Raw genomic sequence first — 144179 nt, forward strand, 5'->3', positions numbered from 1 at the left:
ATTTTTTAAATTATTATTTCACCACTAAAACGCATGAGACTTGTAGTTTTCAAAAATGTTTTCATTTTTGATGAGACGCTGAATAAAAGAAGTTTAATCGCCGGCAAACGAAAACCTGCGATTTCCCGTAAATCCCGGACTCGGCCCGTATAGTCAAAAGTATACAAAGAAAGTACCCGGGGTGTAAACTCATTTCCCGAACGATTTTTTAAATTATTAATTCACCACTAAAGCCCATGAGACTTGTAGTTTTTAAAAATGTTTTCATTTTTGATGAGACGCTGAATAAAAGAAGTTTAATCGCCGGCAAACGAAAACCCGCGATTTCCCGTAAATCCCGGACTCGGCCCGTATAGTCAAAAGTATACAAGAAAAGTACCCAGTGAGTAAACTCATTTCCCGAACGAATTTTTAAATTAGTTTTTCACCACTAAAACGCATGAGACTTGTAGTTTTCAAAAATGTTTTCATTTTTGATGAGACGCTGAATAAAAGAAGTTTAATCGCCGGCAAACGAAAACCTGCGATTTCCCGTAAATCCCGGACTCGGCCCGTATAGTCAAAAGTATACAAAGAGAGTACCCAGGGTGTAAACTCATTTCCCGAACGATTTTTTAAATTATTAATTCACCACTAAAACGCATGAGACTTGTAGTTTTCAAAAATGTTTTCATTTTTGATGAGACGCTGAATAAAAGTAGTTTAATCGCCGGCAAACGAAAACTTGCGATTTCCCGTAAATCCCGGACTCGGCCCGTATAGTCCAAAGTATACAAAGAGAGTACCCAGGGTGTAAACTCATTTCCCGAACGATTTTTTAAATTATTTTTTCACCACTAAAACGCATGAGACTTGTAGTTTTCAAAAATGTTTTCATTTTTGATGAGACGCTGAATAAAAGAAGTTTAATCGCCTGCAAACGAAAACCTGCAATTTCCCGTGAATCGCGGACGCGGCCCGTATAGTCAAAAGTATACAAGGAAAGTACCCAGGGAGTAAACTAATTTCCCAAACGATTTTTTAAATTATTATTTCACCACTAAAGCCCGTGAGACTTGTAGTTTTTAAAAATGTTTTCATTTTTGATGAGACGCTGAATAAAAGAAGTTTAATCGCCGGCAAACGAAAACCTGCGATTTCCCGTAAATCCCGGACTCGGCTTGTATAGTCAAAAGTATACAAAGAGAGTACCCAGGGTGTAAACTCATTTCCCGAACGATTTTTTAAATTATTTTTTCACCACTAAAACGCATGAGACTTGTAGTTTTCAAAAATGTTTTCATTTTTGATGAGACGCTGAATAAAAGAAGTTTAATCGCCGGCAAACAAAAACCTGCGATTTCCCGTAAATCCCGGACTCGGCCCGTATAGTCAAAAGTATACAAAGAAAGTACCCTGTGAGTAAACTCATTTCCAAAACGATTTTTTAAATTATCTTTTCACCACTAAAACGCTTGAGACTTGTAGTTTTCAAAAATGTTTTCATTTTTGATGAGACGCTAAATAAAAGGAGTTTAATCGCCGGCAAACGAAAACCCGCCATTTCCCGTAAACCCCGGACTCAGCCCGCATAGTCAAAAGTATACAAAGAAAGTACCCAGGGTGTAAACTCATTTCCCGAACGATTTTTTAAATTATTATTTCACCACTAAAACGCATGAGACTTGTAGTTTTCAAAAATGTTTTCATTTTTGATGAGACGCTGAATAAAAGAAGTTTAATCGCCGGCAAACGAAAACCTGCGATTTCCCGTAAATCCCGGACTCGGCCCGTATAGTCAAAAGTATACAAAGAAAGTACCCGGGGTGTAAACTCATTTCCCGAACGATTTTTTAAATTATTAATTCACCACTAAAGCCCATGAGACTTGTAGTTTTTAAAAATGTTTTCATTTTTGATGAGACGCTGAATAAAAGAAGTTTAATCGCCGGCAAACGAAAACCCGCGATTTCCCGTAAATCCCGGACTCGGCCCGTATAGTCAAAAGTATACAAGAAAAGTACCCAGTGAGTAAACTCATTTCCCGAACGAATTTTTAAATTAGTTTTTCACCACTAAAACGCATGAGACTTGTAGTTTTCAAAAATGTTTTCATTTTTGATGAGACGCTGAATAAAAGAAGTTTAATCGCCGGCAAACGAAAACCTGCGATTTCCCGTAAATCCCGGACTCGGCCCGTATAGTCAAAAGTATACAAAGAGAGTACCCAGGGTGTAAACTCATTTCCCGAACGATTTTTTAAATTATTAATTCACCACTAAAACGCATGAGACTTGTAGTTTTCAAAAATGTTTTCATTTTTGATGAGACGCTGAATAAAAGTAGTTTAATCGCCGGCAAACGAAAACTTGCGATTTCCCGTAAATCCCGGACTCGGCCCGTATAGTCCAAAGTATACAAAGAGAGTACCCAGGGTGTAAACTCATTTCCCGAACGATTTTTTAAATTATTTTTTCACCACTAAAACGCATGAGACTTGTAGTTTTCAAAAATGTTTTCATTTTTGATGAGACGCTGAATAAAAGAAGTTTAATCGCCTGCAAACGAAAACCTGCAATTTCCCGTGAATCGCGGACGCGGCCCGTATAGTCAAAAGTATACAAGGAAAGTACCCAGGGAGTAAACTAATTTCCCAAACGATTTTTTAAATTATTATTTCACCACTAAAGCCCGTGAGACTTGTAGTTTTTAAAAATGTTTTCATTTTTGATGAGACGCTGAATAAAAGAAGTTTAATCGCCGGCAAACGAAAACCTGCGATTTCCCGTAAATCCCGGACTCGGCTTGTATAGTCAAAAGTATACAAAGAGAGTACCCAGGGTGTAAACTCATTTCCCGAACGATTTTTTAAATTATTTTTTCACCACTAAAACGCATGAGACTTGTAGTTTTTAAAAAATGTTTTCATTTTTGATGAGACGATGAATAAAAGAAGTTTAATCGCCGGCAAACGAAAACCCGCGATTTCCCGTAAATCCCGGACTCGGCCCGTATAGTCAAAAGTATACAAGGAAAGTACCCAGTGAGTAAACTTATTTCCTGAACGAATTTTTAAATTATTATTTCACCACTAAAACGCATGAGACTTGTAGTTTTCAAAAATGTTTTCATTTTTGATGAGACGCTGAATAAAAGAAGTTTAATCGCCGGCAAACAAAAACCTGCGATTTCCCGTAAATCCCGGACTCGGCCCGTATAGTCAAAAGTATACAAAGAAAGTACCCTGTGAGTAAACTCATTTCCAAAACGATTTTTTAAATTATCTTTTCACCACTAAAACGCTTGAGACTTGTAGTTTTCAAAAATGTTTTCATTTTTGATGAGACGCTAAATAAAAGGAGTTTAATCGCCGGCAAACGAAAACCCGCCATTTCCCGTAAACCCCGGACTCAGCCCGCATAGTCAAAAGTATACAAAGAAAGTACCCAGGGTGTAAACTCATTTCCCGAACGATTTTTTAAATTATTATTTCACCACTAAAACGCATGAGACTTGTAGTTTTCAAAAATGTTTTCATTTTTGATGAGACGCTGAATAAAAGAAGTTTAATCGCCGGCAAACGAAAACCTGCGATTTCCCGTAAATCCCGGACTCGGCCCGTATAGTCAAAAGTATACAAAGAAAGTACCCGGGGTGTAAACTCATTTCCCGAACGATTTTTTAAATTATTAATTCACCACTAAAGCCCATGAGACTTGTAGTTTTTAAAAATGTTTTCATTTTTGATGAGACGCTGAATAAAAGAAGTTTAATCGCCGGCAAACGAAAACCCGCGATTTCCCGTAAATCCCGGACTCGGCCCGTATAGTCAAAAGTATACAAGAAAAGTACCCAGTGAGTAAACTCATTTCCCGAACGAATTTTTAAATTAGTTTTTCACCACTAAAACGCATGAGACTTGTAGTTTTCAAAAATGTTTTCATTTTTGATGAGACGCTGAATAAAAGAAGTTTAATCGCCGGCAAACGAAAACCTGCGATTTCCCGTAAATCCCGGACTCGGCCCGTATAGTCAAAAGTATACAAAGAGAGTACCCAGGGTGTAAACTCATTTCCCGAACGATTTTTTAAATTATTAATTCACCACTAAAACGCATGAGACTTGTAGTTTTCAAAAATGTTTTCATTTTTGATGAGACGCTGAATAAAAGTAGTTTAATCGCCGGCAAACGAAAACTTGCGATTTCCCGTAAATCCCGGACTCGGCCCGTATAGTCCAAAGTATACAAAGAGAGTACCCAGGGTGTAAACTCATTTCCCGAACGATTTTTTAAATTATTTTTTCACCACTAAAACGCATGAGACTTGTAGTTTTCAAAAATGTTTTCATTTTTGATGAGACGCTGAATAAAAGAAGTTTAATCGCCTGCAAACGAAAACCTGCAATTTCCCGTGAATCGCGGACTCGGCCCGTATAGTCAAAAGTATACAAGGAAAGTACCCAGGGAGTAAACTAATTTCCCAAACGATTTTTTAAATTATTATTTCACCACTAAAGCCCGTGAGACTTGTAGTTTTTAAAAATGTTTTCATTTTTGATGAGACGCTGAATAAAAGAAGTTTAATCGCCGGCAAACGAAAACCTGCGATTTCCCGTAAATCCCGGACTCGGCTTGTATAGTCAAAAGTATACAAAGAGAGTACCCAGGGTGTAAACTCATTTCCCGAACGATTTTTTAAATTATTTTTTCACCACTAAAACGCATGAGACTTGTAGTTTTTAAAAAATGTTTTCATTTTTGATGAGACGATGAATAAAAGAAGTTTAATCGCCGGCAAACGAAAACCCGCGATTTCCCGTAAATCCCGGACTCGGCCCGTATAGTCAAAAGTATACAAGGAAAGTACCCAGTGAGTAAACTTATTTCCTGAACGAATTTTTAAATTATTTTTTCACCACTAAAACGCATGAGACTTGTAGTTTTCAGAATTGTTTTCATTTTTGATGAGACGCTTAATGAAAGTGGTTTAATCGCCGGCAAACGAAAACCTGCGATTTCCTGTAAATCCCGGGCTTGGCCCGTATAGACGAATGTATACAAAGAAAGTACCCAGGGTGTAAACTCATTTCCCGAACGATTTTTTAAATTATTATTTCACCACTAAAACGCATGAGACTTGTAGTTTTCAAAAATGTTTTCATTTTTAATGAGACGCTGAATAAAAGAAGTTTAATCGCCGGCAAACGAAAACCTGCGATTTCCCGTAAATCCCGGACTCGGCCCGTATAGTCAAAAGTATGCAAAGAAAGTACCCTGTGAGTAAACTCATTTCCAAAACGATTTTTTAAATTATCTTTTCACCACTAAAACGCTTGAGACTTGTAGTTTTCAAAAATGTTTTCATTTTTGATGAGACGCTAAATAAAAGAAGTTTAATCGCCGGCAAACGAAAACCCGCCATTTCCCGTAAACCCCGGACTCGGATCGCATAGTCAAAAGTATACAAAGAAAGTACCCAGGGTTTAAACTCATTTCCCGAACGATTTTTTAAATTATTATTTCACCACTAAAACGCATGAGACTTGTAGTTTTCAAAAATGTTTTCATTTTTGATGAGACGCTGAATAAAAGAAGTTTAATCGCCGGCAAACGAAAACCTGCGATTTCCCGTAAATCCCGGACTCGGCCCGTATAGTCAAAAGTATACAAAGAAAGTACCCGGGGTGTAAACTCATTTCCTGAACGATTTTTTAAATTATTAATTCACAACTAAAGCCCATGAGACTTGTAGTTTTTAAAAATGTTTTCATTTTTGATGAGACGCTGAATAAAAGAAGTTTAATCGCCGGCAAACGAAAACCCGCGATTTCCCGTAAATCCCGGACTCGGCCCGTATAGTCAAAAGTATACAGTACCCAGTGAGTAAACTCATTTCCCGAACGAATTTTTAAATTAGTTTTTCACCACTAAAACGCATGAGACTTGCAGTTTTCAAAAATGTTTTCATTTTTGATGAGACGCTGAATAAAAGAAGTTTAATTGCCGGCAAACGAAAACCTGCGATTTCCCGTAAATCCCGGACTCGGCCCGTATAGTCAAAAGTATACAAAGAGAGTACCCAGGGTGTAAACTCATTTCCCGAACGATTTTTTAAATTATTTTTTCACCACTAAAACGCATGAGACTTGTAGTTTTCAAAAATGTTTTCATTTTTGATGAGACGCTGAATAAAAGAAGTTTAATCGCCTGCAAACGAAAACCTGCGATTTCCCGTAAATCCCGGACTCGGCCCGTATAGTTAAAAGTATACAAAGAAAGTACCCAGGGAGTAAACTCATTTCCCAAACGATTTTTTAAATTATTATTTCACCAATAAAGCCCATGAGACTTGTAGTTTTTAAAAATGTTTTCATTTTTGATGAGACGCTTAATGAAAGTGGTTTAATCGCCGGCAAACGAAAACCTGCGATTTCCTGTAAATCCCGGGCTTGGCCCGTATAGACGAATGTATACAAAGAAAGTACCCAGGGTGTAAACTCATTTCCCGAACGATTTTTTAAATTATTATTTCACCACTAAAACGCATGAGACTTGTAGTTTTCAAAAATGTTTTCATTTTTAATGAGACGCTGAATAAAAGAAGTTTAATCGCCGGCAAACGAAAACCTGCGATTTCCCGTAAATCCCGGACTCGGCCCGTATAGTCAAAAGTATGCAAAGAAAGTACCCTGTGAGTAAACTCATTTCCAAAACGATTTTTTAAATTATCTTTTCACCACTAAAACGCTTGAGACTTGTAGTTTTCAAAAATGTTTTCATTTTTGATGAGACGCTAAATAAAAGAAGTTTAATCGCCGGCAAACGAAAACCCGCCATTTCCCGTAAACCCCGGACTCGGATCGCATAGTCAAAAGTATACAAAGAAAGTACCCAGGGTTTAAACTCATTTCCCGAACGATTTTTTAAATTATTATTTCACCACTAAAACGCATGAGACTTGTAGTTTTCAAAAATGTTTTCATTTTTGATGAGACGCTGAATAAAAGAAGTTTAATCGCCGGCAAACGAAAACCTGCGATTTCCCGTAAATCCCGGACTCGGCCCGTATAGTCAAAAGTATACAAAGAAAGTACCCGGGGTGTAAACTCATTTCCTGAACGATTTTTTAAATTATTAATTCACAACTAAAGCCCATGAGACTTGTAGTTTTTAAAAATGTTTTCATTTTTGATGAGACGCTGAATAAAAGAAGTTTAATCGCCGGCAAACGAAAACCCGCGATTTCCCGTAAATCCCGGACTCGGCCCGTATAGTCAAAAGTATACAAAGAAAGTACCCAGGGTGTAAACTCATTTCCCGAACGATTTTTTAAATTTTTATTTCACCACTAAAACGCATGAGACTTGTAGTTTTCAAAAATGTTTTCATTTTTGATGAAACGCTGAATAAAAGAAGTTTAATCGCCGGCAAACAAAAACCTGCGATTTCCCGTAAATCCCGGACTCGGCCCGTATAGTCAAAAGTATACAAAGAAAGTACCCTGTGAGTAAACTCATTTCCAAAACGATTTTTTAAATTATCTTTTCACCACTAAAACGCTTGAGACTTGTAGTTTTCAAAAATGTTTTCATTTTTGATGAGACGCTGAATAAAAGAAGTTTAATCGCCGGCAAACGAAAACCTGCGATTTCCCGTAAATCCCGGACTCGCCCCGTATAGTCAAAAGTATACAAAGAAAGTACCCGGGGTGTAAACTCATTTCCCGAACGATTTTTTAAATTATTAATTCACCACTAAAGCCCATGAGACTTGTAGTTTTTAAAAATGTTTTCATTTTTGATGAGACGCTGAATAAAAGAAGTTTAATCGCCGGCAAACGAAAACCCGCGATTTCCCGTAAATCCCGGACTCGGCCCGTATAGTCAAAAGTATACAAGAAAAGTACCCAGTGAGTAAACTCATTTCCCGAACGAATTTTTAAATTAGTTTTTCACCACTAAAACGCATGAGACTTGTAGTTTTCAAAAATGTTTTCATTTTTGATGAGACGCTGAATAAAAGAAGTTTAATCGCCGGCAAACGAAAACCTGCGATTTCCCGTAAATCCCGGGCTCGGCCCGTATAGTCAAAAGTATACAAAGAGAGTACCCAGGGTGTAAACTCATTTCCCGAACGATTTTTTAAATTATTAATTCACCACTAAAACGCATAAGACTTGTAGTTTTCCAAAAAGGTTTTCATTTTTGATGAGACGCTGAATAAAAGAAGTTTAATCGCCGGCAAACGAAAACTTGCGATTTCCCGTAAATCCCGGACTCGGCCCGTATAGTCAAAAGTGTACAAAGAGAGTACCCAGGGTGTAAACTCATTTCCCGAACGATTTTTTAAATTATTTTTTCACCACTAAAACGCATGAGACTTGTAGTTTTCAAAAATGTTTTCATTTTTGATGAGACGCTGAATAAAAGAAGTTTAATCGCCTGCAAACGAAAACCTGCAATTTCCCGTAAATCGCGGACTCGGCCCGTATAGTCAAAAGTATACAAGGAAAGTACCCAGGGAGTAAACTAATTTCCCAAACGATTTTTTAAATTATTATTTCACCACTAAAGCCCGTGAGACTTGTAGTTTTTAAAAATGTTTTCATTTTTGATGAGACGCTGAATAAAAGAAGTTTAATCGCCGGCAAACGAATACCCGCGATTTCCCGTAAATCCCGGACTCGGCCCGTATAGTCAAAAGTATACAAAGAAAGTACCCAGGGAGTAAACTCATTTCCCAAACGATTTTTTAAATTATTATTTCACCAATAAAGCCCATGAGACTTGTAGTTTTTAAAAATGTTTTTATTTTTGATGAGACGCTGAATAAAAGAAGTTTATTCGCCGGCAAACGAAAACCCGCGATTTCCCGTAAATCCCGGACTCGGCCCGTATAGACAAAAGTATACAAGGAAAGTACCCAGTGAGTAAACTCATTTCCTGAACGATTTTTTAAATTATTTTTTCACCACTAAAACGCATGAGACTTGTAGTTTTCAGAAATGTTTTCATTTTTGATGAGACGCTTAATGAAAGTGGTTTAATCGCCGGCAAAGGAAAACCTGCGATTTCCCGTAAATCCCGGGCTTGGCCGTATAGACGAATGTATACAAAGAAAGTACCCTGTGAGTAAACTCATTTCCAAAACGATTTTTTAAATTATCTTTTCACCACTAAAACGCTTGGGACTTGTAGTTTTCAAAAAAGTTTTCATTTTTGATGAGACGCTAAATAAAAGAAGTTTAATCGCCGGCAAACGAAAACCCGCCATTTCCCGTAAACCCCGGACTCGGCCCGCATAGTCAAAAGTATACAAAGAAAGTACCCAGGGTGTAAACTCATTTCCCGAACGATTTTTTAAATTATTATTTCACCACTAAAACGCATGAGACTTGTAGTTTTCAAAAATGTTTTCATTTTTGATGAGACGCTGAATAAAAGAAGTTTAATCGCCGGCAAACGAAAACCTGCGATTTCCCGTTAATCCCGGACTCGGCCCGTATAGTCAAAAGTATACAAAGAAAGTACCCTGTGAGTAAACTCATTTCCAAAACGATTTTTTAAATTATCTTTTCACCACTAAAACGCTTGAGACTTGTAGTTTTCAAAAATGTTTTCATTTTTGATGAGACGCTAAATAAAAGAAGTTTAATCGCCGGCAAACGAAAACCCGCCATTTCCCGTAAACCCCGGACTCGGCCCGCATAGTCAAAAGTATACAAAGAAAGTACCCAGGGTGTAAACTCATTTCCCGAACGATTTTTTAAATTATTATTTCACCACTAAAACGCATGAGACTTGTAGTTTTCAAAAATGTTTCAATTTTTGATGAGACGCTGAATAAAAGAAGTTTAATCGCCGGCAAACGAAAACCTGCGATTTCCCGTAAATCCCGGACTCGGCCCGTATAGTCAAAAGTATGCAAAGAAAGTACCCGGGGTGTAAACTCATTTCCCGAACGATTTTTTAAATTATTAATTCACCACTAAAGCCCATGAGACTTGTAGTTTTTAAAAATGTTTTCATTTTTGATGAGACGCTGAATAAAAGAAGTTTAATCGCCGGCAAACGAAAACCCGCGATTTCCCGTAAATCCCGGACTCGGCCCGTGTAGTCAAAAGTATACAAGAAAAGTACCCAGTGAGTAAACTCATTTCCCGAACGAATTTTTAAATTAGTTTTTCACCACTAAAACGCATGAGACTTGTAGTTTTCAAAAATGTTTTCATTTTTGATGAGACGCTGAATAAAAGAAGTTTAATCGCCGGCAAACGAAAACCTGCGATTTCCCGTAAATCCCGGACTCGGCCCGTATAGTCAAAAGTATACAAAGAGAGTACCCAGGGTGTAAACTCATTTCCCGAACGATTTTTTAAATTATTTTTTCACCACTAAAACGCATGAGACTTGTAGTTTTCAAAAATGTTTTCATTTTTGATGAGACGCTGAATAAAAGAAGTTTAATCGCCTGCAAACGAAAACCTGCGATTTCCCGTAAATCCCGGACTCGGCCCGTATAGTCAAAAGTATACAAAGAAAGTATCCAGGGAGTAAACTCATTTCCCAAACGATTTTTTAAAATATTATTTCACCAATAAAGCCCATGAGACTTGTAGTTTTTAAAAATGTTTTCATTTTTGATGAGACGATGAAAAAAAGAAGTTTAATCGCCGGCAAACGAAAACCCGCGATTTCCCGTAAATCCCGGACTCGGCCCGTATAGTCAAAAGTATACAAGGAAAGTACCCAGTGAGTAAACTCATTTCCTTAAACATTTTTTAAATTATTTTTTCACCACTAAAACGCATGAGACTTGTAGTTTTCAGAAAAGTTTTCATTTTTGATGAGACGCTTAATGAAAGTGGTTTAATCGCCGGCAAACGAAAACCTGCGATTTCCCGTAAATCCCGGGCTTGGCCCGTATAGACGAATGTATACAAAGAAAGTACCCTGTGAGTAAACTCAGTTCCAAAACGATTTTTTAAATTATCTTTTCAGCAACGCTTGAGACTTGTAGTTTTCAAAAATGTTTTCATTTTTGATGAGACGCTAAATAAAAGAAGTTTAATCGCCGGCAAACGAAAACCCGCCATTTCCCGTAAACCCCGGACTCGGCCCGCATAGTCAAAAGTATACAAAGAAATTACCCAGGGTGTAAACTCATTTCCCGAACGATTTTTTAAATTATTATTTCACCACTAAAACGCATGAGACTTGTAGTTTTCAAAAATGTTTTCATTTTTGATGAGACGCTGAATAAAAGAAGTTTAATCGCCGGCAAATGAAAACCTGCGATTTCCCGTAAATCCCGGACTCGGCCCGTATAGTCAAAAGTATACAAAGAAAGTACCCTGTGAGTAAACTCATTTCCAAAACGATTTTTTAAATTATCTTTTCACCACTAAAACGCTTGAGACTTGTAGTTTTCAAAAATGTTTTCATTTTTGATGAGACGCTAAATAAAAGAAGTTTAATCGCCGGCAAACGAAAACCCGCCATTTCCCGTAAATCCCGGACTCAGCCCGCATAGTCAAAAGTATACAAAGAAAGTACCCAGGGTGTAAACTCATTTCCCGAACGATTTTTTAAATTATTATTTCACCACTAAAACCCATGAGACTTGTAGTTTTTAAAAATGTTTTCATTTTTGATGAGACGCTGAATAAAAGAAGTTTAATCGCCGGCAAACGAAAACCCGCGATTTCCCGTAAATCCCGGACTCGGCCCGTATAGTCAAAAGTATACAAGAAAAGTACCCAGTGAGTAAACTTATTTCCCGAACGAATTTTTAAATTAGTTTTTCACCACTAAAACGCATGAGACTTGTAGTTTTCAAAAATGTTTTCATTTTTGATGAGACGCTGAATAAAAGAAGTTTAATCGCCGGCAAACGAAAACCTGCGATTTCCCGTAAATCCCGGACTCGGCCCGTATAGTCAAAAGTATACAAAGAGAGTACCCAGGGTGTAAACTCATTTCCCGAACGATTTTTTAAATTATTTTTTCACCACTAAAACGCATGAGACTTGTAGTTTTCAAAAATGTTTTCATTTTTGATGAGACGCTGAATAAAAGAAGTTTAATCGCCGGCAAACGAAAACCCGCCATTTCCCGTAAACCCCGGACTCGGCCCGCATAGTCAAAAGTGTACAAAGAAAGTACCCAGGGTGTAAACTCATTTCCCGAACGATTTTTTAAATTATTATTTCACCACTAAAACGCATGAGACTTGTAGTATTCAAAAATGTTTTCATTTTTGATGAGACGCTGAATAAAAGAAGTTTAATCGCCGGCAAACGAAAACCTGCGATTTCCCGTAAATCCCGGACTCGGCCCGTATAGTCAAAAGTATACAAAGAAAGTACCCTGTGAGTAAACTCATTTCCAAAACGATTTTTTAAATTATCTTTTCACCACTAAAACGCTTGAGACTTGTAGTTTTCAAAAATGTTTTCATTTTTGATGAGACGCTAAATAAAAGAAGTTTAATCGCCGGCAAACGAAAACCCGCCATTTCCCGTAAACCCCGGACTCGGCCCGCATAGTCAAAAGTATACAAAGAAAGTACCCAGGGTGTAAACTCATTTCCCGAACGATTTTTTAAATTATTATTTCACCACTAAAACGCATGAGACTTGTAGTTTTCAAAAATGTTTCAATTTTTGATGAGACGCTGAATAAAAGAAGTTTAATCGCCGGCAAACGAAAACCTGCGATTTCCCGTAAATCCCGGACTCGGCCCGTATAGTCAAAAGTATGCAAAGAAAGTACCCGGGGTGTAAACTCATTTCCCGAACGATTTTTTAAATTATTAATTCACCACTAAAGCCCATGAGACTTGTAGTTTTTAAAAATGTTTTCATTTTTGATGAGACGCTGAATAAAAGAAGTTTAATCGCCGGCAAACGAAAACCCGCGATTTCCCGTAAATCCCGGACTCGGCCCGTGTAGTCAAAAGTATACAAGAAAAGTACCCAGTGAGTAAACTCATTTCCCGAACGAATTTTTAAATTAGTTTTTTACCACTAAAACGCATGAGACTTGTAGTTTTCAAAAATGTTTTTCATTTTTGATGAGACGCTGAATAAAAGAAGTTTAATCGCCGGCAAACGAAAACCTGCGATTTCCCGTAAATCCCGGACTCGGCCCGTATAGTCAAAAGTATACAAAGAGAGTACCCAGGGTGTAAACTCATTTCCTGAACGATTTTTTAAATTATTTTTTCACCACTAAAACGCATGAGACTTGTAGTTTTCAAAAATGTTTTCATTTTTGATGAGACGCTGAATAAAAGAAGTTTAATCGCCGGCAAACGAAAACCTGCGATTTCCCGTAAATCCCGGACTCGGCCCGTATAGTCAAAAGTATGCAAAGAAAGTACCCGGGGTGTAAACTCATTTCCCGAACGATTTTTTAAATTATTAATTCACCACTAAAGCCCATGAGACTTGTAGTTTTTAAAAATGTTTTCATTTTTGATGAGACGCTGAATAAAAGAAGTTTAATCGCCGGCAAACGAAAACCCGCGATTTCCCGTAAATCCCGGACTCGGCCCGTGTAGTCAAAAGTATACAAGAAAAGTACCCAGTGAGTAAACTCATTTCCCGAACGAATTTTTAAATTAGTTTTTTACCACTAAAACGCATGAGACTTGTAGTTTTCAAAAATGTTTTTCATTTTTGATGAGACGCTGAATAAAAGAAGTTTAATCGCCGGCAAACGAAAACCTGCGATTTCCCGTAAATCCCGGACTCGGCCCGTATAGTCAAAAGTATACAAAGAGAGTACCCAGGGTGTAAACTCATTTCCTGAACGATTTTTTAAATTATTTTTTCACCACTAAAACGCATGAGACTTGTAGTTTTCAAAAATGTTTTCATTTTTGATGAGACGCTGAATAAAAGAAGTTTAATCGCCTGCAAACGAAAACCTGCGATTTCCCGTAAATCCCGGACTCGGCCCGTATAGTCAAAAGTATACAAAGAAAGTATCCAGGGAGTAAACTCATTTCCCAAACGATTTTTTAAATTATTATTTCACCAATAAAGCCCATGAGACTTGTAGTTTTTAAAAATGTTTTCATTTTTGATGAGACGATGAAAAAAAGAAGTTTAATCGCCGGCAAACGAAAACCCGCGATTTCCCGTAAATCCCGGACTCGGCCCGTATAGTCAAAAGTATACAAGGAAAGTACCCAGTGAGTAAACTCATTTCCTTAAACATTTTTTAAATTATTTTTTCACCACTAAAACGCATGAGACTTGTAGTTTTCAGAAAAGTTTTCATTTTTGATGAGACGCTTAATGAAAGTGGTTTAATCGCCGGCAAACGAAAACCTGCGATTTCCCGTAAATCCCGGGCTTGGCCCGTATAGACGAATGTATACAAAGAAAGTACCCTGTGAGTAAACTCAGTTCCAAAACGATTTTTTAAATTATCTTTTCACCACTAAAACGCTTGAGACTTGTAGTTTTCAAAAATGTTTTCATTTTTGATGAGACGCTAAATAAAAGAAGTTTAATCGCCGGCAAACGAAAACCCGCCATTTCCCGTAAACCCCGGACTCGGCCGGCATAGTCAAAAGTATACAAAGAAATTACCCAGGGTGTAAACTCATTTCCCGAACGATTTTTTAAATTATTATTTCACCACTAAAACGCATGAGACTTGTAGTTTTCAAAAATGTTTTCATTTTTGATGAGACGCTGAATAAAAGAAGTTTAATCGCCGGCAAATGAAAACCTGCGATTTCCCGTAAATCCCGGACTCGGCCCGTATAGTCAAAAGTATACAAAGAAAGTACCCTGTGAGTAAACTCATTTCCAAAACGATTTTTTAAATTATCTTTTCACCACTAAAACGCTTGAGACTTGTAGTTTTCAAAAATGTTTTCATTTTTGATGAGACGCTAAATAAAAGAAGTTTAATCGCCGGCAAACGAAAACCCGCCATTTCCCGTAAATCCCGGACTCAGCCCGCATAGTCAAAAGTATACAAAGAAAGTACCCAGGGTGTAAACTCATTTCCCGAACGATTTTATAAATTATTATTTCACCACTAAAACCCATGAGACTTGTAGTTTTTAAAAATGTTTTCATTTTTGATGAGACGCTGAATAAAAGAAGTTTAATCGCCGGCAAACGAAAACCCGCGATTTCCCGTAAATCCCGGACTCGGCCCGTATAGTCAAAAGTATACAAGAAAAGTACCCAGTGAGTAAACTTATTTCCCGAACGAATTTTTAAATTAGTTTTTCACCACTACAACGCATGAGACTTGTAGTTTTCAAAAATGTTTTCATTTTTGATGAGACGCTGAATAAAAGAAGTTTAATCGCCGGCAAACGAAAACCTGCGATTTCCCGTAAATCCCGGACTCGGCCCGTATAGTCAAAAGTATACAAAGAGAGTACCCAGGGTGTAAACTCATTTCCCGAACGATTTTTTAAATTATTTTTTCACCACTAAAACGCATGAGACTTGTAGTTTTCAAAAATGTTTTCATTTTTGATGAGACGCTGAATAAAAGAAGTTTAATCGCCTGCAAACGAAAACCTGCGATTTCCCGTAAATCCCGGACTCGGCCCGTATAGTCAAAAGTATACAAAGAAAGTACCCAGGGAGTAAACTCATTTCCCAAACGATTTTTTAAATTATTATTTCACCAATAAAGCCCATGAGACTTGTAGTTTTTAAAAATGTTTTCATTTTTGATGAGACGATGAATAAAAGAAGTTTAATCGCCGGCAAACGAAAACCCGCGATTTCCTGTAAATCCCGGACTCGGCCCGTATAGTCAAAGGTATACAAGGAAAGTACCCAGTGAGTAAACTTATTTCCTGAACGATTTTTTAAATTATTTTTTCACCACTAAAACGCATGAGACTTGTAGTTTTCAGAAATGTTTTCATTTTTGATGAGACGCTTAATGAAAGTGGTTTAATCGCCGGCAAACGAAAACCTGCGATTTCCTGTAAATCCCGGGCTTGGCCCGTATAGACGAATGTATACAAAGAAAGTACCCAGGGTGTAAACTCATTTCCCGAACGATTTTTTAAATTATTATTTCACCACTAAAACGCATGAGACTTGTAGTTTTCAAAAATGTTTTCATTTTTAATGAGACGCTGAATAAAAGAAGTTTAATCGCCGGCAAACGAAAACCTGCGATTTCCCGTAAATCCCGGACTCGGCCCGTATAGTCAAAAGTATACAAAGAAAGTACCCTGTGAGTAAACTCATTTCCAAAACGATTTTTTAAATTATCTTTTCACCACTAAAACGCTTGAGACTTGTAGTTTTCAAAAATGTTTTCATTTTTGATGAGACGCTAAATAAAAGAAGTTTAATCGCCGGCAAACGAAAACCCGCCATTTCCCGTAAACCCCGGACTCGGATCGCATAGTCAAAAGTATACAAAGAAAGTACCCAGGGTGTAAACTCATTTCCCGAACGATTTTTTAAATTATTATTTCACCACTAAAACGCATGAGACATGTAGTTTTCAAAAATGTTTTCATTTTTGATGAGACGCTGAATAAAAGAAGTTTAATCCCCGGCAAACGAAAACCTGCGATTTCCCGTAAATCCCGGACTCGGCCCGTATAGTCAAAAGTATACAAAGAAAGTACCCGGGGTGTAAACTCATTTCCTGAACGATTTTTTAAATTATTAATTCACAACTAAAGCCCATGAGACTTGTAGTTTTTAAAAATGTTTTCATTTTTGATGAGACGCTGAATAAAAGAAGTTTAATCGCCGGCAAACGAAAACCCGCGATTTCCCGTAAATCCCGGACTCGGCCCGTATAGTCAAAAGTATACAAGAAAAGTACCCAGTGAGTAAACTCATTTCCCGAACGAATTTTTAAATTAGTTTTTCACCACTAAAACGCATGAGACTTGCAGTTTTCAAAAATGTTTTCATTTTTGATGAGACGCTGAATAAAAGAAGTTTAATCGCCGGCAAACGAAAACCTGCGATTTCCCGTAAATCCCGGACTCGGCCCGTATAGTCAAAAGTATACAAAGAGAGTACCCAGGGTGTAAACTCATTTCCCGAACGATTTTTTAAATTATTTTTTCACCACTAAAACGCATGAGACTTGTAGTTTTCAAAAATGTTTTCATTTTTGATGAGACGCTGAATAAAAGAAGTTTAATCGCCTGCAAACGAAAACCTGCGATTTCCGGTAAATCCCGGACTCGGCCCGTATAGTTAAAAGTATACAAAGAAAGTACCCAGGGAGTAAACTCATTTCCCAAACGATTTTTTAAATTATTATTTCACCAATAAAGCCCATGAGACTTGTAGTTTTTAAAAATGTTTTCATTTTTGATGAGACGATGAATAAAAGAAGTTTAATCGCCGGCAAACGAAAACCCGCGATTTTCCGTAAATCCCGGACTCGGCCCGTATAGTCAAAAGTATACAAGGAAAGTACCCAGTGAGTAAACTCATTTCCTGAACGATTTATTAAATTATTTTTTCACCACTAAAACGCATGAGACTTGTAGTTTTCAGAAATGTTTTCATTTTTGATGAGACGCTTAATGAAAGTGGTTTAATCGCCGGCAAACGAAAACCTGCGATTTCCCGAAAATCCCGGGCTTGGCCCGTATAGACGAATGTATACAAAGAAAGTACCCTGTGAGTAAACTCATTTCCAAAACGATTTTTTAAATTATCTTTTAACCACTAAAACGCTTGAGACTTGTAGTTTTCAAAAATGTTTTCATTTTTGATGAGACGCTAAATAAAAGAAGTTTAATCGCCGGCAAACGAAAACCCGCCATTTCCTGTAAACCCCGGACTCGGCCCGCATAGTCAAAAGTATACAAAGAAAGTACCCAGGGTGTAAACTCATTTCCCGAACGATTTTTTAAATTATTATTTCACCACTAAAACGCATGAGACTTGTAGTTTTCAAAAATGTTTTCATTTTTGATGAGACGCTGAATAAAAGAAGTTTAATCGCCGGCAAACAAAAACCTGCGATTTCCCGTAAATCCCGGACTCGGCCCGTATAGTCAAAAGTATACAAAGAAAGTACCCGGGGTGTAAACTCATTTCCTGAACGATTTTTTAAATTATTAATTCACAACTAAAACGCTTGAGACTTGTAGTTTTCAAAAATGTTTTCATTTTTGATGAGACGCTAAATAAAAGAAGTTTAATCGCCGGCAAACGAAAACCCGCCATTTCCCGTAAACCCCGGACTCAGCCCGTATAGTCAAAAGTATACAAAGAAAGTACCCAGGGTGTAAACTCATTTCCCGAACGATTTTTTAAATTATTATTTCACCACTAAAACGCATGGGACTTGTAGTTTTCAAAAATGTTTTCATTTTTGATGAGACGCTGAATAAAAGAAGTTTAATCGCCGGCAAACGAAAACCTGCGATTTCCCGTAAATCCCGGACTCGGCCCGTATAGTCAAAAGTATACAAAGAGAGTACCCAGGGTGTAAACTCATTTCCCGAACGATTTTTCAAATTATTTTTTCACCCCTAAAACGCATGAGACTTGTAGTTTTCAAAAATGTTTTCATTTTTGATGAGACGCTGAATAAAAGAAGTTTAATCGCCTGCAAACGAAAACCTGCAATTTCCCGTAAATCCCGGACTCGGCCCGTATAGTCAAAAGTATACAAAGAAAGTACCCAGGGAGTAAACTCATTTCCCAAACGATTTTTTAAATTATTATTTCACCAATAAAGCCCATGAGACTTGTAGTTTTTAAAAAAGTTTTCATTTTTGATGAGACGATGAATAAAAGAAGTTTAATCGCCGGCAAACGAAAACCCGCGATTTCCCGTAAATCCCGGACTCGGCCCGTATAGTCAAAAGTATACAAGGAAAGTACCCAGTGAGTAAACTCATTTCCTGAACGATTTTTTAAATTATTTTTTCACCACTAAAACGCATGAGACTTGTAGTTTTCAGAAATGTTTTCATTTTTGATGAGACGCTTAATGAAAGTGGTTTAATCGCCGGCAAACGAAAACCTGCGATTTCCCGTAAATCCCGGGCTTGGCCTGAATAGACGAATGTATACAAAGAAAGTACCCTGTGAGTAAACTCTTTTCCAAAACGATTTTTTAAATTATCTTTTCACCACTAAAACGCTTGAGACTTGTAGTTTTCAAAAATGTTTTCATTTTTGATGAGACGCTAAATAAAAGAAGTTTAATCGCCGGCAAACGAAAACCCGCCATTTCCCGTAAACCCCGGACTCGGCCCGCATAGTCAAAAGTATACAAAGAAAGTACCCAGGGTGTAAACTCATTTCCCGAACGATTTTTTAAATTATTATTTCAACACTAAAGCCCATGAGACTTGTAGTATTTAAAAATATTTTCATTTTTGATGAGACGCTGAATAAAAGAAGTTTAATCGCCGGCAAACGAAAACCCGCGACTTCCCGTAAATCCCGGACTCGGCCCGTATAGTCAAAAGTATACAAAGAAAGTACCCAGGGAGTAAACTCATTTCCCGAACGATTTTTTAAATTATTTTTTCACCACTAAAACGCATGAGACTTGTAGTTTTCAAAAATGTTTTCCTTTTTGATGAGACGCTGAATAAAAGAAGTTTAATCGCCGGCAAACGAAAACCTGCGATTTCCCGTAAATCCCGGACTCGGCCCGTATAGTCAAAAGTATACAAAGAAAGTACCCGGGGTGTAAACTCATTTCCCGAACGATTTTTTAAATTATTATTTCACCACTAAAGCCCATGAGACTTGTAGTTTTTAAAAATGTTTTCATTTTTGATGAGACGCTGAATAAAAGAAGTTTAATCGCCGGGAAACGAAAACCTGCGATTTCCCGTAAATCCCGGACTCGGCCCGTATAGTCAAAAGTATACAAAGAAAGTACCCGGGGTGTAAACTCATTTCCCGAACGATTTTTTAAATTATTATTTCACCACTAAAGCCCATGAGACTTGTAGTTTTTAAAAATGTTTTCATTTTTGATGAGACGCTGAATAAAAGAAGTTTAATCGCCGGCAAACGAAAACCCGCGATTTCCCGTAAATCCCGGACTCGGCCCGTATAGTCAAGAGTATACAAGAAAAGTACCCAGTGAGTAAACTCATTTCCCGAACGAATTTTTAAATTATTTTTTCACCACTAAAACGCATGAGACTTGTAGTTTTCAAAAATGTTTTCATTTTTGATGAGACGCTGAATAAAAGAAGTTTAATCGCCGGCAAACGAAAACCTGCGATTTCCCGTAAATCCCGAACTCGGCCCGTATAGTCAAAAGTATACAAAGAGAGTACCCAGGGTGTAAACTCATTTCCCGAACGATTTTTAAATTATTTTTTCACCACTAAAACGCACGAGACTTGTAGTTTTCAAAAATGTTTTCATTTTTGATGAGACGCTGAATAAAAGAAGTTTAATCGCCGGCAAACGAAAACCTGCGATTTCCCGTAAATCCCGTACTCGGCCCGTATAGTCAAAAGTATACAAAGAAAGTACCCAGGGAGTAAACTCATTTCCCAAACGATTTTTTAAATTATTATTTCACCACTAAAGCCCATGAAACTTGTAGTTTTTAAAAATGTTTTCATTTTTGATGAGACGCTGAATAAAAGAAGTTTAATCGCCGGCAAACGAAAACCCGCAATTTCCCGTAAACCACGGTCTCGGCCCGTATAGTCAAAAGTATACAAGGAAAGTACCCAGTGAGTAAACTCATTTCCCAAACGAATTTTTAAATTATTTTTTCACCACTAAAACGCATGAGACTTGTAGTTTTCAAAAATGTTTTCATTTTTGATGAGACGCTGAATAAAAGAAGTTTAATCGCCGGCAAACGAAAACCTGCGATTTCCCGTAAATCCCGGACTCGGCCCGTATAGTCAAAAGTATACAAAGAGAGTACCCAGGGTGTAAACTCATTTCCCGAACGATTTTTTAAATTATTTTTTCACCACTAAAACGCATGAGACTTGTAGTTTTCAAAAATGTTTTTATTTTTGATGAGACGCTGAATAAAAGAAGTTTAATCGCCTGCAAACGAAAACCTGCAATTTCCCGTAAATCCCGGACTCGGCCCGTATAGTCAAAAGTATACAAAGAAAGTACCCAGGGAGTAAACTCATTTCCCAAACGATTTTTTTAATTATTATTTCACCAATAAAGCCCATGAGACTTGTAGTTTTTAAAAATGTTTTCATTTTTGATGAGACGCTGAATAAAAGAAGTTTAATCGCCGGCAAACGAAAACCCGCGATTTCCCGTAAATCCCGGACTCGGCCCGTATAGTCAAAAGTATACAAGGAAAGTACCCATTGAGAAAACTCATTTCTTGATCGATTTTTTAAATTATTTTTTCACCACTAAAACGCATAAGACTTGTAGTTTTCAGAAATGTTTTTATTTTTGATGAGACGCTTAATGAAAGTGGTTTAATCGCCGGCAAACGAAAACCTGCGATTTCCCGTAAATCCCGGGCTTGGCCCGTATAGACAAATGTATACAAAGAAAGTACCCTGTGAGTAAACTCATTTCCAAAACGATTTTTTAAATTATCTTTTCACCACTAAAACGCTTGAGACTTGTAGTTTTCAAAAATGTTTTCATTTTTGATGAGACGCTAAATAAAAACGTTTAATCGCCGGCAAACGAAAACCCGCCATTTCCCGTAAACCCCGGACTCGGCCCGCATAGTCAAAAGTATACAAAGAAAGTACCCAGGGTGTAAACTCATTTCCCGAACGATTTTTTAAATTATTATTTCACCACTAAAACGCATGAGACTTGTAGTTTTCAAAAATGTTTTCATTTTTGATGAGACGCTGAATAAAAGAAGTTTATTCGCCGGCAAACGAAAACCTGCGATTTCCCGTAAATCCCGGACTCGGCCCGTATAGTCAAAAGTATACAAAGAAAGTACCCAGGGTGTAAACTCATTTCCCGAACGATTTTTTAAATTATTATTTCACCACTAAAACGCATGAGACTTGTAGTTTTCAAAAATGTTTTCATTTTTGATGAGACGCTGAATAAAAGAAGTTTAATCGCCGGCAAACGAAAACCTGCGATTTCCCGTAAATCCCGGACTCGGCCCGTATAGTCAAAAGTATACAAAGAAAGTACTCAGGGAGTAAACTCATTTCCCAAACGATTTTTTTAATTATTATTTCACCAATAAAGCCCATGAGACTTGTAGTTTTTAAAAATGTTTTCATTTTTGATGAGACGCTGAATAAAAGAAGTTTAATTGCCGGCAAACGAAAACCCGCGATTTCCCGTAAATCCCGGACTCGGCCCGTATAGTCAAAAGTATACAAGGAAAGTACCCATTGAGTAAACTCATTTCTTGATCGATTTTTTAAATTATTATTTCACCACTAAAACGCATGAGACTTGTAGTTTTCAGAAATGTTTTCATTTTTGATGAGACGCTTAATGAAAGTGGTTTAATCGCCGGCAAACGAAAACCTGCGATTTCCCGTAAATCCCGGGCTTGGCCCGTATAGACGAATGTATACAAAGAAAGTACCCTGTGAGTAAACTCATTTCCAAAACGATTTTTTAAATTATCTTTTCACCACTAAAACGCTTGAGACTTGTAGTTTTCAAAAATGTTTTCGTTTTTGATGAGACGGTAAATAAAAAAGTTTAATCGCCGGCAAACGAAAACCCGCCATTTCCCGTAAACCCCGGACTCGGCCCGCATAGTCAAAAGTATACAAAGAAAGTACCCAGGGTGTAAACTCATTTCCCGAACGATTTTTTAAATTATTATTCCACCACTAAAACGCATGAGACTTGTAGTTTTCAAAAATGTTTTCATTTTTGATGAGACGCTGAATAAAAGAAGTTTAATCGCCGGCAAACGAAAACCTGCGATTTCCCGTAAATCCCGGACTCGGCCCGTATAGTCAAAAGTATACAAAGAAAGTACACTGTGAGTAAACTCATTTCCAAAACGATTTTTTAAATTATCTTTTCACCACTAAAACGCTTGAGACTTGTAGTTTTCAAAAATGTTTTCATTTTTGATGAGACGCTAAATAAAAGAAGTTTAATCGCCGGCAAACGAAAACCCGCCATTTCCCGTAAACCCCGGACTCGGCCCGCATAGTCAAAAGTATACAAAGAAAGTACCCAGGGTGTAAACTCATTTCCCGAACGATTTTTTAAATTATTATTTCACCACTAAAACGCATGAGACTTGTAGTTTTCAAAAATGTTTTCATTTTTGATGAGACGCTGAATAAAAGAAGTTTAATCGCCGGCAAACGAAAACCTGCGATTTCCCGTAAATCCCGGACTCGGCCCGTATAGTCAAAAGTAGACAAAGAAAGTACCCGGGGTGTAAACTCATTTCCCGAACGATTTTTTAAATTATTAATTCACCACTAAAGCCCATGAGACTTGTAGTTTTTAAAAATGTTTTCATTTTTGATGAGACGCTGAATAAAAGAAGTTTAATCGCCGGCAAACGAAAACCCGCGATTTCCCGTAAATCCCGGACTCGGCCCGTATAGTCAAAAGTATACAAGAAAAGTACCCAGTGAGTAAACTCATTTTCCGAACGAATTTTTAAATTATTTTTTCACCACTAAAACGCATGAGACTTGTATTTTTCAAAAATGTTTTCATTTTTGATGAGACGCTGAATAAAAGAAGTTTAATCGCCGGCAAACGAAAACCCGCGATTTCCCGTAAATCCCGGACTCGGCCCGTATAGTCAAAAGTATACAAGAAAAGTACACAGTGAGTAAACTCATTTCCCGAACGATTTTTTAATTTATTTTTTCACCACTAAAACGCATGAGACTTGTAGTTTTCAAAAATGTTTTCATTTTTGATGAGACGCTGAATAAAAGAAGTTTAATCGCCTGCAAACGAAAACCTGCAATTTCTCGTAAATCCCGGACTCGGACCGTATAGTCAAAAGTATACAAAGAAAGTACCCAGGGAGTAAACTCATTTCCCAAACGATTTTTTAAATTATTATTTCACCACTAAAGCCCATGAGACTTGTAGTTTTCAAAAATGTTTTCATTTTTGATGAGACGCTGAATAAAAGAAGTTTAATCGCCTGCAATCGAAAACCTGCAATTTCTCGTAAATCCCGGACTCGGACCGTATAGTCAAAAGTATACAAAGAAAGTACCCAGGGAGTAAACTCATTTCCCAAACGATTTTTTAAATTATTATTTCACCACTAAAGCCCATGAGACTTGTAGTTTTTAAAAATGTTTTCATTTTTGATGAGACGCTGAATAAAAGAAGTTTAATCGCCGGCAAACGAAAACCCGCCATTTCCCGTAAACGCCGGACTCGGCCCGCATAGTCAAAAGTATACAAAGAAAGTACCCAGGGTGTAAACTCATTTCCCGAACGATTTTTTAAATTATTACTTCACCACTAAAACGCATGAGACTTGTAGTTTTCAAAAATGTTTTCATTTTTGATGAGACGCTGAATAAAAGAAGTTTAATCGCCGGCAAACGAAAACCTGCGATTTCCCGTAAATCCCGGACTCGGCCCGTATAGTCAAAAGTATACAAAGAAAGTACCCGGGGTGTAAACTCATTTCCCGAACGATTTTTTAAATTATTAATTCACCACTAAAGCCCATGAGACTTGTAGTTTTTAAAAATGTTTTCATTTTTGATGAGACGCTGAATAAAAGAAGTTTAATCGCCGGCAAACGAAAACCCGCGATTTCCCGTAAATCCCGGACTCGGCCTGTATAGTCAAAAGTATACAAGAAAAGTACCCAGTGAGTAAACTCATTTCCCGAACGAATTTTTAAATTATTTTCTCACCACTAAAACGCATGAGACTTGTAGTTTTCAAAAATGTTTTCATTTTTGATGAGACGCTGAATAAAAGAAGTTTAATCGCCGGCAAACGAAAACTTGCGATTTCCCGTAAATCCCGGACTCGGCCCGTATAGTCAAAAGGATACAAAGAGAGTACCCAGGGTGTAAACTCATTTCCCGAACGATTTTTTAAATTATTTTTTCACCACTAAAACGCATGAGACTTGTAGTATTCAAAAATGTTTTCATTTTTGATGAGACGCTGAATAAAAGAAGTTTAATCGCCTGCAAACGAAAACCTGCGATTTCCCGTAAATCCCGGACTTGGCCCGTATAGTCAAAAGTATACAAAGAAAGTACCCAGGGAGTAAACTCATTTCCCAAACGATTTTTTAAATTATTATTTCACCAATAAAGCCCATGGGACTTGTAGTTTTTAAAAATGTTTTCATTTTTGATGAGACGATGAATAAAAGAACTTTAATCGCCGGCAAACGAAAACCCGCGATTTCCCGAAAAACCCGGACTCGGCCCGTATAGTCAAAAGTATACAAAGAAAGTACCCAGGGAGTAAACTCGTTTCCCAAACGATTTTTTAAATTATTATTTCACCAATAAAGCCCATGAGACTTGTAGTTTTCAGAAATGTTTTCATTTTTGATGAGACGCTTAATGAAAGTGGTTTAATCGCCGGCAAACGAAAACCTGCGATTTCCTGTAAATCCCGGGCTTGGCCCGTATAGACGAATGTATACAAAGAAAGTACCCAGGGTGTAAACTCATTTCCCGAACGATTTTTTAAATTATTATTTCACCACTAAAACGCTTGAGTCTTGTGGTTTTCAAAAATGTTTTCATTTTTGATGAGACGCTAAATAAAAGAAGTTTAATCGCCGGCAAACAAAAACCCGCAACTTCCCGTAAATCCCGGACTCGGCCCGTATAGTCAAAAGTATACAAAGAAAGTACCCAGGGAGTAAACTCATTTCCCGAACGATTTTTTAAATTTTTTTTCACCACTAAAACGCATGAGACTTGTAGTTTTCAAAAATGTTTTCATTTTTGATGAGACGCTTAATGAAAGAGGTTTAATCGCCGGCAAACGAAAACCCGCGATTTCCCCGGGCTTTGCCCGTATAGTCGAATGTGTACAAAGAAAGTACCCTGTGAATAAACTCATTTCCCGATCGATTTTTTAAATTATTTTTTCACCACTAAAACGCATAAGTCGTGTAGTTTTCAAAAATGTTTTCATTTCTGATGAGACGCTGAATAAAAGAAGTTTAATCGCCGGCAAACGAAAACCCGCGATTTCCCCGGGCTTTGCCCGTATAGTCGAATGTATACAAAGAAAGTACCCTGTGAATAAATTCATTTCCAGAACGATTTTTTAAGTTATTTTTTCGCCACTAAAACGCATAAGTCTTGTAGTTTTCAAAAATGTTTTCATTTCTGATGAGACGCTGAATAAAAGAAGTTTAATCGCCGGCAAACGAAAACCCGCCATTTCCCGTAAACCCCGGACTCGGCCCGCATAGTCAAAAGTATACAAAGAAAGTACCCAGGGTGTAAACTCATTTCCCGAACGATTTTTTAAATTATTATTTCACCACTAAAACGCATGAGACTTGTAGTTTTCAAAAATGTTTTCATTTTTGATGAGACGCTGAATAAAAGAAGTTTAATCGCCGGCAAACGAAAACCTGCGATTTCCCGTAAATCCCGGACTCGGCCCGTATAGTCAAAAGTATACAAAGAAAGTACCCTGTGAGTAAACTCATTTCCAAAACGATTTTTTAAATTATCTTTTCACCACTAAAACGCTTGAGACTTGTAGTTTTCAAAAATGTTTTCACTTTTGATGAGACGCTAAATAAAAGAAGTTTAATCGCCGGCAAACGAAAACCCGCCATTTCCCGTAAACCCCGGACTCGGCCCGCATAGTCAAAAGTATACAAAAAAGTACCCAGGGTGTAAACTCATTTCCCGAACGATTTTTTAAATTATTATTTCACCACTAAAACGCATGAGACTTGTAGTTTTCAAAAATGTTTTCATTTTTGATGAGACGCTGAATAAAAGAAGTTTAATCGCCGGCAAACGAAAACCTGCGATTTCCCGTAAATCCCGGACTCGGCCCGTATAGTCAAAAGTATACAAAGAAAGTACCCGGGGTGTAAACTCATTTCCCGAACGATTTTTTAAATTATTAATTCACCACTAAAGCCCATGAGACTTGTAGTTTTTAAAAATGTTTTCATTTTTGATGAGACGCTGAATAAAAGAAGTTTAATCGCCGGCAAACGAATACCCGCGATTTCCCGTAAATCCCGGACTCGGCCCGTATAGTCTAAAGTATACAAAGAAAGTACCCAGGGAGTAAACTCATTTCCCAAACGATTTTTTAAATTATTATTTCACCAATAAAGCCCATGAGACTTGTAGTTTTTAAAAATGTTTTCATTTTTGATGAGACGCTGAATAAAAGAAGTTTAATCGCCGGCAAACGAAAACCCGCGATTTCCCGTAAATCCCGGACTCGGCCCGTATAGTCAAAAGTATAAAAGGAAAGTACCCAGTGAGTAAACTCATTTCCTGAACGATTTTTTAAATTATTTTTTCACCACTAAAACGCATGAGACTTGTAGTTTTCAGAAATGTTTTCATTTTTGATGAGACGCTTAATGAAAGTGGTTTAATCGCCGGCAAACGAAAACCTGCGATTTCCCGTAAATCCCGGGCTTGGCCCGCATAGACGAATGTATACAAAGAAAGTACCCTGTGAGTAAACTCATTTCCAAAACGATTTTTTAAATTATCTTTTCACCACTAAAACGCTTGAGACTTGTAGTTTTCAAAAATGATTTCATTTTTGATGAGACGCTAAATAAAAGAAGTTTAATCGCCGGCAAACGAAAACCCGCCATTTCCCGTAAACCCCGGACTCGGCCCGCATAGTCAAAAGTATACAAAGAAAGTACCCAGGGTGTAAACTCATTTTCCGAACGATTTTTTAAATTATTATTTCACTACTAAAACGCATGAGACTTGTAGTTTTCAAAAATGTTTTCATTTTTGATGAGACGCTGAATAAAAGAAGTTTAATCGCCGGCAAACGAAAACCTGCGATTTCCCGTAAATCCCGGACTCGGCCCGTATAGTCAAAAGTATACAAAGAAAGTACCCTGTGAGTAAACTCATTTCCAAAACGATTTTTTAAATTATCTTTTCACCACTAAAACGCTTGAGACTTGTAGTTTTCACAAATTTTTCATTTTTGATGAGACGCTAAATAAAAGAAGTTTAATCGCCGGCAAACGAAAACCCGCCATTTCCCGTAAACCCCGGACTCGGCCCGCATAGTCAAAAGTATACAAAAAAGTACCCAGGGTGTAAACTCATTTCCCGAACGATTTTTTAAATTATTATTTCACCACTAAAACGCATGAGACTTGTAGTTTTCAAAAATGTTTTCATTTTTGATGAGACGCTGAATAAAAGAAGTTTAATCGCCGGCAAACGAAAACCTGCGATTTCCCGTAAATCCCGGACTCGGCCCGTATAGTCAAAAGTATACAAAGAAAGTACCCGGGGTGTAAACTCATTTCCCGAACGATTTTTTAAATTATTAATTCACCACTAAAGCCCATGAGACATGTAGTTTTTAAAAATGTTTTCATTTTTAATGAGACGCTGAATAAAAGAAATTTAATCGCCGGCAAACGAAAACCCGCGATTTCCCGTAAATCCCGGACTCGGCCCGTATAGTCAAAAGTATACAAAGAGAGTACCCAGGGTGTAAACTCATTTCCCGAACGATTTTTTAAATTATTTTTTCACCACTAAAACGCATGAGACTTGTAGTTTTCAAAAATGTTTTCATTTTTGATGAGACGCTGAATAAAAGAAGTTTAATTGCCTGCAAACGAAAACCTGCAATTTCCCGTAAATCCCGGACTCGGACCGTATAGTCAAAAGTATACAAAGAAAGTACCCAGGGAGTAAACTCATTTCCCAAACGATTTTTTAAATTATTATTTCACCACTAAAGCCCATGAGACTTGTAGTTTTTAAAAATGTTTTCATTTTTGATGAGACGCTGAATAAAAGAAGTTTAATCGCCGGCAAACGAAAACCCGCGATTTCCCGTAAAACCCGGGCTCGGCCCGTATAGTCAAAAGTATACAAGAAAAGTACACAGTGAGTAAACTCATTTTCCGAACGAATTTTTAAATTATTTTTTCACCACTAAAACGCATGAGACTTGTAGTTTTCAGAAATGTTTTCATTTTTGATGAGACGCTTAATGAAAGTGGTTTAATCGCCGACAAACGAAAACCCGCGATTTCCCGTAAGTCCCGGGCTTGGCCCGTATAGTCGAATGTATACAAAGAAAGTACCCTGTGAGTAAACTCATTTCCAAAACGATTTTTTAAATTATCTTTTCACCACTAAAACGCTTGAGACTTGTGGTTTTCAAAAATTTTTTCATTTTTGATGACACGCTAAATAAAAGAAGTTTAATCGCCGGCAAACAAAAACCCGCGACTTCCCGTAAATCCCGGACTCGGCCCGCATAGTCAAAAGTATACAAAGAAAGTACCCAGGGTTTAAACTCATTTCCCGAACGATTTTTTAAATTATTATTTCACCACTAAAACGCATGAGACTTGTAGTTTTCAAAAATGTTTTCATTTTTGATGAGACGCTGAATAAAAGAAGTTTAATCGCCGGCAAACGAAAACCTGCGATTTCCCGTAAATCCCGGACTCGGCCCGCATAGTCAAAAGTATACAAAAAAGTACCCAGGGTGTAAACTCATTTCCCGAACGATTTTTTAAATTATTATTTCACCACTAAAACGCATGAGACTTGTAGTTTTCAAAAATGTTTTCATTTTTGATGAGACGCTGAATAAAAGAAGTTTAATCGCCGGCAAACGAAAACCTGCGATTTCCCGTAAATCCCGGACTCGGCCCGTATAGTCAAAAGTATACAAAGAAAGTACCCGGGGTGTAAACTCATTTCCCGAACGATTTTTTAAATTATTAATTCACCACTAAAGCCCATGAGACATGTAGTTTTTAAAAATGTTTTCATTTTTAATGAGACGCTGAATAAAAGAAATTTAATCGCCGGCAAACGAAAACCCGCGATTTCCCGTAAATCCCGGACTCGGCCCGTATAGTCAAAAGTATACAAAGAGAGTACCCAGGGTGTAAACTCATTTCCCGAACGATTTTTTAAATTATTTTTTCACCACTAAAACGCATGAGACTTGTAGTTTTCAAAAATGTTTTCATTTTTGATGAGACGCTGAATAAAAGAAGTTTAATTGCCTGCAAACGAAAACCTGCAATTTCCCGTAAATCCCGGACTCGGACCGTATAGTCAAAAGTATACAAAGAAAGTACCCAGGGAGTAAACTCATTTCCCAAACGATTTTTTAAATTATTATTTCACCACTAAAGCCCATGAGACTTGTAGTTTTTAAAAATGTTTTCATTTTTGATGAGACGCTGAATAAAAGAAGTTTAATCGCCGGCAAACGAAAACCCGCGATTTCCCGTAAAACCCGGGCTCGGCCCGTATAGTCAAAAGTATACAAGAAAAGTACACAGTGAGTAAACTCATTTTCCGAACGAATTTTTAAATTATTTTTTCACCACTAAAACGCATGAGACTTGTAGTTTTCAGAAATGTTTTCATTTTTGATGAGACGCTTAATGAAAGTGGTTTAATCGCCGACAAACGAAAACCCGCGATTTCCCGTAAGTCCCGGGCTTGGCCCGTATAGTCGAATGTATACAAAGAAAGTACCCTGTGAGTAAACTCATTTCCAAAACGATTTTTTAAATTATCTTTTCACCACTAAAACGCTTGAGACTTGTGGTTTTCAAAAATTTTTTCATTTTTGATGACACGCTAAATAAAAGAAGTTTAATCGCCGGCAAACAAAAACCCGCGACTTCCCGTAAATCCCGGACTCGGCCCGCATAGTCAAAAGTATACAAAGAAAGTACCCAGGGTTTAAACTCATTTCCCGAACGATTTTTTAAATTATTATTTCACCACTAAAACGCATGAGACTTGTAGTTTTCAAAAATGTTTTCATTTTTGATGAGACGCTGAATAAAAGAAGTTTAATCGCCGGCAAACGAAAACCTGCGATTTCCCGTAAATCCCGGACTCGGCCCGTATAGTCAAAAGTATACAAAGAAAGTACCCGGGGTGTAAACTCATTTCCTGAACGATTTTTTAAATTATTAATTCACAACTAAAGCCCATGAGACTTGTAGTTTTTAAAAATGTTTTCATTTTTGATGAGACGCTGAATAAAAGAAGTTTAATCGCCGGCAAACGAAAACCCGCGATTTCCCGTAAATCCCGGACTCGGCCCGTATAGTCAAAAGTATACAAAGAAAGTACCCAGGGTGTAAACTCATTTCCCGAACGATTTTTTAAATTTTTATTTCACCACTAAAACGCATGAGACTTGTAGTTTTCAAAAATGTTTTCATTTTTGATGAAACGCTGAATAAAAGAAGTTTAATCGCCGGCAAACAAAAACCTGCGATTTCCCGTAAATCCCGGACTCGGCCCGTATAGTCAAAAGTATACAAAGAAAGTACCCTGTGAGTAAACTCATTTCCAAAACGATTTTTTAAATTATCTTTTCACCACTAAAACGCTTGAGACTTGTAGTTTTCAAAAATGTTTTCATTTTTGATGAGACGCTGAATAAAAGAAGTTTAATCGCCGGCAAACGAAAACCTGCGATTTCCCGTAAATCCCGGACTCGCCCCGTATAGTCAAAAGTATACAAAGAAAGTACCCGGGGTGTAAACTCATTTCCCGAACGATTTTTTAAATTATTAATTCACCACTAAAGCCCATGAGACTTGTAGTTTTTAAAAATGTTTTCATTTTTGATGAGACGCTGAATAAAAGAAGTTTAATCGCCGGCAAACGAAAACCCGCGATTTCCCGTAAATCCCGGACTCGGCCCGTATAGTCAAAAGTATACAAGAAAAGTACCCAGTGAGTAAACTCATTTCCCGAACGAATTTTTAAATTAGTTTTTCACCACTAAAACGCATGAGACTTGTAGTTTTCAAAAATGTTTTCATTTTTGATGAGACGCTGAATAAAAGAAGTTTAATCGCCGGCAAACGAAAACCTGCGATTTCCCGTAAATCCCGGGCTCGGCCCGTATAGTCAAAAGTATACAAAGAGAGTACCCAGGGTGTAAACTCATTTCCCGAACGATTTTTTAAATTATTAATTCACCACTAAAACGCATAAGACTTGTAGTTTTCCAAAAAGGTTTTCATTTTTGATGAGACGCTGAATAAAAGAAGTTTAATCGCCGGCAAACGAAAACTTGCGATTTCCCGTAAATCCCGGACTCGGCCCGTATAGTCAAAAGTGTACAAAGAGAGTACCCAGGGTGTAAACTCATTTCCCGAACGATTTTTTAAATTATTTTTTCACCACTAAAACGCATGAGACTTGTAGTTTTCAAAAATGTTTTCATTTTTGATGAGACGCTGAATAAAAGAAGTTTAATCGCCTGCAAACGAAAACCTGCAATTTCCCGTAAATCGCGGACTCGGCCCGTATAGTCAAAAGTATACAAGGAAAGTACCCAGGGAGTAAACTAATTTCCCAAACGATTTTTTAAATTATTATTTCACCACTAAAGCCCGTGAGACTTGTAGTTTTTAAAAATGTTTTCATTTTTGATGAGACGCTGAATAAAAGAAGTTTAATCGCCGGCAAACGAATACCCGCGATTTCCCGTAAATCCCGGACTCGGCCCGTATAGTCAAAAGTATACAAAGAAAGTACCCAGGGAGTAAACTCATTTCCCAAACGATTTTTTAAATTATTATTTCACCAATAAAGCCCATGAGACTTGTAGTTTTTAAAAATGTTTTTATTTTTGATGAGACGCTGAATAAAAGAAGTTTATTCGCCGGCAAACGAAAACCCGCGATTTCCCGTAAATCCCGGACTCGGCCCGTATAGACAAAAGTATACAAGGAAAGTACCCAGTGAGTAAACTCATTTCCTGAACGATTTTTTAAATTATTTTTTCACCACTAAAACGCATGAGACTTGTAGTTTTCAGAAATGTTTTCATTTTTGATGAGACGCTTAATGAAAGTGGTTTAATCGCCGGCAAAGGAAAACCTGCGATTTCCCGTAAATCCCGGGCTTGGCCGTATAGACGAATGTATACAAAGAAAGTACCCTGTGAGTAAACTCATTTCCAAAACGATTTTTTAAATTATCTTTTCACCACTAAAACGCTTGGGACTTGTAGTTTTCAAAAAAGTTTTCATTTTTGATGAGACGCTAAATAAAAGAAGTTTAATCGCCGGCAAACGAAAACCCGCCATTTCCCGTAAACCCCGGACTCGGCCCGCATAGTCAAAAGTATACAAAGAAAGTACCCAGGGTGTAAACTCATTTCCCGAACGATTTTTTAAATTATTATTTCACCACTAAAACGCATGAGACTTGTAGTTTTCAAAAATGTTTTCATTTTTGATGAGACGCTGAATAAAAGAAGTTTAATCGCCGGCAAACGAAAACCTGCGATTTCCCGTTAATCCCGGACTCGGCCCGTATAGTCAAAAGTATACAAAGAAAGTACCCTGTGAGTAAACTCATTTCCAAAACGATTTTTTAAATTATCTTTTCACCACTAAAACGCTTGAGACTTGTAGTTTTCAAAAATGTTTTCATTTTTGATGAGACGCTAAATAAAAGAAGTTTAATCGCCGGCAAACGAAAACCCGCCATTTCCCGTAAACCCCGGACTCGGCCCGCATAGTCAAAAGTATACAAAGAAAGTACCCAGGGTGTAAACTCATTTCCCGAACGATTTTTTAAATTATTATTTCACCACTAAAACGCATGAGACTTGTAGTTTTCAAAAATGTTTCAATTTTTGATGAGACGCTGAATAAAAGAAGTTTAATCGCCGGCAAACGAAAACCTGCGATTTCCCGTAAATCCCGGACTCGGCCCGTATAGTCAAAAGTATGCAAAGAAAGTACCCGGGGTGTAAACTCATTTCCCGAACGATTTTTTAAATTATTAATTCACCACTAAAGCCCATGAGACTTGTAGTTTTTAAAAATGTTTTCATTTTTGATGAGACGCTGAATAAAAGAAGTTTAATCGCCGGCAAACGAAAACCCGCGATTTCCCGTAAATCCCGGACTCGGCCCGTGTAGTCAAAAGTATACAAGAAAAGTACCCAGTGAGTAAACTCATTTCCCGAACGAATTTTTAAATTAGTTTTTCACCACTAAAACGCATGAGACTTGTAGTTTTCAAAAATGTTTTCATTTTTGATGAGACGCTGAATAAAAGAAGTTTAATCGCCGGCAAACGAAAACCTGCGATTTCCCGTAAATCCCGGACTCGGCCCGTATAGTCAAAAGTATACAAAGAGAGTACCCAGGGTGTAAACTCATTTCCCGAACGATTTTTTAAATTATTTTTTCACCACTAAAACGCATGAGACTTGTAGTTTTCAAAAATGTTTTCATTTTTGATGAGACGCTGAATAAAAGAAGTTTAATCGCCTGCAAACGAAAACCTGCGATTTCCCGTAAATCCCGGACTCGGCCCGTATAGTCAAAAGTATACAAAGAAAGTATCCAGGGAGTAAACTCATTTCCCAAACGATTTTTTAAAATATTATTTCACCAATAAAGCCCATGAGACTTGTAGTTTTTAAAAATGTTTTCATTTTTGATGAGACGATGAAAAAAAGAAGTTTAATCGCCGGCAAACGAAAACCCGCGATTTCCCGTAAATCCCGGACTCGGCCCGTATAGTCAAAAGTATACAAGGAAAGTACCCAGTGAGTAAACTCATTTCCTTAAACATTTTTTAAATTATTTTTTCACCACTAAAACGCATGAGACTTGTAGTTTTCAGAAAAGTTTTCATTTTTGATGAGACGCTTAATGAAAGTGGTTTAATCGCCGGCAAACGAAAACCTGCGATTTCCCGTAAATCCCGGGCTTGGCCCGTATAGACGAATGTATACAAAGAAAGTACCCTGTGAGTAAACTCAGTTCCAAAACGATTTTTTAAATTATCTTTTCAGCACTAAAACGCTTGAGACTTGTAGTTTTCAAAAATGTTTTCATTTTTGATGAGACGCTAAATAAAAGAAGTTTAATCGCCGGCAAACGAAAACCCGCCATTTCCCGTAAACCCCGGACTCGGCCCGCATAGTCAAAAGTATACAAAGAAATTACCCAGGGTGTAAACTCATTTCCCGAACGATTTTTTAAATTATTATTTCACCACTAAAACGCATGAGACTTGTAGTTTTCAAAAATGTTTTCATTTTTGATGAGACGCTGAATAAAAGAAGTTTAATCGCCGGCAAATGAAAACCTGCGATTTCCCGTAAATCCCGGACTCGGCCCGTATAGTCAAAAGTATACAAAGAAAGTACCCTGTGAGTAAACTCATTTCCAAAACGATTTTTTAAATTATCTTTTCACCACTAAAACGCTTGAGACTTGTAGTTTTCAAAAATGTTTTCATTTTTGATGAGACGCTAAATAAAAGAAGTTTAATCGCCGGCAAACGAAAACCCGCCATTTCCCGTAAATCCCGGACTCAGCCCGCATAGTCAAAAGTATACAAAGAAAGTACCCAGGGTGTAAACTCATTTCCCGAACGATTTTTTAAATTATTATTTCACCACTAAAACCCATGAGACTTGTAGTTTTTAAAAATGTTTTCATTTTTGATGAGACGCTGAATAAAAGAAGTTTAATCGCCGGCAAACGAAAACCCGCGATTTCCCGTAAATCCCGGACTCGGCCCGTATAGTCAAAAGTATACAAGAAAAGTACCCAGTGAGTAAACTTATTTCCCGAACGAATTTTTAAATTAGTTTTTCACCACTAAAACGCATGAGACTTGTAGTTTTCAAAAATGTTTTCATTTTTGATGAGACGCTGAATAAAAGAAGTTTAATCGCCGGCAAACGAAAACCTGCGATTTCCCGTAAATCCCGGACTCGGCCCGTATAGTCAAAAGTATACAAAGAGAGTACCCAGGGTGTAAACTCATTTCCCGAACGATTTTTTAAATTATTTTTTCACCACTAAAACGCATGAGACTTGTAGTTTTCAAAAATGTTTTCATTTTTGATGAGACGCTGAATAAAAGAAGTTTAATCGCCGGCAAACGAAAACCCGCCATTTCCCGTAAACCCCGGACTCGGCCCGCATAGTCAAAAGTGTACAAAGAAAGTACCCAGGGTGTAAACTCATTTCCCGAACGATTTTTTAAATTATTATTTCACCACTAAAACGCATGAGACTTGTAGTATTCAAAAATGTTTTCATTTTTGATGAGACGCTGAATAAAAGAAGTTTAATCGCCGGCAAACGAAAACCTGCGATTTCCCGTAAATCCCGGACTCGGCCCGTATAGTCAAAAGTATACAAAGAAAGTACCCTGTGAGTAAACTCATTTCCAAAACGATTTTTTAAATTATCTTTTCACCACTAAAACGCTTGAGACTTGTAGTTTTCAAAAATGTTTTCATTTTTGATGAGACGCTAAATAAAAGAAGTTTAATCGCCGGCAAACGAAAACCCGCCATTTCCCGTAAACCCCGGACTCGGCCCGCATAGTCAAAAGTATACAAAGAAAGTACCCAGGGTGTAAACTCATTTCCCGAACGATTTTTTAAATTATTATTTCACCACTAAAACGCATGAGACTTGTAGTTTTCAAAAATGTTTCAATTTTTGATGAGACGCTGAATAAAAGAAGTTTAATCGCCGGCAAACGAAAACCTGCGATTTCCCGTAAATCCCGGACTCGGCCCGTATAGTCAAAAGTATGCAAAGAAAGTACCCGGGGTGTAAACTCATTTCCCGAACGATTTTTTAAATTATTAATTCACCACTAAAGCCCATGAGACTTGTAGTTTTTAAAAATGTTTTCATTTTTGATGAGACGCTGAATAAAAGAAGTTTAATCGCCGGCAAACGAAAACCCGCGATTTCCCGTAAATCCCGGACTCGGCCCGTGTAGTCAAAAGTATACAAGAAAAGTACCCAGTGAGTAAACTCATTTCCCGAACGAATTTTTAAATTAGTTTTTTACCACTAAAACGCATGAGACTTGTAGTTTTCAAAAATGTTTTTCATTTTTGATGAGACGCTGAATAAAAGAAGTTTAATCGCCGGCAAACGAAAACCTGCGATTTCCCGTAAATCCCGGACTCGGCCCGTATAGTCAAAAGTATACAAAGAGAGTACCCAGGGTGTAAACTCATTTCCTGAACGATTTTTTAAATTATTTTTTCACCACTAAAACGCATGAGACTTGTAGTTTTCAAAAATGTTTTCATTTTTGATGAGACGCTGAATAAAAGAAGTTTAATCGCCGGCAAACGAAAACCTGCGATTTCCCGTAAATCCCGGACTCGGCCCGTATAGTCAAAAGTATGCAAAGAAAGTACCCGGGGTGTAAACTCATTTCCCGAACGATTTTTTAAATTATTAATTCACCACTAAAGCCCATGAGACTTGTAGTTTTTAAAAATGTTTTCATTTTTGATGAGACGCTGAATAAAAGAAGTTTAATCGCCGGCAAACGAAAACCCGCGATTTCCCGTAAATCCCGGACTCGGCCCGTGTAGTCAAAAGTATACAAGAAAAGTACCCAGTGAGTAAACTCATTTCCCGAACGAATTTTTAAATTAGTTTTTTACCACTAAAACGCATGAGACTTGTAGTTTTCAAAAATGTTTTTCATTTTTGATGAGACGCTGAATAAAAGAAGTTTAATCGCCGGCAAACGAAAACCTGCGATTTCCCGTAAATCCCGGACTCGGCCCGTATAGTCAAAAGTATACAAAGAGAGTACCCAGGGTGTAAACTCATTTCCTGAACGATTTTTTAAATTATTTTTTCACCACTAAAACGCATGAGACTTGTAGTTTTCAAAAATGTTTTCATTTTTGATGAGACGCTGAATAAAAGAAGTTTAATCGCCTGCAAACGAAAACCTGCGATTTCCCGTAAATCCCGGACTCGGCCCGTATAGTCAAAAGTATACAAAGAAAGTATCCAGGGAGTAAACTCATTTCCCAAACGATTTTTTAAATTATTATTTCACCAATAAAGCCCATGAGACTTGTAGTTTTTAAAAATGTTTTCATTTTTGATGAGACGATGAAAAAAAGAAGTTTAATCGCCGGCAAACGAAAACCCGCGATTTCCCGTAAATCCCGGACTCGGCCCGTATAGTCAAAAGTATACAAGGAAAGTACCCAGTGAGTAAACTCATTTCCTTAAACATTTTTTAAATTATTTTTTCACCACTAAAACGCATGAGACTTGTAGTTTTCAGAAAAGTTTTCATTTTTGATGAGACGCTTAATGAAAGTGGTTTAATCGCCGGCAAACGAAAACCTGCGATTTCCCGTAAATCCCGGGCTTGGCCCGTATAGACGAATGTATACAAAGAAAGTACCCTGTGAGTAAACTCAGTTCCAAAACGATTTTTTAAATTATCTTTTCACCACTAAAACGCTTGAGACTTGTAGTTTTCAAAAATGTTTTCATTTTTGATGAGACGCTAAATAAAAGAAGTTTAATCGCCGGCAAACGAAAACCCGCCATTTCCCGTAAACCCCGGACTCGGCCGGCATAGTCAAAAGTATACAAAGAAATTACCCAGGGTGTAAACTCATTTCCCGAACGATTTTTTAAATTATTATTTCACCACTAAAACGCATGAGACTTGTAGTTTTCAAAAATGTTTTCATTTTTGATGAGACGCTGAATAAAAGAAGTTTAATCGCCGGCAAATGAAAACCTGCGATTTCCCGTAAATCCCGGACTCGGCCCGTATAGTCAAAAGTATGTACCCTGTGAGTAAACTCATTTCCAAAACGATTTTTTAAATTATCTTTTCACCACTAAAACGCTTGAGACTTGTAGTTTTCAAAAATGTTTTCATTTTTGATGAGACGCTAAATAAAAGAAGTTTAATCGCCGGCAAACGAAAACCCGCCATTTCCCGTAAATCCCGGACTCAGCCCGCATAGTCAAAAGTATACAAAGAAAGTACCCAGGGTGTAAACTCATTTCCCGAACGATTTTTTAAATTATTATTTCACCACTAAAACCCATGAGACTTGTAGTTTTTAAAAATGTTTTCATTTTTGATGAGACGCTGAATAAAAGAAGTTTAATCGCCGGCAAACGAAAACCCGCGATTTCCCGTAAATCCCGGACTCGGCCCGTATAGTCAAAAGTATACAAGAAAAGTACCCAGTGAGTAAACTTATTTCCCGAACGAATTTTTAAATTAGTTTTTCACCACTACAACGCATGAGACTTGTAGTTTTCAAAAATGTTTTCATTTTTGATGAGACGCTGAATAAAAGAAGTTTAATCGCCGGCAAACGAAAACCTGCGATTTCCCGTAAATCCCGGACTCGGCCCGTATAGTCAAAAGTATACAAAGAGAGTACCCAGGGTGTAAACTCATTTCCCGAACGATTTTTTAAATTATTTTTTCACCACTAAAACGCATGAGACTTGTAGTTTTCAAAAATGTTTTCATTTTTGATGAGACGCTGAATAAAAGAAGTTTAATCGCCTGCAAACGAAAACCTGCGATTTCCCGTAAATCCCGGACTCGGCCCGTATAGTCAAAAGTATACAAAGAAAGTACCCAGGGAGTAAACTCATTTCCCAAACGATTTTTTAAATTATTATTTCACCAATAAAGCCCATGAGACTTGTAGTTTTTAAAAATGTTTTCATTTTTGATGAGACGATGAATAAAAGAAGTTTAATCGCCGGCAAACGAAAACCCGCGATTTCCTGTAAATCCCGGACTCGGCCCGTATAGTCAAAGGTATACAAGGAAAGTACCCAGTGAGTAAACTTATTTCCTGAACGATTTTTTAAATTATTTTTTCACCACTAAAACGCATGAGACTTGTAGTTTTCAGAAATGTTTTCATTTTTGATGAGACGCTTAATGAAAGTGGTTTAATCGCCGGCAAACGAAAACCTGCGATTTCCTGTAAATCCCGGGCTTGGCCCGTATAGACGAATGTATACAAAGAAAGTACCCAGGGTGTAAACTCATTTCCCGAACGATTTTTTAAATTATTATTTCACCACTAAAACGCATGAGACTTGTAGTTTTCAAAAATGTTTTCATTTTTAATGAGACGCTGAATAAAAGAAGTTTAATCGCCGGCAAACGAAAACCTGCGATTTCCCGTAAATCCCGGACTCGGCCCGTATAGTCAAAAGTATACAAAGAAAGTACCCTGTGAGTAAACTCATTTCCAAAACGATTTTTTAAATTATCTTTTCACCACTAAAACGCTTGAGACTTGTAGTTTTCAAAAATGTTTTCATTTTTGATGAGACGCTAAATAAAAGAAGTTTAATCGCCGGCAAACGAAAACCCGCCATTTCCCGTAAACCCCGGACTCGGATCGCATAGTCAAAAGTATACAAAGAAAGTACCCAGGGTGTAAACTCATTTCCCGAACGATTTTTTAAATTATTATTTCACCACTAAAACGCATGAGACATGTAGTTTTCAAAAATGTTTTCATTTTTGATGAGACGCTGAATAAAAGAAGTTTAATCGCCGGCAAACGAAAACCTGCGATTTCCCGTAAATCCCGGACTCGGCCCGTATAGTCAAAAGTATACAAAGAAAGTACCCGGGGTGTAAACTCATTTCCTGAACGATTTTTTAAATTATTAATTCACAACTAAAGCCCATGAGACTTGTAGTTTTTAAAAATGTTTTCATTTTTGATGAGACGCTGAATAAAAGAAGTTTAATCGCCGGCAAACGAAAACCCGCGATTTCCCGTAAATCCCGGACTCGGCCCGTATAGTCAAAAGTATACAAGAAAAGTACCCAGTGAGTAAACTCATTTCCCGAACGAATTTTTAAATTAGTTTTTCACCACTAAAACGCATGAGACTTGCAGTTTTCAAAAATGTTTTCATTTTTGATGAGACGCTGAATAAAAGAAGTTTAATCGCCGGCAAACGAAAACCTGCGATTTCCCGTAAATCCCGGACTCGGCCCGTATAGTCAAAAGTATACAAAGAGAGTACCCAGGGTGTAAACTCATTTCCCGAACGATTTTTTAAATTATTTTTTCACCACTAAAACGCATGAGACTTGTAGTTTTCAAAAATGTTTTCATTTTTGATGAGACGCTGAATAAAAGAAGTTTAATCGCCTGCAAACGAAAACCTGCGATTTCCGGTAAATCCCGGACTCGGCCCGTATAGTTAAAAGTATACAAAGAAAGTACCCAGGGAGTAAACTCATTTCCCAAACGATTTTTTAAATTATTATTTCACCAATAAAGCCCATGAGACTTGTAGTTTTTAAAAATGTTTTCATTTTTGATGAGACGATGAATAAAAGAAGTTTAATCGCCGGCAAACGAAAACCCGCGATTTTCCGTAAATCCCGGACTCGGCCCGTATAGTCAAAAGTATACAAGGAAAGTACCCAGTGAGTAAACTCATTTCCTGAACGATTTATTAAATTATTTTTTCACCACTAAAACGCATGAGACTTGTAGTTTTCAGAAATGTTTTCATTTTTGATGAGACGCTTAATGAAAGTGGTTTAATCGCCGGCAAACGAAAACCTGCGATTTCCCGAAAATCCCGGGCTTGGCCCGTATAGACGAATGTATACAAAGAAAGTACCCTGTGAGTAAACTCATTTCCAAAACGATTTTTTAAATTATCTTTTAACCACTAAAACGCTTGAGACTTGTAGTTTTCAAAAATGTTTTCATTTTTGATGAGACGCTAAATAAAAGAAGTTTAATCGCCGGCAAACGAAAACCCGCCATTTCCTGTAAACCCCGGACTCGGCCCGCATAGTCAAAAGTATACAAAGAAAGTACCCAGGGTGTAAACTCATTTCCCGAACGATTTTTTAAATTATTATTTCACCACTAAAACGCATGAGACTTGTAGTTTTCAAAAATGTTTTCATTTTTGATGAGACGCTGAATAAAAGAAGTTTAATCGCCGGCAAACAAAAACCTGCGATTTCCCGTAAATCCCGGACTCGGCCCGTATAGTCAAAAGTATACAAAGAAAGTACCCGGGGTGTAAACTCATTTCCTGAACGATTTTTTAAATTATTAATTCACAACTAAAACGCTTGAGACTTGTAGTTTTCAAAAATGTTTTCATTTTTGATGAGACGCTAAATAAAAGAAGTTTAATCGCCGGCAAACGAAAACCCGCCATTTCCCGTAAACCCCGGACTCAGCCCGTATAGTCAAAAGTATACAAAGAAAGTACCCAGGGTGTAAACTCATTTCCCGAACGATTTTTTAAATTATTATTTCACCACTAAAACGCATGGGACTTGTAGTTTTCAAAAATGTTTTCATTTTTGATGAGACGCTGAATAAAAGAAGTTTAATCGCCGGCAAACGAAAACCTGCGATTTCCCGTAAATCCCGGACTCGGCCCGTATAGTCAAAAGTATACAAAGAGAGTACCCAGGGTGTAAACTCATTTCCCGAACGATTTTTCAAATTATTTTTTCACCCCTAAAACGCATGAGACTTGTAGTTTTCAAAAATGTTTTCATTTTTGATGAGACGCTGAATAAAAGAAGTTTAATCGCCTGCAAACGAAAACCTGCAATTTCCCGTAAATCCCGGACTCGGCCCGTATAGTCAAAAGTATACAAAGAAAGTACCCAGGGAGTAAACTCATTTCCCAAACGATTTTTTAAATTATTATTTCACCAATAAAGCCCATGAGACTTGTAGTTTTTAAAAAAGTTTTCATTTTTGATGAGACGATGAATAAAAGAAGTTTAATCGCCGGCAAACGAAAACCCGCGATTTCCCGTAAATCCCGGACTCGGCCCGTATAGTCAAAAGTATACAAGGAAAGTACCCAGTGAGTAAACTCATTTCCTGAACGATTTTTTAAATTATTTTTTCACCACTAAAACGCATGAGACTTGTAGTTTTCAGAAATGTTTTCATTTTTGATGAGACGCTTAATGAAAGTGGTTTAATCGCCGGCAAACGAAAACCTGCGATTTCCCGTAAATCCCGGGCTTGGCCTGAATAGACGAATGTATACAAAGAAAGTACCCTGTGAGTAAACTCTTTTCCAAAACGATTTTTTAAATTATCTTTTCACCACTAAAACGCTTGAGACTTGTAGTTTTCAAAAATGTTTTCATTTTTGATGAGACGCTAAATAAAAGAAGTTTAATCGCCGGCAAACGAAAACCCGCCATTTCCCGTAAACCCCGGACTCGGCCCGCATAGTCAAAAGTATACAAAGAAAGTACCCAGGGTGTAAACTCATTTCCCGAACGATTTTTTAAATTATTATTTCAACACTAAAGCCCATGAGACTTGTAGTATTTAAAAATATTTTCATTTTTGATGAGACGCTGAATAAAAGAAGTTTAATCGCCGGCAAACGAAAACCCGCGACTTCCCGTAAATCCCGGACTCGGCCCGTATAGTCAAAAGTATACAAAGAAAGTACCCAGGGAGTAAACTCATTTCCCGAACGATTTTTTAAATTATTTTTTCACCACTAAAACGCATGAGACTTGTAGTTTTCAAAAATGTTTTCCTTTTTGATGAGACGCTGAATAAAAGAAGTTTAATCGCCGGCAAACGAAAACCTGCGATTTCCCGTAAATCCCGGACTCGGCCCGTATAGTCAAAAGTATACAAAGAAAGTACCCGGGGTGTAAACTCATTTCCCGAACGATTTTTTAAATTATTATTTCACCACTAAAGCCCATGAGACTTGTAGTTTTTAAAAATGTTTTCATTTTTGATGAGACGCTGAATAAAAGAAGTTTAATCGCCGGGAAACGAAAACCTGCGATTTCCCGTAAATCCCGGACTCGGCCCGTATAGTCAAAAGTATACAAAGAAAGTACCCGGGGTGTAAACTCATTTCCCGAACGATTTTTTAAATTATTATTTCACCACTAAAGCCCATGAGACTTGTAGTTTTTAAAAATGTTTTCATTTTTGATGAGACGCTGAATAAAAGAAGTTTAATCGCCGGCAAACGAAAACCCGCGATTTCCCGTAAATCCCGGACTCGGCCCGTATAGTCAAGAGTATACAAGAAAAGTACCCAGTGAGTAAACTCATTTCCCGAACGAATTTTTAAATTATTTTTTCACCACTAAAACGCATGAGACTTGTAGTTTTCAAAAATGTTTTCATTTTTGATGAGACGCTGAATAAAAGAAGTTTAATCGCCGGCAAACGAAAACCTGCGATTTCCCGTAAATCCCGAACTCGGCCCGTATAGTCAAAAGTATACAAAGAGAGTACCCAGGGTGTAAACTCATTTCCCGAACGATTTTTAAATTATTTTTTCACCACTAAAACGCACGAGACTTGTAGTTTTCAAAAATGTTTTCATTTTTGATGAGACGCTGAATAAAAGAAGTTTAATCGCCGGCAAACGAAAACCTGCGATTTCCCGTAAATCCCGTACTCGGCCCGTATAGTCAAAAGTATACAAAGAAAGTACCCAGGGAGTAAACTCATTTCCCAAACGATTTTTTAAATTATTATTTCACCACTAAAGCCCATGAAACTTGTAGTTTTTAAAAATGTTTTCATTTTTGATGAGACGCTGAATAAAAGAAGTTTAATCGCCGGCAAACGAAAACCCGCAATTTCCCGTAAACCACGGTCTCGGCCCGTATAGTCAAAAGTATACAAGGAAAGTACCCAGTGAGTAAACTCATTTCCCAAACGAATTTTTAAATTATTTTTTCACCACTAAAACGCATGAGACTTGTAGTTTTCAAAAATGTTTTCATTTTTGATGAGACGCTGAATAAAAGAAGTTTAATCGCCGGCAAACGAAAACCTGCGATTTCCCGTAAATCCCGGACTCGGCCCGTATAGTCAAAAGTATACAAAGAGAGTACCCAGGGTGTAAACTCATTTCCCGAACGATTTTTTAAATTATTTTTTCACCACTAAAACGCATGAGACTTGTAGTTTTCAAAAATGTTTTTATTTTTGATGAGACGCTGAATAAAAGAAGTTTAATCGCCTGCAAACGAAAACCTGCAATTTCCCGTAAATCCCGGACTCGGCCCGTATAGTCAAAAGTATACAAAGAAAGTACCCAGGGAGTAAACTCATTTCCCAAACGATTTTTTTAATTATTATTTCACCAATAAAGCCCATGAGACTTGTAGTTTTTAAAAATGTTTTCATTTTTGATGAGACGCTGAATAAAAGAAGTTTAATCGCCGGCAAACGAAAACCCGCGATTTCCCGTAAATCCCGGACTCGGCCCGTATAGTCAAAAGTATACAAGGAAAGTACCCATTGAGAAAACTCATTTCTTGATCGATTTTTTAAATTATTTTTTCACCACTAAAACGCATAAGACTTGTAGTTTTCAGAAATGTTTTTATTTTTGATGAGACGCTTAATGAAAGTGGTTTAATCGCCGGCAAACGAAAACCTGCGATTTCCCGTAAATCCCGGGCTTGGCCCGTATAGACAAATGTATACAAAGAAAGTACCCTGTGAGTAAACTCATTTCCAAAACGATTTTTTAAATTATCTTTTCACCACTAAAACGCTTGAGACTTGTAGTTTTCAAAAATGTTTTCATTTTTGATGAGACGCTAAATAAAAACGTTTAATCGCCGGCAAACGAAAACCCGCCATTTCCCGTAAACCCCGGACTCGGCCCGCATAGTCAAAAGTATACAAAGAAAGTACCCAGGGTGTAAACTCATTTCCCGAACGATTTTTTAAATTATTATTTCACCACTAAAACGCATGAGACTTGTAGTTTTCAAAAATGTTTTCATTTTTGATGAGACGCTGAATAAAAGAAGTTTATTCGCCGGCAAACGAAAACCTGCGATTTCCCGTAAATCCCGGACTCGGCCCGTATAGTCAAAAGTATACAAAGAAAGTACCCAGGGTGTAAACTCATTTCCCGAACGATTTTTTAAATTATTATTTCACCACTAAAACGCATGAGACTTGTAGTTTTCAAAAATGTTTTCATTTTTGATGAGACGCTGAATAAAAGAAGTTTAATCGCCGGCAAACGAAAACCTGCGATTTCCCGTAAATCCCGGACTCGGCCCGTATAGTCAAAAGTATACAAAGAAAGTACTCAGGGAGTAAACTCATTTCCCAAACGATTTTTTTAATTATTATTTCACCAATAAAGCCCATGAGACTTGTAGTTTTTAAAAATGTTTTCATTTTTGATGAGACGCTGAATAAAAGAAGTTTAATTGCCGGCAAACGAAAACCCGCGATTTCCCGTAAATCCCGGACTCGGCCCGTATAGTCAAAAGTATACAAGGAAAGTACCCATTGAGTAAACTCATTTCTTGATCGATTTTTTAAATTATTATTTCACCACTAAAACGCATGAGACTTGTAGTTTTCAGAAATGTTTTCATTTTTGATGAGACGCTTAATGAAAGTGGTTTAATCGCCGGCAAACGAAAACCTGCGATTTCCCGTAAATCCCGGGCTTGGCCCGTATAGACGAATGTATACAAAGAAAGTACCCTGTGAGTAAACTCATTTCCAAAACGATTTTTTAAATTATCTTTTCACCACTAAAACGCTTGAGACTTGTAGTTTTCAAAAATGTTTTCGTTTTTGATGAGACGGTAAATAAAAAAGTTTAATCGCCGGCAAACGAAAACCCGCCATTTCCCGTAAACCCCGGACTCGGCCCGCATAGTCAAAAGTATACAAAGAAAGTACCCAGGGTGTAAACTCATTTCCCGAACGATTTTTTAAATTATTATTCCACCACTAAAACGCATGAGACTTGTAGTTTTCAAAAATGTTTTCATTTTTGATGAGACGCTGAATAAAAGAAGTTTAATCGCCGGCAAACGAAAACCTGCGATTTCCCGTAAATCCCGGACTCGGCCCGTATAGTCAAAAGTATACAAAGAAAGTACACTGTGAGTAAACTCATTTCCAAAACGATTTTTTAAATTATCTTTTCACCACTAAAACGCTTGAGACTTGTAGTTTTCAAAAATGTTTTCATTTTTGATGAGACGCTAAATAAAAGAAGTTTAATCGCCGGCAAACGAAAACCCGCCATTTCCCGTAAACCCCGGACTCGGCCCGCATAGTCAAAAGTATACAAAGAAAGTACCCAGGGTGTAAACTCATTTCCCGAACGATTTTTTAAATTATTATTTCACCACTAAAACGCATGAGACTTGTAGTTTTCAAAAATGTTTTCATTTTTGATGAGACGCTGAATAAAAGAAGTTTAATCGCCGGCAAACGAAAACCTGCGATTTCCCGTAAATCCCGGACTCGGCCCGTATAGTCAAAAGTAGACAAAGAAAGTACCCGGGGTGTAAACTCATTTCCCGAACGATTTTTTAAATTATTAATTCACCACTAAAGCCCATGAGACTTGTAGTTTTTAAAAATGTTTTCATTTTTGATGAGACGCTGAATAAAAGAAGTTTAATCGCCGGCAAACGAAAACCCGCGATTTCCCGTAAATCCCGGACTCGGCCCGTATAGTCAAAAGTATACAAGAAAAGTACCCAGTGAGTAAACTCATTTTCCGAACGAATTTTTAAATTATTTTTTCACCACTAAAACGCATGAGACTTGTATTTTTCAAAAATGTTTTCATTTTTGATGAGACGCTGAATAAAAGAAGTTTAATCGCCGGCAAACGAAAACCCGCGATTTCCCGTAAATCCCGGACTCGGCCCGTATAGTCAAAAGTATACAAGAAAAGTACACAGTGAGTAAACTCATTTCCCGAACGATTTTTTAATTTATTTTTTCACCACTAAAACGCATGAGACTTGTAGTTTTCAAAAATGTTTTCATTTTTGATGAGACGCTGAATAAAAGAAGTTTAATCGCCTGCAAACGAAAACCTGCAATTTCTCGTAAATCCCGGACTCGGACCGTATAGTCAAAAGTATACAAAGAAAGTACCCAGGGAGTAAACTCATTTCCCAAACGATTTTTTAAATTATTATTTCACCACTAAAGCCCATGAGACTTGTAGTTTTCAAAAATGTTTTCATTTTTGATGAGACGCTGAATAAAAGAAGTTTAATCGCCTGCAATCGAAAACCTGCAATTTCTCGTAAATCCCGGACTCGGACCGTATAGTCAAAAGTATACAAAGAAAGTACCCAGGGAGTAAACTCATTTCCCAAACGATTTTTTAAATTATTATTTCACCACTAAAGCCCATGAGACTTGTAGTTTTTAAAAATGTTTTCATTTTTGATGAGACGCTGAATAAAAGAAGTTTAATCGCCGGCAAACGAAAACCCGCCATTTCCCGTAAACGCCGGACTCGGCCCGCATAGTCAAAAGTATACAAAGAAAGTACCCAGGGTGTAAACTCATTTCCCGAACGATTTTTTAAATTATTACTTCACCACTAAAACGCATGAGACTTGTAGTTTTCAAAAATGTTTTCATTTTTGATGAGACGCTGAATAAAAGAAGTTTAATCGCCGGCAAACGAAAACCTGCGATTTCCCGTAAATCCCGGACTCGGCCCGTATAGTCAAAAGTATACAAAGAAAGTACCCGGGGTGTAAACTCATTTCCCGAACGATTTTTTAAATTATTAATTCACCACTAAAGCCCATGAGACTTGTAGTTTTTAAAAATGTTTTCATTTTTGATGAGACGCTGAATAAAAGAAGTTTAATCGCCGGCAAACGAAAACCCGCGATTTCCCGTAAATCCCGGACTCGGCCTGTATAGTCAAAAGTATACAAGAAAAGTACCCAGTGAGTAAACTCATTTCCCGAACGAATTTTTAAATTATTTTCTCACCACTAAAACGCATGAGACTTGTAGTTTTCAAAAATGTTTTCATTTTTGATGAGACGCTGAATAAAAGAAGTTTAATCGCCGGCAAACGAAAACTTGCGATTTCCCGTAAATCCCGGACTCGGCCCGTATAGTCAAAAGGATACAAAGAGAGTACCCAGGGTGTAAACTCATTTCCCGAACGATTTTTTAAATTATTTTTTCACCACTAAAACGCATGAGACTTGTAGTATTCAAAAATGTTTTCATTTTTGATGAGACGCTGAATAAAAGAAGTTTAATCGCCTGCAAACGAAAACCTGCGATTTCCCGTAAATCCCGGACTTGGCCCGTATAGTCAAAAGTATACAAAGAAAGTACCCAGGGAGTAAACTCATTTCCCAAACGATTTTTTAAATTATTATTTCACCAATAAAGCCCATGGGACTTGTAGTTTTTAAAAATGTTTTCATTTTTGATGAGACGATGAATAAAAGAACTTTAATCGCCGGCAAACGAAAACCCGCGATTTCCCGAAAAACCCGGACTCGGCCCGTATAGTCAAAAGTATACAAAGAAAGTACCCAGGGAGTAAACTCGTTTCCCAAACGATTTTTTAAATTATTATTTCACCAATAAAGCCCATGAGACTTGTAGTTTTCAGAAATGTTTTCATTTTTGATGAGACGCTTAATGAAAGTGGTTTAATCGCCGGCAAACGAAAACCTGCGATTTCCTGTAAATCCCGGGCTTGGCCCGTATAGACGAATGTATACAAAGAAAGTACCCAGGGTGTAAACTCATTTCCCGAACGATTTTTTAAATTATTATTTCACCACTAAAACGCTTGAGTCTTGTGGTTTTCAAAAATGTTTTCATTTTTGATGAGACGCTAAATAAAAGAAGTTTAATCGCCGGCAAACAAAAACCCGCAACTTCCCGTAAATCCCGGACTCGGCCCGTATAGTCAAAAGTATACAAAGAAAGTACCCAGGGAGTAAACTCATTTCCCGAACGATTTTTTAAATTTTTTTTCACCACTAAAACGCATGAGACTTGTAGTTTTCAAAAATGTTTTCATTTTTGATGAGACGCTTAATGAAAGAGGTTTAATCGCCGGCAAACGAAAACCCGCGATTTCCCCGGGCTTTGCCCGTATAGTCGAATGTGTACAAAGAAAGTACCCTGTGAATAAACTCATTTCCCGATCGATTTTTTAAATTATTTTTTCACCACTAAAACGCATAAGTCGTGTAGTTTTCAAAAATGTTTTCATTTCTGATGAGACGCTGAATAAAAGAAGTTTAATCGCCGGCAAACGAAAACCCGCGATTTCCCCGGGCTTTGCCCGTATAGTCGAATGTATACAAAGAAAGTACCCTGTGAATAAATTCATTTCCAGAACGATTTTTTAAGTTATTTTTTCGCCACTAAAACGCATAAGTCTTGTAGTTTTCAAAAATGTTTTCATTTCTGATGAGACGCTGAATAAAAGAAGTTTAATCGCCGGCAAACGAAAACCCGCCATTTCCCGTAAACCCCGGACTCGGCCCGCATAGTCAAAAGTATACAAAGAAAGTACCCAGGGTGTAAACTCATTTCCCGAACGATTTTTTAAATTATTATTTCACCACTAAAACGCATGAGACTTGTAGTTTTCAAAAATGTTTTCATTTTTGATGAGACGCTGAATAAAAGAAGTTTAATCGCCGGCAAACGAAAACCTGCGATTTCCCGTAAATCCCGGACTCGGCCCGTATAGTCAAAAGTATACAAAGAAAGTACCCTGTGAGTAAACTCATTTCCAAAACGATTTTTTAAATTATCTTTTCACCACTAAAACGCTTGAGACTTGTAGTTTTCAAAAATGTTTTCACTTTTGATGAGACGCTAAATAAAAGAAGTTTAATCGCCGGCAAACGAAAACCCGCCATTTCCCGTAAACCCCGGACTCGGCCCGCATAGTCAAAAGTATACAAAAAAGTACCCAGGGTGTAAACTCATTTCCCGAACGATTTTTTAAATTATTATTTCACCACTAAAACGCATGAGACTTGTAGTTTTCAAAAATGTTTTCATTTTTGATGAGACGCTGAATAAAAGAAGTTTAATCGCCGGCAAACGAAAACCTGCGATTTCCCGTAAATCCCGGACTCGGCCCGTATAGTCAAAAGTATACAAAGAAAGTACCCGGGGTGTAAACTCATTTCCCGAACGATTTTTTAAATTATTAATTCACCACTAAAGCCCATGAGACTTGTAGTTTTTAAAAATGTTTTCATTTTTGATGAGACGCTGAATAAAAGAAGTTTAATCGCCGGCAAACGAATACCCGCGATTTCCCGTAAATCCCGGACTCGGCCCGTATAGTCTAAAGTATACAAAGAAAGTACCCAGGGAGTAAACTCATTTCCCAAACGATTTTTTAAATTATTATTTCACCAATAAAGCCCATGAGACTTGTAGTTTTTAAAAATGTTTTCATTTTTGATGAGACGCTGAATAAAAGAAGTTTAATCGCCGGCAAACGAAAACCCGCGATTTCCCGTAAATCCCGGACTCGGCCCGTATAGTCAAAAGTATAAAAGGAAAGTACCCAGTGAGTAAACTCATTTCCTGAACGATTTTTTAAATTATTTTTTCACCACTAAAACGCATGAGACTTGTAGTTTTCAGAAATGTTTTCATTTTTGATGAGACGCTTAATGAAAGTGGTTTAATCGCCGGCAAACGAAAACCTGCGATTTCCCGTAAATCCCGGGCTTGGCCCGCATAGACGAATGTATACAAAGAAAGTACCCTGTGAGTAAACTCATTTCCAAAACGATTTTTTAAATTATCTTTTCACCACTAAAACGCTTGAGACTTGTAGTTTTCAAAAATGATTTCATTTTTGATGAGACGCTAAATAAAAGAAGTTTAATCGCCGGCAAACGAAAACCCGCCATTTCCCGTAAACCCCGGACTCGGCCCGCATAGTCAAAAGTATACAAAGAAAGTACCCAGGGTGTAAACTCATTTTCCGAACGATTTTTTAAATTATTATTTCACTACTAAAACGCATGAGACTTGTAGTTTTCAAAAATGTTTTCATTTTTGATGAGACGCTGAATAAAAGAAGTTTAATCGCCGGCAAACGAAAACCTGCGATTTCCCGTAAATCCCGGACTCGGCCCGTATAGTCAAAAGTATACAAAGAAAGTACCCTGTGAGTAAACTCATTTCCAAAACGATTTTTTAAATTATCTTTTCACCACTAAAACGCTTGAGACTTGTAGTTTTCAAAAATGTTTTCATTTTTGATGAGACGCTAAATAAAAGAAGTTTAATCGCCGGCAAACGAAAACCCGCCATTTCCCGTAAACCCCGGACTCGGCCCGCATAGTCAAAAGTATACAAAAAAGTACCCAGGGTGTAAACTCATTTCCCGAACGATTTTTTAAATTATTATTTCACCACTAAAACGCATGAGACTTGTAGTTTTCAAAAATGTTTTCATTTTTGATGAGACGCTGAATAAAAGAAGTTTAATCGCCGGCAAACGAAAACCTGCGATTTCCCGTAAATCCCGGACTCGGCCCGTATAGTCAAAAGTATACAAAGAAAGTACCCGGGGTGTAAACTCATTTCCCGAACGATTTTTTAAATTATTAATTCACCACTAAAGCCCATGAGACATGTAGTTTTTAAAAATGTTTTCATTTTTAATGAGACGCTGAATAAAAGAAATTTAATCGCCGGCAAACGAAAACCCGCGATTTCCCGTAAATCCCGGACTCGGCCCGTATAGTCAAAAGTATACAAAGAGAGTACCCAGGGTGTAAACTCATTTCCCGAACGATTTTTTAAATTATTTTTTCACCACTAAAACGCATGAGACTTGTAGTTTTCAAAAATGTTTTCATTTTTGATGAGACGCTGAATAAAAGAAGTTTAATTGCCTGCAAACGAAAACCTGCAATTTCCCGTAAATCCCGGACTCGGACCGTATAGTCAAAAGTATACAAAGAAAGTACCCAGGGAGTAAACTCATTTCCCAAACGATTTTTTAAATTATTATTTCACCACTAAAGCCCATGAGACTTGTAGTTTTTAAAAATGTTTTCATTTTTGATGAGACGCTGAATAAAAGAAGTTTAATCGCCGGCAAACGAAAACCCGCGATTTCCCGTAAAACCCGGGCTCGGCCCGTATAGTCAAAAGTATACAAGAAAAGTACACAGTGAGTAAACTCATTTTCCGAACGAATTTTTAAATTATTTTTTCACCACTAAAACGCATGAGACTTGTAGTTTTCAGAAATGTTTTCATTTTTGATGAGACGCTTAATGAAAGTGGTTTAATCGCCGACAAACGAAAACCCGCGATTTCCCGTAAGTCCCGGGCTTGGCCCGTATAGTCGAATGTATACAAAGAAAGTACCCTGTGAGTAAACTCATTTCCAAAACGATTTTTTAAATTATCTTTTCACCACTAAAACGCTTGAGACTTGTGGTTTTCAAAAATTTTTTCATTTTTGATGACACGCTAAATAAAAGAAGTTTAATCGCCGGCAAACAAAAACCCGCGACTTCCCGTAAATCCCGGACTCGGCCCGTATAGTCAAAAGTATACAAAGAAAGTACCCAGGGAGTAAACTCATTTCCCGAACGATTTTTTAAATTATTTTTTCACCACTAAAACGCATGAGACTTGTAGTTTTCAAAAATGTTTTCATTTTTGATGAGACGCTGAATAAAAGCAGTTTAATCGATGGCAAACGAAATCCCGCGATTTCCCGTAAATCCCGGGCTTGGCTCGCATAGTCAAAAGTATACAAAAAAGTACCCAGGGTGTAAACTCATTTCCCGAACGATTTTTTAAATTATTATTTCACCACTAAAACGCATGAGACTTGTAGTTTTCAAAAATGTTTTCATTTTTGATGAGACGCTGAATAAAAGAAGTTTAATCGCCGGCATACGAAAACCTGCGATTTCCCGTAAATCCCGGACTCGGCCCTTATAGTCAAAAGTATACAGAGAAAGTACCCGGGGTGTAAACTCATTTCCCGAACGATTTTTTAAATTATTAATTCACCACTAAAGCCCATGAGACTTGTAGTTTTTAAAAATGTTTTCATTTTTGATGAGACGCTGAATAAAAGAAGTTTAATCGCCGGCAAACGAATACCCGCGATTTCCCGTAAATCCCGGACTCGGCCCGTATAGTCTAAAGTATACAAAGAAAGTACCCAGGGAGTAAACTCATTTCCCAAACGATTTTTTAAATTATTATTTCACCAATAAAGCCCATGAGACTTGTAGTTTTTAAAAATGTTTTCATTTTTGATGAGACGCTGAATAAAAGAAGTTTAATCGCCGGCAAACGAAAACCCGCGATTTCCCGTAAATCCCGGACTCGGCCCGTATAGTCAAAAGTATAAAAGGAAAGTACCCAGTGAGTAAACTCATTTCCTGAACGATTTTTTAAATTATTTTTTCACCACTAAAACGCATGAGACTTGTAGTTTTCAGAAATGTTTTCATTTTTGATGAGACGCTTAATGAAAGTGGTTTAATCGCCGGCAAACGAAAACCTGCGATTTCCCGTAAATCCCGGGCTTGGCCCGCATAGACGAATGTATACAAAGAAAGTACCCTGTGAGTAAACTCATTTCCAAAACGATTTTTTAAATTATCTTTTCACCACTAAAACGCTTGAGACTTGTAGTTTTCAAAAATGATTTCATTTTTGATGAGACGCTAAATAAAAGAAGTTTAATCGCCGGCAAACGAAAACCCGCCATTTCCCGTAAACCCCGGACTCGGCCCGCATAGTCAAAAGTATACAAAGAAAGTACCCAGGGTGTAAACTCATTTCCCGAACGATTTTTTAAATTATTATTTCACTACTAAAACGCATGAGACTTGTAGTTTTCAAAAATGTTTTCATTTTTGATGAGACGCTGAATAAAAGAAGTTTAATCGCCGGCAAACGAAAACCTGCGATTTCCCGTAAATCCCGGACTCGGCCCGTATAGTCAAAAGTATACAAAGAAAGTACCCTGTGAGTAAACTCATTTCCAAAACGATTTTTTAAATTATCTTTTCACCACTAAAACGCTTGAGACTTGTAGTTTTCAAAAATGTTTTCATTTTTGATGAGACGCTAAATAAAAGAAGTTTAATCGCCGGCAAACGAAAACCCGCCATTTCCCGTAAACCCCGGACTCGGCCCGCATAGTCAAAAGTATACAAAAAAGTACCCAGGGTGTAAACTCATTTCCCGAACGATTTTTTAAATTATTATTTCACCACTAAAACGCATGAGACTTGTAGTTTTCAAAAATGTTTTCATTTTTGATGAGACGCTGAATAAAAGAAGTTTAATCGCCGGCAAACGAAAACCTGCGATTTCCCGTAAATCCCGGACTCGGCCCGTATAGTCAAAAGTATACAAAGAAAGTACCCGGGGTGTAAACTCATTTCCCGAACGATTTTTTAAATTATTAATTCACCACTAAAGCCCATGAGACATGTAGTTTTTAAAAATGTTTTCATTTTTAATGAGACGCTGAATAAAAGAAATTTAATCGCCGGCAAACGAAAACCCGCGATTTCCCGTAAATCCCGGACTCGGCCCGTATAGTCAAAAGTATACAAAGAGAGTACCCAGGGTGTAAACTCATTTCCCGAACGATTTTTTAAATTATTTTTTCACCACTAAAACGCATGAGACTTGTAGTTTTCAAAAATGTTTTCATTTTTGATGAGACGCTGAATAAAAGAAGTTTAATTGCCTGCAAACGAAAACCTGCAATTTCCCGTAAATCCCGGACTCGGACCGTATAGTCAAAAGTATACAAAGAAAGTACCCAGGGAGTAAACTAATTTCCCAAACGATTTTTTAAATTATTATTTCACCACTAAAGCCCATGAGACTTGTAGTTTTTAAAAATGTTTTCATTTTTGATGAGACGCTGAATAAAAGAAGTTTAATCGCCGGGAAACGAAAACCCGCGATTTCCCGTAAAACCCGGGCTCGGCCCGTATAGTCAAAAGTATACAAGAAAAGTATACAGTGAGTAAACTCATTTTCCGAACGAATTTTTAAATTATTTTTTCACCACTAAAACGCATGAGACTTGTAGTTTTCAGAAATGTTTTCATTTTTGATGAGACGCTAAATAAAAGAAGTTTAATCGCCGGCAAACGAAAACCCGCCATTTCCCGTAAACCCCGGACTCGGCCCGCATAGTCAAAAGTATACAAAAAAGTACCCAGGGTGTAAACTCATTTCCCGAACGATTTTTTAAATTATTATTTCACCACTAAAACGCATGAGACTTGTAGTTTTCAAAAATGTTTTCATTTTTGATGAGACGCTGAATAAAAGAAGTTTAATCGCCGGCAAACGAAAACCTGCGATTTCCCGTAAATCCCGGACTCGGCCCGTATAGTCAAAAGTATACAAAGAAAGTACCCGGGGTGTAAACTCATTTCCCGAACGATTTTTTAAATTATTAATTCACCACTAAAGCCCATGAGACATGTAGTTTTTAAAAATGTTTTCATTTTTAATGAGACGCTGAATAAAAGAAATTTAATCGCCGGCAAACGAAAACCCGCGATTTCCCGTAAATCCCGGACTCGGCCCGTATAGTCAAAAGTATACAAAGAGAGTACCCAGGGTGTAAACTCATTTCCCGAACGATTTTTTAAATTATTTTTTCACCACTAAAACGCATGAGACTTGTAGTTTTCAAAAATGTTTTCATTTTTGATGAGACGCTGAATAAAAGAAGTTTAATTGCCTGCAAACGAAAACCTGCAATTTCCCGTAAATCCCGGACTCGGACCGTATAGTCAAAAGTATACAAAGAAAGTACCCAGGGAGTAAACTAATTTCCCAAACGATTTTTTAAATTATTATTTCACCACTAAAGCCCATGAGACTTGTAGTTTTTAAAAATGTTTTCATTTTTGATGAGACGCTGAATAAAAGAAGTTTAATCGCCGGCAAACGAAAACCCGCGATTTCCCGTAAAACCCGGGCTCGGCCCGTATAGTCAAAAGTATACAAGAAAAGTATACAGTGAGTAAACTCATTTTCCGAACGAATTTTTAAATTATTTTTTCACCACTAAAACGCATGAGACTTGTAGTTTTCAGAAATGTTTTCATTTTTGATGAGACGCTTAATGAAAGTGGTTTAATCGCCGACAAACGAAAACCCGCGATTTCCCGTAAGTCCCGGGCTTGGCCCGTATAGTCGAATGTATACAAAGAAAGTACCCTGTGAGTAAACTCATTTCCAAAACGATTTTTTAAATTATCTTTTCACCACTAAAACGCTTGAGACTTGTGGTTTTCAAAAATTTTTTCATTTTTGATGAGACGCTAAATAAAAGAAGTTTAATCGCCGGCAAACAAAAACCCGCGACTTCCCGTAAATCCCGGACTCGGCCCGTATAGTCAAAAGTATACAAAGAAAGTACCCAGGGAGTAAACTCATTTCCCGAACGATTTTTTAAATTATTTTTTCACCACTAAAACGCATGAGACTTGTAGTTTTCAAAAATGTTTTCATTTTTGATGAGACGCTGAATAAAAGCAGTTTAATCGCTGGCAAACGAAATCCCGCGATTTCCCGTAAATCCCGGGCTTGGCTCGCATAGTCAAAAGTATACAAAAAAGTACCCAGGGTGTAAACTCATTTCCCGAACGATTTTTTAAATTATTATTTCACCACTAAAACGCATGAGACTTGTAGTTTTCAAAAATGTTTTCATTTTTGATGAGACGCTGAATAAAAGAAGTTTAATCGCCGGCAAACGAAAACCTGCGATTTCCCGTAAATCCCGGACTCGGCCCTTATAGTCAAAAGTATACAGAGAAAGTACCCGGGGTGTAACCTCATTTCCCGAACGATTTTTTAAATTATTAATTCACCACTAAAGCCCATGAGACTTGTAGTTTTTAAAAATGTTTTCATTTTTGATGAGACGCTGAATAAAAGAAGTTTAATCGCCGGCAAACGAATACCCGCGATTTCCCGTAAATCCCGGACTCGGCCCGTATAGTCAAAAGTATACAAAGAAAGTACCCAGGGAGTAAACTCATTTCCCAAACGATTTTTTAAATTGTTATTTCACCAATAAAGCCCATGAGACTTTTAGCTTTTAAAAATGTTTTCATTTTTGATGAGACGCTGAATAAAAGAAGTTTAATAGCCGGCAAACGAAAACCCGCGATTTCCCGTAAATCCCGGACTCGGCCCGTATAGTCAAAAGTATAAAAGGAAAGTACCCAGTGGGTAAACTCATTTCCTGAACGATTTTTTAAATTATTTTTTCACCACTAAAACGCATGAGACTTGTAGTTTTCAGAAATGTTTTCATTTTTGATGAGACGCTTAATGAAAGTGGTTTAATCGCCGGCAAACGAAATCCTGGAATTTCCCGTAAATCCCGGGCTTGGCCCGTATAGACGAATGTATACAAAGAAAGTACCCTGTGAGTAAACTCATTTCCAAAACGATTTTTTAAATTATCTTTTCACCACTAAAACGCTTGAGACTTGTAGTTTTCAAAAATGTTTTCATTTTTGATGAAACGCTAAATAAAAGAAGTTTAATCGCCGGCAAACGAAAACCCGCCATTTCCCGTAAACCCCGGACTCGGCCCGCATAGCCAAAAGTATACAAAGAAAGTACCCAGGGTGTAAACTCATTTCCCGAACGATTTTTTAAATTATTATTTCACCACTAAAACGCATGAGACTTGTAGTTTTCAAAAATGTTTTCATTTTTGATGAGACGCTGAATAAAAGAAGTTTAATCGCCGGCAAACGAAAACCTGCGATTTCCCGTAAATCCCGGACTCGGCCCGTATAGTCAAAAGTATACAAAGAAAGTACCCTGTGAGTAAACTCATTTCCAAAACGATTTTTTAAATTATCTTTTCACCACTAAAACGCTTGAGACTTGTAGTTTTCAAAAATGTTTTCATTTTTGATGAGACGCTAAATAAAAGAAGTTTAATCGCCGGCAAACGAAAACCCGCCATTTCCCGTAAACCCCGGACTCGGCCCGTATAGTCAAAAGTATACAAAGAAAGTACCCGGGGTGTAAACTCATTTCCCGAACGATTTTTTAAATTATTAATTCACCACTAAAGCCCATGAGACATGTAGTTTTTAAAAATGTTTTCATTTTTGATGAGACGCTGAATAAAAGAAATTTAATCGCCGGCAAACGAAAACCCGCGATTTCCCGTAAATCCCGGACTCGGCCCGTATAGTCAAAAGTATACAAGAAAAGTACCCAGTGAGTAAACTCATTTCCCAAACGAATTTTTAAATTATTTTTTCACCACTAAAACGCATGAGACTTGTAGTTTTCAAAAATGTTTTCATTTTTGATGAGACGCTGAATAAAAGAAGTTTAATCGCCGGCAAACGAAAACTTGCGATTTCCCGTAAATCCCGGACTCGGCCCGTATAGTCAAAAGTAAACAAAGAGAGTACCCAGGGTGTAAACTCATTTCCCGAACGATTTTTTAAATTATTTTTTCACCACTAAAACGCATGAGACTTGTAGTTTTTAAAAATGTTTTCATTTTTGATGAGACGCTGAATAAAAGAAGTTTAATTGCCTGCAAACGAAAACCTGCAATTTCCCGTAAATCCCTGACTCGGACCGTATAGTCAAAAGTATACAAAGAAAGTACCCAGGGAGTAAACTCATTTCCCAAACGATTTTTTAAATTATTATTTCACCACTAAAGCCCATAAGACTTGTAGTTTTCAAAAATGTTTTCATTTTTGATGAGACGCTGAATAAAAGAAGTTTAATCGCCGGCAAACGAAAACCCGCCACTTCCCGTAAATCCCGGACTCGGCCCGTATAGTCAAAAGTATACAAAGAAATTACCCAGGGAGTAAACTCATTTCCCAAACGATTTTTTAAATTATTATTTCACCAATAAAGCCCATGAGACTTTTAGCTTTTAAAAATGTTTTCATTTTTGATGAGACGCTGAATAAAAGAAGTTTAATCGCCGGCAAACGAAAACCCGCGATTTCCCGTAAATCCCGGACTCGGCCCGTATAGTCAAAAGTATAAAAGGAAAGTACCCAGTGGGTAAACTCATTTCCTGAACGATTTTTTAAATTATTTTTTCACCACTAAAACGCATGAGACTTGTAGTTTTCAGAAATGTTTTCATTTTTGATGAGACGCTTAATGAAAGTGGTTTAATCGCCGGCAAACGAAATCCTGGAATTTCCCGTAAATCCCGGGCTTGGCCCGTATAGACGAATGTATACAAAGAAAGTACCCTGTGAGTAAACTCATTTCCAAAACGATTTTTTAAATTATCTTTTCACCACTAAAACGCTTGAGACTTGTAGTTTTCAAAAATGTTTTCATTTTTGATGAAACGCTAAATAAAAGAAGTTTAATCGCCGGCAAACGAAAACCCGCCATTTCCCGTAAACCCCGGACTCGGCCCGCATAGCCAAAAGTATACAAAGAAAGTACCCAGGGTGTAAACTCATTTCCCGAACGATTTTTTAAATTATTATTTCACCACTAAAACGCATGAGACTTGTAGTTTTCAAAAATGTTTTCATTTTTGATGAGACGCTGAATAAAAGAAGTTTAATCGCCGGCAAACGAAAACCTGCGATTTCCCGTAAATCCCGGACTCGGCCCGTATAGTCAAAAGTATACAAAGAAAGTACCCTGTGAGTAAACTCATTTCCAAAACGATTTTTTAAATTATCTTTTCACCACTAAAACGCTTGAGACTTGTAGTTTTCAAAAATGTTTTCATTTTTGATGAGACGCTAAATAAAAGAAGTTTAATCGCCGGCAAACGAAAACCCGCCATTTCCCGTAAACCCCGGACTCGGCCCGTATAGTCAAAAGTATACAAAGAAAGTACCCGGGGTGTAAACTCATTTCCCGAACGATTTTTTAAATTATTAATTCACCACTAAAGCCCATGAGACATGTAGTTTTTAAAAATGTTTTCATTTTTGATGAGACGCTGAATAAAAGAAATTTAATCGCCGGCAAACGAAAACCCGCGATTTCCCGTAAATCCCGGACTCGGCCCGTATAGTCAAAAGTATACAAGAAAAGTACCCAGTGAGTAAACTCATTTCCCAAACGAATTTTTAAATTATTTTTTCACCACTAAAACGCATGAGACTTGTAGTTTTCAAAAATGTTTTCAGTTTGGATGAGACGCTGAATAAAAGAAGTTTAATCGCCGGCAAACGAAAACTTGCGATTTCCCGTAAATCCCGGACTCGGCCCGTATAGTCAAAAGTATACAAAGAGAGTACCCAGGGTGTAAACTCATTTCCCGAACGATTTTTTAAATTATTTTTTCACCACTAAAACGCATGAGACTTGTAGTTTTTAAAAATGTTTTCATTTTTGATGAGACGCTGAATAAAAGAAGTTTAATTGCCTGCAAACGAAAACCTGCAATTTCCCGTAAATCCCTGACTCGGACCGTATAGTCAAAAGTATACAAAGAAAGTACCCAGGGAGTAAACTCATTTCCCAAACGATTTTTTAAATTATTATTTCACCACTAAAGCCCATAAGACTTGTAGTTTTCAAAAATGTTTTCATTTCTGATGAGACGCTGAATAAAAGAAGTTTAATCGCCGGCAAACGAAAACCCGCGATTTCCCCTAAATCCCGGACTCGGCCCGTATAGTCAAAAGTATACAAGAAAAGTACACAGTGAGTAAACTCATTTTCCGAACGAATTTTTAAATTATTTTTTCACCACTAAAACGCATGAGACTTGTAGTTTTCAAAAAAGTTTTCATTTTTGATGAGACGCTGAATAAAAGAAGTTTAATCGCCGGCAAACGAAAACCTGCGATTTCCCGTAAATCCCGGACTCGGCCCGTATAGTCAAAAGTATACAAGGAAAGTACGCAGGGAGTAAACTAATTTCCCAAACGATTTTTTAAATTATTATTTCACCACTAAAGCCCATGAGACTTGTAGTTTTTAAAAATGTTTTCATTTTTGATGAGACGCTGAATAAAAGAAGTTTAATCGCCGGCAAACGAATACCCGCGATTTCCCGTAAATCCCGGACTCGGCCCGTACAGTCAAAAGTATACAAAGAAAGTACCCAGGAAGTAAACTCATTTCCCGAACGATTTTTTAAATTATTTTTTCACCACTAAATCGCATGAGACTTGTAGTTTTCAGAATTTTTTTCATTTTTGATGAGACGCTTAATGAAAGTGGTTTAATCGCCGGCACACGAAAACCTGTGATTTCCCGTAAATCCCGGACTCGGCCCGTATAGTCAAAAGTATACAAAGAAAGTACCCAGGGTGTAAACTCATTTCTCGAACGATTTTTTAAATTATTTTTTCACCACTAAAACGCATGAGACTTGTAGTTTTCAAAAATGTTTTCATTTTTGATGAGACGCTGAAGAAAAGAAGTTTAATCGCCGGCAAACGAAAACCTGCGATTTCCCGTAAATCCCGGACTCGGCCCGTATAGTCAAAAGTATACAAAGAAAGTACCCAGGGAGTAAACTCATTTCCCAAACGAATTTTTAAATTATTTTTTCACCACTAAAACGCATGAGACTTGTAGTTTTCAAAAATGTTTTCATTTTTGATGAGACGCTGAATAAAAGAAGTTTAATTGCCTGCAAACGAAAACCTGCAATTTCCCGTAAATCCCGGACTCGGACCGTATAGTCAAAAGTATACAAAGAGAGTACCCAGGGAGTAAACTCATTTCCCAAACGATTTTTTAAATTATTATTTCACCACTAAAGCCCATGAGACTTGTAGTTTTTAAAAATGTTTTCATTTTTGATGAGACGCTGAATAAAAGAAGTTTAATCGCCGGCAAACGAAAACCCGCGATTTCCCGTAAATCCCGGACTCGGCCCGTATAGTCAAAAGTATACAAGAAAAGTACACAGTGAGTAAACTCATTTTCCGAACGAATTTTTAAATTATTTTTTCACCACTAAACGCATGAGACTTGTAGTTTTCAGAAATGTTTTCATTTTTGATGAGACGCTTAATGAAAGTGGTTTAATCGCCGGCAAACGAAAACCCGCGATTTCCCGTAAGTCCCGGGCTTGGCCCGTATAGTCGAATGTATACAAAGAAATTACCCTGTGAGTAAACTCAATTCCAAAACGATTTTTTAAATTATCTTTTCACCACTAAAACGCTTGAGACTTGTGGTTTTCAAAAATGTTTTCATTTTTGATGAGACGCTAAATAAAAGAAGTTTAATCGCCGGCAAACAAAAACCCGCGACTTCCCGTAAATCCCGGACTCGGCCCGTATAGTCAAAAGTATACAAAGAAAGTAACCAGGGAGTAAACTCATTTCCCGAACGATTTTTTAAATTATTTTTTCACCACTAAAACGCATGAGACTTGTAGTTTTTAAAAATGTTTTCATTTTTGATGAGACGCTGAATAAAAGAAGTTTAATTGCCTGCAAACGAAAACCTGCAATTTCCCGTAAATCCCTGACTCGGACCGTATAGTCAAAAGTATACAAAGAAAGTACCCAGGGAGTAAACTCATTTCCCAAACGATTTTTTAAATTATTATTTCACCACTAAAGCCCATAAGACTTGTAGTTTTCAAAAATGTTTTCATTTCTGATGAGACGCTGAATAAAAGAAGTTTAATCGCCGGCAAACGAAAACCCGCGATTTCCCGTAAATCCCGGACTCGGCCCGTATAGTCAAAAGTATACAAGAAAAGTACACAGTGAGTAAACTCATTTTCCGAACGAATTTTTAAATTATTTTTTCACCACTAAAACGCATGAGACTTGTAGTTTTCAAAAAAGTTTTCATTTTTGATGAGACGCTGAATAAAAGAAGTTTAATCGCTGGCAAACGAAAACCTGCGATTTCCCGTAAATCCCGGGCTTGGCCCGCATAGACGAATGTATACAAAGAAAGTACCCTGTGAGTAAACTCATTTCCAAAACGATTTTTTAAATTATCTTTTCACCACTAAAACGCTTGAGACTTGTAGTTTTCAAAAATGATTTCATTTTTGATGAGACGCTAAATAAAAGAAGTTTAATCGCCGGCAAACGAAAACCCGCCATTTCCCGTAAACCCCGGACTCGGCCCGCATAGTCAAAAGTATACAAAGAAAGTACCCAGGGTGTAAACTCATTTCCCGAACGATTTTTTAAATTATTATTTCACTACTAAAACGCATGAGACTTGTAGTTTTCAAAAATGTTTTCATTTTTGATGAGACGCTGAATAAAAGAAGTTTAATCGCCGGCAAACGAAAACCTGCGATTTCCCGTAAATCCCGGACTCGGCCCGTATAGTCAAAAGTATACAAAGAAAGTACCCTGTGAGTAAACTCATTTCCAAAACGATTTTTTAAATTATCTTTTCACCACTAAAACGCTTGAGACTTGTAGTTTTCAAAAATGTTTTCATTTTTGATGAGACGCTAAATAAAAGAAGTTTAATCGCCGGCAAACGAAAACCCGCCATTTCCCGTAAACCCCGGACTCGGCCCGCATAGTCAAAAGTATACAAAAAAGTACCCAGGGTGTAAACTCATTTCCCGAACGATTTTTTAAATTATTATTTCACCACTAAAACGCATGAGACTTGTAGTTTTCAAAAATGTTTTCATTTTTGATGAGACGCTGAATAAAAGAAGTTTAATCGCCGGCAAACGAAAACCTGCGATTTCCCGAAAATCCCGGACTCGGCCCGTATAGTCAAAAGTATACAAAGAAAGTACCCGGGGTGTAAACTCATTTCCCGAACGATTTTTTAAATTATTAATTCACCACTAAAGCCCATGAGACATGTAGTTTTTAAAAATGTTTTCATTTTTAATGAGACGCTGAATAAAAGAAATTTAATCGCCGGCAAACGAAAACCCGCGATTTCCCGTAAATCCCGGACTCGGCCCGTATAGTCAAAAGTATACAAAGAGAGTACCCAGGGTGTAAACTCATTTCCCGAACGATTTTTTAAATTATTTTTTCACCACTAAAACGCATGAGACTTGTAGTTTTCAAAAATGTTTTCATTTTTGATGAGACGCTGAATAAAAGAAGTTTAATTGCCTGCAAACGAAAACCTGCAATTTCCCGTAAATCCCGGACTCGGACCGTATAGTCAAAAGTATACAAAGAAAATACCCAGGGAGTAAACTCATTTCCCAAACGATTTTTTAAATTATTATTTCACCACTAAAGCCCATGAGACTTGTAGTTTTTAAAAATGTTTTCATTTTTGATGAGACGCTGAATAAAAGAAGTTTAATCGCCGGCAAACGAAAACCCGCGATTTCCCGTAAAACCCGGGCTCGGCCCGTATAGTCAAAAGTATACAAGAAAAGTACACAGTGAGTAAACTCATTTTCCGAACGAATTTTTAAATTATTTTTTCACCACTAAAACGCATGAGACTTGTAGTTTTCAGAAATGTTTTCATTTTTGATGAGACGCTTAATGAAAGTGGTTTAATCGCCGACAAACGAAAACCCGCGATTTCCCGTAAGTCCCGGGCTTGGCCCGTATAGTCGAATGTATACAAAGAAAGTACCCTGTGAGTAAACTCATTTCCAAAACGATTTTTTAAATTATCTTTTCACCACTAAAACGCTTGAGACTTGTGGTTTTCAAAAATTTTTTCATTTTTGATGAGACGCTAAATAAAAGAAGTTTAATCGCCGGCAAACAAAAACCCGCGACTTCCCGTAAATCCCGGACTCGGCCCGTATAGTCAAAAGTATACAAAGAAAGTACCCAGGGAGTAAACTCATTTCCCGAACGATTTTTTAAATTATTTTTTCACCACTAAAACGCATGAGACTTGTAGTTTTCAAAAATGTTTTCATTTTTGATGAGACGCTGAATAAAAGCAGTTTAATCGCTGGCAAACGAAATCCCGCGATTTCCCGTAAATCCCGGGCTTGGCTCGCATAGTCAAAAGTATACAAAAAAGTACCCAGGGTGTAAACTCATTTCCCGAACGATTTTTTAAATTATTATTTCACCACTAAAACGCATGAGACTTGTAGTTTTCAAAAATGTTTTCATTTTTGATGAGACGCTGAATAAAAGAAGTTTAATCGCCGGCAAACGAAAGCCTGCGATTTCCCGTAAATCCCGGACTCGGCCCTTATAGTCAAAAGTATACAGAGAAAGTACCCGGGGTGTAACCTCATTTCCCGAACGATTTTTTAAATTATTAATTCACCACTAAAGCCCATGAGACTTGTAGTTTTTAAAAATGTTTTCATTTTTGATGAGACGCTGCATAAAAGAAGTTTAATCGCCGGCAAACGAATACCCGCGATTTCCCGTAAATCCCGGACTCGGCCCGTATAGTCAAAAGTATACAAAGAAAGTACCCAGGGAGTAAACTCATTTCCCAAACGATTTTTTAAATTATTATTTCACCAATAAAGCCCATGAGACTTTTAGCTTTTAAAAATGTTTTCATTTTTGATGAGACGCTGAATAAAAGAAGTTTAATCGCCGGCAAACGAAAACCCGCGATTTCCCGTAAATCCCGGACTCGGCCCGTATAGTCAAAAGTATAAAAGGAAAGTACCCAGTGAGTAAACTCATTTCCAAAACGATTTTTTAAATTATCTTTTCACCACTAAAACGCTTGAGACTTGTAGTTTTCAAAAATGTTTTCATTTTTGATGAAACGCTAAATAAAAGAAGTTTAATCGCCGGCAAACGAAAACCCGCCATTTCCCGTAAACCCCGGACTCGGCCCGCATAGCCAAAAGTATACAAAGAAAGTACCCAGGGTGTAAACTCATTTCCCGAACGATTTTTTAAATTATTATTTCACCACTAAAACGCATGAGACTTGTAGTTTTCAAAAATGTTTTCATTTTTGATGAGACGCTGAATAAAAGAAGTTTAATCGCCGGCAAACGAAAACCTGCGATTTCCCGTAAATCCCGGACTCGGCCCGTATAGTCAAAAGTATACAAAGAAAGTACCCTGTGAGTAAACTCATTTCCAAAACGATTTTTTAAATTATCTTTTCACCACTAAAACGCTTGAGATTTGTAGTTTTCAAAAATGTTTTCATTTTTGATGAGACGCTAAATAAAAGAAGTTTAATCGCCGGCAAACGAAAACCCGCCATTTCCCGTAAACCCCGGACTCGGCCCGTATAGTCAAAAGTATACAAAGAAAGTACCCGGGGTGTAAACTCATTTCCCGAACGATTTTTTAAATTATTAATTCACCACTAAAGCCCATGAGACATGTAGTTTTTAAAAATGTTTTCATTTTTGATGAGACGCTGAATAAAAGAAATTTAATCGCCGGCAAACGAAAACCCGCGATTTCCCGTAAATCCCGGACTCGGCCCGTATAGTCAAAAGTATACAAGAAAAGTACCCAGTGAGTAAACTCATTTCCCAAACGAATTTTTAAATTATTTTTTCACCACTAAAACGCATGAGACTTGTAGTTTTCAAAAATGTTTTCATTTTTGATGAGACGCTGAATAAAAGAAGTTTAATCGCCGGCAAACGAAAACTTGCGATTTCCCGTAAATCCCGGACTCGGCCCGTATAGTCAAAAGTATACAAAGAGAGTACCCAGGGTGTAAACTCATTTCCCGAACGATTTTTTAAATTATTTTTTCACCACTAAAACGCATGAGACTTGTAGTTTTTAAAAATGTTTTCATTTTTGATGAGACGCTGAATAAAAGAAGTTTAATTGCCTGCAAACGAAAACCTGCAATTTCCCGTAAATCCCTGACTCGGACCGTATAGTCAAAAGTATACAAAGAAAGTACCCAGGGAGTAAACTCATTTCCCAAACGATTTTTTAAATTATTATTTCACCACTAAAGCCCATAAGACTTGTAGTTTTCAAAAATGTTTTCATTTTTGATGAGACGCTGAATAAAAGAAGTTTAATCGCCGGCAAACGAAAACCCGCCACTTCCCGTAAATCCCGGACTCGGCCCGTATAGTCAAAAGTATACAAAGAAATTACCCAGGGAGTAAACTCATTTCCCAAACGATTTTTTAAATTATTATTTCACCAATAAAGCCCATGAGACTTTTAGCTTTTAAAAATGTTTTCATTTTTGATGAGACGCTGAATAAAAGAAGTTTAATCGCCGGCAAACGAAAACCCGCGATTTCCCGTAAATCCCGGACTCGGCCCGTATAGTCAAAAGTATAAAAGGAAAGTACCCAGTGGGTAAACTCATTTCCTGAACGATTTTTTAAATTATTTTTTCACCACTAAAACGCATGAGACTTGTAGTTTTCAAAAATGTTTTCATTTTTGATGAGACGCTAAATAAAAGAAGTTTAATCGCCGGCAAACGAAAACCCGCCATTTCCCGTAAACCCCGGACTCGGCCCGTATAGTCAAAAGTATACAAAGAAAGTACCCGGGGTGTAAACTCATTTCCCGAACGATTTTTTAAATTATTAATTCACCACTAAAGCCCATGAGACATGTAGTTTTTAAAAATGTTTTCATTTTTGATGAGACGCTGAATAAAAGAAATTTAATCGCCGGCAAACGAAAACCCGCGATTTCCCGTAAATCCCGGACTCGGCCCGTATAGTCAAAAGTATACAAGAAAAGTACCCAGTGAGTAAACTCATTTCCCAAACGAATTTTTAAATTATTTTTTCACCACTAAAACGCATGAGACTTGTAGTTTTCAAAAATGTTTTCATTTTTGATGAGACGCTGAATAAAAGAAGTTTAATCGCCGGCAAACGAAAACTTGCGATTTCCCGTAAATCCCGGACTCGGCCCGTATAGTCAAAAGTATACAAAGAGAGTACCCAGGGTGTAAACTCATTTCCCGAACGATTTTTTAAATTATTTTTTCACCACTAAAACGCATGAGACTTGTAGTTTTTAAAAATGTTTTCATTTTTGATGAGACGCTGAATAAAAGAAGTTTAATTGCCTGCAAACGAAAACCTGCAATTTCCCGTAAATCCCTGACTCGGACCGTATAGTCAAAAGTATACAAAGAAAGTACCCAGGGAGTAAACTCATTTCCCAAACGATTTTTTAAATTATTATTTCACCACTAAAGCCCATAAGACTTGTAGTTTTCAAAAATGTTTTCATTTCTGATGAGACGCTGAATAAAAGAAGTTTAATCGCCGGCAAACGAAAACCCGCGATTTCCCCTAAATCCCGGACTCGGCCCGTATAGTCAAAAGTATACAAGAAAAGTACACAGTGAGTAAACTCATTTTCCGAACGAATTTTTAAATTATTTTTTCACCACTAAAACGCATGAGACTTGTAGTTTTCAAAAAAGTTTTCATTTTTGATGAGACGCTGAATAAAAGAAGTTTAATCGCCGGCAAACGAAAACCTGCGATTTCCCGTAAATCCCGGACTCGGCCCGTATAGTCAAAAGTATACAAGGAAAGTACGCAGGGAGTAAACTAATTTCCCAAACGATTTTTTAAATTATTATTTCACCACTAAAGCCCATGAGACTTGTAGTTTTTAAAAATGTTTTCATTTTTGATGAGACGCTGAATAAAAGAAGTTTAATCGCCGGCAAACGAATACCCGCGATTTCCCGTAAATCCCGGACTCGGCCCGTACAGTCAAAAGTATACAAAGAAAGTACCCAGGAAGTAAACTCATTTCCCGAACGATTTTTTAAATTATTTTTTCACCACTAAATCGCATGAGACTTGTAGTTTTCAGAATTTTTTTCATTTTTGATGAGACGCTTAATGAAAGTGGTTTAATCGCCGGCACACGAAAACCTGTGATTTCCCGTAAATCCCGGACTCGGCCCGTATAGTCAAAAGTATACAAAGAAAGTACCCAGGGTGTAAACTCATTTCTCGAACGATTTTTTAAATTATTTTTTCACCACTAAAACGCATGAGACTTGTAGTTTTCAAAAATGTTTTCATTTTTGATGAGACGCTGAATAAAAGAAGTTTAATTGCCTGCAAACGAAAACCTGCAATTTCCCGTAAATCCCGGACTCGGACCGTATAGTCAAAAGTATACAAAGAGAGTACCCAGGGAGTAAACTCATTTCCCAAACGATTTTTTAAATTATTATTTCACCACTAAAGCCCATGAGACTTGTAGTTTTTAAAAATGTTTTCATTTTTGATGAGACGCTGAATAAAAGAAGTTTAATCGCCGGCAAACGAAAACCCGCGATTTCCCGTAAATCCCGGACTCGGCCCGTATAGTCAAAAGTATACAAGAAAAGTACACAGTGAGTAAACTCATTTTCCGAACGAATTTTTAAATTATTTTTTCACCACTAAACGCATGAGACTTGTAGTTTTCAGAAATGTTTTCATTTTTGATGAGACGCTTAATGAAAGTGGTTTAATCGCCGGCAAACGAAAACCCGCGATTTCCCGTAAGTCCCGGGCTTGGCCCGTATAGTCGAATGTATACAAAGAAATTACCCTGTGAGTAAACTCATTTCCAAAACGATTTTTTAAATTATCTTTTCACCACTAAAACGCTTGAGACTTGTGGTTTTCAAAAATGTTTTCATTTTTGATGAGACGCTAAATAAAAGAAGTTTAATCGCCGGCAAACAAAAACCCGCGACTTCCCGTAAATCCCGGACTCGGCCCGTATAGTCAAAAGTATACAAAGAAAGTAACCAGGGAGTAAACTCATTTCCCGAACGATTTTTTAAATTATTTTTTCACCACTAAAACGCATGAGACTTGTAGTTTTTAAAAATGTTTTCATTTTTGATGAGACGCTGAATAAAAGAAGTTTAATTGCCTGCAAACGAAAACCTGCAATTTCCCGTAAATCCCTGACTCGGACCGTATAGTCAAAAGTATACAAAGAAAGTACCCAGGGAGTAAACTCATTTCCCAAACGATTTTTTAAATTATTATTTCACCACTAAAGCCCATAAGACTTGTAGTTTTCAAAAATGTTTTCATTTCTGATGAGACGCTGAATAAAAGAAGTTTAATCGCCGGCAAACGAAAACCCGCGATTTCCCGTAAATCCCGGACTCGGCCCGTATAGTCAAAAGTATACAAGAAAAGTACACAGTGAGTAAACTCATTTTCCGAACGAATTTTTAAATTATTTTTTCACCACTAAAACGCATGAGACTTGTAGTTTTCAAAAAAGTTTTCATTTTTGATGAGACGCTGAATAAAAGAAGTTTAATCGCCGGCAAACGAAAACCTGCGATTTCCCGTAAATCCCGGACTCGGCCCGTATAGTCAAAAGTATACAAGGAAAGTACGCAGGGAGTAAACTAATTTCCCAAACGATTTTTTAAATTATTATTTCACCACTAAAGCCCATGAGACTTGTAGTTTTTAAAAATATTTTCATTTTTGATGAGACGCTGAATAAAAGAAGTTTAATCGCCGGCAAACGAATACCCGCGATTTCCCGTAAATCCCGGACTCGGCCCGTACAGTCAAAAGTATACAAAGAAAGTACCCAGGGTGTAAACTCATTTCTCGAACGATTTTTTAAATTATTTTTTCACCACTAAAACGCATGAGACTTGTAGTTTTCAAAAATGTTTTCATTTTTGATGAGACGCTGAAGAAAAGAAGTTTAATCGCCGGCAAACGAAAACCTGCGATTTCCCGTAAATCCCGGACTCGGCCCGTATAGTCAAAAGTATACAAAGAAAGTACCCAGGGAGTAAACTCATTTCCCAAACGAATTTTTAAATTATTTTTTCACCACTAAAACGCATGAGACTTGTAGTTTTCAAAAATGTTTTCACTTTTGATGAGACGCTGAATAAAAGAAGTTTAATTGCCTGCAAACGAAAACCTGCAATTTCCCGTAAATCCCGGACTCGGACCGTATAGTCAAAAGTATACAAAGAGAGTACCCAGGGAGTAAACTCATTTCCCAAACGATTTTTTAAATTATTATTTCACCACTAAAGCCCATGAGACTTGTAGTTTTTAAAAATGTTTTCATTTTTGATGAGACGCTGAATAAAAGAAGTTTAATCGCCGGCAAACGAAAACCCGCGATTTCCCGTAAATCCCGGACTCGGCCCGTATAGTCAAAAGTATACAAGAAAAGTACACAGTGAGTAAACTCATTTTCCGAACGAATTTTTAAATTATTTTTTCACCACTAAAACGCATGAGACTTGTAGTTTTCAGAAATGTTTTCATTTTTGATGAGACGCTTAATGAAAGTGGTTTAATCGCCGGCAAACGAAAACCCGCGATTTCCCGTAAGTCCCGGGCTTGGCCCGTATAGTCGAATGTATACAAAGAAATTACCCTGTGAGTAAACTCATTTCCAAAACGATTTTTTAAATTATCTTTTCACCACTAAAACGCTTGAGACTTGTGGTTTTCAAAAATGTTTTCATTTTTGATGAGACGCTAAATAAAAGAAGTTTAATCGCCGGCAAACAAAAACCCGCGACTTCCCGTAAATCCCGGACTCGGCCCGTATAGTCAAAAGTATACAAAGAAAGTAACCAGGGAGTAAACTCATTTCCCGAACGATTTTTTGAATTATTTTTTCACCACTAAAACGCATGAGACTTGTAGTTTTCAAAAATGTTTTCATTTTTGATGAGACGCTGAATAAAAGCAGTTTAATCGCTGGCAAACGAAATCCCGCGATTTCCCGTAAATCCCGGGCTTGGCCCGTATAGTCGAATGTATACAAAGAAAGTACCCAGGAAGTAAACTCATTTCCCGAACGATTTTTTAAATTTTTTTTCACCACTAAAACGCATGAGACTTGTAGTTTTCAAAAATGTTTTCATTTTTGATGAGACGCTTAATGAAAGAGGTTTAATCGCCGGCAAACGAAAACCCGCGATTTCCCCGGGCTTTGCCCATATAGTCGAATGTATACAAAGAAAGTACCCTGTGAATAAACTCATTTCCAGAACGATTTTTTAAATTATTTTTTCACCACTAAAACGCATAAGACTTGTAGTTTTCAAAAATGTTTTCATTTCTGATGAGACGCTGAATAAAAGAAGTTTAATCGCCGGCAAACGAAAACCCGCGATTTCCCGTAAATCCCGGGCTTGGCCCGTATAGTCAAAAGTATACAAAGATAGTACCGAGGGAGTAAACTCATTTCCCGAACGATTTTTTAATTCATTTTTTCACCACTAAAACGCATGAGACTTGTAGTTTTCAAAAATGTTTTCATTTTTGATGAGACGCTGAATAAAAGAAGTTTAATCGCCGGCAAACGAAAACCTGCGATTTCCCGTAAATCCCGGACTTGGCCCGTATAGTCAAAAGTAAACAAAGAAAGTACCCAGGGTGTAAACTCATTTCCCGAACAATTTTTTAAATTATTATTTCACCACTAAAGCCCATGAGACTTGTAGTATTTAAAAATATTTTCATTTTTGATGAGACGCTGAATAAAAGAAGTTTAATCGCCGGCAAACGAAAACCCGCGACTTCCCGTAAATCCCGGACTCGGCCCGTATAGTCAAAAATATATAAAGAAAGTACCCAGGGAGTAAACTCATTTCCCGAACGATTTTTTAAATTATTTTTTCACCACTAAAACGCATGAGACTTGTAGTTTTTAAAAATGTTTTCATTTTTGATGAGACGCTGAATAAAAGAAGTTTAATTGCCGGCAAACGAAAACCCGCGTCTTCCCGTAAATCCCGGACTCGGCCCGTATAGTCAAAAGTATACAAAGAAAGTACCCAGGGAGTAAACTCATTTCCCAAACGATATTTTAAATTAATTTTCACCACTAAAACGCATGAGACTTGTAGTTTTCAGAAATCTTTTAATTTTTGATGAGACGCTTAATGAAAGTGGTTTAATCGCCGGCAAACGAAAACCTGCGATTTCCCGTAAATCCCGGACTCGGCCCGTATAGTCAAAAGTATAGAAAGAAAGTACCCAGGCTGTAAACTCATTTCTCGAACGATTTTTTAAATTATTTTTTCACCACTAAAACGCATGAGACTTGTAGTTTTCAAAAATGTTTTCATTTTTGATGAGACGCTGAATAAAAGAAGTTTAATCGCCGGCAAACGAAAACCTGCGATTTCCGATAAATCCTGGACTCGGCCCGTATAGTCAAAGGTATACAAAGAAAGTTCCCAGGGAGTAAACTCGTTTCTCAAACGATTTTTTAAATTTATATTTTACCACTAAAGCCCATGAGACTTGTAGTTTTTAAAAATGTTTTCATTTTTGATGAGACGCTGAATAAAAGAAGTTTAATCGCCGGCAAACGAAAACCCGCGATTTCCCGTAAATCCCGGTCTCGGCCCGTATAGTCAAAAGTATACAAGGAAAGTACCCAGTGAGTAAACTCATTTCCCTAACGAATTTTTAAATTATTTTTTCACCACTAAAACGCATGAGACTTGTAGTTTTCAAAAATGTTTTCATTTTTGATGAGACGCTGAATAAAAGAAGTTTAATCGCCGGCAAACGAAAACCTGCGATTTCCCGTAAATCCCGGACTCGGCCCGTATAGTCAAAAGTATACAAATAAAAAAGTACCCAGGGAGTAAACTCATTTCCCAAACGATTATTTAAATTATTATTTCACCACTAAAACCCATGAGACTTGTAGTTTTTAAAAATGTTTTCATTTTTGATGAGACGCAGAATAAAAGAAGTTTAATCGCCGGCAAACGAAAACCCGCGATTTCCCGTAAATCCCGGACTCGGCCCGTATAGTCAAAAGTATACAAGGAAAGTACCCAGTGAGTAAACTCATTTCCCAAACGAATTTTTAAATTATTTTTTCACCACTAAAACGCATCAGACTTGTAGTTTTCAGAAATGTTTTCATTTTTGATGAGACGCTTAATAAAAGGGGTTTAATCGCCGGCAAAGAAAACCCGCGATTTCCCGTAAATCCTGGGCTTGGCCCGTATAGTCAAAAGTATACAAAGAAAGTACCCAGGGTGTAAACTCATTTCCCGAACGATTTTTTAAATTATTATTTCACCACTAAAGCCCATGAGACTTGCAGTATTTGAAAATATTTTTATTTTTGATGAGACGCTGAATAAAAGAAGTTTAATCGCCGGCAAACGAAAACCTGCGATTTCCCGTAAATCCCGGACTCGGCCGTATAATCAAAAGTATACAAAGAAAGTACCCAGGGTGTAAACTCATTTCCCGAACAATTTTTTAAATTATTATTTCACCACTAAAGCCCATGAGACTTGTAGTATTTAAAAATATTTTCATTTTTGATGAGACGCTGAATAAAAGAAGTTTAATCGCCGGCAAACGAAAACCCGCGACTTCCCGTAAATCCCGGACTCGGCCCGTATAGTCAAAAGTATACAAAGAAAGTACCCAGGGAGTAAACTCATTTCCCGAACGATTTTTTAAATTATTTTTTCACCACTAAAACGCATGAGACTTGTAGTTTTTAAAAATGTTTTCATTTTTGATGAGACGCTGAATAAAAGAAGTTTAATTGCCGGCAAACGAAAACCCGCGTCTTCCCGTAAATCCCGGACTCGGCCTGTATAGTCAAAAGTATACAGAGAAAGTACCCAGGGAGTAAACTCATTTCCCAAACGATATTTTAAATTAATTTTCACCACTAAAACGCATGAGACTTGTAGTTTTCAGAAATCTTTTAATTTTTGATGAGACGCTTAATGAAAGTGGTTTAATCGCCGGCAAACGAAAACCTGCGATTTCCCGTAAATCCCGAACTCGGCCGGTATAGTCAAAAGTATAGAAAGAAAGTACCCAGGCTGTAAACTCATTTCTCGAACGATTTTTTAAATTATTTTTTCACCACTAAAACGCATGAGACTTGTAGTTTTCAAAAATGTTTTCATTTTTGATGAGACGCTGAATAAAAGAAGTTTAATCGCCGGCAAACGAAAACCTGCGATTTCCCGTAAATCCCGGACTTGGCCCGTATACTCAAAAGTAAACAAAGAAAGTACCCAGGGTGTAAACTCATTTCCCGAACAATTTTTTAAATTATTATTTCACCACTAAAGCCCATGAGACTTGTAGTATTTAAAAATATTTTCATTTTTGATGAGACGCTGAATAAAAGAAGTTTAATCGCCGGCAAACGAAAACCCGCGACTTCCCGTAAATCCCGGACTCGGCCCGTATAGTCAAAAATATATAAAGAAAGTACCCAGGGAGTAAACTCATTTCCCGAACGATTTTTTAAATTATTTTTTCACCACTAAAACGCATGAGACTTGTAGTTTTTAAAAATGTTTTCATTTTTGATGAGACGCTGAATAAAAGAAGTTTAATTGCCGGCAAACGAAAACCCGCGTCTTCCCGTAAATCCCGGACTCGGCCCGTATAGTCAAAAGTATACAAAGAAAGTACCCAGGGAGTAAACTCATTTCCCAAACGATATTTTAAATTAATTTTCACCACTAAAACGCATGAGACTTGTAGTTTTCAGAAATCTTTTAATTTTTGATGAGACGCTTAATGAAAGTGGTTTAATCGCCGGCAAACGAAAACCTGCGATTTCCCGTAAATCCCGGACTCGGCCCGTATAGTCAAAAGTATAGAAAGAAAGTACCCAGGCTGTAAACTCATTTCTCGAACGATTTTTTAAATTATTTTTTCACCACTAAAACGCATGAGACTTGTAGTTTTCAAAAATGTTTTCATTTTTGATGAGACGCTGAATAAAAGAAGTTTAATCGCCGGCAAACGAAAACCTGCGATTTCCGATAAATCCTGGACTCGGCCCGTATAGTCAAAGGTATACAAAGAAAGTTCCCAGGGAGTAAACTCGTTTCTCAAACGATTTTTTAAATTTATATTTTACCACTAAAGCCCATGAGACTTGTAGTTTTTAAAAATGTTTTCATTTTTGATGAGACGCTGAATAAAAGAAGTTTAATCGCCGGCAAACGAAAACCCGCGATTTCCCGTAAATCCCGGTCTCGGCCCGTATAGTCAAAAGTATACAAGGAAAGTACCCAGTGAGTAGACTCATTTCCCTAACGAATTTTTAAATTATTTTTTCACCACTAAAACGCATGAGACTTGTAGTTTTCAAAAATGTTTTCATTTTTGATGAGACGCTGAATAAAAGAAGTTTAATCGCCGGCAAACGAAAACCTGCGATTTCCCGTAAATCCCGGACTCGGCCCGTATAGTCAAAAGTATACAAAGAAAGTACCCAGGGAGTAAACTCATTTCCCAAACGATTATTTAAATTATTATTTCACCACTAAAGCCCATGAGACTTGTAGTTTTTAAAAATGTTTTCATTTTTGATGAGACGCAGAATAAAAGAAGTTTAATCGCCGGCAAACGAAAACCCGCGATTTCCCGTAAATCCCGGACTCGGCCCGTATAGTCAAAAGTATACAAGGAAAGTACCCAGTGAGTAAACTCATTTCCCAAACGAATTTTTAAATTATTTTTTCACCACTAAAACGCATCAGACTTGTAGTTTTCAGAAATGTTTTCATTTTTGATGAGACGCTTAATAAAAGGGGTTTAATCGCCGGCAAAGAAAACCCGCGATTTCCCGTAAATCCCGGGCTTGGCCCGTATAGTCAAAAGTATACAAAGAAAGTACCCAGGGTGTAAACTCATTTCCCGAACGATTTTTTAAATTATTATTTCACCACTAAAGCCCATGAGACTTGCAGTATTTGAAAATATTTTTATTTTTGATGAGACGCTGAATAAAAGAAGTTTAATCGCCGGCAAACGAAAACCTGCGATTTCCCGTAAATCCCGGACTCGGCCGTATAATCAAAAGTATACAAAGAAAGTACCCAGGGTGTAAACTCATTTCCCGAACAATTTTTTAAATTATTATTTCACCACTAAAGCCCATGAGACTTGTAGTATTTAAAAATATTTTCATTTTTGATGAGACGCTGAATAAAAGAAGTTTAATCGCCGGCAAACGAAAACCCGCGACTTCCCGTAAATCCCGGACTCGGCCCGTATAGTCAAAAGTATACAAAGAAAGTACCCAGGGAGTAAACTCATTTCCCGAACGATTTTTTAAATTATTTTTTCACCACTAAAACGCATGAGACTTGTAGTTTTTAAAAATGTTTTCATTTTTGATGAGACGCTGAATAAAAGAAGTTTAATTGCCGGCAAACGAAAACCCGCGTCTTCCCGTAAATCCCGGACTCGGCCTGTATAGTCAAAAGTATACAGAGAAAGTACCCAGGGAGTAAACTCATTTCCCAAACGATATTTTAAATTAATTTTCACCACTAAAACGCATGAGACTTGTAGTTTTCAGAAATCTTTTAATTTTTGATGAGACGCTTAATGAAAGTGGTTTAATCGCCGGCAAACGAAAACCTGCGATTTCCCGTAAGTCCCGAACTCGGCCCGTATAGTCAAAAGTATAGAAAGAAAGTACCCAGGCTGTAAACTCATTTCTCGAACGATTTTTTAAATTATTTTTTCACCACTAAAACGCATGAGACTTGTAGTTTTCAAAAATGTTTTCATTTTTGATGAGACGCTGAATAAAAGAAGTTTAATCGCCGGCAAACGAAAACCTGCGATTTCCGATAAATCCCGGACTCGGCCCGTATAGTCAAAGGTATACAAAGAAAGTTCCCAGGGAGTAAACTCATTTCTCAAACGATTTTTTAAATTTATATTTTACCACTAAAGCCCATGAGATTTGTAGTTTTTAAAAATGTTTTCATTTTTGATGAGACGCTGAATAAAAGAAGTTTAATCGCCGGCAAACGAAAACCTGCGATTTCCGATAAATCCCGGACTCGGCCCGTATAGTCAAAGGTATACAAAGAAAGTTCCCAGGGAGTAAACTCATTTCTCAAACGATTTTTTAAATTTATATTTTACCACTAAAGCCCATGAGATTTGTAGTTTTTAAAAATGTTTTCATTTTTGATGAGACGCTGAATAAAAGAAGTTTAATCGCCGGCAAACGAAAACCCGCGATTTCCCGTAAATCCCGGTCTCGGCCCGTATAGTCAAAAGTATACAAGGAAAGTACCCAGTGAGTAAACTCATTTCCCTAACGAATTTTTAAATTACTTTTTCACCACTAAAACGCATGAGACTTGTAGTTTTCAGAAATGTTTTCATTTTTGATGAGACGCTTAATAAAAGGGGTTTAATCGCCGGCAAAGAAAACCCGCGATTTCCCGTAAATCCCGGGCTTGGCCCGTATAGTCAAAAGTATACAAAGAAAGTACCCAGGGTGTAAACTCACTTCCCGAACGATTTTTTAAATTATTATTTCACCACTAAAGCCCATGAGACTTGCAGTATTTGAAAATATTTTTATTTTTGATGAGACGCTGAATAAAAGAAGTTTAATCGCCGGCAAACGAAAACCTGCGATTTCCCGTAAATCCCGGACTCGGCCGTATAATCAAAAGTACACAAAGAAAGTACCCAGGGTGTAAACTCATTTCCCGAACAATTTTTTAAATTATTATTTCACCACTAAAGCCCATGAGACTTGTAGTATTTAAAAATATTTTCATTTTTGATGAGACGCTGAATAAAAGAAGTTTAATCGCCGGCAAACGAAAACCCGCCACTTCCCGTAAATCCCGGACTCGGCCCGTATAGTCAAAAGTATACAAAAAAAGTACCCAGGGAGTAAACTCATTTCCCGAACGACTTTTTAAATTATTTTTTCACCACTAAAACGCATGAGACTTGTAGTTTTTAAAAATGTTTTCATTTTTGATGAGACGCTGAATAAAAGAAGTTTAATTGCCGGCAAACGAAAACCCGCGTCTTCCCGTAAATCCCGGACTCGGCCCGTATAGTCAAAAGTATACAGAGAAAGTACCCAGGGAGTAAACTCATTTCCCAAACGATATTTTAAATTAATTTTCACCACTAAAACGCATGAGACTTGTAGTTTTCAGAAATCTTTTAATTTTTGATGAGACGCTTAATGAAAGTGGTTTAATCGCCGGCAAACGAAAACCTGCGATTTCCCGTAAATCCCGAACTCGGCCCGTATAGTCAAAAGTATAGAAAGAAAGTACCCAGGCTGTAAACTCATTTAACGAACGATTTTTTAAATTATTTTTTCACCACTAAAACGCATGAGACTTGTAGTTTTCAAAAATGTTTTTATTTTTGATGAGACGCTGAATAAAAGAAGTTTAATCGCCGGCAAACGAAAACCTGCGATTTCCGATAAATCCCGGACTCGGCCCGTATAGTCAAAGGTATACAAAGAAAGTTCCCAGGGAGTAAACTCATTTCTCAAACGATTTTTTAAATTTATATTTTACCACTAAAGCCCATGAGATTTGTAGTTTTTAAAAATGTTTTCATTTTTGATGAGACGCTGAATAAAAGAAGTTTAATCGCCGGCAAACGAAAACCCGCGATTTCCCGTAAATCCCGGTCTCGGCCCGTATAGTCAAAAGTATAGAAAGAAAGTACCCAGGGAGTAAACTCATTTCCCAAACGATTATTTAAATTATTATTTCACCACTAAAGCCCATGAGACTTGTAGTTTTTAAAAATGTTTTCATTTTTGATGAGACGCAGAATAAAAGAAGTTTAATCGCCGGCAAACGAAAACCCGCGATTTCCCGTAAATCCCGGACTCGGCCCGTATAGTCAAAAGTATACAAGGAAAGTACCCAGTGAGTAAACTCATTTCCCGAACGAATTTTTAAATTATTTTTTCACCACTAAAACGCATCAGACTTGTAGTTTTCAAAAATGTTTTCATTTTTGATGAGACGCTTAATAAAAGTGGTTTAATCGCCGGCAAAGAAAACCCGCGATTTCCCGTAAATCCCGGGCTTGGCCGGTATAGTCGAATGTATACAAAGAAAGTACCCTGTGAGTAAACTCATTTCCAAAACGATTTTTTAAATTATCTTTTCACCACTAAAACGCTTGAGACTTGTAGTTTTCAAAAATGTTTTCATTTTTGATGAGACGCTGAATAAAAGAAGTTTAATCGCCGGCAAACGAAAACCCGCCATTTCCTGTAAACCCCGGACTCGGCCCGCATAGTCAAAAGTATACAAAGAAAGTACCCAGGGAGTAAACTCATTTCCCGAACGATTTTTTAAATTATTTTTTCACCACTAAAACGCATGAGACTTGTAGTTTTTAAAAATGTTTTCATTTTTTGATGAGACGCTGAATAAAAGAAGTTTAATCACCGGCAAACGAAAACCTGCGATTTCCCGTAAATCCCGGACTCGGCCCGTATAGTCAAAAGTATACAAAGAAAGTACCCAGGGTGTAAACTCATTTCCCGAACGATTTTTTAAATTATTATTTCACCACTAAAGCCCATGAGACTTGTAGTATTTAAAAATATTTTCATTTTTGATGAGACGCTGAATAAAAGAAGTTTAATTGCCGGCAAACGAAAACCTGCGATTTCCCGTAAATCCCGGACTCGGACCGTATAGTCAAAAGTATACAAAGAAAGTACCCAGGGTGTAAACTCATTTCCCGAACGATTTTTTAAATTATTATTTCACCACTAAAGCTCATGAGACTTGTAGTATTTGAAATTATTTTCATTTTTGATGAGACGCTGAATAAAAAAAGTTTAATCGCCGGCAAACGAAAACCTGCGATTTCCCGTAAATCCCGGACTCGGCCCGTATAGTCAAAAGTATAGAAAGAAAGTACGCAGGGTGTAAACTCATTTCCCGAACGATTTTTTAAATTATTATTTCACCACTAAAACGCATGAGACTTGTAGTTTTCAGAAATCTTTTCATTTTTGATGAGACGCTTAATGAAAGTGGTTTAATCGCCAGCAAACGAAAACCTGCGATTTCCCGTAAATCCGGACTCGGCACGTATAGTCAAAGGTATACAAAGAAAGTACCCAGGGTGTAAACTCATTACTCGAACGATTTTTTAAATTATCTTTTCACCACTAAAACGCTTGAGACTTGTAGTTTTCAAAAATGTTTTCATTTTTGATGAGACGCTGAATAAAAGAAGTTTAATCGCCGGCAAACGAAAACCCGCCATTTCCCGTAAACCCTGGACTCGGCCCGTATAGTCAAAAGTATACAAGGAAAGTACCCAGTGAGTAAACTCATTTCCCGAACGAATTTTTAAATTATTTTTTCACCACTAAAACGCATGAGACTTGTAGTTTTCAAAAATGTTTTCATTTTTAAAGAGACGCTGAATAAAAGAAGTTTAATCACCGGCAAACGAAAACCTGCGATTTCCCGTAAATCCCGGACTCGGCACGTATAGTCAAAAGTATACAAAGAAAGTACACAGGGTGTAAACTCATTTCCCGAACGATTTTTTAAATTATTATTTCACCACTAAAGCCCATGAGACTTGTAGTATTTAAAAATATTTTAATTTTTGATGAGACGCTGAATAAAAGAAGTTTAATCGCTGGCAAACGAAAACCTGCGATTTCCCGTAAATCCTGGACTCGGCCCGTATTGTCAAAAGTATAGAAAGAAAGTACGCAGGGTGTAAACTCATTTCCCGAACGATTTTTTAAATTATTATTTCACCACTAAAGCCCATGTGACTTGTAGTTTTTAAAAATGTTTTCATTTTTGATGAGACGCTGAATAAAAGAAGTTTAATTGCCGGCAAACGAAAACCCGCGTCTTCCCGTAAATCCCGGACTCGGCCCGTATAGTCAAAAGTATACAAAGAAAGTACCCAGGGAGTAAACTCATTTCCCAAACGATATTTTAAATTAATTTTCACCACTAAAACGCATGAGACTTGTAGTTTTCAGAAATCTTTTCATTTTTGATGAGACGCTTAATGAAAGTGGTTTAATCGCCGGCAAACGAAAACCTGCGATTTCCCGTAAATCCCGGACTCGGCCCGTATAGTCAAAAGTATACAAAGAAAGTACCCAGGGTGTAAACTCATTTCCCGAACGATTTTTTAAATTATTATTTCACCACTAAAGCCCATGAGACTTGTAGTATTTAAAAATTATTTTCATTTTTGATGAGACGCTGAATAAAAAAAAGTTTAATCGCCGGCAAACGAAAACCTGCGATTTCCCGTAAATCCCGGACTCGGCCCGTATAGTCAAAAGTATAGAAAGAAAGTACGCAGGGTGTAAACTCATTTCCCGAACGATTTTTTAAATTATTATTTCACCACTAAAGCCCATGAGACTTGTAGTATTTAAAAATATTTTCATTTTTGATGAGACGCTGAATAAAAGAAGTTTAATCGCCGGCAAACGAAAACCCGCGACTTCCCGTAAATCCCGGACTCGGCCCGTATAGTCAAAAGTATACAAAGAAAGTACCCAGGGAGTAAACTCATTTCCCGAACGATTTTTTAAATTATTTTTTCACCACTAAAACGCATGAGACTTGTAGTTTTTAAAAATGTTTTCATTTTTGATGAGACGCTGAATAAAAGAAGTTTAATTGCCGGCAAACGAAAACCTGCGATTTCCCGTAAATCCCGGACTCGGCCCGTATAGTCAAAAGTATACAAAGAAAGTACCCAGGGTGTAAACTCATTTCCCGAACGATTTTTTAAATTATTATTTCACCACTAAAGCCCATGAGACTTGTAGTATTTGAAAATATTTTCATTTTTGATGAGACGCTGAATAAAAAAAGTTTAATCGCCGGCAAACGAAAACCTGCGATTTCCCGTAAATCCCGGACTCGACCCGTATAGTCAAAAGTATAGAAAGAAAGTACGCAGGGTGTAAACTCATTTCCCGAACGATTTTTTAAATTATTATTTCACCACTAAAGCCCATGAGACTTGTAGTATTTAAAAATATTTTCATTTTTGATGAGACGCTGAATAAAAGAAGTTTAATCGCCGGCAAACGAAAACCCGCGACTTCTCGTAAATCCCGGACTCGGCCCGTATAGTCAAAAGTATACAAAGAAAGTACCCAGGGAGTAAACTCATTTCCCGAACGATTTTTTAAATTATTTTATCACCACTAAAACGCATGAGACTTGTAGTTTTTAAAAATGTTTTCATTTTTGATGAGACGCTGAATAAAAGAAGTTTAATTGCCGGCAAACGAAAACCCGCGTCTTCCCGTAAATCCCGGACTCGGCCCGTATAGTCAAAAGTATACAAAGAAAGTACCCAGGGAGTAAACTCATTTCCCAAACGATATTTTAAATTAATTTTCACCACTAAAACGCATGAGACTTGTAGTTTTCAGAAATCTTTTCATTTTTGATGAGACGCTTAATGAAAGTGGTTTAATCGCCAGCAAACGAAAACCTGCGATTTCCCGTAAATCCGGACTCGGCCCGTATAGTCAAAGGTATACAAAGAAAGTACCCAGGGTGTAAACTCATTTCTCGAACGATTTTTTAAATTATCTTTTCACCACTAAAACGCTTGAGACTTGTAGTTTTCAAAAATGTTTTCATTTTTGATGAGACGCTGAATAAAAGAAGTTTAATCGCCGGCAAACGAAAACCCGCCATTTCCCGTAAACCCTGGACTCGGCCCGTATAGTCAAAAGTATACAAGGAAAGTACCCAGTGAGTAAACTCATTTCCCGAACGAATTTTTAAATTATTTTTTCACCACTAAAACGCATGAGACTTGTAGTTTTCAAAAATGTTTTCATTTTTAAAGAGACGCTGAATAAAAGAAGTTTAATCACCGGCAAACGAAAACCTGCGATTTCCCGTAAATCCTGGACTCGGCCCGTATAGTCAAAAGTATAGAAAGAAAGTACGCAGGGTGTAAACTCATTTCCCGAACGATTTTTTAAATTATTATTTCACCACTAAAGCCCATGTGACTTGTAGTTTTTAAAAATGTTTTCATTTTTGATGAGACGCTGAATAAAAGAAGTTTAATTGCCGGCAAACGAAAACCCGCGTCTTCCCGTAAATCCCGGACTCGGCCCGTATAGTCAAAAGTATACAAAGAAAGTACCCAGCGAGTAAACTTATTTCCCAAACGATATTTTAAATTAATTTTCACCACTAAAACGCATGAGACTTGTAGTTTTCAGAAATCTTTTCATTTTTGATGAGACGCTTAATGAAAGTGGTTTAATCGCCGGCAAACGAAAACCTGCGATTTCCCGTAAATCCAGACTCGGCCCGTATAGTGAAAAGTATACAAAGAAAGTACCCAGGGTGTAAACTCATTTCTCGAACGATTTTTTAATATATCTTTTCACCACTAAAACGCTTGAGACTTGTAGTTTTCAAAAATGTTTTCATTTTTGATGAGACGCTGAATAAAAGAAGTTTAATCGCCGGCAAACGAAAACCTGCGATTTCCCGTAAATCCTGGACTCGGCCCGTATAGTCAAAAGTATACAAAGAAAGTACCCAGGGTGTAAACTCATTTCCCGAGCGATTTTTTAAATTATTTTTTCACCACTAAAACGCATGAGACTTGTAGTATTTAAAAATATTTCCATTTTTGATGAGACGCTGAATAAAAGAAGTTTAATCGCCGGCAAACGAAAACCCGCGACTTCCCGTAAATCCCGGACTCTGTCCGTATAGTCAAAAGTATACAAAGAAAGTACCCAGGGGAGTAAACTCATTTCCCGAACGATTTTTTAAATTATTTTTTTACCACTAATACGCATGAGACTTGTAGTTTTCAGAAATCTTTTCATTTTTGATGAGACGCTTAATGAAAGTGGTTTAATCGCCGGCAAACGAAAACCTGCGATTTCCCGTAAATCCCGGACTCGGCCCGTATAGTCAAAAGTATAGAAAAAAAGTACCCAGGCTGTAAACTCATTTCTCGAACGATTTTTTAAATTATTTTTTCACCACAAAAACGCATGAGACTTGTAGTTTTCAAAAATGTTTTCATTTTTGATGAGACGCTGAATAAAAGAAGTTTAATCGTCGGCAAACGAAAACCCGCGATTTCCCGTAAATCCCGGTCACGGCCCGTATAGTCAAAAGTATACAAGGAAAGTACCCAGTGAGTAAACTTATTTCCCTAACGAATTTTTAAATTATTTTTTCACCACTAAAACGCATGAGACTTGTAGTTTTCAAAAATGTTTTCATTTTTGATGAGACGCTGAATAAAAGAAGTTTAATCGCCGGCAAACGAAAACCTGCGATTTCCCGTAAATCCCGGACTCAGCCCGTATAGTCAAAAGTATACAAAGAAAGTACCCAGGGAGTAAACTCATTTCCCAAACGATTATTTAAATTATTATTTCACCACTAAAGCCCATGAGACTTGTAGTTTTTAAAAATGTTTTCATTTTTGATGAGACGCAGAATAAAAGAAGTTTAATTGCCGGCAAACGAAAACCCGCGATTTCCCGTAAATCCCGGACTCGGCTCGTATAGTCAAAAGTATACAAGGAAAGTACCCAGTGAGTAAACTCATTTCCTGAACGAATTTTTAAATTATTTTTTCACCACTAAAACGCATGAGACTTGTAGTTTTCAAAAATGTTTTCATTTTCGATGAGACGCTGAATAAAAGAAGTTTAATCGCCGGCAAACGAAAACCTGCGATTTCCCGTAAATCCCGGACTCGGCCCGTATAGTCAAAAGTATACAAAGAAAGTACCCAGGGAGTAAACTCATTTCCCAAACGATTATTTAAATTATTATTTCACCACTAAAGCCCATGAGACTTGTAGTTTTCAGAAATGTTTTCATTTTTGATGAGACGCTTAATAAAAGTGGTTTAATCGCCGGCAAACGAAAACCCGCGATTTCCCGTAAATCCCGGGCTTGGCCCGTATAGTCGAATGTATACAAAGAAAGTACCCTGTGAGTAAACTCATTTCCAAAACGATTTTTTAAATTATCTTTTCACCACTAAAACGCTTAAGACTTGTAGTTTTCAAAAATGTTTTCATTTTTGATGAGACGCTGAATAAAAGAAGTTTAATAGCCGGCAAACGAAAACCCGCCATTTCCCGTAAACCCCGGACTCGGCCCGCATAGTCAAAAGTATACAAAGAAAGTACCCAGGGGAGTAAACTCATTTCCCGAACGATTTTTTAAATTATTTTTTTACCACTAATACGCATGAGACTTGTAGTTTTCAGAAATCTTTTCATTTTTGATGAGACGCTTAATGAAAGTGGTTTAATCGCCGGCAAACGAAAACCTGCGATTTCCCGTAAATCCCGGACTCGGCCCGTATAGTCAAAAGTATAGAAAAAAAGTACCCAGGCTGTAAACTCATTTCTCGAACGATTTTTTAAATTATTTTTTCACCACAAAAACGCATGAGACTTGTAGTTTTCAAAAATGTTTTCATTTTTGATGAGACGCTGAATAAAAGAAGTTTAATCGTCGGCAAACGAAAACCCGCGATTTCCCGTAAATCCCGGTCACGGCCCGTATAGTCAAAAGTATACAAGGAAAGTACCCAGTGAGTAAACTTATTTCCCTAACGAATTTTTAAATTATTTTTTCACCACTAAAACGCATGAGACTTGTAGTTTTCAAAAATGTTTTCATTTTTGATGAGACGCTGAATAAAAGAAGTTTAATCGCCGGCAAACGAAAACCTGCGATTTCCCGTAAATCCCGGACTCAGCCCGTATAGTCAAAAGTATACAAAGAAAGTACCCAGGGAGTAAACTCATTTCCCAAACGATTATTTAAATTATTATTTCACCACTAAAGCCCATGAGACTTGTAGTTTTTAAAAATGTTTTCATTTTTGATGAGACGCAGAATAAAAGAAGTTTAATTGCCGGCAAACGAAAACCCGCGATTTCCCGTAAATCCCGGACTCGGCTCGTATAGTCAAAAGTATACAAGGAAAGTACCCAGTGAGTAAACTCATTTCCTGAACGAATTTTTAAATTATTTTTTCACCACTAAAACGCATGAGACTTGTAGTTTTCAAAAATGTTTTCATTTTCGATGAGACGCTGAATAAAAGAAGTTTAATCGCCGGCAAACGAAAACCTGCGATTTCCCGTAAATCCCGGACTCGGCCCGTATAGTCAAAAGTATACAAAGAAAGTACCCAGGGAGTAAACTCATTTCCCAAACGATTATTTAAATTATTATTTCACCACTAAAGCCCATGAGACTTGTAGTTTTCAGAAATGTTTTCATTTTTGATGAGACGCTTAATAAAAGTGGTTTAATCGCCGGCAAACGAAAACCCGCGATTTCCCGTAAATCCCGGGCTTGGCCCGTATAGTCGAATGTATACAAAGAAAGTACCCTGTGAGTAAACTCATTTCCAAAACGATTTTTTAAATTATCTTTTCACCACTAAAACGCTTAAGACTTGTAGTTTTCAAAAATGTTTTCATTTTTGATGAGACGCTGAATAAAAGAAGTTTAATAGCCGGCAAACGAAAACCCGCCATTTCCCGTAAACCCCGGACTCGGCCCGCATAGTCAAAAGTATACAAAGAAAGTGCCCAGGGAGTACACTCATTTCCCGAACGATTTTTTAAATTATTTTTTCACCACTAAAACGCATGAGACTTGTAGTTTTCAAAAATGTTTTTATTTTTGATGAGACGCTGAATAAAACAAGTTTAATCGCCGGCAAACGAAAACCTGCGATTTCCCGTAAATCCCGGACTCGACCCGTATAGTCAAAAGTATACAAAGAAAGTATCCAGGGTGTAAACTCACTTCTCGAACGATTTTTTAAATTATTATTTCACCACTAAAGCCCATGAGACTTGTAGTATTTAAAAATATTTTCATTTTTGATGAGACGCTGAATAAAAGAAGTTTAATCGCCGGCAAACGAAAATCCGCGATTTCCCGTAAATCCCGGACTCGGCCCGTATAGTCAAAAGTATACAAAGAAAGTACCCAGGGTGTAAACTCATTTCCCGAACGATTTTTTAAATTATTATTTCACCACTAAAGCCCATGAGACTTGTAGTATTTAAAAATATTTTCATTTTTGATGAGACGCTGAATAAAAGAAGTTTAATCGCCGGCAAACGAAAACCCGCCACTTCCCGTAAATCCCGGACTCGGCCCGTATAGTCAAAAGTATACAAAGGAAGTACCCAGGGAGTAAACTCATTTCCCAAACGATTATTTAAATTATTATTTCACCACTAAAGCCCATGAGACTTGTAGTTTTTAAAAATGTTTTCATTTTTGATGAGACGCAGAATAAAAGAAGTTTAATTGCCGGCAAACGAAAACCCGCGATTTCCCGTAAATCCCGGACTCGGCCCGTATAGTCAAAAGTATACAAGGAAAGTACCCAGTGAGTAAACTCATTTCCTGAACGAATTTTTAAATTATTTTTTCACCACTAAAACGCATGAGACTTGTAGTTTTCAAAAGTATTTTCATTTTCGATGAGACGCTGAATAAAAGAAGTTTAATCGCCGGCAAACGAAAACCTGCGATTTCCCGTAAATCCCGGACTCGGCCCGTATAGTCAAAAGTATACAAAGAAAGTACCCAGGGAGTAAACTCATTTCCTAAACGATTATTTAAATTATTATTTCACCACTAAAGCCCATGAGACTTGTAGTTTTCAGAAATGTTTTCATTTTTGATGAGACGCTTAATAAAAGTGGTTTAATCGCCGGCAAACGAAAACCCGCGATTTCCCGTAAATCCCGGGCTTGGCCCGTATAGTCGAATGTATACAAAGAAAGTACCCTGTGATTAAACTCATTTCCAAAACGATTTTTTAAATTATCTTTTCACCACTAAAACGCTTAAGACTTGTAGTTTTCAAAAATATTTTCATTTTTGATGAGACGCTGAATAAAAGAAGTTTAATAGCTGGCAAACGAAAACCCGCCATTTCCCGTAAACCCCGGACTCGGCCCGCATAGTCAAAAGTATACAAAGAAAGTGCCCAGGGAGTAAACTCATTTCCCGAACGATTTTTTAAATTATTTTTTCACCACTAAAACGCATGAAACTTGTAGTTTTCAAAAATGTTTTTATTTTTGATGAGACGCTGAATAAAAGAAGTTTAATCGCCGGCAAACGAAAACCTGCGATTTCCCGTAAATCCCGGACTCGGCCCGTATAGTCAAAAGTATACAAAGAAAGTACCCAGGGTGTAAACTCATTTCCCGAACGATTTTTTAAATTATTATTTTACCACTAAAGCCCATGAGACTTGTAGTATTTAAAAATATTTTCATTTTTGATGAGACGCTGAATAAAAGAAGTTTAATCGCCGGCAAACGAAAACCTGCGATTTCCCGTAAATCCCGGACTCGGCCCGTATAGTCAAAAGTATACAAAGAAAGTACCCAGGGTGTAAACTCATTTCCCGAACGATTTTTTAAATTATTATTTCACCACTAAAGCCCATGAGACTTGTAGTATTTAAAAATATTTTCATTTTTGATGAGACGCTGAATAAAAGAAGTTTAATCGCCGGCAAACGAAAACCTGCGATTTCCCGTAAATCCCGGACTCAGCCCGTATAGTCAAAAGTATACAAAGAAAGTACCCAGGGAGTAAACTCATTTCCCAAACGATTATTTAAATTATTATTTCACCACTAAAGCCCATGAGACTTGTAGTTTTTAAAAATGTTTTCATTTTTGATGAGACGCAGAATAAAAGAAGTTTAATTGCCGGCAAACGAAAACCCGCGATTTCCCGTAAATCCCGGACTCGGCCCGTATAGTCAAAAGTATACAAGGAAAGTACCCAGTGAGTAAACTCATTTCCTGAACGAATTTTTAAATTATTTTTTCACCACTAAAACGCATGAGACTTGTAGTTTTCAAAAATGTTTTCATTTTCGATGAGACGCTGAATAAAAGAAGTTTAATCGCCGGCAAACGAAAACCTGCGATTTCCCGTAAATCCCGGACTCGGCCCGTATAGTCAAAAGTATACAAAGAAAGTACCCAGGGAGTAAACTCATTTCCCAAACGATTATTTAAATTATTATTTCACCACTAAAGCCCATGAGACTTGTAGTTTTCAGAAATGTTTTCATTTTTGATGAGACGCTTAATAAAAGTGGTTTAATCGCCGGCAAACGAAAACCCGCGATTTCCCGTAAATCCCGGGCTTGGCCCGTATAGTCGAATGTATACAAAGAAAGTACCCTGTGAGTAAACTCATTTCCAAAACGATTTTTTAAATTATCTTTTCACCACTAAAACGCTTAAGACTTGTAGTTTTCAAAAATGTTTTCATTTTTGATGAGACGCTGAATAAAAGAAGTTTAATAGCCGGCAAACGAAAACCCGCCATTTCCCGTAAACCGAGGACTCGGCCCGCATAGTCAAAAGTATGCAAAGAAAGTGCCCAGGAAGTAAACTCATTTCCCGAACGATTTTTTAAATTATTTTTTCACCACTAAAACGCATGAGACTTGTAGTTTTCAAAAATGTTTTTATTTTTGATGAGACGCTGAATAAAAGAAGTTTAATCGCCGGCAAACGAAAACCTGCCATTTCCCGAAAATCCCGGACTCGACCCGTATAGTCAAAAGTATACAAAGAAAGTACCCAGGGTGTAAACTCACTTCCCGAACGATTTTTTAAATTATTATTTCACCACTAAAGCCCATGAGACTTGTAGTATTTAAAAATATTTTCATTTTTGATGAGACGCTGAATAAAAGAAGTTTAATCGCCGGCAAACGAAAACCCGCGATTTCCCGTAAATCCCGGACTCGGCCCGTATAGTCAAAAGTATACAAAGAAAGTACCCAGGGTGTAAACTCATTTCCCGAACGATTTTTTAAATTATTATTTCACCACTAAAGCCCATGAGACTTGTAGTATTTAAAAATGTTTTCATTTTTGATGAGACGCAGAATAAAAGAAGTTTAATTGCCGGCAAACGAAAACCCGCGATTTCCCGTAAATCCCGGACTCGGCCCGTATAGTCAAAAGTATACAAGGAAAGTACCCAGTGAGTAAACTCATTTCCTGAACGAATTTTTAAATTATTTTTCCACCACTAAAACGCATGAGACTTGTAGTTTTCAAAAATGTTTTCATTTTCGATGAGACGCTGAATAAAAGAAGTTTAATCGCCGGCAAACGAAAACCTGCGATTTCCCGTAAATCCCGGACTCGGCCCGTATAGTCAAAAGTATACAAAGAAAGTACCCAGGGAGTAAACTCATTTCCCAAACGATTATTTAAATTATTATTTCACCACTAAAGCCCATGAGACTTGTAGTTTTCAGAAATGTTTTCATTTTTGATGAGACGCTTAATAAAAGTGGTTTAATCGCCGGCAAACGAAAACCCGCGATTTCCCGTAAATCCCGGGCTTGGCCCGTATAGTCGAATGTGTACAAAGAAAGTACCCTGTGAGTAAACTCATTTCCAAAACGATTTTTTAAATTATCTTTTCACCACTAAAACGCTTAAGACTTGTAGTTTTCAAAAATGTTTTCATTTTTGATGAGACGCTGAATAAAAGAAGTTTAATAGCCGGCAAACGAAAACCCGCCATTTCCCGTAAACCCCGGACTCGGCCCGCATAGTCAAAAGTATACAAAGAAAGTGCCCAGGGAGTAAACTCATTTCCCGAACGATTTTTTAAATTATTTTTTCACCACTAAAACGCATGAGACTTGTAGTTTTCAAAAATGTTTTTATTTTTGATGAGACGCTGAATAAAAGAAGTTTAATCGCCGGCAAACGAAAACCTGCGATTTCCCGTAAATCCCGGACTCGACCCGTATAGTCAAAAGTATACAAAGAAAGTACCCAGGGTGTAAACTCACTTCTCGCACGATTTTTTAAATTATTATTTCACCACTAAAGCCCATGACACTTGTAGTATTTAAAAATATTTTCATTTTTGATGAGACGCTGAATAAAAGAAGTTTAATCGCCGGCAAACGAAAACCCGCGATTTCCCGTAAATCCCGGACTCGGCCCGTATAGTCAAAAGTATACAAAGAAAGTACCCAGGGTGTAAACTCATTTCCCGAACGATTTTTTAAATTATTATTTCACCACTAAAGCCCATGAGACTTGTAGTATTTAAAAATATTTTCATTTTTGATGAGACGCTGAATAAAAGAAGTTTAATCGCCGGCAAACGAAAACCCGCGACTTCCCGTAAATCCCGGACTTGGCCCGTATAGTCAAAAGTATACAAAGAAAGTACCCAGGGAGTAAACTCATTTCCCGAACGATTTTTTAAATTATTTTTTCACCACTAAAACGCATGAGACTTGTAGTTTTTAAAAATGTTTTCATTTTTGATGAGACGCTGAATAAAAGAAGTTTAATTGCCGGCAAACGAAAACCTGCGATTTCCCGTAAATCCCGGACTCGGCCCGTATAGTCAAAAGTATACAAAGAAAGTACCCAGGGCGTAAACTCATTTCCCGAACGATTTTTTAAATTATTATTTCACCACTAAAGCTCATGAGACTTGTAGTATTTGAAATTATTTTCATTTTTGATGAGACGCTGAATAAAAAAAGTTTAATCGCCGGCAAACGAAAACCTGCGATTTCCCGTAAATCCCGGACTCGGCCCGTATAGTCAAAAGTATAGAAAGAAAGTACGCAGGGTGTAAACTCATTTCCCGAACGATTTTTTAAATTATTATTTCACCACTAAAACGCATGAGACTTGTAGTTTTCAGAAATGTTTTCATTTTTGATGAGACGCTTAATGAAAGTGGTTTAATCGCCAGCAAACGAAAACCTGCGATTTCCCGTAAATCCGGACTCGGCACGTATAGTCAAAGGTATACAAAGAAAGTACCCAGAGTGTAAACTCATTTCTCGAACGATTTTTTAAATTATCTTTTCACCACTAAAACGCTTGAGACTTGTAGTTTTCAAAAATGTTTTCATTTTTGATGAGACGCTGAATAAAAGAAGTTTAATCGCCGGCAAACGAAAACCCGCCATTTCCCGTAAACCCTGGACTCGGCCTGTATAGTCAAAAGTATACAAGGAAAGTACCCAGTGAGTAAACTCATTTCCCGAACGAATTTTTAAATTATTTTTTCACCACTAAAACGCATGAGACTTGTAGTTTTCAAAAATGTTTTCATTTTTAAAGAGACGCTGAATAAAAGAAGTTTAATCACCGGCAAACGAAAACCTGCGATTTCCCGTAAATCCCGGACTCGGCACGTATAGTCAAAAGTATACAAAGAAAGTACCCAGGGTGTAAACTCATTTCCCGAACGATTTTTTAAATTATTATTTCACCACTAAAGCCCATGAGACTTGTAGTATTTAAAAATATTTTAATTTTTGATGAGACGCTGAATAAAAGAAGTTTAATCGCTGGCAAACGAAAACCTGCGATTTCCCGTAAATCCTGGACTCGGCCCGTATAGTCAAAAGTATAGAAAGAAAGTACGCAGGGTGTAAACTCATTTCCCGAACGATTTTTTAAATTATTATTTCACCACTAAAGCCCATGTGACTTGTAGTTTTTAAAAATGTTTTCATTTTTGATGAGACGCTGAATAAAAGAAGTTTAATTGCCGGCAAACGAAAACCCGCGTCTTCCCGTAAATCCCGGACTCGGCCCGTATATTCAAAAGTATACAAAGAAAGTACCCAGGGAGTAAACTAATTTCCCAAACGATATTTTAAATTAATTTTCACCACTAAAACGCATGAGACTTGTAGTTTTCAGAAATCTTTTCATTTTTGATGAGACGCTTAATGAAAGTGGTTTAATCGCCGGCAAACGAAAACCTGCGATTTCCCGTAAATCCCGGACTCGGCCCGTATAGTCAAAAGTATACAAAGAAAGTACCCAGGGTGTAAACTCATTTCCCGAACGATTTTTTAAATTATTATTTCACCACTAAAGCCCATGAGACTTGTAGTATTTAAAAATATTTTCATTTTTGATGAGACGCTGAATAAAAAAAGTTTAATCGCCGGCAAACGAAAACCTGCGATTTCCCGTAAATCCCGGACTCGGCCCGTATAGTCAAAAGTATAGAAAGAAAGTACGCAGGGTGTAAACTCATTTCCCGAACGATTTTTTAAATTATTATTTCACCACTAAAGCCCATGAGACTTGTAGTATTTAAAAATATTTTCATTTTTGATGAGACGCTGAATAAAAGAAGTTTAATCGCCGGCAAACGAAAACCCGCGACTTCCCGTAAATCCCGGACTCGGCCCGTATAGTCAAAAGTATACAAAGAAAGTACCCAGGGAGTAAACTCATTTCCCGAACGATTTTTTAAATTATTTTTTCACCACTAAAACGCATGAGACTTGTAGTTTTTAAAAATGTTTTCATTTTTGATGAGACGCTGAATAAAAGAAGTTTAATTGCCGGCAAACGAAAACCTGCGATTTCCCGTAAATCCCGGACTCGGCCCGTATAGTCAAAAGTATACAAAGAAAGTACCCAGGGTGTAAACTCATTTCCCGAACGATTTTTTAAATTATTATTTCACCACTAAAGCCCATGAGACTTGTAGTATTTGAAAATATTTTCATTTTTGATGAGACGCTGAATAAAAAAAGTTTAATCGCCGGCAAACGAAAACCTGCGATTTCCCGTAAATCCCGGACTCGGCCCGTATAGTCAAAAGTATAGAAAGAAAGTACGCAGGGTGTAAACTCATTTCCCGAACGATTTTTTAAATTATTATTTCACCACTAAAGCCCATGAGACTTGTAGTATTTAAAAATATTTTCATTTTTGATGAGACGCTGAATAAAAGAAGTTTAATCGCCGGCAAACGAAAACCCGCGACTTCCCGTAAATCCCGGACTCGGCCCGTATAGTCAAAAGTATACAAAGAAAGTACCCAGGGAGTAAACTCATTTCCCGAACGATTTTTTAAATTATTTTATCACCACTAAAACGCATGAGACTTGTAGTTTTTAAAAATGTTTTCATTTTTGATGAGACGCTGAATAAAAGAAGTTTAATTGCCGGCAAACGAAAACCTGCGATTTCCCGTAAATCCCGGACTCGGCCCGTATAGTCAAAAGTATACAAAGAAAGTACCCAGGGTGTAAACTCATTTCCCGAACGATTTTTTAAATTATTATTTCACCACTAAAGCCCATGAGACTTGTAGTATTTGAAAATATTTTCATTTTTGATGAGACGCTGAATAAAAAAAGTTTAATCGCCGGCAAACGAAAACCTGCGATTTCCCGTAAATCCCGGACTCGGCCCGTATAGTCAAAAGTATAGAAAGAAAGTACGCAGGGTGTAAACTCATTTCCCGAACGATTTTTTAAATTATTATTTCACCACTAAAGCCCATGAGACTTGTAGTATTTAAAAATATTTTCATTTTTGATGAGACGCTGAATAAAAGAAGTTTAATCGCCGGCAAACGAAAACCCGCGACTTCCCGTAAATCCCGGACTCGGCCCGTATAGTCAAAAGTATACAAAGAAAGTACCCAGGGAGTAAACTCATTTCCCGAACGATTTTTTAAATTATTTTATCACCACTAAAACGCATGAGACTTGTAGTTTTTAAAAATGTTTTCATTTTTGATGAGACGCTGAATAAAAGAAGTTTAATTGCCGGCAAACGAAAACCCGCGTCTTCCCGTAAATCCCGGACTCGGCCCGTATAGTCAAAAGTATACAAAGAAAGTACCCAGGGAGTAAACTCATTTCCCAAACGATATTTTAAATTAATTTTCACCACTAAAACGCATGAGACTTGTAGTTTTCAGAAATCTTTTCATTTTTGATGAGACGCTTAATGAAAGTGGTTTAATCGCCAGCAAACGAAAACCTGCGATTTCCCGTAAATCCGGACTCGGCCCGTATAGTCAAAGGTATACAAAGAAAGTACCCAGGGTGTAAACTCATTTCTCGAACGATTTTTTAAATTATCTTTTCACCACTAAAACGCTTGAGACTTGTAGTTTTCAAAAATGTTTTCATTTTTGATGAGACGCTGAATAAAAGAAGTTTAATCGCCGGCAAACGAAAACCCGCCATTTCCCGTAAACCCTGGACTCGGCCCGTATAGTCAAAAGTATACAAGGAAAGTACCCAGTGAGTAAACTCATTTCCCGAACGAATTTTTAAATTATTTTTTCACCACTAAAACGCATGAGACTTGTAGTTTTCAAAAATGTTTTCATTTTTAAAGAGACGCTGAATAAAAGAAGTTTAATCACCGGCAAACGAAAACCTGCGATTTCCCGTAAATCCCGGACTCGGCACGTATAGTCAAAAGTATACAAAGAAAGTACCCAGGGTGTAAACTCATTTCCCGAACGATTTTTTAAATTATTATTTCACCACTAAAGCCCATGAGACTTGTAGTATTTAAAAATATTTTAATTTTTGATGAGACACTGAATAAAAGAAGTTTAATCGCTGGCAAACGAAAACCTGCGATTTCCCGTAAATCCTGGACTCGGCCCGTATAGTCAAAAGTATAGAAAGAAAGTACGCAGGGTGTAAACTCATTTCCCGAACGATTTTTTAAATTATTATTTCACCACTAAAGCCCATGTGACTTGTAGTTTTTAAAAATGTTTTCATTTTTGATGAGACGCTGAATAAAAGAAGTTTAATTGCCGGCAAACGAAAACCCGCGTCTTCCCGTAAATCCCGGACTCGGCCCGTATAGTCAAAAGTATACAAAGAAAGTACCCAGGGAGTAAACTCATTTCCCAAACGATATTTTAAATTAATTTTCACCACTAAAACGCATGAGACTTGTAGTTTTCAGAAATCTTTTCATTTTTGATGAGACGCTTAATGAAAGTGGTTTAATCGCCGGCAAACGAAAACCTGCGATTTCCCGTAAATCCAGACTCGGCCCGTATAGTGAAAAGTATACAAAGAAAGTACCCAGGGTGTAAACTCATTTCTCGAACGATTTTTTAATATATCTTTTCACCACTAAAACGCTTGAGACTTGTAGTTTTCAAAAATGTTTTCATTTTTGATGAGACGCTGAATAAAAGAAGTTTAATCGCCGGCAAACGAAAACCTGCGATTTCCCGTAAATCCTGGACTCGGCCCGTATAGTCAAAAGTATACAAAGAAAGTACCCAGGGTGTAAACTCATTTCCCGAGCGATTTTTTAAATTATTTTTTCACCACTAAAACGCATGAGACTTGTAGTATTTAAAAATATTTCCATTTTTGATGAGACGCTGAATAAAAGAAGTTTAATCGCCGGCAAACGAAAACCAGCGACTTCCCGTAAATCCCGGACTCTGTCCGTATAGTCAAAAGTATACAAAGAAAGTACCCAGGGGAGTAAACTCATTTCCCGAACGATTTTTTAAATTATTTTTTTACCACTAATACGCATGAGACTTGTAGTTTTCAGAAATCTTTTCATTTTTGATGAGACGCTTAATGAAAGTGGTTTAATCGCCGGCAAACGAAAACCTGCGATTTCCCGTAAATCCCGGACTCGGCCCGTATAGTCAAAAGTATAGAAAAAAAGTACCCAGGCTGTAAACTCATTTCTCGAACGATTTTTTAAATTATTTTTTCTCCACAAAAACGCATGAGACTTGTAGTTTTCAAAAATGTTTTCATTTTTGATGAGACGCTGAATAAAAGAAGTTTAATCGCCGGCAAACGAAAACCTGCGATTTCCCGTAAATCCCGGACTCGGCCCGTAAAGTCAAAGGTATACAAAGAAAGTACCCAGAGAGTAAACTCATTTCCCAAACGATTTTTTAAATTTATATTTTACCACTAAAGCCCATGAGACTTGTAGTTTTTAAAAATGTTTTCATTTTTGATGAGACGCTGAATAAAAGAAGTTTAATCGCCGGCAAACGAAAACCCGCGATTTCCCGTAAATCCCGGTCACGGCCCGTATAGTCAAAAGTATACAAGGAAAGTACCCAGTGAGTAAACTTATTTCCCTAACGAATTTTTAAATTATTTTTTCACCACTAAAACGCATGAGACTTGTAGTTTTCAAAAATGTTTTCATTTTTGATGAGACGCTGAATAAAAGAAGTTTAATCGCCGGCAAACGAAAACCTGCGATTTCCCGTAAATCCCGGACTCAGCCCGTATAGTCAAAAGTATACAAAGAAAGTACCCAGGGAGTAAACTCATTTCCCAAACGATTATTTAAATTATTATTTCACCACTAAAGCCCATGAGACTTGTAGTTTTTAAAAATGTTTTCATTTTTGATGAGACGCAGAATAAAAGAAGTTTAATTGCCGGCAAACGAAAACCCGCGATTTCCCGTAAATCCCGGACTCGGCCCGTATAGTCAAAAGTATACAAGGAAAGTACCCAGTGAGTAAACTCATTTCCTGAACGAATTTTTAAATTATTTTTTCACCACTAAAACGCATGAGACTTGTAGTTTTCCAAAATGTTTTCATTTTCGATGAGACGCTGAATAAAAGAAGTTTAATCGCCGTCAAACGAAAACCTGCGATTTCCCGTAAATCCCGGACTCGGCCCGTATAGTCAAAAGTATACAAAGAAAGTACCCAGGGAGTAAACTCATTTCCCAAACGATTATTTAAATTATTATTTCACCACTAAAGCCCATAAGACTTGTAGTTTTCAGAAATGTTTTCATTTTTGATGAGACGCTTAATAAAAGTGGTTTAATCGCCGGCAAACGAAAACCCGCGATTTCCCGTAAATCCCGGGCTTGGCCCGTATAGTCGAATGTATACAAAGAAAGTACCCTGTGAGTAAACTCATTTCCAAAACGATTTTTTAAATTATCTTTTCACCACTAAAACGCTTAAGACTTGTAGTTTTCAAAAATGTTTTCATTTTTGATGAGACGCTGAATAAAAGAAGTTTAATAGCCGGCAAACGAAAACCCGCCATTTCCCGTAAACCCCGGATTCGGCCCGCATAGTCAAAAGTATACAAAGAAAGTGCCCAGGGAGTAAACTCATTTCCCGAACGATTTTTTAAATTATTTTTTCACCACTAAAACGCATGAGACTTGTAGTTTTCAAAAATGTTTTTATTTTTGATGAGACGCTGAATAAAAGAAGTTTAATCGCCGTCAAACGAAAACCTGCGATTTCCCGTAAATCCCGGACTCGGCCCGTATAGTCAAAAGTATACAAAGAAAGTACCCAGGGAGTAAACTCATTTCCCAAACGATTATTTAAATTATTATTTCACCACTAAAGCCCATAAGACTTGTAGTTTTCAGAAATGTTTTCATTTTTGATGAGACGCTTAATAAAAGTGGTTTAATCGCCGGCAAACGAAAACCCGCGATTTCCCGTAAATCCCGGGCTTGGCCCGTATAGTCGAATGTATACAAAGAAAGTACCCTGTGAGTAAACTCATTTCCAAAACGATTTTTTAAATTATCTTTTCACCACTAAAACGCTTAAGACTTGTAGTTTTCAAAAATGTTTTCATTTTTGATGAGACGCTGAATAAAAGAAGTTTAATAGCCGGCAAACGAAAACCCGCCATTTCCCGTAAACCCCGGATTCGGCCCGCATAGTCAAAAGTATACAAAGAAAGTGCCCAGGGAGTAAACTCATTTCCCGAACGATTTTTTAAATTATTTTTTCACCACTAAAACGCATGAGACTTGTAGTTTTCAAAAATGTTTTTATTTTTGATGAGACGCTGAATAAAAGAAGTTTAATCGCCGGCAAACGAAAACCTGCGATTTCCCGTAAATCCCGGACTCGACCCGTATAGTCAAAAGTATACAAAGAAAGTACCCAGGGTGTAAACTCACTTCTCGAACGATTTTTTAAATTATTATTTCACCACTAAAGCCCATGAGACCTGTAGTATTTAAAAATATTTTCATTTTTGATGAGACGCTGAATAAAAGAAGTTTAATCGCCGGCAAACGAAAACCCGCGATTTCCCGTAAATCCCGGACTCGGCCCGTATAGTCAAAAGTATACAAAGAAAGTACCAAGGGTGTAAACTCATTTCCCGAAAGATTTTTTAAATTATTATTTCACCACTAAAGCCCATGAGACTTGTAGTATTTAAAAATATTTTCATTTTTGATGAGACACTGAATAAAAGAAGTTTAATCGCTGGCAAACGAAAACCTGCGATTTCCCGTAAATCCTGGACTCGGCCCGTATAGTCAAAAGTATAGAAAGAAAGTACGCAGGGTGTAAACTCATTTCCCGAACGATTTTTTAAATTATTATTTCACCACTAAAGCCCATGTGACTTGTAGTTTTTAAAAATGTTTTCATTTTTGATGAGACGCTGAATAAAAGAAGTTTAATTGCCGGCAAACGAAAACCCGCGTCTTCCCGTAAATCCCGGACTCGGCCCGTATAGTCAAAAGTATACAAAGAAAGTACCCAGGGAGTAAACTCATTTCCCAAACGATATTTTAAATTAATTTTCACCACTAAAACGCATGAGACTTGTAGTTTTCAGAAATCTTTTCATTTTTGATGAGACGCTTAATGAAAGTGGTTTAATCGCCGGCAAACGAAAACCTGCGATTTCCCGTAAATCCAGACTCGGCCCGTATAGTGAAAAGTATACAAAGAAAGTACCCAGGGTGTAAACTCATTTCTCGAACGATTTTTTAATATATCTTTTCACCACTAAAACGCTTGAGACTTGTAGTTTTCAAAAATGTTTTCATTTTTGATGAGACGCTGAATAAAAGAAGTTTAATCGCCGGCAAACGAAAACCTGCGATTTCCCGTAAATCCTGGACTCGGCCCGTATAGTCAAAAGTATACAAAGAAAGTACCCAGGGTGTAAACTCATTTCCCGAGCGATTTTTTAAATTATTTTTTCACCACTAAAACGCATGAGACTTGTAGTATTTAAAAATATTTCCATTTTTGATGAGACGCTGAATAAAAGAAGTTTAATCGCCGGCAAACGAAAACCAGCGACTTCCCGTAAATCCCGGACTCTGTCCGTATAGTCAAAAGTATACAAAGAAAGTACCCAGGGGAGTAAACTCATTTCCCGAACGATTTTTTAAATTATTTTTTTACCACTAATACGCATGAGACTTGTAGTTTTCAGAAATCTTTTCATTTTTGATGAGACGCTTAATGAAAGTGGTTTAATCGCCGGCAAACGAAAACCTGCGATTTCCCGTAAATCCCGGACTCGGCCCGTATAGTCAAAAGTATAGAAAAAAAGTACCCAGGCTGTAAACTCATTTCTCGAACGATTTTTTAAATTATTTTTTCTCCACAAAAACGCATGAGACTTGTAGTTTTCAAAAATGTTTTCATTTTTGATGAGACGCTGAATAAAAGAAGTTTAATCGCCGGCAAACGAAAACCTGCGATTTCCCGTAAATCCCGGACTCGGCCCGTAAAGTCAAAGGTATACAAAGAAAGTACCCAGAGAGTAAACTCATTTCCCAAACGATTTTTTAAATTTATATTTTACCACTAAAGCCCATGAGACTTGTAGTTTTTAAAAATGTTTTCATTTTTGATGAGACGCTGAATAAAAGAAGTTTAATCGCCGGCAAACGAAAACCCGCGATTTCCCGTAAATCCCGGTCACGGCCCGTATAGTCAAAAGTATACAAGGAAAGTACCCAGTGAGTAAACTTATTTCCCTAACGAATTTTTAAATTATTTTTTCACCACTAAAACGCATGAGACTTGTAGTTTTCAAAAATGTTTTCATTTTTGATGAGACGCTGAATAAAAGAAGTTTAATCGCCGGCAAACGAAAACCTGCGATTTCCCGTAAATCCCGGACTCAGCCCGTATAGTCAAAAGTATACAAAGAAAGTACCCAGGGAGTAAACTCATTTCCCAAACGATTATTTAAATTATTATTTCACCACTAAAGCCCATGAGACTTGTAGTTTTTAAAAATGTTTTCATTTTTGATGAGACGCAGAATAAAAGAAGTTTAATTGCCGGCAAACGAAAACCCGCGATTTCCCGTAAATCCCGGACTCGGCCCGTATAGTCAAAAGTATACAAGGAAAGTACCCAGTGAGTAAACTCATTTCCTGAACGAATTTTTAAATTATTTTTTCACCACTAAAACGCATGAGACTTGTAGTTTTCAAAAATGTTTTCATTTTCGATGAGACGCTGAATAAAAGAAGTTTAATCGCCGTCAAACGAAAACCTGCGATTTCCCGTAAATCCCGGACTCGGCCCGTATAGTCAAAAGTATACAAAGAAAGTACCCAGGGAGTAAACTCATTTCCCAAACGATTATTTAAATTATTATTTCACCACTAAAGCCCATAAGACTTGTAGTTTTCAGAAATGTTTTCATTTTTGATGAGACGCTTAATAAAAGTGGTTTAATCGCCGGCAAACGAAAACCCGCGATTTCCCGTAAATCCCGGGCTTGGCCCGTATAGTCGAATGTATACAAAGAAAGTACCCTGTGAGTAAACTCATTTCCAAAACGATTTTTTAAATTATCTTTTCACCACTAAAACGCTTAAGACTTGTAGTTTTCAAAAATGTTTTCATTTTTGATGAGACGCTGAATAAAAGAAGTTTAATAGCCGGCAAACGAAAACCCGCCATTTCCCGTAAACCCCGGATTCGGCCCGCATAGTCAAAAGTATACAAAGAAAGTGCCCAGGGAGTAAACTCATTTCCCGAACGATTTTTTAAATTATTTTTTCACCACTAAAACGCATGAGACTTGTAGTTTTCAAAAATGTTTTTATTTTTGATGAGACGCTGAATAAAAGAAGTTTAATCGCCGGCAAACGAAAACCTGCGATTTCCCGTAAATCCCGGACTCGACCCGTATAGTCAAAAGTATACAAAGAAAGTACCCAGGGTGTAAACTCACTTCTCGAACGATTTTTTAAATTATTATTTCACCACTAAAGCCCATGAGACTTGTAGTATTTAAAAATATTTTCATTTTTGATGAGACGCTGAATAAAAGAAGTTTAATCGCCGGCAAACGAAAACCCGCGATTTCCCGTAAATCCCGGACTCGGCCCGTATAGTCAAAAGTATACAAAGAAAGTACCAAGGGTGTAAACTCATTTCCCGAAAGATTTTTTAAATTATTATTTCACCACTAAAGCCCATGAGACTTGTAGTATTTAAAAATATTTTCATTTTTGATGAGACGCTGAATAAAAGAAGTTTAATCGCCGGCAAACGAAAACCCGCCACTTCCCGTAAATCCCGGACTCGGCCCGTATAGTCAAAAGTATACAAAGGAAGTACCCAGGGAGTAAACTCATTTCCCAAACGATTATTTAAATTATTATTTCACCACTAAAGCCCATGAGACTTGTAGTTTTTAAAAATGTTTTCATTTTTGATGAGACGCAGAATAAAAGAAGTTTAATTGCCGGCAAACGAAAACCCGCGATTTCCCGTAAATCCCGGACTCGGCCCGTATAGTCAAAAGTATACAAGGAAAGTACCCAGTGAGTAAACTCATTTCCTGAACGAATTTTTAAATTATTTTTTCACCACTAAAACGCATGAGACTTGTAGTTTTCAAAAGTATTTTCATTTTCGATGAGACGCTGAATAAAAGAAGTTTAATCGCCGGCAAACGAAAACCTGCGATTTCCCGTAAATCCCGGACTCGGCCCGTATAGTCAAAAGTATACAAAGAAAGTACCCAGGGAGTAAACTCATTTCCTAAACGATTATTTAAATTATTATTTCACCACTAAAGCCCATGAGACTTGTAGTTTTCAGAAATGTTTTCATTTTTGATGAGACGCTTAATAAAAGTGGTTTAATCGCCGGCAAACGAAAACCCGCGATTTCCCGTAAATCCCGGGCTTGGCCCGTATAGTCGAATGTATACAAAGAAAGTACCCTGTGATTAAACTCATTTCCAAAACGATTTTTTAAATTATCTTTTCACCACTAAAACGCTTAAGACTTGTAGTTTTCAAAAATATTTTCATTTTTGATGAGACGCTGAATAAAAGAAGTTTAATAGCCGGCAAACGAAAACCCGCCATTTCCCGTAAACCCCGGACTCGGCCCGCATAGTCAAAAGTATACAAAGAAAGTGCCCAGGGAGTAAACTCATTTCCCGAACGATTTTTTAAATTATTTTTTCACCACTAAAACGCATGAAACTTGTAGTTTTCAAAAATGTTTTTATTTTTGATGAGACGCTGAATAAAAGAAGTTTAATCGCCGGCAAACGAAAACCTGCGATTTCCCGTAAATCCCGGACTCGGCCCGTATAGTCAAAAGTATACAAAGAAAGTACCCAGGGTGTAAACTCATTTCCCGAACGATTTTTTAAATTATTATTTCACCACTAAAGCCCATGAGACTTGTAGTATTTAAAAATATTTTCATTTTTGATGAGACGCTGAATAAAAGAAGTTTAATCGCCGGCAAACGAAAACCTGCGATTTCCCGTAAATCCCGGACTCGGCCCGTATAGTCAAAAGTATACAAAGAAAGTACCCAGGGTGTAAACTCATTTCCCGAACGATTTTTTAAATTATTATTTCACCACTAAAGCCCATGAGACTTGTAGTATTTAAAAATATTTTCATTTTTGATGAGACGCTGAATAAAAGAAGTTTAATCGCCGGCAAACGAAAACCTGCGATTTCCCGTAAATCCCGGACTCGGCCCGTATAGTCAAAAGTATACAAAGAAAGTACCCAGGGTGTAAACTCATTTCCCGAACGATTTTTTAAATTATTATTTCACCACTAAAACGCATGAGACTTGTAGTTTTCAAAAATGTTTTCATTTTTGATGAGACGCTGAATAAAAGAAGTTTAACCGCCGGCAAACGAAAACCTGCGATTTCCCGTAAATCCCGGACTCAGCCCGTATAGTCAAAAGTATACAAAGAAAGTACCCAGGGAGTAAACTCATTTCCCAAACGATTATTTAAATTATTATTTCACCACTAAAGCCCATGAGACTTGTAGTTTTTAAAAATGTTTTCATTTTTGATGAGACGCAGAATAAAAGAAGTTTAATTGCCGGCAAACGAAAACCCGCGATTTCCCGTAAATCCCGGACTCGGCCCGTATAGTCAAAAGTATACAAGGAAAGTACCCAGTGAGTAAACTCATTTCCTGAACGAATTTTTAAATTATTTTTTCACCACTAAAACGCATGAGACTTGTAGTTTTCAAAAATGTTTTCATTTTCGATGAGACGCTGAATAAAAGAAGTTTAATCGCCGGCAAACGAAAACCTGCGATTTCCCGTAAATCCCGGACTCGGCCCGTATAGTCAAAAGTATACAAAGAAAGTACCCAGGGAGTAAACTCATTTCCCAAACGATTATTTAAATTATTATTTCACCACTAAAGCCCATGAGACTTGTAGTTTTCAGAAATGTTTTCATTTTTGATGAGACGCTTAATAAAAGTGGTTTAATCGCCGGCAAACGAAAACCCGCGATTTCCCGTAAATCCCGGGCTTGGCCCGTATAGTCGAATGTATACAAAGAAAGTACCCTGTGAGTAAACTCATTTCCAAAACGATTTTTTAAATTATCTTTTCACCACTAAAACGCTTAAGACTTGTAGTTTTCAAAAATGTTTTCATTTTTGATGAGACGCTGAATAAAAGAAGTTTAATAGCCGGCAAACGAAAACCCGCCATTTCCCGTAAACCGAGGACTCGGCCCGCATAGTCAAAAGTATGCAAAGAAAGTGCCCAGGGAGTAAACTCATTTCCCGAACGATTTTTTAAATTATTTTTTCACCACTAAAACGCATGAGACTTGTAGTTTTCAAAAATGTTTTTATTTTTGATGAGACGCTGAATAAAAGAAGTTTAATCGCCGGCAAACGAAAACCTGCGATTTCCCGAAAATCCCGGACTCGACCCGTATAGTCAAAAGTATACAAAGAAAGTACCCAGGGTGTAAACTCACTTCCCGAACGATTTTTTAAATTATTATTTCACCACTAAAGCCCATGAGACTTGTAGTATTTAAAAATATTTTCATTTTTGATGAGACGCTGAATAAAAGAAGTTTAATCGCCGGCAAACGAAAACCCGCGATTTCCCGTAAATCCCGGACTCGGCCCGTATAGTCAAAAGTATAAAAAGAAAGTACCCAGGGTGTAAACTCATTTCCCGAACGATTTTTTAAATTATTATTTCACCACTAAAGCCCATGAGACTTGTAGTATTTAAAAATGTTTTCATTTTTGATGAGACGCAGAATAAAAGAAGTTTAATTGCCGGCAAACGAAAACCCGCGATTTCCCGTAAATCCCGGACTCGGCCCGTATAGTCAAAAGTATACAAGGAAAGTACCCAGTGAGTAAACTCATTTCCTGAACGAATTTTTAAATTATTTTTTCACCACTAAAACGCATGAGACTTGTAGTTTTCAAAAATGTTTTCATTTTCGATGAGACGCTGAATAAAAGAAGTTTAATCGCCGGCAAACGAAAACCTGCGATTTCCCGTAAATCCCGGACTCGGCCCGTATAGTCAAAAGTATACAAAGAAAGTACCCAGGGAGTAAACTCATTTCCCAAACGATTATTTAAATTATTATTTCACCACTAAAGCCCATGAGACTTGTAGTTTTCAGAAATGTTTTCATTTTTGATGAGACGCTTAATAAAAGTGGTTTAATCGCCGGCAAACGAAAACCCGCGATTTCCCGTAAATCCCGGGCTTGGCCCGTATAGTCGAATGTATACAAAGAAAGTACCCTGTGAGTAAACTCATTTCCAAAACGATTTTTTAAATTATCTTTTCACCACTAAAACGCTTAAGACTTGTAGTTTTCAAAAATGTTTTCATTTTTGATGAGACGCTGAATAAAAGAAGTTTAATAGCCGGCAAACGAAAACCCGCCATTTCCCGTAAACCCCGGACTCGGCCCGCATAGTCAAAAGTATACAAAGAAAGTGCCCAGGGAGTAAACTCATTTCCCGAACGTTTTTTTAAATTATTTTTTCACCACTAAAACGCATGAGACTTGTAGTTTTCAAAAATGTTTTTATTTTTGATGAGACGCTGAATAAAAGAAGTTTAATCGCCGGCAAACGAAAACCTGCGATTTCCCGTAAATCCCGGACTCGACCCGTATAGTCAAAATTATACAAAGAAAGTACCCAGGGTGTAAACTCACTTCTCGCACGATTTTTTAAATTATTATTTCACCACTAAAGCCCATGACACTTGTAGTATTTAAAAATATTTTTATTTTTGATGAGACGCTGAATAAAAGAAGTTTAATCGCCGGCAAACGAAAACCCGCGATTTCCCGTAAATCCCGGACTCGGCCCGTATAGTCAAAAGTATACAAAGAAAGTACCCAGGGTGTAAACTCATTTCCCGAACGATTTTTTAAATTATTATTTCACCACTAAAGCCCATGAGACTTGTAGTATTTAAAAATATTTTCATTTTTGATGAGACGCTGAATAAAAGAAGTTTAATCGCCGGCAAACGAAAACCCGCCACTTCCCGTAAATCCCGGACTCGGCCCGTATAGTCAAAAGTATACAAAGGAAGTACCCAGGGAGTAAACTCATTTCCCAAACGATTATTTAAATTATTATTTCACCACTAAAGCCCATGAGACTTGTAGTTTTTAAAAATGTTTTCATTTTTGATGAGACGCAGAATAAAAGAAGTTTAATTGCCGGCAAACGAAAACCCGCGATTTCCCGTAAATCCCGGACTCGGCCCGTATAGTCAAAAGTATACAAGGAAAGTACCCAGTGAGTAAACTCATTTCCTGAACGAATTTTTAAATTATTTTTTCACCACTAAAACGCATGAGACTTGTAGTTTTCAAAAGTATTTTTATTTTCGATGAGACGCTGAATAAAAGAAGTTTAATCGCCGGCAAACGAAAACCTGCGATTTCCCGTAAATCCCGGACTCGGCCCGTATAGTCAAAAGTATACAAAGAAAGTACCCAGGGAGTAAACTCATTTCCTAAACGATTATTTAAATTATTATTTCACCACTAAAGCCCATGAGACTTGTAGTTTTCAGAAATGTTTTCATTTTTGATGAGACGCTTAATAAAAGTGGTTTAATCGCCGGCAAACGAAAACCCGCGATTTCCCGTAAATCCCGGGCTTGGCCCGTATAGTCGAATGTATACAAAGAAAGTACCCTGTGATTAAACTCATTTCCAAAACGATTTTTTAAATTATCTTTTCACCACTAAAACGCTTAAGACTTGTAGTTTTCAAAAATATTTTCATTTTTGATGAGACGCTGACTAAAAGAAGTTTAATAGCCGGCAAACGAAAACCCGCCATTTCCCGTAAACCCCGGACTCGGCCCGCATAGTCAAAAGTATACAAAGAAAGTGCCCAGGGAGTAAACTCATTTCCCGAACGATTTTTTAAATTATTTTTTCACCACTAAAACGCATGAAACTTGTAGTTTTCAAAAATGTTTTTATTTTTGATGAGACGCTGAATAAAAGAAGTTTAATCGCCGGCAAACGAAAACCTGCGATTTCCCGTAAATCCCGGACTCGGCCCGTATAGTCAAAAGTATACAAAGAAAGTACCCAGGGTGTAAACTCATTTCCCGAACGATTTTTTAAATTATTATTTCACCACTAAAGCCCATGAGACTTGTAGTATTTAAAAATATTTTCATTTTTGATGAGACGCTGAATAAAAGAAGTTTAATCGCCGGCAAACGAAAACCTGCGATTTCCCGTAAATCCCGGACTCGGCCCGTATAGTCAAAAGTATACAAAGAAAGTACCCAGGGTGTAAACTCATTTCCCGAACGATTTTTTAAATTATTATTTCACCACTAAAGCCCATGAGACTTGTAGTATTTAAAAATATTTTCATTTTTGATGAGACGCTGAATAAAAGAAGTTTAATCGCCGGCAAACGAAAACCTGCGATTTCCCGTAAATCCCGGACTCGGCCCGTATAGTCAAAAGTATACAAAGAAAGTACCCAGGGTGTAAACTCATTTCCCGAACGATTTTTTAAATTATTATTTCACCACTAAAACGCATGAGACTTGTAGTTTTCAAAAATGTTTTCATTTTTGATGAGACGCTGAATAAAAGAAGTTTAACCGCCGGCAAACGAAAACCTGCGATTTCCCGTAAATCCCGGACTCAGCCCGTATAGTCAAAAGTATACAAAGAAAGTACCCAGGGAGTAAACTCATTTCCCAAACGATTATTTAAATTATTATTTCACCACTAAAGCCCATGAGACTTGTAGTTTTTAAAAATGTTTTCATTTTTGATGAGACGCAGAATAAAAGAAGTTTAATTGCCGGCAAACGAAAACCCGCGATTTCCCGTAAATCCCGGACTCGGCCCGTATAGTCAAAAGTATACAAGGAAAGTACCCAGTGAGTAAACTCATTTCCTGAACGAATTTTTAAATTATTTTTTCACCACTAAAACGCATGAGACTTGTAGTTTTCAAAAATGTTTTTATTTTCGATGAGACGCTGAATAAAAGAAGTTTAATCGCCGGCAAACGAAAACCTGCGATTTCCCGTAAATCCCGGACTCGGCCCGTATAGTCAAAAGTATACAAAGAAAGTACCCAGGGAGTAAACTCATTTCCCAAACGATTATTTAAATTATTATTTCACCACTAAAGCCCATGAGACTTGTAGTTTTCAGAAATGTTTTCATTTTTGATGAGACGCTTAATAAAAGTGGTATAATCGCCGGCAAACGAAAACCCGCGATTTCCCGTAAATCCCGGGCTTGGCCCGTATAGTCGAATGTATACAAAGAAAGTACCCTGTGAGTAAATTCATTTCCAAAACGATTTTTTAAATTATCTTTTCACCACTAAAACGCTTAAGACTTGTAGTTTTCAAAAATGTTTTCATTTTTGATGAGACGCTGAATAAAAGAAGTTTAATCGCCGGCAAACGAAAACCTGCGATTTCCCGAAAATCCCGGACTCGACCCGTATAGTCAAAAGTATACAAAGAAAGTACCCAGGGTGTAAACTCACTTCCCGAACGATTTTTTAAATTATTATTTCACCACTAAAGCCCATGAGACTTGTAGTATTTAAAAATATTTTCATTTTTGATGAGACGCTGAATAAAAGAAGTTTAATCGCCGGCAAACGAAAACCCGCGATTTCCCGTAAATCCCGGACTCGGCCCGTATAATCAAAAGTATACAAAGAAAGTACCCAGGGTGTAAACTCATTTCCCGAACGATTTTTTAAATTATTATTTCACCACTAAAGCCCATGAGACTTGTAAGTATTTAAAAATATTTTCATTTTTGATGAGACGCTGAATAAAAGAAGTTTAATCGCCAGCAAACGAAAACCCGCCCCTTCCCGTAAATCCCGGACTCGGCCCGTATAGTCAAAAGTATACAAAGGAAGTACCCAGGGAGTAAACTCATTTCCCAAACGATTATTTAAATTATTATTTCACCACTAAAGCCCATGAGACTTGTAGTTTTCAAAAGTATTTTCATTTTTGATGAGACGCTTAATAAAAGTGGTTTAATCGCCGGCAAACGAAAACCCGCGATTTCCCTTAAATCCCGGGCTTGGCCCGTATAGTCAAATGTATACAAAGAAAGTACCCTGTGAGTAAACTCATTTCCAAAACGATTTTTTAAATTATCTTTTCACCACTAAAACGCTTAAGACTTGTAGTTTTCAAAAATATTTTCATTTTTGATGAGACGCTGAATAAAAGAAGTTTAATAGCCGGCAAACGAAAACCCGCCATTTCCCGTAAACCCCGGACTCGGCCCGCATAGTCAAAAGTATACAAAGAAAGTGCCCAGGGAGTAAACTCATTTCCCGAACGATTTTTTAAATTATTTTTTCACCACTAAAACGCATGAGACTTGTAGTTTTCAAAAATGTTTTTATTTTTGATGAGACGCTGAATAAAAGAAGTTTAATCGCCGGCAAACGAAAACCCGCCACTTCCCGTAAATCCCGGACTCGGCCCGTATAGTCAAAAGTATACAAAGGAAGTACCCAGGGAGTAAACTCATTTCCCAAACGATTATTTAAATTATTATTTCACCACTAAAGCCCATGAGACTTGTAGTTTTTAAAAATGTTTTCATTTTTGATGAGACGCAGAATAAAAGAAGTTTGATTGCCGGCAAACGAAAACCCGCGATTTCCCGTAAATCCCGGACTCGGCCCGTACAGTCAAAAGCATACAAGGAAAGTACCCAGTGAGTAAACTCATTTCCTGAACGAATTTTTAAATTATTTTTTCACCACTAAAACGCATGAGACTTGTAGTTTTCAAAAGTATTTTCATTTTCGATGAGACGCTGAATAAAAGAAGTTTAATCGCCGGCAAACGAAAACCTGCGATTTCCCGTAAATCCCGGACTCGGCCCGTATAGTCAAAAGTATACAAAGAAAGTACCCAGGGAGTAAACTCATTTCCTAAACCATTATTTAAATTATTATTTCACCACTAAAGCCCATGAGACTTGTAGTTTTCAGAAATGTTTTCATTTTTGATGAGACGCTTAATAAAAGTGGTTTAATCGCCGGCAAACGAAAACCCGCGATTTCCCTTAAATCCCGGGCTTGGCCCGTATAGTCGAATGTATACAAAGAAAGTACCCTGTGAGTAAACTCATTTCCAAAACGATTTTTTAAATTATCTTTTCACCACTAAAACGCTTAAGACTTGTAGTTTTCAAAAATATTTTCATTTTTGATGAGACGCTGAATAAAAGAAGTTTAATAGCCGGCAAACGAAAACCCGCCATTTCCCGTAAACCCCGGACTCGGCCCGCATAGTCAAAAGTATACAAAGAAAGTGCCCAGGGAGTAAACTCATTTCCCGAACGATTTTTTAAATTATTTTTTCACCACTAAAACGCATGAGACTTGTAGTTTTCAAAAATGTTTTTATTTTTGATGAGACGCTGAATAAAAGAAGTTTAATCGCCGGCAAACGAAAACCTGCGATTTCCCGTAAATCCCGGACTCGGCCCGTATAGTCAAAAGTATACAAAGAAAGTACCCAGGGTGTAAACTCATTTCCCGAACGATTTTTTAAATTATTATTTCACCACTAAAGCCCATGAGACTTGTAGTATTTAAAAATATTTTCATTTTTGATGAGACGCTGAATAAGAGAAGTTTAATCGCCGGCAAACGAAAACCTGCGATTTCCCGTAAATCCCGGACTCGGCCCGTATAGTCAAAAGTATACAAAGAAAGTACCCAGGGTGTAAACTCATTTCCCGAACGATTTTTTAAATTATTATTTCACCACTAAAGCCCATGAGACTTGTAGTATTTAAAAATATTTTCATTTTTGATGAGACGCTGAATAAAAGAAGTTTAATCGCCGGCAAACGAAAACCTGCGATTTCCCGTAAATCCCGGACTCGGCCCGTATAGTCAAAAGTATACAAAGAAAGTACCCAGGGTGTAAACTCATTTCCCGAACAATTTTTTAAATTATTATTTCACCACTAAAGCCCATGAGACTTGTAGTATTTAAAAATATTTTCATTTTTGATGAGACGCTGAATAAAAGAAGTTTAATCGCCGGCAAACGAAAACCCGCCACTTCCCGTAAATCCCGGACTCGGCCCGTATAGTCAAAAGTATACAAAGAAAGTACCCAGGGTGTAAACTCATTTCCCGAACGATTTTTTAAATTATTATTTCACCACTAAAGCCCATGAGACTTGTAGTATTTAAAAATATTTTCATTTTTGATGAGACGCTGAATAAAAGAAGTTTAATCGCCGGCAAACGAAAACCCGCGACTTCCCGTAAATCCCGGACTCAGCCCGTATAGTCAAAATTATACAAAGAAAGTACCCAGGGTGTAAACTCATTTCCTGAACGATTTTTTAAATTATTATTTCACCACTAAAGCCCATGAGACTTGTAGTATTTAAAAATATTTTCATTTTTGATGAGACGCTGAATAAAAGAAGTTTAATCGCCGGCAAACGAAAACCCGCGACTTCCCGTAAATCCCGGACTCAGCCCGTATAGTCAAAAGTATACAAAGAAAGTACCCAGTGAGTAAACTCATTTCCCGAACGATTTTTTAAATTATTTTTTCACCACTAAAACGCATGAGACTTGTAGTATTCAAAAATATTTTCATTTTTGATGAGACGCTGAATAAAAGAAGTTTAATCGCCTGCAAACGAAAACCTGCGATTTCCCGTAAATCCCGGACTCGGCCCGTATAGTCAAAAGTATACAAAGAAAGTACCCAGGGTGTAAACTCATTTCCCGAACGATTTTTTAAATTATTATTTCACCACTAAAGCCCATGAGACTTGTAGTATTTAAAAATATTTTCATTTTTGATGAGACGCTGAATAAAAGAAGTTTAATCGCCGGCAAACGAAAACCCGCCACTTCCCGTAAATCCCGGACTCGGCCCGTATAGTCAAAAGTATACAAAGAAAGTACCAGGGTGTAAACTCATTTCCCGAACGATTTTTTAAATTATTATTTCACCACTAAAGCCCATGAGACTTGTAGTATTTAAAAATATTTTCATTTTTGATGAGACGCTGAATAAAAGAAGTTTAATCGCCGGCAAACGAAAACCCGCGACTTCCCGTAAATCCCGGACTCAGCCCGTATAGTCAAAAGTATACAAAGAAAGTACCCAGGGTGTAAACTCATTTCCCGAACGATTTTTTAAATTATTATTTCACCACTAAAGCCCATGAGACTTGTAGTATTTAAAAATATTTTCATTTTTGATGAGACGCTGAATAAAAGAAGTTTAATCGCCGGCAAACGAAAACCCGCGACTTCCTGTAAATCCCGGACTCAGCCCGTATAGTCAAAAGTATACAAAGAAAGTACCCAGTGAGTAAACTCATTTCCCGAACGATTTTTTAAATTATTTTTTCACCACTAAAACGCATGAGACTTGTAGTATTCAAAAATGTTTTCATTTTTGATGAGACGCTGAATAAAAGAAGTTTAATCGCCTGCAAACGAAAACCTGCGATTTCCCGTAAATCCCGGACTCGGCCCGTATAGTCAAAAGTATACAAGGAAAGTACCCAGTGAGTAAACTCATTTCCTGAACGAATTTTTAAATTATTTTTTCACCACTAAAACGCATGAGACTTGTAGTTTTCAAAAGTATTTTCATTTTCGATGAGACGCTGAATAAAAGAAGTTTAATCGCCGGCAAACGAAAACCTGCGATTTCCCGTAAATCCCGGACTCGGCCCGTATAGTCAAAAGTATACAAAGAAAGTACCCAGGGAGTAAACTCATTTCCTAAACGATTATTTAAATTATTATTTCACCACTAAAGCCCATGAGACTTGTAGTTTTCAGAAATGTTTTCATTTTTGATGAGACGCTTAATAAAAGTGGTTTAATCGCCGGCAAACGAAAACCCGCGATTTCCCGTAAATCCCGGGCTTGGCCCGTATAGTCGAATGTATACAAAGAAAGTACCCTGTGATTAAACTCATTTCCAAAACGATTTTTTAAATTATCTTTTCACCACTAAAACGCTTAAGACTTGTAGTTTTCAAAAATATTTTCATTTTTGATGAGACGCTGAATAAAAGAAGTTTAATAGCCGGCAAACGAAAACCCGCCATTTCCCGTAAACCCCGGACTCGGCCCGCATAGTCAAAAGTATACAAAGAAAGTGCCCAGGGAGTAAACTCATTTCCCGAACGATTTTTTAAATTATTTTTTCACCACTAAAACGCATGAAACTTGTAGTTTTCAAAAATGTTTTTATTTTTGATGAGACGCTGAATAAAAGAAGTTTAATCGCCGGCAAACGAAAACCTGCGATTTCCCGTAAATCCCGGACTCGGCCCGTATAGTCAAAAGTATACAAAGAAAGTACCCAGGGTGTAAACTCATTTCCCGAACGATTTTTTAAATTATTATTTCACCACTAAAGCCCATGAGACTTGTAGTATTTAAAAATATTTTCATTTTTGATGAGACGCTGAATAAAAGAAGTTTAATCGCCGGCAAACGAAAACCTGCGATTTCCCGTAAATCCCGGACTCGGCCCGTATAGTCAAAAGTATACAAAGAAAGTACCCAGGGTGTAAACTCATTTCCCGAACGATTTTTTGAATTATTATTTCACCACTAAAGCCCATGAGACTTGTAGTATTTAAAAATATTTTCATTTTTGATGAGACGCTGAATAAAAGAAGTTTAATCGCCGGCAAACGAAAACCTGCGATTTCCCGTAAATCCCGGACTCGGCCCGTATAGTCAAAAGTATACAAAGAAAGTACCCAGGGTGTAAACTCATTTCCCGAACGATTTTTTGAATTATTATTTCACCACTAAAGCCCATGAGACTTGTAGTATTTAAAAATATTTTCATTTTTGATGAGACGCTGAATAAAAGAATTTTAATCGCCGGGAAACGAAAACCTGCGATTTCCCGTAAATCCCGGACTCGGCCCGTATAGTCAAAAGTATACAAAGAAAGTACCCAGGGTGTAAACTCATTTCCCGAACAATTTTTTAAATTATTATTTCACCACTAAAGCCCATGAGACTTGTAGTATTTAAAAATATTTTCATTTTTGATGAGACGCTGAATAAAAGAAGTTTAATCGCCGGCAAACGAAAACCCGCCACTTCCCGTAAATCCCGGACTCGGCCCGTATAGTCAAAAGTATACAAAGAAAGTACCCAGGGTGTAAACTCATTTCCCGAACGATTTTTTAAATTATTATTTCACCACTAAAGCCCATGAGACTTGTAGTATTTAAAAATATTTTCATTTTTGATGAGACGCTGAATAAAAGAAGTTTAATCGCCGGCAAACGAAAACCCGCGACTTCCCGTAAATCCCGGACTCAGCCCGTATAGTCAAAATTATACAAAGAAAGTACCCAGGGTGTAAACTCATTTCCTGAACGATTTTTTAAATTATTATTTCACCACTAAAGCCCATGAGACTTGTAGTATTTAAAAATATTTTCATTTTTGATGAGACGCTGAATAAAAGAAGTTTAATCGCCGGCAAACGAAAACCCGCGACTTCCCGTAAATCCCGGACTCAGCCCGTATAGTCAAAAGTATACAAAGAAAGTACCCAGGGTGTAAACTCATTTCCCGAACGATTTTTTAAATTATTATTTCACCACTAAAGCCCATGAGACTTGTAGTATTTAAAAATATTTTCATTTTTGATGAGACGCTGAATAAAAGAAGTTTAATCGCCGGCAAACGAAAACCCGCGACTTCCCGTAAATCCCGGACTCAGCCCGTATAGTCAAAATTATACAAAGAAAGTACCCAGGGTGTAAACTCATTTCCTGAACGATTTTTTAAATTATTATTTCACCACTAAAGCCCATGAGACTTGTAGTATTTAAAAATATTTTCATTTTTGATGAGACGCTGAATAAAAGAAGTTTAATCGCCGGCAAACGAAAACCCGCGACTTCCCGTAAATCCCGGACTCAGCCCGTATAGTCAAAAGTATACAAAGAAAGTACCCAGGGTGTAAACTCATTTCCCGAACGATTTTTTAAATTATTATTTCACCACTAAAGCCCATGAGACTTGTAGTATTTAAAAATATTTTCATTTTTGATGAGACGCTGAATAAAAGAAGTTTAATCGCCGGCAAACGAAAACCCGCCACTTCCCGTAAATCCCGGACTCGGCCCGTATAGTCAAAAGTATACAAAGAAAGTACCAGGGTGTAAACTCATTTCCCGAACGATTTTTTAAATTATTTTTTCACCACTAAAACGCATGAGACTTGTAGTATTCAAAAATATTTTCATTTTTGATGAGACGCTGAATAAAAGAAGTTTAATCGCCTGCAAACGAAAACCTGCGATTTCCCGTAAATCCCGGACTCGGCCCGTATAGTCAAAAGTATACAAAGAAAGTACCCAGGGTGTAAACTCATTTCCCGAACGATTTTTTAAATTATTATTTCACCACTAAAGCCCATGAGACTTGTAGTATTTAAAAATATTTTCATTTTTGATGAGACGCTGAATAAAAGAAGTTTAATCGCCGGCAAACGAAAACCCGCCACTTCCCGTAAATCCCGGACTCGGCCCGTATAGTCAAAAGTATACAAAGAAAGTACCAGGGTGTAAACTCATTTCCCGAACGATTTTTTAAATTATTATTTCACCACTAAAGCCCATGAGACTTGTAGTATTTAAAAATATTTTCATTTTTGATGAGACGCTGAATAAAAGAAGTTTAATCGCCGGCAAACGAAAACCCGCGACTTCCCGTAAATCCCGGACTCAGCCCGTATAGTCAAAAGTATACAAAGAAAGTACCCAGGGTGTAAACTCATTTCCCGAACGATTTTTTAAATTATTATTTCACCACTAAAGCCCATGAGACTTGTAGTATTTAAAAATATTTTCATTTTTGATGAGACGCTGAATAAAAGAAGTTTAATCGCCGGCAAACGAAAACCCGCGACTTCCTGTAAATCCCGGACTCAGCCCGTATAGTCAAAAGTATACAAAGAAAGTACCCAGTGAGTAAACTCATTTCCCGAACGATTTTTTAAATTATTTTTTCACCACTAAAACGCATGAGACTTGTAGTATTCAAAAATGTTTTCATTTTTGATGAGACGCTGAATAAAAGAAGTTTAATCGCCTGCAAACGAAAACCTGCGATTTCCCGTAAATCCCGGACTCGGCCCGTATAGTCAAAAGTATACAAGGAAAGTACCCAGTGAGTAAACTCATTTCCTGAACGAATTTTTAAATTATTTTTTCACCACTAAAACGCATGAGACTTGTAGTTTTCAAAAGTATTTTCATTTTCGATGAGACGCTGAATAAAAGAAGTTTAATCGCCGGCAAACGAAAACCTGCGATTTCCCGTAAATCCCGGACTCGGCCCGTATAGTCAAAAGTATACAAAGAAAGTACCCAGGGAGTAAACTCATTTCCTAAACGATTATTTAAATTATTATTTCACCACTAAAGCCCATGAGACTTGTAGTTTTCAGAAATGTTTTCATTTTTGATGAGACGCTTAATAAAAGTGGTTTAATCGCCGGCAAACGAAAACCCGCGATTTCCCGTAAATCCCGGGCTTGGCCCGTATAGTCGAATGTATACAAAGAAAGTACCCTGTGATTAAACTCATTTCCAAAACGATTTTTTAAATTATCTTTTCACCACTAAAACGCTTAAGACTTGTAGTTTTCAAAAATATTTTCATTTTTGATGAGACGCTGAATAAAAGAAGTTTAATAGCCGGCAAACGAAAACCCGCCATTTCCCGTAAACCCCGGACTCGGCCCGCATAGTCAAAAGTATACAAAGAAAGTGCCCAGGGAGTAAACTCATTTCCCGAACGATTTTTTAAATTATTTTTTCACCACTAAAACGCATGAAACTTGTAGTTTTCAAAAATGTTTTTATTTTTGATGAGACGCTGAATAAAAGAAGTTTAATCGCCGGCAAACGAAAACCTGCGATTTCCCGTAAATCCCGGACTCGGCCCGTATAGTCAAAAGTATACAAAGAAAGTACCCAGGGTGTAAACTCATTTCCCGAACGATTTTTTAAATTATTATTTCACCACTAAAGCCCATGAGACTTGTAGTATTTAAAAATATTTTCATTTTTGATGAGACGCTGAATAAAAGAAGTTTAATCGCCGGCAAACGAAAACCTGCGATTTCCCGTAAATCCCGGACTCGGCCCGTATAGTCAAAAGTATACAAAGAAAGTACCCAGGGTGTAAACTCATTTCCCGAACGATTTTTTGAATTATTATTTCACCACTAAAGCCCATGAGACTTGTAGTATTTAAAAATATTTTCATTTTTGATGAGACGCTGAATAAAAGAATTTTAATCGCCGGGAAACGAAAACCTGCGATTTCCCGTAAATCCCGGACTCGGCCCGTATAGTCAAAAGTATACAAAGAAAGTACCCAGGGTGTAAACTCATTTCCCGAACGATTTTTTAAATTATTATTTCACCACTAAAACGCATGAGACTTGTAGTTTTCAAAAATGTTTTCATTTTTGATGAGACGCTGAATAAAAGAAGTTTAATCGCCGGCAAACGAAAACCTGCGATTTCCCGTAAATCCCGGACTCAGCCCGTATAGTCAAAAGTATACAAAGAAAGTACCCAGGGAGTAAACTCATTTCCCAAACGATTATTTAAATTATTATTTCACCACTAAAGCCCATGAGACTTGTAGTTTTTAAAAATGTTTTCATTTTTGATGAGACGCAGAATAAAAGAAGTTTAATTGCCGGCAAACGAAAACCCGCGATTTCCCGTAAATCCCGGACTTGGCCGTATAGTCAAAAGTATACAAGGAAAGTACCCAGTGAGTAAACTCATTTCCTGAACGAATTTTTAAATTATTTTTTCACCACTAAAACGCATGAGACTTGTAGTTTTCAAAAATGTTTTCATTTTCGATGAGACGCTGAATAAAAGAAGTTTAATCGCCGGCAAACGAAAACCTGCGATTTCCCGTAAATCCCGGACTCGGCCCGTATAGTCAAAAGTATACAAAGAAAGTACCCAGGGAGTAAACTCATTTCCCAAACGATTATTTAAATTATTATTTCACCACTAAAGCCCATGAGACTTGTAGTTTTTAAAAATGTTTTCATTTTTGATGAGACGCAGAATAAAAGAAGTTTAATTGCCGGCAAACGAAAACCCGCGATTTCCCGTAAATCCCGGACTCGGCCCGTATAGTCAAAAGTATACAAGGAAAGTACCCAGTGAGTAAACTCATTTCCTGAACGAATTTTTAAATTATTTTTTCACCACTAAAACGCATGAGACTTGTAGTTTTCAAAAATGTTTTCATTTTCGATGAGACGCTGAATAAAAGAAGTTTAATCGCCGGCAAACGAAAACCTGCGATTTCCCGTAAATCCCGGACTCGGCCCGTATAGTCAAAAGTATACAAAGAAAGTACCCAGGGAGTAAACTCATTTCCCAAACGATTATTTAAATTATTATTTCACCACTAAAGCCCATGAGACTTGTAGTTTTCAGAAATGTTTTCATTTTTGATGAGACGCTTAATAAAAGTGGTTTAATCGCCGGCAAACGAAAACCCGCGATTTCCCGTAAATCCCGGGCTTGGCCCGTATAGTCGAATGTATACAAAGAAAGTACCCTGTGAGTAAACTCATTTCCAAAACGATTTTTTAAATTATCTTTTCACCACTAAAACGCTTAAGACTTGTAGTTTTCAAAAATGTTTTCATTTTTGATGAGACGCTGAATAAAAGAAGTTTAATAGCCGGCAAACGAAAACCCGCCATTTCCCGTAAACCCCGGACTCGACCCGCATAGTCAAAAGTATACAAAGAAAGTGCCCAGGGAGTAAACTCATTTCCCGAACGATTTTTTAAATTATTTTTTCACCACTAAAACGCATGAGACTTGTAGTTTTCAAAAATGTTTTTATTTTTGATGAGACGCTGAATAAAAGAAGTTTAATCGCCGGCAAACGAAAACCTGCGATTTCCCGAAAATCCCGGACTCGACCCGTATAGTCAAAAGTATACAAAGAAAGTACCCAGGGTGTAAACTCACTTCCCGAACGATTTTTTAAATTATTATTTCACCACTAAAGCCCATGAGACTTGTAGTATTTAAAAATATTTTCATTTTTGATGAGACGCTGAATAAAAGAAGTTTAATCGCCGGCAAACGAAAACCCGCGATTTCCCGTAAATCCCGGACTCGGCCCGTATAGTCAAAAGTATACAAAGAAAGTACCCAGGGTGTAAACTCATTTCCCGAACGATTTTTTAAATTATTATTTCACCACTAAAGCCCATGAGACTTGTAGTATTTAAAAATATTTTCATTTTTGATGAGACGCTGAATAAAAGAAGTTTAATCGCCGGCAAACGAAAACCCGCCACTTCCCGTAAATCCCGGACTCGGCCCGTATAGTCAAAAGTATACAAAGGAAGTACCCAGGGAGTAAACTCATTTCCCAAACGATTATTTAAATTATTATTTCACCACTAAAGCCCATGAGACTTGTAGTTTTTAAAAATGTTTTCATTTTTGATGAGACGCAGAATAAAAGAAGTTTAATTGCCGGCAAACGAAAACCCGCGATTTCCCGTAAATCCCGGACTCGGCCCGTATAGTCAAAAGCATACAAGGAAAGTACCCAGTGAGTAAACTCATTTCCTGAACGAATTTTTAAATTATTTTTTCACCACTAAAACGCATGAGACTTGTAGTTTTCAAAAGTATTTTCATTTTCGATGAGACGCTGAATAAAAGAAGTTTAATCGCCGGCAAACGAAAACCTGCGATTTCCCGTAAATCCCGGACTCGGCCCGTATAGTCAAAAGTATACAAAGAAAGTACCCAGGGAGTAAACTCATTTCCTAAACGATTATTTAAATTATTATTTCACCACTAAAGCCCATGAGACTTGTAGTTTTCAGAAATGTTTTCATTTTTGATGAGACGCTTAATAAAAGTGGTTTAATCGCCGGCAAACGAAAACCCGCGATTTCCCTTAAATCCCGGGCTTGGCCCGTATAGTCGAATGTATACAAAGAAAGTACCCTGTGAGTAAACTCATTTCCAAAACGATTTTTTAAATTATCTTTTCACCACTAAAACGCTTAAGACTTGTAGTTTTCAAAAATATTTTCATTTTTGATGAGACGCTGAATAAAAGAAGTTTAATAGCCGGCAAACGAAAACCCGCCATTTCCCGTAAACCCCGGACTCGGCCGGCATAGTCAAAAGTATACAAAGAAAGTGCCCAGGGAGTAAACTCATTTCCCGAACGATTTTTTAAATTATTTTTTCACCACTAAAACGCATGAGACTTGTAGTTTTCAAAAATGTTTTTATTTTTGATGAGACGCTGAATAAAAGAAGTTTAATCGCCGGCAAACGAAAACCTGCGATTTCCCGTAAATCCCGGACTCGGCCCGTATAGTCAAAAGTATACAAAGAAAGTACCCAGGGTGTAAACTCATTTCCCGAACGATTTTTTAAATTATTATTTCACCACTAAAGCCCATGAGACTTGTAGTATTTAAAAATATTTTCATTTTTGATGAGACGCTGAATAAGAGAAGTTTAATCGCCGGCAAACGAAAACCTGCGATTTCCCGTAAATCCCGGACTCGGCCCGTATAGTCAAAAGTATACAAAGAAAGTACCCAGGGTGTAAACTCATTTCCCGAACGATTTTTTAAATTATTATTTCACCACTAAAGCCCATGAGACTTGTAGTATTTAAAAATATTTTCATTTTTGATGAGACGCTGAATAAGAGAAGTTTAATCGCCGGCAAACGAAAACCTGCGATTTCCCGTAAATCCCGGACTCGGCCCGTATAGTCAAAAGTATACAAAGAAAGTACCCAGGGTGTAAACTCATTTCCCGAACGATTTTTTAAATTATTATTTCACCACTAAAGCCCATGAGACTTGTAGTATTTAAAAATATTTTCATTTTTGATGAGACGCTGAATAAAAGAAGTTTAATCGCCGGCAAACGAAAACCTGCGATTTCCCGTAAATCCCGGACTCGGCCCGTATAGTCAAAAGTATACAAAGAAAGTACCCAGGGTGTAAACTCATTTCCCGAACGATTTTTTAAATTATTATTTCACCACTAAAGCCCATGAGACTTGTAGTATTTAAAAATATTTTCATTTTTGATGAGACGCTGAATAAAAGAAGTTTAATCGCCGGCAAACGAAAACCCGCCACTTCCCGTAAATCCCGGACTCGGCCCGTATAGTCAAAAGTATACAAAGAAAGTACCCAGGGTGTAAACTCATTTCCCGAACGATTTTTTAAATTATTATTTCACCACTAAAGCCCATGAGACTTGTAGTATTTAAAAATATTTTCATTTTTGATGAGACGCTGAATAAAAGAAGTTTAATCGCCGGCAAACGAAAACCCGCGACTTCCCGTAAATCCCGGACTCAGCCCGTATAGTCAAAATTATACAAAGAAAGTACCCAGGGTGTAAACTCATTTCCTGAACGATTTTTTAAATTATTATTTCACCACTAAAGCCCATGAGACTTGTAGTATTTAAAAATATTTTCATTTTTGATGAGACGCTGAATAAAAGAAGTTTAATCGCCGGCAAACGAAAACCCGCGACTTCCCGTAAATCCCGGACTCAGCCCGTATAGTCAAAAGTATACAAAGAAAGTACCCAGTGAGTAAACTCATTTCCCGAACGATTTTTTAAATTATTTTTTCACCACTAAAACGCATGAGACTTGTAGTATTCAAAAATGTTTTCATTTTTGATGAGACGCTGAATAAAAGAAGTTTAATCGCCTGCAAACGAAAACCTGCGATTTCCCGTAAATCCCGGACTCGGCCCGTATAGTCAAAAGTATACAAAGAAAGTACCCAGGGTGTAAACTCATTTCCCGAACGATTTTTTAAATTATTATTTCACCACTAAAGCCCATGAGACTTGTAGTATTTAAAAATATTTTCATTTTTGATGAGACGCTGAATAAAAGAAGTTTAATCGCCGGCAAACGAAAACCCGCCACTTCCCGTAAATCCCGGACTCGGCCCGTATAGTCAAAAGTATACAAAGAAAGTACCAGGGTGTAAACTCATTTCCCGAACGATTTTTTAAATTATTATTTCACCACTAAAGCCCATGAGACTTGTAGTATTTAAAAATATTTTCATTTTTGATGAGACGCTGAATAAAAGAAGTTTAATCGCCGGCAAACGAAAACCCGCGACTTCCCGTAAATCCCGGACTCAGCCCGTATAGTCAAAAGTATACAAAGAAAGTACCCAGGGTGTAAACTCATTTCCCGAACGATTTTTTAAATTATTATTTCACCACTAAAGCCCATGAGACTTGTAGTATTTAAAAATATTTTCATTTTTGATGAGACGCTGAATAAAAGAAGTTTAATCGCCGGCAAACGAAAACCCGCGACTTCCCGTAAATCCCGGACTCAGCCCGTATAGTCAAAAGTATACAAAGAAAGTACCCAGTGAGTAAACTCATTTCCCGAACGATTTTTTAAATTATTTTTTCACCACTAAAACGCATGAGACTTGTAGTATTCAAAAATGTTTTCATTTTTGATGAGACGCTGAATAAAAGAAGTTTAATCGCCTGCAAACGAAAACCTGCGATTTCCCGTAAATCCCGGACTCGGCCCGTATAGTCAAAAGTATACAAGGAAAGTACCCAGTGAGTAAACTCATTTCCTGAACGAATTTTTAAATTATTTTTTCACCACTAAAACGCATGAGACTTGTAGTTTTCAAAAGTATTTTCATTTTCGATGAGACGCTGAATAAAAGAAGTTTAATCGCCGGCAAACGAAAACCTGCGATTTCCCGTAAATCCCGGCCTCGGCCCGTATAGTCAAAAGTATACAAAGAAAGTACCCAGGGAGTAAACTCATTTCCTAAACGATTATTTAAATTATTATTTCACCACTAAAGCCCATGAGACTTGTAGTTTTCAGAAATGTTTTCATTTTTGATGAGACGCTTAATAAAAGTGCTTTAATCGCCGGCAAACGAAAACCCGCGATTTCCCGTAAATCCCGGGCTTGGCCCGTATAGTCGAATGTATACAAAGAAAGTACCCTGTGATTAAACTCATTTCCAAAACGATTTTTTAAATTATCTTTTCACCACTAAAACGCTTAAGACTTGTAGTTTTCAAAAATATTTTCATTTTTGATGAGACGCTGAATAAAAGAAGTTTAATAGCCGGCAAACGAAAACCCGCCATTTCCCGTAAACCCCGGACTCGGCCCGCATAGTCAAAAGTATACAAAGAAAGTGCCCAGGGAGTAAACTCATTTCCCGAACGATTTTTTAAATTATTTTTTCACCACTAAAACGCATGAAACTTGTAGTTTTCAAAAATGTTTTTATTTTTGATGAGACGCTGAATAAAAGGAGTTTAATCGCCGGCAAACGAAAACCTGCGATTTCCCGTAAATCCCGGACTCGGCCCGTATAGTCAAAAGTGTACAAAGAAAGTACCCAGGGTGTAAACTCATTTCCCGAACGATTTTTTAAATTATTATTTCACCACTAAAGCCCATGAGACTTGTAGTATTTAAAAATATTTTCATTTTTGATGAGACGCTGAATAAAAGAAGTTTAATCGCCGGCAAACGAAAACCTGCGATTTCCCGTAAATCCCGGACTCGGCCCGTATAGTCAAAAGTATACAAAGAAAGTACCCAGGGTGTAAACTCATTTCCCGAACGATTTTTTGAATTATTATTTCACCACTAAAGCCCATGAGACTTGTAGTATTTAAAAATATTTTCATTTTTGATGAGACGCTGAATAAAAGAAGTTTAATCGCCGGCAAACGAAAACCTGCAATTTCCCGTAAATCCCGGACTCGGCCCGTATAGTCAAAAGTATACAAAGAAAGTACCCAGGGTGTAAACTCATTTCCCGAACGATTTTTTAAATTATTATTTCACCACTAAAACGCATGAGACTTGTAGTTTTCAAAAATGTTTTCATTTTTGATGAGACGCTGAATAAAAGAAGTTTAATCGCCGGCAAACGAAAACCTGCGATTTCCCGTAAATCCCGGACTCAGCCCGTATAGTCAAAAGTATACAAAGAAAGTACCCAGGGAGTAAACTCATTTCCCAAACGATTATTTAAATTATTATTTCACCACTAAAGCCCATGAGACTTGTAGTTTTTAAAAATGTTTTCATTTTTGATGAGACGCAGAATAAAAGAAGTTTAATTGCCGGCAAACGAAAACCCGCGATTTCCCGTAAATCCCGGACTTGGCCCGTATAGTCAAAAGTATACAAGGAAAGTACCCAGTGAGTAAACTCATTTCCTGAACGAATTTTTAAATTATTTTTTCACCACTAAAACGCATGAGACTTGTAGTTTTCAAAAATGTTTTCATTTTCGATGAGACGCTGAATAAAAGAAGTTTAATCGCCGGCAAACGAAAACCTGCGATTTCCCGTAAATCCCGGACTCGGCCCGTATAGTCAAAAGTATACAAAGAAAGTACCCAGGGAGTAAACTCATTTCCCAAACGATTATTTAAATTATTATTTCACCACTAAAGCCCATGAGACTTGTAGTTTTTAAAAATGTTTTCATTTTTGATGAGACGCAGAATAAAAGAAGTTTAATTGCCGGCAAACGAAAACCCGCGATTTCCCGTAAATCCCGGACTCGGCCCGTATAGTCAAAAGTATACAAGGAAAGTACCCAGTGAGTAAACTCATTTCCTGAACGAATTTTTAAATTATTTTTTCACCACTAAAACGCATGAGACTTGTAGTTTTCAAAAATGTTTTCATTTTCGATGAGACGCTGAATAAAAGAAGTTTAATCGCCGGCAAACGAAAACCTGCGATTTCCCGTAAATCCCGGACTCGGCCCGTATAGTCAAAAGTATACAAAGAAAGTACCCAGGGAGTGAACTCATTTCCCAAACGATTATTTAAATTATTATTTCACCATTAAAGCCCATGAGACTTGTAGTTTTCAGAAATGTTTTCATTTTTGATGAGACGCTTAATAAAAGTGGTTTAATCGCCGGCAAACGAAAACCCGCGATTTCCCGTAAATCCCGGGCTTGGCCCGTATAGTCGAATGTATACAAAGAAAGTACCCTGTGAGTAAACTCATTTCCAAAACGATTTTTTAAATTATCTTTTCACCACTAAAACGCTTAAGACTTGTAGTTTTCAAAAATGTTTTCATTTTTGATGAGACGCTGAATAAAAGAAGTTTAATAGCCGGCAAACGAAAACCCGCCATTTCCCGTAAACCCCGGACTCGGCCCGCATAGTCAAAAGTATACAAAGAAAGTGCCCAGGGAGTAAACTCATTTCCCGAACGATTTTTTAAATTATTTTTTCACCACTAAAACGCATGAGACTTGTAGTTTTCAAAAATGTTTTTATTTTTGATGAGACGCTGAATAAAAGAAGTTTAATCGCCGGCAAACGAAAACCTGCGATTTCCCGAAAATCCCGGACTCGACCCGTATAGTCAAAAGTATACAAAGAAAGTACCCAGGGTGTAAACTCACTTCCCGAACGATTTTTTAAATTATTATTTCACCACTAAAGCCCATGAGACTTGTAGTATTTAAAAATATTTTCATTTTTGATGAGACGCTGAATAAAAGAAGTTTAATCGCCGGCAAACGAAAACCCGCGATTTCCCGTAAATCCCGGACTCGGCCCGTATAGTCAAAAGTATACAAAGAAAGTACCCAGGGTGTAAACTCATTTCCCTAACGATTTTTTAAATTATTATTTCACCACTAAAGCCCATGAGACTTGTAGTATTTAAAAATATTTTCATTTTTGATGAGACGCTGAATAAAAGAAGTTTAATCGCCGGCAAACGAAAACCCGCCACTTCCCGTAAATCCCGGACTCGGCCCGTATAGTCAAAAGTATACAAAGGAAGTACCCAGGGAGTAAACTCATTTCCCAAACGATTATTTAAATTATTATTTCACCACTAAAGCCCATGAGACTTGTAGTTTTTAAAAATGTTTTCATTTTTGATGAGACGCAGAATAAAAGAAGTTTAATTGCCGGCAAACGAAAACCCGCGATTTCCCGTAAATCCCGGACTCGGCCCGTATAGTCAAAAGCATACAAGGAAAGTACCCAGTGAGTAAACTCATTTCCTGAACGAATTTTTAAATTATTTTTTCACCACTAAAACGCATGAGACTTGTAGTTTTCAAAAGTATTTTCATTTTCGATGAGACGCTGAATAAAAGAAGTTTAATCGCCGGCAAACGAAAACCTGCGATTTCCCGTAAATCCCGGACTCGGCCCGTATAGTCAAAAGTATACAAAGAAAGTACCCAGGGAGTAAACTCATTTCCTAAACGATTATTTAAATTATTATTTCACCACTAAAGCCCATGAGACTTGTAGTTTTCAGAAATGTTTTCATTTTTGATGAGACGCTTAATAAAAGTGGTTTAATCGCCGGCAAACGAAAACCCGCGATTTCCCTTAAATCCCGGGCTTGGCCCGTATAGTCGAATGTATACAAAGAAAGTACCCTGTGAGTAAACTCATTTCCAAAACGATTTTTTAAATTATCTTTTCACCACTAAAACGCTTAAGACTTGTAGTTTTCAAAAATATTTTCATTTTTGATGAGACGCTGAATAAAAGAAGTTTAATAGCCGGCAAACGAAAACCCGCCATTTCCCGTAAACCCCGGACTCGGCCCGCATAGTCAAAAGTATACAAAGAAAGTGCCCAGGGAGTAAACTCATTTCCCGAACGATTTTTTAAATTATTTTTTCACCACTAAAACGCATGAGACTTGTAGTTTTCAAAAATGTTTTTATTTTTGATGAGACGCTGAATAAAAGAAGTTTAATCGCCGGCAAACGAAAACCTGCGATTTCCCGTAAATCCCGGACTCGGCCCGTATAGTCAAAAGTATACAAAGAAAGTACCCAGGGTGTAAACTCATTTCCCGAACGATTTTTTAAATTATTATTTCACCACTAAAGCCCATGAGACTTGTAGTATTTAAAAATATTTTCATTTTTGATGAGACGCTGAATAAGAGAAGTTTAATCGCCGGCAAACGAAAACCTGCGATTTCCCGTAAATCCCGGACTCGGCCCGTATAGTCAAAAGTATACAAAGAAAGTACCCAGGGTGTAAACTCATTTCCCGAACGATTTTTTAAATTATTATTTCACCACTAAAGCCCATGAGACTTGTAGTATTTAAAAATATTTTCATTTTTGATGAGACGCTGAATAAAAGAAGTTTAATCGCCGGCAAACGAAAACCTGCGATTTCCCGTAAATCCCGGAGTCGGCCCGTATAGTCAAAAGTATACAAAGAAAGTACCCAGGGTGTAAACTCATTTCCCGAACGATTTTTTAAATTATTATTTCACCACTAAAGCCCATGAGACTTGTAGTATTTAAAAATATTTTCATTTTTGATGAGACGCTGAATAAAAGAAGTTTAATCGCCGGCAAACGAAAACCCGCCACTTCCCGTAAATCCCGGACTCGGCCCGTATAGTCAAAAGTATACAAAGAAAGTACCCAGGGTGTAAACTCATTTCCCGAACGATTTTTTAAATTATTATTTCACCACTAAAGCCCATGAGACTTGTAGTATTTAAAAATATTTTCATTTTTGATGAGACGCTGAATAAAAGAAGTTTAATCGCCGGCAAACGAAAACCCGCCACTTCCCGTAAATCCCGGACTCGGCCCGTATAGTCAAAAGTATACAAAGAAAGTACCCAGGGTGTAAACTCATATCCCGAACGATTTTTTAAATTATTATTTCACCACTAAAGCCCATGAGACTTGTAGTATTTAAAAATATTTTCATTTTTGATGAGACGCTGAATAAAAGAAGTTTAATCGCCGGCAAACGAAAACCCGCGACTTCCCGTAAATCCCGGACTCAGCCCGTATAGTCAAAAGTATACAAAGAAAGTACCCAGGGTGTAAACTCATTTCCCGAACGATTTTTTAAATTATTATTTCACCACTAAAGCCCATGAGACTTGTAGTATTTAAAAATATTTTCATTTTTGATGAGACGCTGAATAAAAGAAGTTTAATCGCCGGCAAACGAAAACCCGCGACTTCCCGTAAATCCCGGACTCAGCCCGTATAGTCAAAAGTATACAAAGAAAGTACCCAGTGAGTAAACTCATTTCCCGAACGATTTTTTAAATTATTTTTTCACCACTAAAACGCATGAGACTTGTAGTATTCAAAAATGTTTTCATTTTTGATGAGACGCTGAATAAAAGAAGTTTAATCGCCTGCAAACGAAAACCTGCGATTTCCCGTAAATCTCGGACTCGGCCCGTATAGTCAAAAGTATACAAAGAAAGTACCCGGGGTGTACACTCATTTCCCGAACGATTTTTTAAATTATTATTTCACCACTAAAGCCCATGAGACTTGTAGTATTTAAAAATATTTTCATTTTTGATGAGACGCTGAATAAAAGAAGTTTAATCGCCGGCAAACGAAAACCCGCGACTTCCCGTAAATCCCGGACTCGGCCCGTATAGTCAAAAGTATACAAAGAAAGTACCCAGGGAGTAAACTCATTTCCCGAACGATTTTTTAAATTAATTTTCACCACTAAAACGCATTTTTTTTTTTTTTTTTTTTTTCGCCAAAAGAAATTTACATACAACTATTTCAAAATTACAGATACAAGTTCTACATACACAAAAGTACAGGCATAAATTTCTACATTAGGATATATATATATACATATATATATACATAACTGTATCACGTACGTAGAATAAAATGGCAGGTGTAAGTAGAAGACTATGCAGTCTTATCATCTCACACCTTACATAGCCGTCATTAAAAAGAGCGTCAAATAAAAATTGATAATTAAAAACTTAATAAAATATTAAATGTTATGTTAAATAAAAGAAAGCGTTTAATTATCACACGTAGTGTTGTTTCAGAAGAAGACTTGTTGGTTATTACTTCGTAACAGCTGATTTCTTAGTGCAATTTTAAATTGTTTTGTAGATGGAATGCTTTTTATCTCATCGTTTAGAAGCATGCTCCAGAGTTTTGGGCCTCGGTTTGATATTGAAAATTTTGTTACATTAGATATGATTTTTGGCCGAAGGAAGTTATTACCTGAAAATCTAGTTGGATATTTATGTTGCACTTTCTTAAATAATGTAATGAATATATTTGGTGCTATTAAATTTTTAATCTTATACATGAAAATAAGGACTTAAAAAATGTTTAGCTGACATACATTAAGAATACCCAGTTCTTTTAGCAATGGTCTAGAATGGGAACATTTGTTTTGTCGTAATATAATCCTACTGGCATGTTTTTGCTGAATGTGCAGTTTTTTTAATTTTGTTATATTAGTGCTACCCCATGCAATGTTTGCATAGTTTAAATAGCAGTGTATAAAGGAAAAATATATGCTTCTTAGGCAGTTCTTATTCAAAGCGAAACTGGCTTTATATAAGATTCCTAAGCTTTTGGAAACTTTGTTTTCCACTAATTTAATATGTTCTCTCCAAGTTAAATTTTCGTCTAGGAGAACTCCAAGAAATTTCATTGAATATTCTCTTCTTATGTTTACATGATCAATAACTAATCCAGGTAACCTAAGAGGTATTTTATCTTTTTTACTAAGTTTGTGAAAAAAGGTATATCTAGTTTTTGAAGTGTTAAGGGATAATTTATTCGCTTTAAACCAATCAGCCAATTTAGCCAATTCTAGGTTAGTGGTTTCAAAAAGTACGTTTATATCTTTATGAGTAAATAATAAATTTGTATCATCAGCAAATAAAATTGAATTTAAGACACTAGATGCTCTAAATATATCATTGATATAAATAAGAAACAACAGTGGCCCTAAAATTGACCCTTGAGGTACTCCACATGTTATAATCCTGTAGTTAGTATTTCCTTCGTCATAAGAAATATATTGTTTTCTTTCGAAGAGGTAGTTATAGAACCATGCAAGATATGTATTTCTGATGCCATAATTTTTTAGTTTTTCTAATAAAATCTCATGGTTGACTGTATCGAATGCCTTACTGAGATCAATAAAGACCCCAATTGTAAATTTATTCTCATCAAAGGCTTGAAATATTTCCTGACTCAACTGAATGATTGCGTGATCAATTGAATGACCTGCTTGAAGCATGAGACTTGTAGTTTTCAGAAATGTTTTCATTTTTGATGAGACGCTTAATGAAAGTTGTTTAATCGCCGGCAAACGAAAACCCGCGATTTTCCGTAAATCCCGGGCTTGGCCCGTATAGTTGAATGTATACAAAGAAAGTACCCTGTGAGTAAACTCATTTCCCGAACGAATTTTTAAATTATTTTTTCACCACTAAAACGCATGAGACTTGTAGTTTTCAGAAATGTTTTCATTTTTGATGAAACGCTTAATAAAAGTGGTTTAATCACCGGCAAACGAAAACCCGCGATTTCCCGTAAATCCCGGGCTTGGCCCGTATAGTCGAATGTATACAAAGAAAGTACCCTGTGAGTAAACTCATTTCCAAAACGATTTTTTAAATTATCTTTTCACCACTAAAACGCTTGACACTTGTAGTTTTAAAAAATGTTTTCATTTTTGATGAGACGCTGAATAAAAGAAGTTTAATCGCCGGCAAACGAAAAACCGCCATTTCCCGTAAACCCCGGACTCGGCCCGCATAGTCAAAAGTATACAAAGAAAGTACCCAGGGAGTAAACTCATTTCCCGAACGATTTTTTAACTTATTTTTTCACCACTAAAACGCATGAGACGTGTAGTTTTCAAAAATGTTTTCATTTTTGATGAGACGCTGAATAAAAGAAGTTTAATCGCCGGCAAACGAAAACCTGCGATTTCCCCTAAATCCCGGACTCGGCCCGTATAGTCAAAAGTATACAAAGAAAGTACCCAGGGTGTAAACTCATTTCCTGAACGATTTTTTAAATTATTATTTCACCACTAAAGCCCATGAGACTTGTAGTATTTAAAAATATTTTCATTTTTGATGAGACGCTGAATAAAAGAAGTTTAATCGCCGGCAAACGAAAACCTGCGATTTCCCGTAAATCCCGGACTCGGCCCGTATAGTCAAAAGTATACAAAGAAAGTACCCAGGGTGTAAACTCATTTCCCGAACGATTTTTTAAATTATTATTTTACCACTAAAGCCCATGAGACTTGTAGTATTTAAAAATATTTTCATTTTTGATGAGACGCTGAATAAAAGAAGTATAATCGCCGGCAAACGAAAACCCGCGATTTCCCGTAAATCCCGGACTCTGCCCGTATAGTCAAAAGTATACAAAGAAAGTACCCAGGGTGTAAACTCATTTCCCGAACGATTTTTTAAATTATTAATTCACCACTAAAGCCCATGAAACTTGTAGTATTTAAAAATATTTTCATTTTTGATGAGACGCTGAATAAAAGAAGTTTAATCGCCGGCGAACGAAAACCCGCGACTTCCCGTAAATCCCGGACTCGGCCCGTATAGTCAAAAGTATACAAAGAAAGTACCCAGGGAGTAAACTCATTTCCCGAACGATTTTTTAAATTATTTCTTCACCACTAAAACGCATGAGACTTGTAGTTTTTAAAAATGTTTTCATTTTTGATGAGACGCTGAATAAAAGAAGTTTAATTGCCGGCAAACGAAAACCCCCGTCTTCCCGTAAATCCCGGACTCGGCCGGTATAGTCAAAAGTATACAAAGAAAGTACCCAGGGAGTAAACTCATTTCCAAAACGATTTTTTAAATTATCTTTTCATCACTAAAACGCTAGAGACTTGTATTTTTCAAAAATGTTTTCATTTTTGATGAGACGCTGAATAAAAGAAGTTTAATCGCCGGCAAACGAAAACCCGCCATTTCCCGTAAACCCCGGACTCGGCCCGCATAGTCAAAAGTATACAAAGAAAGTACCCAGGGAGTAAACTCATTTCCCGAACGATTTTTTAAATTATTTTTTCCCCACTAAAACGCATGAGACTTGTAGTTTTCAAAAATGTTTTCATTTTTAATGAGACGCTGAATAAAAGAAGTTTAATCGCCCGCGAACGAAAACCCGCGACTTCCCGTAAATCCCGGACTCGGCCCGTATAGTCAAAAGTATACAAAGAAAGTACCCAGGGAGTAAACTCATTTCCCGAACGATTTTTTAAATTATTTCTTCACCACTAAAACGCATGAGACTTGTAGTTTTTAAAAATGTTTTCATTTTTGATGAGACGCTGAATAAAAGAAGTTTAATTGCCGGCAAACGAAAACCCCCGTCTTCCCGTAAATCCCGGACTCGGCCCGTATAGTCAAAAGTATACAAAGAAAGTACCCAGGGAGTAAACTCATTTCCAAAACGATTTTTTAAATTATCTTTTCATCACTAAAACGCTAGAGACTTGTAGTTTTCAAAAATGTTTTCATTTTTGATGAGACGCTGAATAAAAGAAGTTTAATCGCCGGCAAACGAAAACCCGCCATTTCCCGTAAACCCCGGACTCGGCCCGCATAGTCAAAAGTATACAAAGAAAGTACCCAGGGAGTAAACTCATTTCCAAAACGATTTTTTAAATTATCTTTTCATCACTAAAACGCTTGAGACTTGTAGTTTTCAAAAATGTTTTCATTTTTAATGAGACGCTGAATAAAAGAAGTTTAATCGCCGGCAAACGAAAACCCGCCATTTCCCGTAAACCCCGGACTCGGCCCGCATAGTCAAAAGTATACAAAGAAAGTACCCAGGGAGTAAACTCATTTCGCGAACGATTTTTTAAATTATTTTTTCACCACTAAAAGGCATGAGACTTGTAGTTTTCAAAAATGTTTTCATTTTTGATGAGACGCTGAATAAAAGAAGTTTAATCGCCGGCAAACGAAAACCTGCGATTTCCCGTAAATCCCGGACTCGGCCCGTATAGTCAAAAGTATACAAAGAAAGTACCCAGGGTGTAAACTTATTTCCCGAACGATTTTTTAAATTATTATTTCACCACTAAAGCCCATGAGACTTGTAGTATTTAAAAATATTTTCATTTTTGATGAGACGCTGAATAAAAGAAGTTTAATCGCCGGCAAACGAAAACCTGCGATTTCCCGTAAATCCCGGACTCGGCCCGTATAGTCAAAAGTATACAAAGAAAGTACCCAGGGAGTAAACTCATTTCCCGAACGATTTTTTAAATTATTTTTTCACCACTAAAACGCATGAGACTTGTAGTTTTTAAAAATGTTTTCATTTTTGATGAGACGCTGAATAAAAGAAGTTTAATTGCCGGCAAACGAAAACCTGCGTCTTCCCGCAAATCCCGGACTCGGCCCGTATAGTCAAAAGTATACAAAGAAAGTACCCAGGGAGTAAACTCATTTCCCAAACGATTTTTTAAATTTTTTTTTCACCACTAAAACGCATGAGACTTGTAGTTTTCAAAAATGTTTTCATTTTTGATGAGACGCTGAATAAAAGAAGTTTAATCGCCGGCAAACGAAAACCTGCGATTTCCAGTAAATCCCGAGTCGGCCCGTATAGTCAAAAGTATACAAAGAAAGTACCCAGGGTGTAAACTCATTTCCCGAACGATTTTTTAAATCATTATTTCACCACTAAAGTCCATGAGACATGTAGTATTTAAAAATATATTCATTTTTGATGAGACGCTGAATAAAAGAAGTTTAATCGCTGGCAAACGAAAACCCGCGACTTCCCGTAAATCCCGGACTCAGCCCGTATAGTCAAAAGTATACAAAGAAAGTACCCAGGGAGTACACTCATTTCCCGAACGATTTTTTAAATTATTTTTTCACCACTAAAACGCATGAGACTTGTAGTTTTCAAAAATGTTTTCATTTTTGATGAGACACTGAATAAAAGTAGTTTAATTGCCGGCAAACGAAAACCCGCGTCTTCCCGCAAATCCCGGACTCGGCCCGTATAGTCAAAAGTATACAAAGAAAGTACCCGGGGTGTAAACTCGTTTCCCAAACGATTTTTAAAATTATTATTTCACCAGTAAAACCCATGAGACTTGTAGTTTTTAAAAATGTTTTCATTTTTGATGAGACGTTGAATAAAAGAAGTTTCATTGCCGGCAAACGAAAACCCGCGACTTCCCGTAAATCCCGGACTCGGCCCGTATAGTTAAAAGTATACAAAGAAAGTACCCAGGGAGTAAACTCATTTCCCGAACGATTTTTTAAATTAATTTTCACCACTAAAACGCATGAGACTTGAAGTTTTCAGAAATGTTTTCATTTTTGATGAGACGCTTAATGAAAGTTGTTTAATCGCCGGCAAACGAAAACACGCGATTCCCCGTAAATCCCGGGCTTGGCCCGTATAGTCGAATGTATACAAAGAAAGTACCCCGTGAGTAAACTCATTTCCCGAACGAATTTTTAAATTATTTTTTTACCACTAAAACGCATGAGACTTGTAGTTTTCAGAAATGTTTTCATTTTTGATGAGACGCTTAATAAAAGTGGTTTAATCGCCGGCAAACGAAAACCTGCGATTTTCCGTAAATCCCGGACTCGGCCCGTATAGTCAAAAGTATACAAAGAAAGTACCCAGGGAGTAAAGTCATTTCCCGAACGATTTTTTAAATTATTTTTTCACCACTAAAACGCATGAGACTTGTAGTTTTCAAAAATGTTTTCATTTTTGATGAGACGCTGAATAAAAGAAGTTTAATCGCCGGCAAACGAAAACCTGCGATTTTCCGTAAATCCCGGACTCGGCCCGTATAGTCAAAAGTATACAAAGAAAGTACCCAGGGTGTAAACTCATTTCCCGAACGATTTTTTAAATTATTATTTCACCACTAAAGCCCATGAGACTTGTAGTTTTCAAAAATGTTTTCATTTTTGATGAGACGCTGAATAAAAGAAGTTTAATCGCCGGCAAACGAAAACCTGCGATTTCCCATAAGTCCCGGACTCGGCCCGTATAGTCAAAAGTATACAAAGAAAGTACCCGGGGTGTAAACTCATTTCCCGAACGATTTTTTAAATTATTATTTACCACTAAAGCCCATGAGACTTGTAGTTTTTAAAAATGTTTTCATTTTTGATGAGACGCTGAATGAAAGTAGTTTAATCGCCGGCAAACGAAAACCCGCGACTTCCTGTAAATCCCGGACTCAGCCCGTATAGTCAAAGGTATACAAAGAAAGTACCCAGGGAGTACACTCATTTCCGGAACGATTTTTTAAATTATTTTTTCACCACTAAAACGCATGAGACTTGTAGTTTTCAAAAATGTTTTCATTTTTGATGAGACACTGAATAAAAGAAGTTTAATCGCCGGCAAACGAAAACCTGCGATTTCCCGTAAGTCCCGGACTCGGCCCGTATAGTCAAAAGTATACAAAGAAAGTACCCGGGGTGTAAACTCATTTCCCGAACGATTTTTTAAATTATTATTTCACCACTAAAGCCCATGAGACTTGTAGTTTTTAAAAATGTTTTCATTTTTGATGAGACGCTGAATAAAAGAAGTTTAATTGCCGGCAAACGAAAACCCGCGACTTCCCGTAAATCCCGGACTCGGCCCGTATAGTCAAAAGTATACAAAGAAAGTACCCAGGGAGTAAACGCATTTCCCGAACGATTTTTTAAATTAATTTTCACCACTAAAACGCATGAGACTTGTAGTTTTCAGAAATGTTTTCATTTTTGATGAGACGCTTAATGAAAGTTGTTTAATCGCCGGCAAACGAAAACACGCGATTTCCCGTAAATCCCGGGCTTGGCCCGTATAGTCGAATGTATACAAAGAAAGTACCCTGTGAGTAAACTCATTTCCCGAACGAATTTTTAAATTATTTTTTTTCCACTAAAACGCATGAGACTTGTAGTTTTCAGAAATGTTTTCATTTTTGATGAGACGCTTAATAAAAGTGGTTTAATCGCCGGCAAACGAAAACCTACGATTTCCCGTAAATCCCGGACTAGGCCCGTATAGTCAAAAATATACAAAGAAAGTACCCAGGGTGTAAACTCATTTCCCGAACGATTTTTTAAATTATTATTTTACCACTAAAGCCCATGAGACTTGTAGTATTTAAAAATATTTTCATTTTTGATGAGACGCTGAATAAAAGAAGTTTAATCGCCGGCAAACGAAAACCTGCGATTTCCCGTAAATCCCGGACTCGGCCCGTATAGTCAAAAGTATACAAAGAAAGTACCCAGGGTGTAAACTCATTTCCCGAACAATTTTTTAAATTATTATTTTACCACTAAAGCCCATGAGACTTGTAGTATTTAAAAATATTTTCATTTTTGATGAAACGCTAAATAAAAGAAGTTTAATCGCCGGCAAACGAAAACCCGCGACTTCCCGTAAAACCCGGACTCGGCCCGTATAGTCAAAAATATACAAAGAAAGTACCAAGGGAGTAAACTCATTTCCCGAACGATTTTTTAAATTTTTTTTCACCACTAAAACGCATGAGACTTGTAGTTTTTAAAAATGTTTTCATTTTTGATGAGACGCTGAATAAAAGAAGTTTAATTGCCGGCAAACGAAAACCCGAGATTTCCCGTAAATCCCGGGCTTGGCCCGTATAGTCAAAAGTATACAAAGATAGTACCCAGGGAGTAAACTCATTTCCAGAACGATTTTTTAAATTATTTTTTCACCACTAAAACGCATAAGACTTGTAGTTTTTAAAAATGCTTTCATTTTTGATGAGACGCTGAATAAAAGAAGTTTAATCGCCGGCAAACGAAATCCCGCGATTTCCCGCAAATCCTGGGCATGGCCCGTATAGTCGAATGTATACAAAGAAAGTTTCCAGGGAGTAAACTCATTTCCCGAACGATTTTTAAAATTTATTTTTCACCACTAAAACGCATGAGACTTGTAGTTTTCAAAAATGTTTTCATTTTTGATGAGACGCTTAATGAAAGAGGTTTAATCGCCGGAAAACGAAAACCCGCCATTTCCCGTAAATCCCGGGCTTGGCCCGTATAGTCGAATGTATACAAAGAAAGTACCCTGTGAGTAAACTCATTTCCAGAACGATTTTTTAATTTATTTTTTCAACACTAAAACGCATGAGACTTGTAGTTTTCAAAAAGCTTTTCATTTTTGGTGAGACGCTGAATAAAAGAAGTTTAATCGCCGGCAAACGAAAACCTGCGATTTCCCGTAAATCCCGGACTCGGCCCGTATAGTCAAAAGTATACAAAGAAAGTACCCAGGGAGTAAACTAATTTCCCAAACGATTTTTTGAATTATTATTTCACCACAAAAGCCCATGAGACTTTTAGTTTTTTAAAATGTTTTTATTTTTGATGAGACACTGAATAAAAGAAGTTTAATCGCCGGCAAACGAAAACCCACGACTTCCCGTAAATCCCGGACTCGGCCCGTATAGTCAAAGGTATACAAAGAAAGTACCCAGGGAGTAAACTCATTTCCCGAACGATTTTTTAAATTAATTTTCACCACTAAAACGCATGAGACTTGTATTTTCAGAAATGTTTTCATTTTTGATGAGACGCTTAATGAGAGTGGTTTAATCGCCGGCAAACGAAAACCCGCGATTTCCCGTAAATCCCGGGCTTGGCCCGTATAGTCGAATGTATACAAAGAAAGTACCCTGTGAGTAAACTCATTTCCCGAACGATTTTTTCAATTATCTTTTCACCACTAAAACGCATGAGACTTGCAGTTTTCAAAAATGTTTTCATTTTTGATGACACGCTTAATAAAGAGGTTTAATCGCCGGCAAACGAAATCCCGCGATTTCCCGTAAATCCCGGGCATGGCCCGTATAGTCGAATGTATACAAAGAAAGTTTCCAGGGAGTAAACTCATTTCCCGAACGATTTTTTAAATTTATTTTTCACCGCTAAAACGCATGAGACTTGTAGTTTTCAAAAATGTTTTCATTTTTGATGAGACGCTTAATGAAAGAGGTTTAATCGCCGGCAAACGAAAACCCGCCATTTCCCGTAAATCCCGGGCTTGGCCTGTATAGTCAAAAGTATACAAAGATAGTACCCAGGGAGTAAACTCATTTCCCGAACCATTTTTTAATTTATTTTTTCACCACTATAACGCATGAGACTTGTAGGTTTTAAAAAGGTTTTCATTTTTGGTGAGACGCTGAATAAAAGAAGTTTAATCGCCGGCAAACGAAAACCTGCGATTTCCCGTAAATCCCGGACTCGGCCCGTATAGTCAAAAGTATACAAAGAAAGTACCCAGGGAGTAAACTAATTTCCCAAACGATTTTTTGAATTATTATTTCACCACAAAAGCCCATGAGACTTTTAGTTTTATAAAATGTTTTCATTTTTGATGAGACGCTGAATAAAAGAAGTTTAATCGCCGGCAAACGAAAACCCGCGATTTCCCGTTAATCCCGGACTCGGCCCGTATAGTCAAATGTATACAAAGAAAGTACCCAGGGAGTAAACTCATTTCCCGAACGATTTTTTGAATTATTATTTCACCACAAAAGCCCATGAAACTTTTAGTTTTTTAAAATGTTTTCATTTTTGATGAGACGCTGAATAAAAGAAGTTTAATCGCCGGCAAACGAAAACCTGCGATTTCCCGTAAATCCCGGACTCGGCCCGTATAGTCAAAAGTATACAAAGAAAGTACCCAGGGTGTAAACTCATTTCCCGAACAATTTTTTAAATTATTATTTTACCACTAAAGCCCATGAGACTTGTAGTATTTAAAAATATTTTCATTTTTGATGAGACGCTGAATAAAAGAAGTTTAATCGCCGGCAAACGAAATCCCGCGATTTCCCGCAAATCCCGGGCATGGCCCGTATAGTCGAATGTATACAAAGAAAGTTTCCAGGGAGTAAACTCATTTCCCGAACGATTTTTAAAATTTATTTTTCACCACTAAAACGCATGAGACTTGTAGTTTTCAAAAATGTTTTTATTTTTGATGAGACGCTTAATGAAAGAGGTTTAATCGCCGGAAAACGAAAACCCGCCATTTCCCGTAAATCCCGGGCTTGGCCCGTATAGTCGAATGTATACAAAGAAGGTACCCTGTGAGTAAACTCATTTCCAGAACGATTTTTTAATTTATTTTTTCAACACTAAAACGCATGAGACTTGTAGTTTTCAAAAATGTTTCCATTTTTGATGAGACGCTTAATGAAAGAGGTTTAATCGCCGGCAAACGAAAACCCGAGATTTCCCGTAAATCCCGGTCTTGGCCCGTATAGTCAAAAGTATACAAAGATAGTACCCAGGGAGTAAACTCATTTCCCGAACCATTTTTTAATTTATTTTTTCACCACTAAAACGCATGAGACTTGTAGTTTTCAAAAAGGTTTTCATTTTTGGTGAGACGCTGAATAAAAGAAGTTTAATCGCCGGCAAACGAAAACCTGCGATTTCCCGTAAATCCCGGACTCGGCCCGTATAGTCAAAAGTATACAAAGAAAGTACCCAGGGAGTACACTAATTTCCCAAACGATTTTTTGAATTATTATTTCACCACAAAAGCCCATGAGACTTTTAGTTTTTTAAAATGTTTTCATTTTTGATGAGACACTGAATAAAAGAAGTTTAATCGCCGGCAAACGAAAACCCACGACTTCCCGTAAATCCCGGACTCGCCCCGTATAGTCAAAGGTATACAAAGAAAGTACCCAGGGAGTAAACTCATTTCCCGAACGATTTTATAAATTAATTTTCACCACTAAAACGCATGAGACTTGTATTTTCAGAAATGTTTTCATTTTTGATGAGACGCTTAATGAGAGTGGTTTAATCGCCGGCAAACGAAAACCCGCGATTTCCCGTAAATCCCGGGCTTGGCCCGTATAGTCGAATGTATACAAAGAAAGTACCCTGTGAGTAAACTCATTTCCCGAACGATTTTTTCAATTATCTTTTCACCACTAAAACGCATGAGACTTGCAGTTTTCAAAAATGTTTTCATTTTTGATGAGACGCTTAATAAAGAGGTTTAATCGCCGGCAAACGAAATCCCGCGATTTCCCGTAAATCCCAGGCATGGCCCGTATAGTCGAATGTATACAAAGAAAGTTTCCAGGGAGTAAACTCATTTCCCGAACGATTTTTTAAATTTATTTTTCACCACTAAAACGCATGAGACTTGTAGTTTTCAAAAATGTTTTCATTTTTGATGAGACGCTTAATGAAAGAGGTTTAATCGCCGGCAAACGAAAACCCGCCATTTCCCGTAAATCCCGGGCTTGGCCTGTATAGTCAAAAGTATACAAAGATAGTACCCAGGGAGTAAACTCATTTCCCGAACCATTTTTTAATTTATTTTTTCACCACTAAAACGCATGAGACTTGTAGTTTTTAAAAAGGTTTTCATTTTTGGTGAGACGCTGAATAAAAGAAGTTTAATCGCCGGCAAACGAAAACCTGCGATTTTCCGTAAATCCCGGACTCGGCCCGTATAGTCAAAAGTATACAAAGAAAGTACCCAGGGAGTAAACTAATTTCCCAAACGATTTTTTGAATTATTATTTCACCACAAAAGCCCATGAGACTTTTAGTTTTTTAAAATGTTTTCATTTTTGATGAGACGCTGAATAAAAGAAGTTTAATCGCCGGCAAACGAAAACCCGCGATTTCCCGTTAATCCCGGACTCGGCCCGTATAGTCAAATGTATACAAAGAAAGTACCCAGGGAGTAAACTCATTTCCCGAACGATTTTTTAAATTATTATTTCACCACTAAAACGCATGAGACTTGTATTTTCAGAAATGTTTTCATTTTTGATGAGACGTTTAATGAACGTGGTTTAATCGCCGGCAAACGAAAACCCGCGATTTCCCGTAAATCCCGGACTCGGACCGTATAGTCAAAAGTATACAAAGAAAGTACCCAGGGTGTAAACTCATTTCCGGAACGATTTTTTAAATTATTATTTCACCACTAAAGCCCATGAGACTTGTAGTATTTAAAAATATTTTCATTTTTGATGAGACGCTAAATAAAAGAAGTTTAATCGCCGGCAAACGAAAACCCGCGACTTCCCGTAAATCCCGGACTCAGCCCGTATAGTCAAAAGTATACAAAGAAAGTAACCAGGGAGTAAACTCATTTCCCGAACGATTTTTTATATTATTTTTTCACCACTAAAACGCAGGAGACTTGTAGTTTTCAAAAATGTTTTCATTTTTGATGAGACGCTGAATAAAAGAAGTTTAATCGCCGGCAAACGAAAACCCGAGATTTCCCGTAAATCCCCGGCTTCGCCCGTAGAGTCAAAAGTATACAAAGAAAGTACCCAGGTAGTAAACTCATTTCCCGAACGATTTTTTAAATTATTATTTCACCACTAAAACGCATGAGACTTGTATTTTCAGAAATGTTTTCATTTTTGATGAGACGCTTAATGAAAGTGGTTTAATCGCCGGCAAACGAAAACCCGCGATTTCCCGTAAATCCCGGGCTTGGCCGGTATAGTCGAATGTATACAAAGAAAGTACCCTGTGAGTAAACTCATTTCCCGAACGATTTTTTAAATTATTATTTTACCACTAAAGCCCATGAGACTTGTAGTATTTAAAAATATTTTCATTTTTGATGAGACGCTGAATAAAAGAAGTTTAATCGCCGGCAAACGAAAACCTGCGATTTCCCGTAAATCCCGGACTCGGCCCGTATAGTCAAAAGTATACAAAGAAAGTACCCAGGGAGTACACTAATTTCCCAAACGATTTTTTGAATTATTATTTCACCACAAAAGCCCATGAGACTTTTAGTTTTTTAAAATGTTTTCATTTTTGATGAGACACTGAATAAAAGAAGTTTAATCGCCGGCAAACGAAAACCCACGACTTCCCGTAAATCCCGGACTCGCCCCGTATAGTCAAAGGTATACAAAGAAAGTACCCAGGGAGTAAACTCATTTCCCGAACGATTTTATAAATTAATTTTCACCACTAAAACGCATGAGACTTGTATTTTCAGAAATGTTTTCATTTTTGATGAGACGCTTAATGAGAGTGGTTTAATCGCCGGCAAACGAAAACCCGCGATTTCCCGTAAATCCCGGGCTTGGCCCGTATAGTCGAATGTATACAAAGAAAGTACCCTGTGAGTAAACTCATTTCCCGAACGATTTTTTCAATTATCTTTTCACCACTAAAACGCATGAGACTTGCAGTTTTCAAAAATGTTTTCATTTTTGATGAGACGCTTAATAAAGAGGTTTAATCGCCGGCAAACGAAATCCCGCGATTTCCCGTAAATCCCAGGCATGGCCCGTATAGTCGAATGTATACAAAGAAAGTTTCCAGGGAGTAAACTCATTTCCCGAACGATTTTTTAAATTTATTTTTCACCACTAAAACGCATGAGAC

This window comes from Hydractinia symbiolongicarpus, chromosome 2 (assembly GCF_029227915.1).
Source record: "Hydractinia symbiolongicarpus strain clone_291-10 chromosome 2, HSymV2.1, whole genome shotgun sequence".
Taxonomy (NCBI): domain Eukaryota; kingdom Metazoa; phylum Cnidaria; class Hydrozoa; order Anthoathecata; family Hydractiniidae; genus Hydractinia; species Hydractinia symbiolongicarpus.